The sequence below is a fragment of the Capra hircus genome, chromosome 16, assembly GCF_001704415.2.
Source record: "Capra hircus breed San Clemente chromosome 16, ASM170441v1, whole genome shotgun sequence".
Taxonomy (NCBI): Eukaryota; Metazoa; Chordata; class Mammalia; order Artiodactyla; family Bovidae; genus Capra; species Capra hircus.
In genome coordinates, this window is record NC_030823.1 from 49624297 (window position 1) to 49739018 (window position 114722).

The window sequence follows — 114722 nt, forward strand, 5'->3', positions numbered from 1 at the left end:
AGCTGTAGTCCATGGGCAGGTTCCTGCCTGCCTGGCTTTATCTCCTGGGAGGGAGGACAAGTCAGAGGCCCTGGCAGTTGGCAGGGGCTGAAGGCTGCTGGGACACAGGCTGTGGCAGGCAGGGCCTCCCCCTAAGTTGCTGGGTAAACAGTGTGGAGAGCTGGCCCTTCGCCTGGCCCCCAGAGGCCCCCCCCTTCCCTGCCCTGCCCCTCTCTCCCCCGCCCCAACTGCAGTTCGAGCTACCAACCATCCTGGAACAGATCTCCCACCTCAGCTCCTTCGGAAGGAGTTTCATGGAAGGGCCTGTGGCTGGGCCAGGACAGCATACAGAGGACCCCCAGCCGGAGGACTGGACTGGGGCCAGCCTGGGCCTCCAGCAACCATGCCTGATTCATGTTCTTTCCAGATGGACTCTGGGGTCTCAGAGCCTGGGGAGCAGGGCCTGACAGAGGCAGGGCCGGAGCAGGAACTGCGGTGGTTGGATCTAGGCTCCGAGGAGGCTCTGGGAGCTGGGACTCAGGGGCCCAGCACCCCACAGGCCTGGGGGCACCTGCTGCAGGCTGTGTGGAAGGGTCACACGGGCTTGGTGACACAGCTGCTGCGGCAAGGGGCCAGTGTGGAGGAGAGGTGAGCCCCGGGGCAGGACCAGGTATCTTCGCAGGTATCTGGTGGGGTGGTGGCTGCTGTCCCTTCAGTGGCAGGGGGAAGCAGCGGTTCCCAGTAGGTAGAGGGGGTCCTTCCTGGGCAAGGGTAGCCAGTTTGAGTTTCTTTCCCCAGCAGGGGACAGGGGTCGGGGACAGTGGCCTGGTTCCGAATCCAGCCCTCACCCTCACCCCCCATGCCTGCCCCACAGGGACCCCGCGGGCCGGACTCCGCTCCACCTAGCTGTATTACGCGGCCACGTGTCGCTGGTGCGTCTCCTGCTGCAGCGCGGGGCTCAGGTTGGAGCCGCAGACCGCGCGGGACGCACACCGCTGCACGAAGCTGCCTGGCACGGGCCGTCGCGGGTGGCAGAGCTGCTGCTGCGGCGCGGGGCGCCGGCGAATGCACGCTGCCTGGCCGGCCTCACACCGCTGCACTGGGCCGCCGCGCTGGGCCGCACGCTGATGGCTGGGCACCTGCTGGCGGCGCCGCAACCGGGCCCGACAGCGGCAGACGCGCGCGGCTGGACGGCGGCGCACTGGGCGGCCGCGGGAGGCCAGCTGGCGGTGCTCGAGCTGCTGGGGGCGAACGGTGGCGTGCGCCTAGATGGCGTCCTGCTCGTGGCGGCCGAGGCTGGGCGCGCAACTGCGCTTCGTCTCCTTCTGGCTCAAGGGGCGCTGGTAGACGCCCGGAACGGTGTGGGGGCCACTGTGCTGGGCGTCGCGGCCAGCCTGGGCCGCCAGCAGGTAATCCTGGCCCAGCCTCCGATAGAGCGGGTGGCGGAAAGGGGCCAGCTGCCAACCCCCGCCGCCCTTGGATATTGACTCCTGGAAGCCCACGGAGGGAGCAGGGTGGCAGCACCAATATTTATTGTGCAAGGGGCAAGCCTATTTCAGCCAGCAGGGAGGATGGGCGGCAAGCAAGTCAGGACCATTAGGGGGCAGTGGTAGTCTCCAAGTAGAGCCTCTTCCGGTGTCATGCCTGAGTGCTAAGTTGATTCAATTGTGCCCTACTATTTGTGACTCTATGGACCATACCTCTCCAGGCTCCTCTATTCGTGGGATTCGCCAGGCAAGAATACTGGAGTGGGTTGCCATGCCCTCCTCCAGGGGATCTTCCTGACCCAGGGATCAAACCCGCATCTCTTATGTCTCCTGCATTGGCATGCAGGTTCTTTACCACAGTGCCACCTGGGAAGCCCACATAGGTGCTATTTGTTGTTGTTGTTCAGTCGCTATGTTGTGTCTGACTCTTTGCAACCCCATGGACTGCAGCACACCAGGCCTCCCTGTTCCTCACTATCTCCTGGAGTTTGCCCAAGTTCATGTCCATTGAGTTGGTGATGCTTTCCAACCATCTCGTCCTCTGCTGCCCTCTTCTCCTTTTGCCTTCAATCTTTCCCAGCATCAGGGTGACCAAATAAGGAAGCAGTGTCAAGAAAGGAGAGCCCAAGGGCAGCTGGGTGTTATGTGGTTAACACTAGCCCCTGCCCCCTTCTCTTCCAGGACATGGAGGTGCTGCTTGAGTACGGGGCAGACCCAAGCCTCACAGACAGGAATGGCCGCTCTCCACTCCACAGGGCTGCTGCTGGTGGACATCTGCTTGCCGTCCAGCTGCTGGCTGCCTGGGGAGCAGAGGTGGATTCTCGGGACCTGTTGGGCCTCACCCCCCTGCACCACGCTGCCCGGGGAGGCCACATAGAGGTCACTGGCCACCTCCTGGACAGGGGTGCAGAGGTCAATGCCGCTGGCTGGCTCCACAAGACCCCCCTGCATCTCGCCATGGAGCATGGCCATGGCCCCACCGCAGAGCTTTTGCTGAGCCGAGGGGCCAGCCCCACCCTGCGGACACGGTGGGGGGATATGGCCCAGGACCTGTGGCCTGCCCTCTGTGGAGAGCAGGAGGAGTCCTAGGGGCACAGGTCCCTGGGGTGGCAGGGCCAAAGCAAGACGAAAGGCTCTGGGCTTCCATTGGCCTTCAGGGTGCGCTCAGGCTTCTCTCCACTGGTGCAGGGGAGAAGAGCCCAGAGGTTCCTAGAGGAGACAGAGGCAGTGGCTGGAGCCTGAGCAACAGATATGTCGCTGGGCCTGGAGCAGCTCCACTGACTCCCAGAGCCACTCACCCCTGCAGCTCAGGCCTTCTCCACTCTCTGCAGTGGAGAGCCTGAGTCGTGACAGAACTGACCGAAACCCGATGGTCTCCGCTTTGCCTCTCCACCGTGGGTGTGTCACCCTGGGTGTGCCCTCTGTGCACGCTGACGCTCTTACTGTGTTTCCTTAGATTCAGTGTTTGTCTGTTAGCGCCCGCTCACAAATGATGGGGCCAAACGAACGGCCAGCTGTTCTCCTCTCCCCTGCCACCTTACCCACCCCTGAACTGCTTTCTCTCATGTGTCAGCTGACGTCCTCCTGCCCAGAATCACCCAGGGCCAGACATGCTTCTGTGCACCAAGGCCCAGTGGATTATCACACAAACCAATCCCGAACTGTTTCCCTGCCCTACCCTGCCGTTCCTGCCAGAACCCCAGTAAAGGCCTGAGCCTTCCCAGGGCCCCTGCTTCTGCCTCCCGGTCGACACCAGTGCTCCTGCCCATGTCCCTGTGCAGCGTGGTGTGCCCCACACCTTTGGCGACATAAGGCATAAGAATCTGTTTTCAATGGCTTTATCCTCTCCCTGTCACTCAGTCATCTCTGCAGTACAACAGATAGAGAGGGACAGCTGTCTCTGATTGCCCACCACTGTATCCTCAGAGAAAACCAGTGCCCTTATTCTATTTTTCTAGAAGAAAAGCTCTAGAGGACAGATTCTATCTTTCAAAAGTGAGAGTTGTGCCAAAGTAGCGTCTCTGTGTGGCAGCCCTGGGAGCACTTGGATTTTACTCACAAGATAATGTAAACCTTTGGAGAGTTTGTGTTCCTGTGACATGGTCTCTTTGGTTCCAGGCCTGCAAGTGCCGAGTGGACCATATCTAGGAAGGGGGAACCCTGGAGACCAGTGAAATGGTGACAGCACAGCAGTGGAGGTGGGAGAAGCAGGCAGAATTTGGGTGATTCTGTGGGCACAGCCCTCTGGACTTGCTGATGGTTGAACATGGGGGGCCGGGGAAAGGGAGACATAAAAATGACTCCTAGAGAGGCTGGGCTAGGTGGAGGGGTGGGTGAGATGAGATGCGGGGAAAGGTGGGGCTCGAGTGACATCTCTGGAGCCATCAAAGTAAGGATGGTTGTGCTTTGTTGGCTGCATAGTGTGGCATGTAGGATCTATAGCATCCTAGTTCCCTGACCAGGGATGGAACCCCCTGCCCCCTGCAGTGGAAGCATGGAGTCTTAACCACTGGACCGCCAGAGAAGTCCCAGGCTGGTTTTTAAAGCTGCAGGATGGACCTATAACCAATCTCCAGCACAGCCTGTGGGCTCAGCCTCAGAGTACACCCCTAGACTGACTCTCACCTCTCCCACTGCATCCACCACATCCAGGCCAGCAAGTCAGCTTTGCCTGCCCCCAACCTAACTGATCTTCTGGTTTAACCTGTGACTCCCGGGGGCTCTTAGAACAATAGCCATAATCCTATGGCATGATCCCCCAGGGGCTTCCTCTCATGGAGTGTAGACCAAACATAGTGTATGGTGTTTGTTGATACCCCAGTGATCTTGGCTGTTGAATGCACTCCTTCCAGTGGGATCCCCTTGTTCTTCCCATCCAGAGCTGGAGTCTGGGTCTCCTCCTTTTGAGCAGACTTTTGTGACGAGTCCAGTGCCCTAGCACTGCCAAAGCGATGCTGTGTGACCTTCCAGGGTGGGCTGAAAAGGTGACCAGGCTGCGTTGTCCTGCCCTGTGGCCACCATACTATGAAGAAGCCCGTGGTACCCAAGACAGCAGAGTCCTTCCTCGACATCCAGGGCCCATATATTCTCACCAGCCTCAGTTTCTGGCCTCTGGCAGCTGACTTGCTCCCTGGCCCTGGACCTGCACTGGCTCTGCTCCCACCACTCTGGCCTTTTGCTGACCTTGCCCATACTGGGTCTGGCACATGCTGACCCTTTGCCTGGCTGAGTCAACACTTCCTTGTCGCTGGACCACCACCCTCTGGATGCATCCTTCCAACACTATCTAGAGCCCCAAGGGAAGGCTCTTCTTTAAAGAGAATGCCAATAAATATGGGAAGAGTTATAAAGTCAATGATGGACACCCAAGTGAGTGAGTACAAGTGGTCTTAGAGCCTGCTGGCCACAAAGAGGCTGCTCAGACATCCATTCGACACCCCCCTACCCCCTGCCGCACCTTGTGGAGCTTCAAGTCCATGGCAGCATTTCAGCTGAAGGCAAACTTCTCCTAGTGGCCCCAGTGCTGGCTGAGCACAGCACAGGTGCCGGGGTCTGGCCATCTCCGCCCAACACAAGGCTTCCCTGCTAGGCAGTCTTTGCTCCAGAGCTGTTGTGCTGGCCGAGATGTTGACCAGTCTGTATTCTCCCTCTCTCACATGCACGATTCAGTGCACCTCTGTTCTCCTACCTGGTCTCTGCACATGCTTACAGGAAGACCTGGGATGACTCATGAAGTATTTCCCTACAAACTACGTATTAGTTCAAACATAAACCTGGCAACCATAACCAAGTGGTCAAAGCTAACATTACCTGTGTTGGGACAGGCTGCCATCGTGGCCCCCTGATACCCCATACCAAGGACACGATATAATTTCTGCAGTATTCTGCCGAAAATGTGTAACCTGATTCTAATCACAAGGAAGCAGCACACAAACTCTGGTTGAAAGGCACTCTGCAAAATAACTAGCCTGTACTCTTCAAGAATGCCAAGGTCATGAAAGACAAAGAAAGGTTGAGGAACTATTCCAGATTAAGACTGAAAATGCAGAGTGTGATCCTGGACAGAGGAAAAAGCGGTAAGAACTTTGGACAGAACTGAGTGTGGACTAGACAGCATTATTGCTTTACTGGTAAATTTCCTGACTTCGATCATTGTGCTGTGATTTGTATGAGACTGTCTTTGTTCTTAGGAAACATACCATGACGTATTTAGCTGTCTCCAACTTCCTCTTGAAAGGACCAGAAGAAATCCCCAGTAATGTGTTTATAAACAACTATACAGAGAATGATTAAAAAATAGAGCAAATTAAACAATTGGTGCATTTGGGTAATGCCTATTGGAGAGTTTTGGGGACTAGTCTTCCAACTTTTGTGTAAGTTAGAACCAGACATGGAACAATGGACTGGTTCCAAATTGGGAAAGGAGTACATGAGGCTGTATAGTGTCACCCTGCTTATTTAACTTTGATGCAGAGCACATCATGTGAAATGCAGGGCTGAATGAAGCACAAGCCAGAATCAAGACTGCCCAGAGAAATATCAATAACCTCAGATATGCAGATGACAACACCGTTATAAAAGAAAGTGAAGAGGAACTAAAAAGCCTCTTGATGAAAGTGAAAGAGGAGAGTGAAAAAAGATGGCTTAAAACTTAACATTCAGACAACAAAGATCATATCATCTGGTCCCATTCAGTTCAGTTCAGTTCAGTTCAGTCGCTCAGTCGTGTCTGACTCTTTGCGACCCCATGAATTGTAGCACGCCAGGCCTCCCTGTCCATCACCAACTCCCGGAGTTCACTCAAACTCACGTCCATTGAATCGGTGATGCCATCCAGCCATCTCATCCTCTGTCGTCCCCTTTTCCTCCTGCCCTCAATCCCTCCCAGCATCAGTCTTTTCCAATGAGTCAACTCTTCACATGAGGTGGCCAAAGTACTGGAGTTTCAGCTTTAGCATCATTCCTTCCAAAGAACACCCAGTACTGATCTCTTTTAGAATGGACTGGTTGGATCTCCTTGCAGTCCAAGGGACTCTCAAGTCTTCTGCAACACCACAGTTCAAAAGCATCAATTCTTCGGCGCTCAGCTTTCTTCACAGTCCAACTCTCACATCCATATATGATCACTGGAAAAACCATAGCCTTGACCCCATTACTTCATGGCAAATAGATGGGGAAAAATGGAAACTGTGACATAGTTCATTTTCTTGGGTTCCAAAATCACTGCAGATGGTGACAGCAGCCATGAAATTAAAAGACATTTGCACCTTGGAAGAAAAGCTATGACCAACCTAGACAGCACATTAAAAGGCAGAGACATTATTTTGCTGACAAAGGTCCATCTAGTTAAAGATATGGTTTTTCCAGTAGTCATGTATGGATGTGAGAGTTGGACCATAAGGAAAGTTGAGCACTGAAGAATTGATGCTTTTGAACTGTGGTGTTGGAGAAGGCTCCTGAGAGTTCCTTGGACTGCAAGGAGATCCAACCAGTCCATCCTAAAGGAAATCAGTCCTGAATATTCATTGGAAGGGCTGATGATGCTGAAGCTGAAACTCCAGTACTTTGGCCACCTGATTGAAGAACTGACTCATTGGAAAAGACCCTGATTCTGGGAAAGATTGAAGGCAGGAAAAGTGGACGAGAGAGGAAGAGATGGTTGGATGGCATCGCCTACTGGATGGACATGAATTTGAGCAAGCTCCAGGAGTTGGTGATGGACAGGGAAGCCTGGCATGCTGCAGTCCATGGTGTCACAAAGAGTCGGACACAACTGAGAGACTGAACCGAACTGAAAACTACAATTAAATGAAAAGTTACTAAGAAATTGCACACGCCCACTTTGCCCCTCTTCATTATTTTCTGTAATAATGGTAATATAGTGGTTGTTGTTCAGTCGCTAAGTCGGGTCCAACTCTGTTACCCTCATGGACTGTAGCCCGCCAGGCTCCTCTGTCCACGGGATTTCCCAGGCAAGAATACTGGTGTGGGTTGCATTTCCTTCTTCAGGGGATCTTTTCTACCCAGGGAACAAACCGACGTCTCCTGCATTGGCCTGTGGTAAAACAGTGACAAAATACACACGGAATAAAACCTGTCATTCCAATCATTTGAAAGGGCGCAGCTCAGTGGCCCAATGAAGACTCTGCCCCGCTGTGAAAAGCAGCGTTGCTCGGGTCCGCAGAAGGAACCACTCTCTGCCACCCTTCTGCGGGACGCCCGCCTAGGCCCGGTCGCGGGAGGGCCCACCACCCCGCCCCCTAGCCTGAGCATGCGTACAGAGGCGGGTTGTCGCTGCGGGCCCGAAGCGCACGCGCGACGGCCGGAAGTTCTCTTGAGGAGGGCTGAGTTGACCCGGAAGCTTTCGAGGGGTGTGGCGGCCGAGCTACACACGCCTAGGTGAACGGCGGTGCCGGCGTCATGGTCTTCCTCAGTGCGCCGCTCTGGCTGCGGAACCGCATCACCGACCGCTACTGGAGGGTTCAGGAGGTGCTGAAGCACGCGCGGGTGAGTGTGCCGCGCGCTCCGCTCCCCGCTCCCCTGGCCGGCCCGGCGTGCGCTGGCCCCGCCGACCGCATCCTCTCTCGTTTCTTAACCAGCACTTCCAAGGGAGGAAGAATCGGTGCTACCGGCTGGCCGTCAGGGCTGTGACGCGAGCGTTCGTGCGATGCACGCGAGCCCGCAGTCTGAAGAAAAGGAACCTGCGGACGGTAAGCGCGGCCCTCTCGGCCTCACCCTGCCCTCCTGAGCCCGCGGCGCCCTGCAGCCGTGGGTGGCCCCGACCCGGCGAACCCTCCCGCCCTCGCAGCTTTCCCTACGCAGCTTTCCCCCCTGGGGCGGACGCCACTGTCCACGTAACCCCGGCCCTTCGCGGGGCCCCCGCTTTCTCCCCTCCAGGCTGCTCACCTCCCTGAAGCTTCCACCCTGGAGCGCTCCGTCCCTGCCTGGTAGCACCCGTCTCAGTGGCTGTCCTAATTCCCATACATGGATTCTTTCTACACCCGGAGTGGTGTCTGCCCCAGCATCTCTCCCTGATTTTTGTATTCCAGCTCGACTGTGCGAGATGTGAGCTTTACACCTGGCATTTGGACGAAGGGTACCAGGCTTTGCTCACTGTTGTTTGCAGTGCAGCCTGCATAGGCCACTGACTTTTGTATCTGCTTTTACAAAAAATTTTTTTAGTTCAGTCAGAACCTTTGCTGGGAGGTGTGGACGTGACATACAGCTGGTTCTCAAACATTTCGACGTTTTCTCATTTCAGCTCTGGATTAATCGAATTACAGCTGCCTCCCAGGAACATGGTCTGAAATACCCAGCATTCATCCTCAATTTGATTAAGGTATGGTCGAGGATGTGGTCCTGCTGAGACATTGAACGTCTTTATAACCCGTCCAGTTTTCATGCTCTAGCAGGCTCCACCGTGGAGTGTTAGCAGCCTAACACTGTTTTCATTCTTTTTTTTTTTGGGGGGGGGGCGGTGGCGGTGTCTTTATTAATATTAGAGAAATCCAAGATTACAGAGGACTTAAGAGTTGGCATTGGGGCCCACTGCTTTCACTCTTGGGGTGGGGTTCTGGTGGGTTCTGGGGTTCACCTCACTTGCTCTTTCATTGCTCTGCTGGTAGCAGAATTAGTAATAGGGTGTGTGGTACCAAGACACAATCATGTTGTTTCCCCATCAAGAATGAAAAACAAAAACTTTGCTTTAACTTTGAAGTTTAATTTCAAATTTTTCATGTTGAATAAATTATGACAAGGTGCCAGATCAAGTTGAAACTTAATTAAATGTAGCAAAACATTTGGAATGTTAGAGTAAGCAAGTGTCAGAGCATCTCACTCACTGGCATCTAGACAGTATGCCATTTCCTCTGCTTTTTTGGCTGCACCCTGTGACATATGGAACTTCCCCTCAACCAGGGTTCAATTCCTAACCCTAACCAGGGATGAAACCTGAACCCCCTGCAGTGGAAGTGCAGAGACTTAACCACTGGACCACCAGGAAGTCTGTCCCTACTCCCTCTGCTTTCTTATGAGTTAAATTTTTTCTTAAAAAGCTTGGGGAGTAGGTGAGTTGGTGCTGTGCTTCTTCCTGTGCCAGGTGGGCCTGGCACTTTACAGAGATCCTCAGGGCAAGTGTAGGTGTGACACTTCCATTTTACTCATGGGAAACTGGCTTAGAAAGGAGAGGGATTTTGCACAGGGGTCCTAGGTAGTAGGAGTCACTCCTACACAGCTGCATTTAATGTCATAAGACCACCCCCTTTTTTTCCCTGCACCTCAGACTCACAGGCACTGTCCATTGGTTTTCTATTCTCTTACTTGACAGATGACTTGGGCTCTCTTACGGAAATTAGGAATGCCCAGTTTTGTTTATTTCTGGCTGTGCTTGGTCTTTGTTGCTGCATGTAGGCCCTCTCTAGTCATGGTGAACAGGGTCTAGTCTCTAGTTGTAGCACGTGGGCTTCTCATTGCAGTGGCTTCTTTTGTAGGGCAGGGGCACTAGGCCAACACAGGCTTAGCTGCTCCACTGCATGTGGGACCTCCCCAGATTAGGGATTGAACCCATGTCTTTTGCATTGGCAGGCAGATTCTTCACACCACTGAGCCACCTGGGAAGCCCAGAATGCCCAGTTTTGGTCCTTGTGCTTCTGTGCCTCACATTCCTTCTCCATGTGTCATTTTTCACCATTTATACAATGGAAATTGTGGTTTCCTCTTCCCACCTGTCTTAAAGGGATAACTTAGGCCAGGAATCTGGCATTGGGAGCTGCGCCCTTCCCTTCTACTCACGTGTCCTACTTGGACAAGACTCACAATGCCCTCTCCCCCACTGGTGCTCAAGCAGTATGTACTGGTGACTGAAATCACAGGGTGATCAGCTGCATTCAGAGTCATTTTATGTTTCACTGAAATGCTAAAATATTTAACTATGATTTTCTTCCCAGTGCCAGGTGGAGCTCAACAGGAAAGTACTTGCAGATCTAGCCATCTATGAACCAAAGACTTTTAAATCTCTGGCTGCTTTGTCCAAAAGAAGGCGAGAAGAAGGATTTGTTGCTGCCTTGGGGGATGGGAAGGAGCCTGAAGGAATTTTTTCCAGGGTGGCACAGCACCACTGAGGGGGACGCTGATAGCAACGGCCCTTTGAGCATCCTCCTGTGATGATAATACTAAAATAGGGACTACAAGTTATTTGTCAACAGTGTGTAGGTTTGACTTGCATTTGTGTTAATTTACATGTCAGTTACAGGCTGGGGAGAAAAGGACTTGTCTTGCCTCATTGGCACAGGTTCAGAAATCTCACATGGATTGTGTAAATAAAGTTTCTGTGGTGTTTGAGTTAACTTCTTTGGTATCAACAGATGCCTTGGGCGGGCCCTGACTGGGTGTTGATGCTACCAGGATGAGGCTTCCCCTGGGAACCTTAGATTCTCCTGAAGGCTGAGGGTGTGCACCAGGCCTGACCCTGACCTTGCTAATAGTGCTCTCCCCCACCCCATTTTGGTTTCCAGTAGGGACTCCTGGCTCAACTCTTCAGCTGCTCAGCAGCAGCTGGTTTCCCTCACTGTAGACCAGCAGTGGCAGCAGGCAGGGTGGCTCTCCTGATCCCAGGCTCACCTTAGCCTCCACAGGTGGAGTGACCATCAGATCACCTCGGGAGCTTTAATGTAAGGGTTCTGGTCCCTCACCCAAATACTTAACTTCATTAGTTCCAGAATCAAACCAGAAATCTCTGCTGATGGAGGCTGCTTCACAGGTCAGCCCTGTCCACCTCTTCTAACCACAGCCACGCAGAGGTGTCTCCCCTCCTGCTCAGTGACAGGGCCTTCCTCTGGTCCTCTGTGGGAGCCTCATCTGCTGAACCCTCTAGCTCTGGCCTCCTGTCACTGGGTCTCTGGTCAACCCCACCACTCCCTGACATCTCCTAGTCCCCCACTCTAGGGACACTGTCAGCCCTGGGTGACATATACTCTCTCCCCACCTCAGGCTCACTACCCTCCAGGACTCTGACCTCACCCTCACACCCTCTGCTCTAGGAGTGCTTTTCAGGCCCACTATAGTAGTCACTGCCTGCAGACTCCTACGCTTACCTGCCCTCACCCCAAAACTCCCACACTGAGTCCTGAGCAACATCCTTTGCCAGCCAACCCCTGGAAGCCACTGCTTCTTCAGACATACAACCTCCAACTCAATAAGGGGCCAATCAAATCCTGGTCACCCACTGCCTGGCAACCTTCACAGTCTGCCCACTTCCCTCCATCCTCATGTGGGCAAGTATCTTATGGCTGCAATTACTGCACTGGCTTCCTAAGAGGACGCCTCCTCTGCAGCTGCTGTTAAGTTGCTTCAGTAGTGTCCAACTCTGTGCGACCCCATAGACGGCAGCCCACCAGGCTCCCCCGTCTCTGGGATTCTCCAGGCAAGAACAGTGGAATGGGTTGCCATTTCCTTCTCCAATGCATGAAAATGAAAAGTGAAGTGAAGTCAGTCAGTCATGTCCAACCCTCAGCGACCCCATGGACTGCAGCCTTCCAGGCTCCTCTGTCCATGGGATTTTCCAGGCAAGAGTGCTGGAGTGGGGTGCCATTGCCTTCTCCGACGCCTCCTCTAGCCCTAGTTATATCCAGTGATGGCCACTAGACTAAGCACTGGGAGGCAGAGAGCTGTGTCCTGTTCTGCCACACTGTATGCAGTGCCTGACTCCATACCTCGTCAGTAAACGGCTCTTGCTGAAAGACAACAGGGTGGAGGATACAGGGAGCTCTCTGGCGTGGGGACGAAGTTCTGTGTAACAGGCACTGTCATGGAGGAGCTGCCTTTGTTCATCTTGATAAAGGAAAGCGAGGAAGTGGCAGACAACTGTGGGCTGTTCCTGGCACACATACCCGCACCACCACCACCAACGCCCACCAGAAGCTGGCAGTCACTAATCCTGAGAGCGCCTGGTGCAACCAATGAGAAATGGAGGGTCAAACTCCTGGACGGCTCCCCGCTGTTGGTAAGACAAAAGTCCAAGCCCTTCCCGTGCTGCCCGCGTCCTCCCACTCCCGCATCGCAGCCTAGCTCTTCTGCCAACCTCGGGGGAACTCATGCTTCATGCCTCTTTGCAGTTGCTGTGCTTTGTAGGAACATCGAATTAAACGTTTCCAGCTACCATCTCTCTTCTCTCTAGACTCAATTCTGAAGGCGAGATCTTCGGGAGTCTGGCGTTTAGACTCAGTAAACACCGTGTCGGAGGCCACAAATTAACTAGGGAAACAGCATCTCGTTGCTGCTGGGCGCGGGCTGGGAAAACTTACCACGCGTGCGCCCATCCTTTAAGGTCGGAGGCCTCGGAGACGTCCTACAGCTCCACTCAAGCCCTGGACCACCCGCCCGAAAGACGAAGGAGAGCTGCCTGCCGCCCCCGCCCCGAGGGCCTTCGCGGCAAGGGGCGTCTCGCCTGGCTCCGCTTACCAGGGGCTGCCTGCGGGCCCCTTCGGCCTCCCTCGGCAACCGCTTGACCCCTAAGAAGCCCGGGGCTGTCGTGGGAACTTCGCGAGCTCCCGGGTCTCTGCGCGGATCCTACGGGTACGCCCGAACGGTTACACCCGGAAAGTGGCCGGGAGCCGGCCCCTACGACTACTACTTCCGGGTCGGGAACGAGACGACGGTCTCGCCAGGGCGCCGCAGGGCCTACTGGGTAACGAGCCCGTTCCCCCACCCGCGCCGAGTTGTGGCGTCAGTCGCGCCGCTGACGGACAGGCAGCAGAGCCAATCGGGGCAAGGGAACCCCGAGCCGTGCGCCAGTCGAACCAATGGCACGCGGCGGGGCGGGGCGGTCGCGGTCGTAGAGCGTCGCGAGGAGCCGCCCTGCCGGGAAGGAGCCAGAGAGGGAGTCGGCGGCACAAAATGGCGGCGGCGGCCGGGGCCGGGGCTCAAGGGTTGACGGCCCCCGCGGTAGCGGCTGGCACGCCGGGCTCCGGAGGCACAGCCCCCGCGTCACAGGGGGTGCTGATCGGGGACCGGTTGTACTCCGGGGTGCTCATCACTTTGGAGAACTGCCTTCTGCCCGACGACAAGCTCCGCTTCACGCCGTCCATGTCGAGTGGCCTCGACACCGACACGGAAACCGACCTCCGCGTGGTGGGCTGCGAGCTCATCCAGGCGGCCGGCATCCTGCTCCGCCTGCCGCAGGTGAGGGAGCTGCCGCGAGCCTCGGGCCGAGGTAACCGCCGCGCCCGCTCCGGGAAGGTTGCCAGGCCCTTTGTTGGCGGCGGGGCCGGAATCGGACCCGGAGCTCGCTTCGTGTCCCTGCCCGGGATCTGGGCCCAGCAGTGACCCCCTACCCGGATCCCAACTCCACTCCTTACTGACATCTGGTACCCTGCTCGGATCACTCTCCTTATTCCCACCGAGAACTTAGCCCCCCACCCTGTTCCGTGTCCCCGCCCGGAACCTGGGCCCAGCGCCTACCCAAGGCCGGAGCACCCCTGCTGCAGCCCGCCAGAGGTGATTAAGGAGGCGAGGCAGCGGGATGCGAAGAACCTTTGTGGATGTAGAAAACATTTTAGGTTCTGGCTCTTTATCAGGAGTTTTGCGAAACTCAGTGGTTTAATTTGAGATCCTTGAAGTGGGCAATTGAAAAGGATGGAATCCTTCTCTTGTGCAGGTGGCCATGGCTACCGGGCAGGTGTTGTTCCAGCGGTTCTTCTACACCAAGTCCTTTGTGAAGCATTCCATGGAGGTGAGACTTCCCGTCTTTCCTCCCCACAGAAACGTGTTGACAGGAAACCAGGGTTTGTGGTGTTGCGGGTCGCTCAGAGGAAGGAGTACTGGTCTTGGCAATTGTAGTGCTCGCTGTATTTGGGGCGGGGTGTGTTGGGAAGCTCCCTGTGCTGTAGAGGGGTCTCTCCCAAGTGGCCTTTTTCTCGGAGTATCTCCTCTGCTCTTAACCGCCGTTCTTCAGCTGTTGGAGACTGGTCCTTGGAATGAACCTCTGTCCCCTCGCTTACATTTCAGCACGTGTCAATGGCCTGTGTTCACTTGGCCTCCAAGATAGAAGAGGCTCCAAGGCGGATACGGGATGTCATCAACGTGTTTCATCGCCTTCGACATCTGCGAGAGAAAAAGTGAGTCCATCAGCGCTGTCACAGATATCTGCCTCTGTGTTTTCGCAGTTATTCAGTTACACTAGTTTCTGGGACAAAATTTAGGGTGTGAGGTTTTACACTTGTGTCCAGAAGGAGGCCTGGCGGCTGGGAGGTACCCTTCAGATACTGTTAATCAGTGAAGGAACCACTGTCAGCAGGAAAGGGGACTGTGGCTATTGTCTGGGTGACATTGGTTTCCTGGTTGCCAACCAGGCTGTTTGGTCAGCCTGGATGTTCTGGAGCTGGTTCTAAACCTCAGCACTGTTTTCATTTTGGGCTGGATGAGTCTTTGTTATGGGGACTTTTCCTGTGTATTATAGGGTATTTAGAAGCATCTTTGGCTTAGGCTTTCCAATGCTCCAGGTAATGGAGGTCCTTTGTGAAACAGTTTAGGCTGTTTAAGCATCGTGCTTCTGTGGGTTCTTGGACTTCCATTCATCCACAGTGCATCTGCTTATGTCTTGAGCCCAACAAAGGACATGCAGTCCTTGTGCGATGAGATGGTGAGACCCTCCACTCTTCAGTCCATGTTCATCGTCTGTAAGGAAAACAGGGAGAGGGTTATTGAGGCGGCATAAGTAGGTTAGCATGGGGTTTGAGGAAGACTTCGTGGTTTTGTTAGTTAAAGGAAGTGAACTTCCTGACTCCATCTGTGTTGTGTGTATGGTAGATTGTCATTGGAGGTAACTGTGGGATTTGATAGACTCTATTTTGTTTGACTCTTATGCAGATTGTGTGTTTTGTCTTTGTAGAAAACCTGTGCCTCTCCTCTTGGATCAAGATTACGTTAACTTAAAGAATCAAATTATAAAGGCGGAAAGGCGAGTCCTCAAGGAGCTGGGTTTCTGCGTCCACGTGAAGCACCCTCACAAGGTGGGTATGAGGCCCAGTTGCCACGTGAGCCCACTGAAGTGACTGCTGCATTCCCACCCAGATTGGGAACTCCAAAGGATTAAATGTGTCCCTGATTTGGTTTTCCAGTTTATACCTGAACTCTGAAAGATAACTGTTTTGTCATCAGCCTTCTCATATTATGTTAATTTTACTAGTATATTTTTAAGAGGTGGACGTTATCTCTTATAAGTTTGAGCTTTCAGAAATAGTGATAAGTTGTAAGAATGAAATCTGTCAGTTTACTGTTTCTTTCTCAACAGCTGATTTTCTAAAGCTGCCTAAGTAATAACTTTATTTTCTTTTATGGGGGAATTGGAAGAATTCTGAACTGTTTATTTGGAAGTGAAGGAAGACAGTTTTACAGCGTGTTATCAGTTGAGCATATGATAGCACACATATCTTCCATGTTCCCTTCAAACGCAGAGTGCTGTTTTCCTCTCTCTGTGTCCCCTTTTTATTGGGGGTTTCTTCATAGCTTTTTTCTCACTTGTGTGACTTTCTGGCATTAATTCAGAATCTTGGTAAATTACTCACCATAGATTTAAGACCTTTTTCTTCATTTGCTGAAAGTATTCTCATGCCATGCCTTGTATATGTTAGCGGCTGGGGTACAGAAACGTTGCGGGCAGGCTACTCTCACTGGTGGAGAATGTGTTGAAGATGGGAATGAGCCTGAGCCCCGGCCGCGAGCAACTCAGTGCAGCTAGGTCCTCCCGCGCTTCCCTGGTGCCTGGCTCAAAAGCAGGGAGCAGGCACATCAGCAAAAACTCCCCTCCAGCTGAACTGTGCACCGGGCGTGTGACAGGAGCCAGCCCTGGGATCTAGCACAAGGCTCTTGTTTGCTGCATGGACGCCCTCAAGATCTGAATTCTGGGTTCTCAAGGTTCTCGGTAATAACTGCCTGACCCGTATCTTCCAGATAATCGTTATGTACCTTCAGGTGTTAGAGTGTGAGCGTAACCAACACCTGGTCCAGACTTCATGGTGAGTTGACCTTCCTTGTTATATGAGACCAGCCAGGGCAGTGCAGGAGTATGTTGATTTGAGGCACCTGGGCAGTGGGTAGTCGGTCCCATGACTTGGTTGTGGGCTGGAATTGTCCAAGTGCCCAGTGTTCCTGCCATGTAAATTCCAACCAGATTCCCAAAATATCAGGCACTGGTGGAACGGTAAGGTGACCCATCACCCCCTACCCCCCAGGAGAGCAGTCAGCAGGCTTCCCTTTGGGGGCTGTTGACTAGGCACGTCGGGATCTTTCCCACAGCTGGCAGTATGGACTTAGTGGTTTTATATCTAATGTGAACTTGCTTCTCACTGCCTCAATTAAGCAAATTGTATGGGAGGAAGAGGGAGTGTAGGGCCTTCCACAATTTGGGGACTAATTTTAACAATATGCTGATATACTAGAAGTGAAGCCTGAAGTAACGGTTCAGTGCTGAGTGCTTTCCCACAGAGTTAGGTCTGTAAGGGTCATGTTTTTGCTGCCTGAATTGTCTGGTGCTGTGCTGTGCTAATGGAGAACCTATTTTGACTTTTCTTTTCTGTACTCTTTCAATCAAAGGGTAGCCTCTGAGGGTAAGTGACTAAGACTTCTCCTCTCCTGTCCAAGCGCTTCGGTGCGGGGACAGCGGCCGTCCTCAGCCAACCCCGTGCAGGCTCTCCACCGAAGGCTGGCTCTAGATGGTGGTATGCGCACGATAGTCTAGTGCTGGCCCACTGCTGCTGTGGTTCTCTGACGGTTGTGCTTCTTGTTAATCCTCTGTCGTGCTTGGTAATTGTATTGATTAGAGTTGATAACTGTCTTTGACTTGAATTTTGTCCATTTGAAACTGCTCTACCTGTGCAATAAAGATGCAGTACCTTTCTCTTAAAAGCAAACTAGGGGATGATGTGAAAACTGGCTGGTGGGAGTTGAGACTGTAGTGTGGGTGGTGGTATTTATTTCTGGAAGTCCTGAAGTTGCTCTTTTCAGCAGCTAAGGGTTGACACGTTCTTGTAAAAGGTGTGCATCTTTAAATCATTCCATGGACACTGTTTATATTGTAACTTATTTTAAAAATAGTAACTTTAAGTATATGTTTTGAGGACTTTTGTTTTTTTAAGGACATAAAAGTTAATGGTTTAATAATGTTATAACTGAGTACTAAATGTTTTTTTATTAGAACCAAAATAGTTACTGATGGTTGTGTTTATTAAATGTTTGTTTACTTGCAACTCTCGGGACATATGGCCTTGGCTCCATCACACAACGTTCTTTGGTCCCTTCTGGGTACCTGGAGCGAGATATTAAGAGCCAGGTGCTCCTAGTGGGCACATGTAGAATTTATCACTGAGAAAGCTGTCCATGGGTTTGTAGGTCACCTTCTCCAGGATTTGGGGCAGAGATAACCAGGGTGGGGGGTGCATCAGTTAGGCTCCAGCATGACTTGGCTGCCCTTGTGGGTGTAGCCTATTATCATTGGGGTATGTTAGAAGCAATGAATGTATGACCTGTTCAGCTGTTCTCTTGTGCAATGAATCTCTGCAGTATTTTCTGTTTTCTTGTGTTTTTGCAATATTGATAAAATTAATGTGAGGTTTGATTTTTGGTCTTTTAAATCTTAGAGAAACGTATCTAAATGAAATTGCTGAAAATGTAGCCAGCATTAGAATTCTAACCTTTTAAGAAATGCAAATGTTTTGTATTTTTATATCTTCTAATATGATAGCCGTTAAAAATGTACTGATTGTGATGAAACTTCTAGTATTTTGTTGCTTTTATCTGATTTTATGAATGTTCATTTTAAGACTCCTTATTGAAATGGGACAATTTGGAAACGGTTCTTTGATAAGCCTGAGAAGAGGATTTCCCTTTGGGCACTGAGCCCTCTGCATGACGTTCCCATGCACCCAAGGGAAGTTTTTTCCCTTATCAAGTGGACTCCCGTGTGGAAGAAGCCACGCCACGAGCACCTCTTCCCGGAAAAGGAGCGCAAGAGGACGACTTGTCTCAGAAAGGCCCTCGCAGGCTTTGTGCTCAGCCCGTTCATTTGAGTTTGCATGTTTCTCTGCACTATGGATTTTGAGCATTTAAATTTTCTTAATCAAATATGTTGAACTGCCACAGTAGACATCTTTCTGAGGCACTGTGTTTTGCATGAGAGCAGGCCAAAGGTTGAGAGGGAAAAGTAAAGTTAAAGTTGGTTCTCTTTCATAGCAACATGTACTCTCTGACATTCAGCCAGCTTTAAAAGATTTTTTTCAGTAGTTTCCCTATCTTCCTATCCTGTATTCAGAAAAAGCATCTGGGACGTTTCTCCATGAACTTGTGAGAATCACAGGACTGTCTAGCTCTTAAGTCCTGGCCGTAGACTAGTTAGTGGAGTAGTGACTTTACCTCGACAGTGCAGACGGGTGTCATGTGCGTGCCCCAGGGGTTTCAGTTCTTCCTGTGTTTGGTTGTCAGGAACTACATGAACGACAGCCTTCGCACAGATGTTTTTGTGAGGTTCCAGCCTGAGAGCATCGCCTGTGCCTGCATCTATCTGGCTGCCCGGACGCTGGAGGTCAGTGTGGGGCCACCTGGGGAGTCACCAACCCCAGTAAACTGTGTACTATGCTTCAAGTTATGTTCACTGGCATCAATAAAAAGCCTACTTGTTGGTGACCATCAGGCTTGTTTTTATTTTCCTGAGAACCTTGTTGGCTATGAAGAATGGTTAATGATGATGGCCTCTGTGTTTACAGATCCCTTTACCCAATCGTCCCCATTGGTTTCTTTTGTTTGGAGCAACTGAAGAAGAAATTCAAGAGATCTGCTTAAAAATCCTGCAGCTGTATACTCGGAAAAAGGTTCTGTGTCTTTTCATGTAACGTGTGCGTGCACCTGTGTTTCACTGGAAGCATCTGGTCTGAATCATGCACTCTGGCTTTTCTAGGTTGATCTGACTCACCTGGAGAGTGAAGTGGAGAAGCGCAGGCACGCCCTCGATGAGGCAAAGGCACAAGCCAAGGGCCTGCTGCCCAGCAGCACCCAGGTGCTGGACAGTGCATCGCGGTTCTCGCCTGCCCCCAAGCCTGGTAAGCGTCTCCCCTAGGGGCGGCCTTCTCACCCTGAGTTCTCTCGGATCACATTTGCAGCTAGTCTGAGCACTCCTGAGGGCTCCAGAGTCCCCAGCAAACAAGAGGCAATCTTTGAAGTGAGATGGGGGCTCCTAGGAAGTCTGTTCTTGTGTTTTCATTAGTAAGGGGTATGGACAGGCTCCTGAAATGGCTCTCATTACCCAGCCCACCCAAGTAGTTTGCCTTGATGAAAGTCTCATAAATCTGGAGGAGTAGATCCTGTTGTCTAGAGTTAAGCATGATGCCCGCCTCCAGTCCCAGAGGCCTGGTGAGTGAGACAGGTGGTCTTCCTGCATCTGGAGGTCCTGAACTGGGCTGGGAGCCAGAAGTCAAGAGTTGGCAGCAGCAGTCCTTTGGAAGTGGCCTCACCTTGCTCAGCTTTCCCGTTTCTCACCAAAGCAGTTGTTGGGTTGTAACTTCTTGTGATTGATTCTAGTGGAATCCCCCAAAGAAGGCAAAGGAAACAAGCCTTCCCCACTCTCCGTGAAGAACACCAAGAGGAAAGTGGAGGGTGTGAAGAAAACCAAGGTGGACAGTCCAGTGAATGGGTGAGTAGCCCTGTGCCCAGATGGCACTGGGGTTGGCGAGAGACTTGAGGTCTCAACTATTCTCTGCTCTATTCTCAGCTTGCCGAAGGGGCAGGGGAGTCGAAGTCGGAGCGGGAGTCACGAGCAGAGCTACTCAAGGTCCCCGTCACGTTCTGCGTCCCCTAAGAGAAGGTATGTGCTGCTTGGGTGCACAGGGCTGCAGCAGGCACTGGGATGTTTCCTGGGGAAGTGTTGTGGCCTTTCCTGGGGAAGTGTTGTGGCCTTTCCTTGGGGACAGTTGCTCCTGACCTGGGTGGTCACCTGCCTGGTGGTCTCCTTCACAGGAAAAGTGACAGTGGCTCCACATCTGGTGGGTCCAAGTCACAGAGCCGCTCACGGAGCCGGAGTGACTCCCCACCACGTCAGGCTCATCGGGGTGCCCCCTACAAAGGCTCCAAGGTGCGGAGCTACCGGAGATCCAAGGACTGCAAGTACTCTGCCCAGAAGCCACACAAGTCCCGGAGCCGGAGCTCCTCCCGCTCTCGGAGCCACTCACGGGAGCGGGCGGATACTTCTGGAAAATACAAGAAAAAAAGTCATTACTATAGAGAACAGCGACGAGAGCGTTCTCGGTCTTATGAGCGAACAGGCCATCGCTATGAGCGGGACCATCCTGGGCACAGCAGGCACCGGAGGTGAGGGGTGGGGTCCTCGCAGGACTGTGCTTTGGCCCTCGGTGTGGACACCTCAGCTGCTGGCCCTAGGGCGTGACTCTTTCTGGATATAGTTGTTGACTCTGGACCGTGTGATGAATTTGGAGATGGCATGGAGAGGCTGGCGAGGTGCCCTTTCCTCTGGCCCGGGCCCAGCCCCCGGCTCTTGCCCAGCGCCTCAGCAGCAGCCCTGCTAGGTGCAAAGGCAGGGCATGTGTCCCAGCAGCGGGGTTTGGTGCTATGACAGGCTGTCTGTTCACCCCTGAACCCATAATTACGTTAAACCAAGAAAATGACTTTTCGAAATTTTGCCTATATTAGGTTATACTATATGTATTTTGCAGTGTTTCACAATGAGAAAATGGCCTTAATAGCCCCTTACTCTGTCCACATTGTAAATAAACATGTGTTTAATACGAGTTAAAGCTATATATGAAAACTGAGAACTTGAACTGTCAGCTTAAAACTTGTGTAGAGAATTCTGATTTTTAAAATGTGAAGGTATTTAGATCTGTGTTGAAAGTCGTATATTTTTATCTGTGTGATGCTGAGTGCAGGCCACCAGCTTCTAGAGAAGTTTCCTATATATGCATTTTACGTTATTAAATAAACAATTCTCTCTACTCAGGACATTTGGAAAGTTAAAGGGCTTGTCGTTTGTCATTCTCATTGTTTGCTCCCCTGCACAGCCTGCAACACCGATCTAGCAGTGTGTCTGCGCTCCCCTCTCTGATCTCATTACTGTGTTGGGTTTTGTACTGAATTCTGTCCGTCTGCTTCTCTCTGAGGGCTTGTGAGGCTCTGAGCTGTCTGCTGCCAGCAGGGTAAATGGAGGGTTTGCAAAGGACAAAGAGCATCACCCTGGAGGGGTCCTCTGTGGGAGTGGGTGAGGACAGCTCAGTGGTGCCAATGAGCAGGGTGGGTCAGGGTTGTCTCCAAGTGCTGTGTGCACTCTGTGTAGATCAGAGGCACTCGGGGGGGTGTGTCTGCCCTGTCTTGGCTCTCTCCAGATTAGCACTTCTTCATGGGTGGAAGGCACACCCTTCCTGGTGCCAGCGGCCTGGAGAAAGGTGCCTGAAGTCAGTACAGCCAAGGTATGAAGGCAGCAAGTTCAGCATCCAGGGTCCATGTGGCTCACTCTTAGAACCAAACCATAAAAGCCCGTGGAGGATGAGAGATAGGCTGCTGGATGTGTGTAGAGACCTTTCAACCTGGGAACCAGAAGCTGCCCCTCAGGTTGAAGGGTACATCCTCTGGAGACTCAGTTATAGAGCTGGGCCCAGATCCTGCAGTTTTGCCCTCCCATTGGCCTATCCTCCACTCTGCTTAGCCAAGTTGGGGCCTGGGGGTGGCTAGGCCTGGCCATTTCATACTAAGACTCACTGGAAGACCCTCCTACAGGGCAAGCCTCAGAGGAGGACCAAAGAGACTCCCCACATCCTTGTCCCAGCAGGAATTCCTTCAGGTCCATTCTGGGGATCCTGTCCATCCTAGCCAACCTCAGGACAACAGCCTTTCTGTGTTACACGGGTTAAGTGGGCCCTCTGAGCCCCTTACCCTGAGGAACAACACTGGGTCTTAGCTCAACTCCATGCTGCTTCTGGTTTTCAGACAGAAACTTCTCATGCACACAACATAGGAGTTTGTTTGCTTTAAGGAAGAAATATACACTCTCCACCCATGCAAAAAGCGTCGTATTATCCATCCCACGGTACATGCATGACGTCCTTCGCTTATCCAGACTGGCAGAGCGGATGCTGCAAGCCAAAGTAGAGGGGTGCCGGGTCCGAGACACCCAAGTCACTCCTCACGGCGCCCCGGCTCTAGCCCAACACCTGGCACCTGTCTACTACCTTCCCCGCCCCAAGAGGCGGGTTCGGGGGTGAAGACGACGCCCCTCAAGACGAGTTGCTCCGAGTCCGGCTCCCGCCCCAGCATCTGCAGTAGTTAGGACCACTTCCGTCGCCCCCCGCAAAATCTCCGTCGTCGGGAAAACGCCATTTCCGGCTTCCCGGGACGACTGACCCTTGACTGTCGGGGAGCGTCCAGAGTTCGAGCCACGCAGGCGCACAGAGGACACGCTTGGGAATGTGGTAAGTGTAGTTTTCTAGCCTCCGCGAGGGACAGGCGGAGTCGGCAAGCTGTGGGAGGGGCTGGGCACGGGGAGGGGCGGGGCGGTTCCTCCGGCCGGAAACCGTCGCTTTCTGGGTCCGGCAGGGCCTGCGCCGACTGGGAGTGGGGCGCTAGGGGGCGCTGGGCGTAGAAACACGCGGGCGGCCGCGCTCGGGCTGGGGCGGCCTTAGGAACGGACCGGAAGTACTTGAGAGAGGCGAAGGTATGGTTTGTTGAACCTCCTTGCGGCGTCTGGGGAGGGTCTGTGTGAGGACGCGGCGAGCGGGCTCCAGGGACAGCCCAGGAGGTCGCGGCTGGCTGGGGCTCGGGGACCGAGACCCAATCGTCGACACAACCTGCGAGGTGGGAGACTTGGGGTGAAGCTGAGGCTCAGGGAGGGCCAGTACCTGCCCAGAGTCGCGCAGCTGGGGACCCTCGGAGGCAGAGGTTTTGAGGAAGGAAGCTGTACTCGAAGTGGCATCCTCGTGGTGGGAGAGGGTGGCGAGGGAGACCGGGTGCGGGAATCGGAACGAGACCAGAGCCCCCAGAGTGACCTAGGCGCACACCTGTGTTCCAGCTCCGCTGATCGCCTGGGGCCACAGCCACGTACAGACCATGTTTCTGATACGCCTGACTTCCCAGCTGCTCAGGGCTGTTCCCAGGGCAGGTAAGAAGCCCCGTGGGGGGAGATGGGCGGGATACACATCTGGGTTAGGAGTGTGGGGTTAGCAGCTCGGTGACCTGCGCTGCTGTTCCGGACCACCTAGAGGCAGGGCCGGGCAACACGAACAACCCTGTTGTTGTTCAGTCGCTCAGTCCTGTCGGACTCGTTGTGACCCCCATGGACTGCAGCACGCCAGGCTTCCCTGTCCTTCACCATCTCCCGGAGCTTGTTCAAACTCATGTCGGTAGGCCATCCAACCATCTCTTTCTCTGTCATCGTCTTCTGCCTTCAGTCTTTCTCAGCATCGAGATCTTTTCCAGTGAGTCGACTTTTCACATCAGGGGGCCAAATATTGGAGCTTCAGCATCAGTCCTTCCATAATTTCCTTTAGGATTGACTGGTTTGATCTCCTTGCAGTCCAAGGGACTCTCAAGAGTCTTCTCCAGCACCACAGTTCAATATCATCAGTTCTTCGGCACTCAGCTTTCTTTATGGTCCAAATCTCACATCCATACATGGCTACTGGAAAAACCATAGCTTTGACTAGGCAAACCTTTGTCGGCAAAGTAATGTCTCTGCTTTTTAATACACTGTCAAGGTGTGCAGAGTGCATCATGCAAAATGCCAGGCTGGATGAAACACAAGCTGGAATCAAGATTCCCGTAAGAAATATCAATAACCTTAGATATGCAGATGACACCACCTTTATGGCAGAAAGTGAAGAAGAACTAAAGAGCATCTTGATGAAAGTGAAAGAGGAGAGTGGAAAAGTTTGCTTAAAACTCAACATTCAACAAACGATGATCATGGCATCCTGGTCCCATCACTTCATGGCGAACAGATGGGGAAACAATGGAAACAGTGACATACTTTATTTTCTTGGGCTCCAAAATCACTGCAGATGGTGACTACAACCATGAAATTAAAAGACACTTGCTCCTTGAAATAAAAGCTACGACAAACCTGGACAGCATGTTAAAAAGCAGAGGCATTACTTTGCCAACAAAGGTCCATCTAGTCAAAGCTATGGTTTTTGCAGTTGTCATGTACAGATATGACAGTTGGACTATAAAGAAAGCTGAATGCTGAAGAATTGATGCTTTTGGGTCCGTCCGTCCCGTCCCGTCCCGCGGTACCGCGCCCGCCAGCCATGAGCTCCACGCAGTTCAACAAGGGGCCTTCGTACGGGCTCTCGGCCGAGGTCAAGGACCGGCTACAGTCCAAATATGACCCTCAGAAAGAGGCAGAGCTCCGAAGCTGGATTGAGGGACTCACTGGCCTCTCCTTGGGCCCAGACTTCCAGAAGGGTCTGAGGGATGGGATCATATTGTGCACACTCATGAATAAACTGCAGCCGGGCTCAATCCCTAAGATCAACCGCTCCATGCAGAACTGGCACCAGCTAGAAAACCTCTCCAACTTCATCAAGGCCATGGTGAGCTACGGCATGAATCCTGTTGACCTGTTCGAGGCCAATGACCTGTTTGAAAGTGGGAACTTGACTCAGGTGCAGGTGTCTCTTCTTGCCCTGGCTGGGAAGGCCAAGACAAAGGGGCTGCAGAGTGGACATTGGCGTCAAATATTCAGAGAAGCAGGAGTGAAACTTTGATGATGCCACCATGAAGGTGGGCCAGTGCATCATTGGGCTCCAGATGGGCGCCAACAAATGTGCCAGCCAGTCTGGCATGACAGCTTACGGCACCCGACGGCTTCTGTACGACCCCAAAAACCATATTCTGCCCCCCCATGGACCACTCGACCATCAGCCTCCAGATGGGCACAAACAAGTATGCCAGCCAGGTGGGCATGACAGCTCCAGGGACTCGGTGGCACATTTATGACACAAAGCTGGGGACAGACAAATATGATAATTCCTCCATGTCCCTGCAGATGGGCTACACACAGGGTGCCAACCAGAGTGGTCAGGTCTTTGGCCTGGGCCGGCAGATATACGACCCCAAGTACTGCCCTCAAGGCCCAGCGGCCAACGGGACTCCAGCAGCTGCTGGAGATGGCCCAGGCCCAGGGGAGCCCTCAGAGTGCCCTCCCTACTACCAGGAGGCGGCAGGCTACTGAGACACCCGTGCAGGCCATCTCCCCACATCATTGCCTCATCTGGGTTTTTGGGTCTTTCTGTGTTTTTTGTCTTGTTTTTCTACGTGTCTGAATGCTGCCAGTTGAGACTCTGGGGGAAAGGGGTGAAGGCCATATCCAGATGCATGTGGGGTGGGGGGATCCCCACCAGGGCAGCTCCAGGCATCAGGTTTCCCAGCAGACTTTAGGCCAAGCTGTTAGGGGGAAGAAGAAACCCAGGCAAGGAGGGGAACTGGCCCCAAGTGGTTTCCAGTTATGTGTTCCCTGTTTCTCTTTTTTCTACCGATCAGTTTGTGGTTTCTGTACCCACAAAAGTTTCAGGCAGTTTTAATGAAATGAAAATACTTTTTCTTCAGGGGAATGGTGGCAGGGGGTGGAGCTGAGAGAAGGTCAGGCCACAGTCCCAAAATATTTTAGGCCTCATGGATTTCCCTAGGACTCTCAGATCACCAATCCTGGGCCCTCCCAGGGGCCCAGTGGGGACACTGAGGCCCAGGCAGGACAGTGGAGTTCTGAGTGCTTGACACAAAGCCAGCCCCCACCCCCACACTTGTCCCTACTCCCCCACCAAGTACTGCACAGGGACCCCCACCCAGAGGCCCCCACAGGGACCAGCCCCTGCCCAGGAGCCCTAGGACCAAGAAATAATGTGAAAATAACAACTGTGGACCAAAGTAAATAAAACCTCTTTTTGGAAATGGAAAAAAAAAAAAAAAAAGAATTGATGCTTTTGAACTGTGTTGTTGGAGAAGACTCTTCAGAGTCCCTTGGACAGCAAGGAGATCCAACTAGTCCATCCTAAAGGAAATCAGTCCTGAATATTCATTGGAAGGACTGAGGCTGAAGCTGAAACTCCCACCTGATGTGAAGAGCTGACTCATTGGAAAAGACCTCGATGCTAGGAAAGATTGAAGGCAAGAGGAGAAGGGGATGACGGAGGATGAGATGGTTGGATGGCATCACTGACTTGATGGATATGAGTTTGAGCAAGCTCCGGGAGTTGGTGATGGACAGGGAAGCCTGGCGTGCTGCAGTCCATGGGGTCGCAAAGAGTCGAACATGACTGAGCAACTGAACTGACCGAAGGTCTCTTTTGTATAGTTCTTCTGGGTATTCTTGCCACCTCTTCTTAATATCTTCTGCTTTTGTTAGGTCCATACCATTTCTGTCCTTTACTGTGCCTATCTTTGCATGAAATGTTCCTTTGGTATCTCTAATTTTCTTGAAGAGTTCTCTAGTCTTTCCTATTCTATTGCTTTCCTCTATTTCTTTGCATTTTTGATCACTGAGGTAGGTTTTCTTATATCTCTTTGCTATACTTTAGAACTCTGCATTATCAGATGGGTATATCTTTCCTTTTCTCCTTTGCCTTTCACTTCTCTTCTTTTCTCAGCTATTTTCAAGGCCTCCTCAGACAACCATTTGCTTTTTTGCTTTTATTTTCTTGGGGATGGTCTTGATCAGCGTCTTCTGTACGCTGTTATGAACTTCTGTCCATAGTTCTTCAAACACTCTATCAACTCTAATCCCTTGAGTCTATTTGTCATTTCTACTGTATAATCATAAGGGATTTGATTTAGGTCATACCTGAATAGTCTAGTGGTTTTCCCTACTTTTTTCCATTTAAGTCTGAATTTGGCAACATGGAGTTCGTGATCTGAGCCACAGTCAGTTCCCAGTCTTGTTTTTACTAACTATGTAAAACTGCTCCATCTTCGGCTGCAAATAATATAATCAATCTGATTTCAGTATAGATCATCTGGTGATGTCCATGTGTAGAGTCATTTCTTGTGTTGTTGGATGAGGGTGTTTGCTATGACCAGTGTGTTCTCTTGGCAAAACTCTATTAGCCTTTGCCCTGCTTTATTTTGTACTCCAAGGCCAAACTTGCCTGTTACTTCAGGTATCTCTTGACTTCCTACTTTTGCATTCCAGTCCCCTATGATGAAAAGGACATATTTTTTATTGTTAGTTCTAGAAGATCAGGTAGGTCTTTGTAGAACCATTCAACTTCAGCTTCTTTGGTATTAGTGATTGGGGCATAGACTTGGATTACTGTGATATTGAATGGTTTGCGTTGGAAACAGAAATCATTCTTTCATTTTTGAGATTGTATCCAAGTGCTGCATTTCAGACTCTTTTGTTGACTGTGAGGGCTACTCCGTTTCTTTTAAGGGATTCTTGCCCACAGTGGTAAAAATAATGGTCATCTGGATTAAATTCTCCTATTCCGGTCCATTTTAGTTCACTGATTCCTAAAATGTCAGTGTTCACTCTTGCCATCTCCTGTTTGACCACTTCCAATTCACTTTAATTCATGGACCTAATATTCCAGGTTCCTATGCAATATTGTTATTTATAGCATTGGACTTTAACTTTCATCACCAGATATATCCACACCTGGGCGTTATTTCCACTTTGGCTTAGCTTCTTCATTCCTTCTGAAGCTTTTTCTCTGTTCTTCTCCAGTGGCATATCAGGCACCTCCTGACCTGTGGAGTTCATTTTTCAGTGTCATATCTTTTTGTCTTTTCATACTGTTCATGGGGTTCTCAAGGCAAGAATACTGAAGTGGTTTGCCATTCCCTTCTCTAGTGACCACGTTTTGTCAGAACCCTCCACCATGACCCGTCTGTCTTGGGTGGCCCTACACGGCATGGCTCATAGTTTCACTGAATTATACAAGTCTGATCCATGTGTTCAGTTTGGTTAATTTTCTGTGCTTGTAGTTTTCATTCTGTCTGCTCTCTGATGGATGAGAGCAGACAACCCTGTAGACATCCAGATGTCACAGAAGGCGAGTCTTGGCTTGAGAATGTCAGGAGGGCTTCAGGGGTTTCTGCTCCACAGGCCCCATGGCTGTGTGGGTCGTGTAGCCCCATGAGCGGTAATTAACTGTGCTCTCTTGTCTCCTGCAGGCTGCAGTGGACCCTGGCCTGTCTTAGGGGTGCTGGGCAGGCATGCCTGCAGGCCTTGCTATAGCACGAAGCCAACAGGCCCAAGTGGGGTTGCCTCTCTCCCTGGCAGGCAGGTCCACATGGAACTTGAGGAGATGCTGGTCCCAAGGAAGATGTCCATCAGCCCCCTGGAGAGCTGGCTGACCATTCGCTACCTCCTACCCAGACTGGACACTGGGGCCCCAGGGACTGTGTCTCCAGCCCAACTCTGTGAGTGTCCACCCAGTCAGGTGGGCGAAGGGGTCGAGCCTGGTGGTAAGGACATCTGGGATGCGCCCCAGATACAGTGCAGAAATGTGCTCAAGATCCGCCGGCGGAAGATGAATCATCACAAGTACCGCAAGCTGGTCAAGAGGACCCGGTTCCTGCGGCGGAAAGTCAGGGAAGCACGTCTGAAACGGAAGCAGGTGAGCATGGCCCTTGACTGCAGCTATATGGGGTGGCTGGGGTGCGTGCCTATGCCATGAACCTGTTGGTGGTCACTCCCTCTGCCCTCGCAGATGAAGTTCGAGAGAGACCTGAGGCGCATCTGGCAGAAGGCAGGCCTGAAGGAAGCCCCCCAAGGCTGGCAGACCCCCAAGATCTACCTGAAGGGCAAATGAGTCTCCTGTCTCTGTCCCCCACCCCTGTGACTGCTGATGCCTGATGATAATAAATGCTCTGGGGACTCAGCTGTCCCTACTGGCCTGGACCCTCTTCTGCTTGGTGTGAGCTGTTCTGGGATGAAGGCTGGTGCCAGCTTCTGGTATTACAAGAGCCCAAGGCCACTGGGGAAGATTGAGAGCCCCTTCCCCCAGCGGGCCCTGTCCTGGTGCCACGGCTGCAGGAGGGAAAGCCAGTGCTGTGGGACATCTGTGAAGAGTCACAGCCCTGCCCCTGGTGAGCACACAGTCAGGGAGCATGGCACGGGGACCATCTGGGGGTTAGAGAGTGAGTATACCATTGATCCTTCTTGCAGTTGAAAACCTGAGTAGAGCTTATAGTTAGCACTCCATCTCTTTGGTTTTGGGATCAACCAGCTATGGCTCGTGTGTTGCTATAGGACCTGATGATTGGAAAAAAAAAACAAAACAGTGGACTTGCACAGTTGGGGGGTCAGGGAGGCCCTCACTGGGCAGACGGGTGGGAGGCAGCAAAAGCACCTGTCCTCAGGGATGGTGGGCAGGTCCTGCTCAGCTACAGCAGGGGACCCCTAGCCTGTTGTGAGCTCCTTGGCCTCTGCCGCTTTTGGGGGCTCATCAGGAAGGGATGGCCTGCTCTGGCAGGTTCAGGGTTGGACTGGCTGAGAGGGGCCCCTTTATGGAGCTGGGGAAGCCTGGAGCCTTATCATGAGCCAGTTGCCCCCAGAGATTCCAGATTCTGTTTGCATGGAGAGGAACGTGTTGTGTCTAATAGTAGGGGATTAAGCAGGGAGCCTGGGCCTCTCATACCCAGGCTTGGGGGATTGGGCTGCAGGCGTGGAGCCTGGTCAGAGTCTGAGCTCAAGTGAGCATAGGTGAGGTGTCTCCCTTGCTCCTGACTGCCATGTGCAAGGAGGGGAAGGTGCACCTCTCTTGAGCCCTGGAGATGCCCCTGTCCTGCTTCACACTAGGGCTATGGAGATGTGTCTGGGGCCTGGGTTGGGTTCCCTGCAGATCTGGAGGGAGGGGGTGTGCTTGGACACAAGCTTCCTAGAAGTTCCTCTGAAAAGGCACTGATGACCCCAATGCTTCAGTGAGCCTGGTGGGCCCTGTCCTGTGTGTGCCCGCCAGCCAGGTGAGCAGGCTTCTAGCCAAGGGGCCCATCTGGGTCCCTGCCTGTCAGTGGGATGTGCTCATGGAGCAAATGTACGTGTTGGGTGTCAGGAAGGTGAAGCTGGCCCTGACTTTGAGGGGACCTGTGGTCATGTATGGATGTGAGAGTTGGACTATGAAGAAGGCTGAGTGCCAAAGAATTGATGCTTTTGAACTGTGATGTTGGAGAAGATTCTTGAGAGTCCCTTGGACTGCAAGGAGATCCAACAAGTCCATTCTGAAGGAGATCAGCCCTGGGATTTTTTTGGAAGGAATGATGCTACAGCTGAAACTCCAGTACTTTGGCCACCTCATGCGAAGAGTTGACTCATTGGAAAAGACTCTGATGCTGGGAGGGATTGGGGGCAGGAGGAGAAGGGGACGACCGAGGATGAGATGGCTGGATGGCATCGCGGACTCAATGGATGTGAGTCTGAGTGAACTCCGGGAGATGGTGATGGACAGGGAGGCCTGGCGTGCTGCAATTCATGGGGTCACAGAGTCGGACACGACTGACTGAACTGGACTGAACTGAACTGAGCTGAACTGAACTGAGGCCATTGGGGGCACAGGACTGCTTCCACTAGCAACCACTAGGGGGCACTTCTGGACTCCTGGCAGCCCTAGGGGTTTTTGCTGAGCACTAGGACACACCAGAACACAAGCATCCTCAGCTGCGGGTGGGGCAGGGCTCCGAGGTCCAGGGCTTCGGCAGTGGGGCCTCCCTGGGGTGGAGTGGACCAGGCTCTTCTGGTAGTCAGTCTGGCCCCAGCTCCACCGGGCTGCTCAGCAGGGCCTCCATCTGCCAGTGCCGCCCTTGGCTGATACCCATGGCTGCTGAGCAGCTGCTCCCGGTGTTTCCTTCCAACCCTGCTGCAGAGCTGCTTGCGGCTCACCGCACCCTTCCCTGACTGGCGGGGGAGAAATAGATGCTAAGTTTGGAGACAAGGCCTGTGTCCGTCAGAAGCTCGGCTGGGGCAGCGAGTGCTGGGGGTGCAACTGACCGCCTGTGTAGAGAGGCACAGACCCAGATGCCAGGAGGCAGCCACCTGGCAGAATGCCGCAGGGCCCCCCTCTCCTCCATGCTGGGGGTGTGCCCAGGGGCTCCAGACTGCACAGCCTCACCATTCCTCCAGAGCAGTGGTTCTTAAGTGGACATTTGGCCACGTCTGGAGACAGTTTTGGTTGTCATGGTGGGGTCATAGTGCGTGAGGCTGAGGATGCTGTGAAATGCCCTACAGCGCCCAGAGCAGCCCCCTGTGAGTGGGACTGCCATCCAGGCCCCTGCTCCTGATGTCATTGATCCTTTCGGGTTGTCTCGAGCTGGCCCAGCCCTGCTGGTCTCCTTAGTCCCTTCCCCTCCGGTGCCTTGTTGGGCCTGGACCTGGCGACAGCCACCCTACCTGACTCACGTGCAGACCTTGTCCAGCCTGTGGTTCGGGTGCCCTGGGCCCCAGCTGTGACCTCAGGAGGTGGTTTGGGGGTTTTATTTTTACTCTTTAGCTCCTCCCAGACCGCAGGAGGCTGCCTCTTGCTTCTTCCCTGTGGGGCCTCCACCCTCTCCCAGCTCCTCTGTGTTGGCTCCTGTTCTAGCCCTGGGCACCGCCTGAGAGGGGCACAGAGCGAGGGGCCCGCCTGTGTGACGTGGTTCTGACCTGCAGTTGGTTCCTCCGCAGTGTCTCGGAGAAGTGCTTTGGCAGGAGCACAGCCAGAGGAGAGGCTTCAGGGCTGGAGTGGCTGCCTTTTGGACCCAGGGCAGGCACTGCAGTCAGCTCTGCTCCACGCCTATCACTCTGCTGCTGCTTCTGGGGCATGGCCAGGCTCTTCCAGCCTGGGCATTTGTGTCCACACCATGGGCCAAGGAAGGAGCCAGGCAGGTTCAAGTCCTAGGGGAGGATGTGAGGCTGGATGCACAGGGGTGGACACGGTGCACACATACGTGTGCGCCCCTCAAACCCTGCATGTGAATGGCTGTGCTCCCCGCCACCCAGGGGAGCACGCAGGCTGGTGAGGGTGACAGAGGGACAAGGCATAGGGCAGAGGGAGGCCTCAATCCCCTGGCCTGGCCATGCCCACTGGACTTGCTGAAGAACACTGGAGCCTGGGGGACAGGGAGGCAGAGAATGTTCCTCTCCAGGACTGAGTTTTGGAGAAAGCCCCTGAAGGCCTGAGGCTTCCCTGAGAGCTCAGTTGGTAAAGAATCCACCTGTAACGCAGAAGACCCTGGTTCGATTCCTAGGTCAGAACTGCTGAACAAGGGATAGGCTACCCACTCCAGTATTCTTTGGCTTTCCTTGTGGCTCAGCTGGTAAAGAATCTGCCTGCAGGGCAGGAGACTGGATTTGATCCCTGAGTTGGGAAGATCCCATGGAGAAGGCAAAGGCTACCCACTCCAGTATTCTGGCCTGGAGAATTCTATGGACTGTACAGTCCATGAGGTTGCAAAGAGTTGGACACGACTGAGAAACTTTCACTTTCCTGAAGGGCAGTGGAGCTGCAGCCCCCAGGATGGGGTGAAGCAGTCCAGACTTGGGACTGGAGGTAGCCTGAGGGTGGGTGCTGGAGGTTGACAGCCCCGCGGCCTGGCTGGGCACCCAGACGCCCTGTTGAATCTTCCTGGCACTGACCTCAGCCCCACAGAGCGCTGCTGGGCCAGTGTTTGGATGAGGCGGCTGAGCTGTGGCATTGGGCCCCTCACCTGGGGGTCAGTTGAGCAGTAGGCCTGGGGCTAGAGTTAACCTCTGCAGAGACTTGGCCCGTCACAGAGGTTGGAGTTCTCTCTGTGGGGTGTGGGACAGCCTGTGTGTATTTCAAGGACCCCTTCTGACTGAGTAGGGAGGGAAGCTCTGGAGACCCCAGTGGGGTAGGACCAGGCCTACAGCCCCTTCATTTCAGCTTTGGCAGCGACAGGACTGTCAGGACCTCTTGAAGACAAGAGAAGGGGAAACAACACTTGGGCTGGGGGGGAGTTGTGCCATCTCCTTAGGAGCCTCTTTGCAATGGCCAAGACCCAAGATTAGGGTAAACCGGGTCACTGGCATGAATTATGCATGTGCCATGTGGAGTGTAGGTTGACCAGTGATTTTGGGAAAGTAGGACAGGGATCACCCTGTGACCTGATACCCCACACCCTCACCCACGTGGGCTGGCCTTGCCCTAGTGTAGATGGTCTGCAGTGTGGGGGTGGGAACTGATTCAGCCTGGCTTCCTGCTGAGTGAACCCAGCCTCCCTCTGTGGATGGAGGAAGCCCCAGAGACTACCACAACTGGGGCTCTGGCCTGGAGTCCCCAAGGGCTTGGGACACCAAAGCTGTCACATGAATGGGGAGGGGGTGCATCACCCCATGGTCCTCTGGAACTCAGACCTGGGGCTTCCCCATGAACCCTGCCAAGAGGAGCCTGTTCACTTTGTTCTTGTTGGTTTTGTTACTGTGTATTTACAGTTGAATTCTTATTTCTTAATTTTATGGGGCAGGTAGGACTGTATGTCAGAGAAGGCAATGGCAACCCACTCCAGTACTCTTGCCTGGAAAATCCCATGGATGGAGGAGCCTGGTAGGCTGCAGTCCGTGGGGTCGCTAAGAGTCGGATATGACTGAGCAACTTAGCACAGCACTTTCACTTTTTACTTTCATGCATTGGAGAAGGAGATGGCAACCCACTCCAGTGTTTTTGCCTGGAGAATCCCAGGGACGGGGGAGCCTCGTGGGCTCCTGTCAATGGGGTCGCACAGAGTCGGACACGACTGAAGTGACTGAGCAGCAGCAGCAGGACTGTATGTGGCTCAACCTGGAGTTCTCAGCTTCTGCTCACCCAACTCACCTCACCTACCCTGAGCCTGTCCCAGAGGCACCAGCCTCAGCACCTCTGCGTGCTGGCCTCAGACTCTCCTCCTAGTGTCATCATGGCAGTGTAAATGGCCTCAAAACTTAGATTTCCTTTGTCGTTCAGCTTTTTGGTCTTGTCTTGCTTTTTCTTTTGGAAGTTTTTCTATGTGTCACTGACTCAGGCCCAAACATGCTGACAGAACTTGAAAACTCTCAGTCCAGTCCAGCTCCTCGAGTGCCTTCTTCAGGTGGAACCGCCCTCCTGAGCCCTGTCTGGGCTGCCCTGGGCCCTCAGTGGCACCAGTAAGGTCTCCCTGGGATACCCTTGGCCTCATAAGCTGGAGCCTCTGTTTCTGGAATGCTGCATGTTCCAGTTTTATTCCAGTGGTTTATTTCCTTTTCTTCATGGAGTACATCCTACAGTAGCTTTCCAAGAGTAGGTGTCCAAGAGACAGTTGGCAGAATAAGAATTATGTTTTTAAACAATAATTGATGTAGGTCTGATTCCTTCTACTACAGACAGAGTGCTAGGTTCTTCACAGGGCTGTCTCATTTCACAACAAGTCTATAATGAGCTTTGTCTGATAAGGGAGGAAACTCTTGAGTGCGCAGATGAGCTTGTCCACAGTCACATGACTGAGAAGCCATGAGTCAGCGCAGACTGTTTGACTCCAAACCTTATTTTTTAAAAAGTGAATCACAGAAAAAGCAAGAGAGTTCCAGAAAAACATCTGCTTCACTGACAGTGTTAAAGCCTTTGACTGTGTGGACCACAACAAACTATGGAAAATTCTTAAAGAGATGGGAATACCAGACCACCTTACCTGTCTCCTGAGAAGCCTGTGTGCAGGTCAAGAAGCAAGAGTTAGAACCAGACATGGAACAATGAACTGGTTCAAAATTGGGAAAGGAGTACATCAGGGCTGTATATTATCACCCTGCTTATTTAGCTTATATGCAGAGTACATCATGCAAAATGCTGGGCTAGATGAAGCACAAGCTGGAATCAAGATTGCCGGGAGAAATACCAATAACCTCAGATATGCAGATGACACCACCCTTATGACAGAAAGAGAAGAACTAAAGAGCCTCTTAATGAAAGTGAAAGAGGAGAGTGAAAAAGTTGGCTTAAAACAACATTCAAAAAACTAAGATCATGGCGTCTGGTCCCATTGCTTCATGGCAAATAGTTGGGGAAACAATGGAAACAGTGACAGACTTTATTTTTTTGGACTCCAAATCACTGCAGATGGTGACTATAGCCAAGAAGTTAAAAGATGCTTACTCCTTGAAAGAAAAGCTATGACCAACCTAGACAGCATATTAAAAAGCAGAGACGTTACTTTGCTGACAAAGGTCCATCCAGTCAAAGCTATGGTTTTTCCAATAGTCATGTGGATGTGAGAGTTGGACTATAAAGAAAGTTGAATGCTGAAGAATTGATGCTTTTGAACTGTGGTGTTGGAGAAGACTATTGAGAGTCCCATGGAATGCGAGAAGATCAAACCAGTCCATCCTAAAGGAAATGAGTCCTGAATATTCATTGGAAAGACTGTTGCTGAAGCTGAAGCTCCACTACTTTGGCCACCTGATGTGAAGAACTAACTCACTGGAAAAGACCCTGATACTGGGAAAGATTGAAGGTAGGAGGAGAAGGGGACAAGAGACGATGAAATGGTTGGATGACATCACTGACTTGATAGACAGGAGTTGGAGCAACATCTGGGAGATGTTGGAAGACAGGGAAGCCTGGTGTGCTTTAGTCCATGGGGTCACAAAGAGTCGGACATGATTGAGTGACTGAACAGTTTTTATAAAAATCATGTCAGTGCATATCTACACATGTAAATAGTTTAATAGTTCAGCAGTGCTGCTTAAGAGAACAGCAGTCTCTCTTCCTTTCCCCACACCACCTTTCCCAGAAGCAAGTCAGCCTTTTAGATAATTCTTTTGGTATTTAATGTCATGTTTCTAACTTGGTGCATTTTGGACTTTTTTGAGCAAAACTCAAATATATTTTATATATCACTACCTGGTACACACCCACATCTACAAAATTAAAAAAAAAAATGCTTAGCCCTCCTAAGCACAGTATGGATGCTCAAGCTGGATTTAGAAAAAGCAGAGGAACCAGAGATCAAATTGCCAACATCTGTTGGATCATCAAAAAAGCAAGAGAGTTCCAGAAAAACATCTACTGCTTTATTGACTATGCCAAAGCTTTTGACTGTGTGAATCATAACAAACTGGAAAATTCTTAAAGAGATGGGAATACCAGACCAACTGACATGCTTCTGAGAAATCTGTATGCGGGTCAAGAAGCAACAGTTAGAACTGGACATGAAACAACAGACCTGGTTCAAAATTGGGAAAGGAGTATGTCAAGGCTGTATATTGTCACCCTGCTTATTTAACTTATATGCAGAGTACATCATGGAAAATGCTAGGCTGGATGAAGCACAAGCTGGAATCAAGATTGCCGGGAGAGATACCAATAACCTCAAGATATACAGATGACACCATCCTTACGGCAAAAAGAGAAGAACTAAAGAGCCTCCTGATAAAGGTGAAAGAGGAGAGTGAAAATGTTCACTTAAAACTCAACATTCAGAAAACGAAGATCATGGCATCTGGTCCCATCACTTCATGGTAAATAGATGGTGAAACAATGGAAACAGTGACAGACTTTATTTTGGGGGGCTCCAAAATTACTGCAAATGGTGACTGCAGCCATGAAATTAAAAGATGCTTGCTCCTTGGGAGAAAAGCTGTGACCTACCTAGACAGCATGTTTAAAAAGCAGAGATAATACTTTGACAACAAAGGTCCATCTAATCAAAGCTATTTTTTTCCCAGTAGTCATGTGTGGATGTGAGAGTTGGACTATAAGGAAAGCTGAGTGCTGAAGAATTGATGCTTTTGAACTGTGGTGTTGGAGAAGACTCAAGTCTCTTGGACTGCAAGGATATCCAACCAGTTCATCCTAAAGGAAATCAGTCCTGAATATTCATTGGAAGGACTGATGCTGAAGGTGAAACTCCAATACTTTGGCCACCTGATGTGAAGAACTGACTCATTGGAAAAGACCTTGATGCTGGGAAAGTTTGAAGGTGGGAGGAAAAGGGCATGACAGAGGATGAGATGGTTGGATGGCATCACTGACTCAATGGACATGAATCTGAGTAAACTTCGGGAGTTGGTGATGGACAGGGAGGCCTGGCGTGCTGCAGTCCATGGGGTTGCAAAGAGTCTGACGACTGTGTGACTGAACTGAAGCACAGTAATTTCAGACATTTTCTGTTCTAATCAACTTCATTAAGAAATGGTTTTTGTGAACCACTAAATTGAATTCACACTCGCTCATGGGACCTAACTTTCACTCTGGAAAATATGGCACTGAACATACTTGTCTTTGTGGTTCGTTTTCCTTGGAGGTATCCTCTGCTGTCCCCTCCCGCCCCTCCTCTGACTTGTGAGTTGGGGGCCATGAGTGTGTTCACGTCCCTGTAACCATAAAAAGGAGATACTCACTGCTCTTCCTTCCCAGTTTTTCTTTTCCCCAGAAGCATTAATTGTCTTATTTTTATTCTTTTCAGTTGCTTTAGTTTTCTGTGTCCTCATCACAATGTCAACACCAAGTTCTCAGGCCACCTCTCAGAGCAGCTGAGCTTCACTCACCTTGAGGTGAGGTCTCTCCAGGACCACTCACCTGTCCAGCTGGCTGCTGGCCTATCGCCTCTGGGCCCGGCTTTCACCTTGGGGATTCTTTCAAACTCTTTGCTCCCCTGACCCCTCGTGTTCACTTAAATTTTTAAATTCTTTTTCCTTCCTTCATTTTGAAAGAGCATATCCTCCATGGTGGATGGTAATTTAGTTGCCAAGTTGTGTCTAAGTCTTGCAACCCTATGGACTGTAGACCACCAGGCTCCTCTGCCCATGGGATTCTCCAGGCAAGCATATTGGAGTGGGTTGCCATTTCCTTCTCCAGGGGATCTTCCCAGCCCAGGAATCGAACTCGGATCTCCTTCACTGTAGGCAGATTCTTTACCAACTGAGCTATGAGGGAAGCCCACATCCTCCATAGTTTCCTCCATAAAAAACTTTGTAAATCTGCACATGGCTTTATTGCATCCTGTTTCTTGGTTGACAGTTTGGGTGGATATGGAATTCTAGGCTGGAAATTATTTCCTGCCAAGCTCTGCAGACGTCACTCTCTCATATTCCCATTCTCAGTGTTCAGAAAAGTGCACCCGTTTTGGCTCCAGAGCTGCTGTGACTTTTTCAAGGCTCCTCTTTCCTCACTGGTGTGAACTCTCCCACGATATGTGCTTTGGTGTGGGTCTGTTTCTGCCCTGCGGGAGCCTAATTCTATCTGCAAACACCTAACCCTCCATCAGTTTTAGGACATTTTCTTGAACTGTTTTGTCATTTCCTTCCCTCTGTTTCTTTTCTTCTGAAACTCCTGTTTTTTGGATCACTTTCTATATTCTATCTCATTGGCACTCTCAACATTTTCTTCTAACACAGGTAATGAATTTTTTCTTTTCTGTTACTTTGTTCTTCATTTCTAAGACCCCTTTGTTTTCTGTGTGTCTGTTTCGTGGGTGTGGTCAGGTCGCTTCTGTGAGGATACTGATACTGTGGATTTCCTCCTCCCCCTCCCCCACCAAGTCCTGTTTGCACTTCTTCCCAGTTCATCGTCTGTCTGTGGACTGGAGCTTCTGCTTCCCATGGCAGTGGGCTTCCTCTGGTGGCACTTGGCTGTGTGCTTATGTCTGAGAGTGGTCTACAAACTGAGACCCCCAGCAGTGGCTCTTAAGTGCCCTCCACTCCACTTCTGGTGGAAGCCAGGACGCTGGGGTCTATGGCTGATTCCAGGAAGGTTGCCAACTTCAGCAAATAAAAGTACAGGTCTCCCAATTAGATCTGAATATCAGATAAATACATTTCTCAGTAAAAGTATGTCCCATGTGGTGTTTACCTGGCAGTCCTAATTGCAGGCCTGTGGCAGGAAATTGATGAGAGTCCACCATGTCTCTTCATGGCAGAGGCCATGGGAGGAGTTGGGAGTGCGCAAAGGGCTTTGCTGGCCAAAGATGGACCACAGGAGGCGGGTAGCCCCACTGGACTGAAGCATAGGACATGTGTTGAAGCCCGTTCTCTGGGCAGCCATGGAGAACGAGGCCCAAGTCCCAGGGTCTCCAGATGCTTGACTGGAGGCATTCTCTGGGTGTTTTAGTGTAACTCCCTGTCTTCCTGGAAACCAAAGCAGTCTGTATGATTAAAAAGCTAAAAGAAAAAAAGCTAGAGAATGTGAGAATTCCAGAAAGAAAAGAGAAACTGAGTTCCTAACAACACCGTAGAGCTTTCCAGGTGGCTCAGTGGTAAAGAATCTGTGTGCCAAGCAGGAGATGTGGGTTTGATCCCCGGGTTGGAAAGAGTCCCTAGAGAAGGAAATGGCAACCCACTCCACTTTTCTTGCTGGGAAGTCTCATGGACAGAGGAGCCTGGTGGTCTACAATCCATGGGGTTGCAGAGTTGAATGCAACCTAGCTACAGCAATGCAACCTAGAGCAAACAGCTATGCCTTAGAAGTGTTCACCCTTTAAAAGAAAGTCTTTTTTTTGGAGAATCCACAGTTTAAAAAAGAACAAAACACCCGAGACAGTGGTTCATCTTTGGATAAGAAACAGAGAGATGTGAATTCTGGCAGAGAGCAAATATTGCCAAGAAGACTTCATGTCATAGAAACATTGCTTTAATACTGTTTAAATGTCAGGGTGGAAAATGTGGAGTTTAACAATCTCTATTATAAAAGTTTAGGTAGTGTTTTTAATCAGGATGAATCCTTGAACAAATTAGACTGTTATTGTTATTTAGTGGCTAAGTTGTGTCCGACTCTTTGCAACCCCATGGACTGTAGTCCACCTGGCTCCTCTGTCCATGGGATTTTCCAGGCAAGAATACTGGAGTGGGTTGCCATTTCCTTCTCCAAGGGATCATCTGGACCAGGGACTGAACCTGTGTCTCCTTCATTGGCAGGCAGATTCTTTGCTACTGAGCCACCAGGACAAGCCCCCAAATTAGACCGGTTCCATAATTTTGACTTAAAACAACTATATATCTTTCTCCTGAGACATAACACTGAAAAGATAATGTAGCATTGTGGAAGAATTTGGTTTATTTATGCATGCAAAGCTTAATTAAACTTTCCTACATTTCTTAGTCTGGTTTTTTGGGTCAGATAAGTTATTTTTTTCCAAGAACTATTTAAGGTCATAAAAATGTAAACATATGTGTTTCAGTTCAGTTCAGTCATGTCCAACTCTGTGTGACCCCATGGACTACAGCATGCCAAGCTTCCCTGTCCAGCCCCAACTTCCGGAGCTTGCTCTAACTCATGTCCATCAAGTCGGTGATGCCATCCAACCACCTCATCCTCTGTCGTCCCCTTCTCCTGCCTTCAAGCTTTCCCAGCATCAGGATCTTTTCCAGAGTCAGTTATTCACATCAGGTGGCCAAAGGATTGGGATTTCAGCTTTAGCATCAGTCTTTCCAATGAATATTGAGGACTGATTTCCTTTAGGATGGACTGGTTTGGTTTCCTTGCAGTCCGAGGAACTCTCAAGAGTCTTCTCTAACACCACGGTTTGAAAGTATCAATTCTTCAGCACCCAACTTTCTTTATAGTCCAACTCTCAGATCCACATATGACTACTGGAAAAACTATAGCTTTGACTGGATGGACCTTTGTTGGCAAAGTAATGTCTCTCCTTTCTAATATGCTGCTTAGGTTGGTCATAGCTTTTCTTCCAAGGAGCAAGCATCTTTTAATTTCATGGCTGTACTCAACATCTGCAGTAATTTTGGAACCTAAGAAAATAGTCTTTCACTGTTTCCATTGTTTCCCCATCTATTTGCTACGAAGTGATGGGACTAGATGCCATAATCTTAGTTTTTTAAATGTTGTTTTAAGCCAACTTTTTCACTCTCCTCTTTGACTTTCATCAAGAGGCTCTTTAGTTCTTCTTCGCTTTCTGCTATAAGGGTGGTGTCATCTGCATGTCTGAGCTTATTGGTATTTCTCCCGGCAATCTTGATTCTAGCTTTTGCTTCATCCAGCCCAGCATTTCACATGTTGTACTCTGAATATAAGTTAAATAAGCAGGGTGACAATATACAGCTTTGACGTACTCCTTTCCCAATTTTGAACCAGTCTGTTGTTCCATGTCTGGCTCTAACTGTTGCTTTGTGACCTGCATACAGATTTCTCAGGAGGCAGGTAAGGTGGTCTGGTATTGTGTTTAACTATATTTGATTAAATTAACTGATCTTGGGCTTCCCTGGTGGCCGAGTGGTTAAGAGTCCACTGTACAATGCAAGGGTCACAAGTTCAGGCCCTGGTCCAGGAAGGTCCTACAAGCCACAGGGCAGCTGAGCCCACATGCCACAACTCCTGAGCCTGCTTGCCCTAGAACCTGTGCTCCACAACAGGAGAAGCCACCACAAGAAGAAGCTTGCCTTCTGACTAGAGAGTAGCCCTCACTTGCCAGAACTAGAGAAAGCACACGCAAGGGAACAAAGACCCTGCACAGCCAAAAATAAATATTTTTTTAAAAGAAAAGTACTGGGGTTCCTATACCCCACTTCCTCTTGGGGGAAAAAAAAACACAGCTGATCTCTTTTACTTATTATTTTTGACTGCACTGGGTCTTTGTTGCTTTGTGTGGACTTTCTCCAGGTGTGGCGAGCAGGGACTACTCTTTGTTGTAGTGTTGGGGCTTCTCATTGTGGTGGCTTCTCTTGCTGCTGAGAAAAGGCTCTGGGCTCCTGGGCTTTAGTTGTGGCACACACTCAGTAGTTGTGGCTCACAGGCCCTAGAGTGCTCGGGCTTCAGCTGTTGCAGCACGTGGGTTCTGTATTTGTGGCTGGAGGCTCTAGAACAGAGGCACAGTAATTGTGGCACATGGGCTTACTTGCTCTACCACATGTGGAATCTTCCTTAGACCAGGAGTCAAATCCATGTCCCCTGATTTGACAGGTGGATTCTTATCCATTGCACCACCAGGGAAGTCTGAGCTGATCTGGTTTATAAAGGATTTGTTCAAGTAAACCTGAGACACGCTCTGAACTACTTGCATTTCATTGTGCTACCTGCCTCTCACCTCTGGTACATGGTTACTACGGATGTCAGAACCCCTCCCTATACACAAACCCCTTGGCCTTGTGGTCCTGCTTTGGTCCCCCCACCGAAGCCAGGGGCTGTCTCTCTCCCCAGGAGTCTGGGCTGTGACCTGCTTTGACCAGTCAGGAGCATCAGATGCTTTTGAGCTTCGGCCTCCCAGCAGCTTCTGTCAGGAAGGAAGACTGGTTTAGACTGCTGAGTGACAAGAGGCCACGTGGACAGAGGACCCAGCCTGTGGCCACACCAAGACCCCAGTTTCTGGAGAGAAGCACGTGGATTGTCCGGGCCCTGTCAAGCCATCCCACCTTTGCCATGTGGAGCTAGGACTCCTGACCCACAGAATCGTGGGCAGTAGAGGACAACACACTCCAGTACTCTTGCCTGGAAAATCTCATGGACAGAGGAGCCTGGTAGGCTACAGTCCCTGGGGTCGTGAAGAGTCGGACACGACTGAAATGACTTAGCAGCAGCAGCAGAGGACAACAACATCAGCCCTGCACCCCCGTGTGCTCAGTGTGGGTGAGAGCCACAATTCTGTTCTGTCTTCACCTCAACCTTGGGGATTCTCCTGCCTGGAAAAGCTGTGCTTATGTCTAGTCACTTGTTCCTGTGGGTGTCGACATGGATGGTTACTTCCTCCTCTGGGTCACAGTCCAGTACCCCTGGACTTTGTTGCTCCTCTGGTTCCAGCTTTGGGCCCTGTGACCTTTGACACCCCAATCATTAGTTTTGGGTTGTTTTTTTCTCTTTTAGAACATCTTTCCGTTTTGGCACATCCTTCCTTTTTGGCACTATAGACTTCTTTTGTGTATTTCTTCACACAGCCCTAAAATCAGACATTTCTCCAAGGAGCCCTGGTTCCTGTTCTTAGAAAATAGTCTTAGAAACCAAGATCTGGAGCTGGGTGTGCACACAGCTGTGGGCCCTTCTCAGATGGCAGTTGACCATGTGTTCACACAGAGGAAACCGCTGCCACAAGCATCCACCAGTGTTTTTGTTAGGCTGAACACGAGTTCATAGCAGCATCTCCAGTTGTGATCCAGACCTTGTGGTTCATCCCATCCCCTCTCTTGCTTTTCCATAACCTCTTATCTAATTGTTTGGTCCACATCCTATAGGCAGTAGTGGAGCTGATAAACCATAGCCAGCAGGAAACAGCTTTGCCAGCTCAAGCTCAGTGCTGTGTGGAGGCCTCTCTTCCTTTAGTCACAGGCTCTGATCACTCCTGAGGCTGCTCAGGCTGGTGCTCGCACTCCCGTCACGTGATGTTACTCCACGTGTGACTTAGCAGGTTTCTTGGCCACATTTTGGTTTCCTGATCTCCTGTGTGAGTTTTTTAGACTTTTCACACATTAAGGTTCCCTCTTTGTATCATGCAGTTCATTGGATCTTGATAAATGCATGGTGCCATGTGTCCCCTGATTGTGGGCCATGCAGAACAGTTCCCTGTTCCCTGTTCTCCTGCTTGGAGAAACCCCCTGTGCTCTACCATTCATCCCTCCCCCAGCTTGTGGTTGTGTTGCTTATGCTGCAAATATCTGGATCTTTTCTAAAGATACTGAGATTTTTAAGACATCTCTTGTAGGCTATGTTGGAAAACTCATCTAACACAGGACATGGTCTTGCAAATTGCTCTCCATACACTGATGTCCCCTAGAAGCAGCCTTGGATAGAACCCTCATGAAATTATATACAGGAGACCACTCTCTGGTCCTGAGTAAAAAACATTTTTAACACAGGGGGTAAAGTTAAACACTATGTTCACAATTGCATGAGCGTGTGTCCCACAGATCTCCCTGTCGTCTGGAAACTCCCTTTTATCCCTCCAACACAGGGTTGAATAGTGACTGTCACTATTCACACAGTCACTATTCAAGTGACTTTTTAAAAAATTTATTTATTTATTTGGCAGGTCTGATTTCCTTTAGGATGGGCTGGTTTGATCTCCTTGCAGTCCAAGGGACTCTCAAGAGTCTTCTCCAGCATCAATGTTCAAAAGCATCAGTTCTTTGGCAATCAGCCTTCTTTATGGTCCAACTCTCATGTCGATACATGACTACTGGAAAAGCCATAGCTTTGACTAAACAGACCTTTGTCAGGAAAGTGATGTCTCTGCTTTTTAATATGCTGTCTCGGTTTGTCATGGCTTTTGTTCCAAGGAGCAAGCGTCTTTTAATTTCATGGCTGCAGTCATCACCTGCAGTGAATTTTGAGCCCACGAAAATAAAATCTGCCACTCTTCCCCATCTATTTGCCATGAAGTGATGGGACCGGATGCCATGATGTTTTTTGTTTTCTTATGCTTAGTTTTAAGCCAGCTTTCTCACTCTCCTTTCCATGAATCAAAGTAAATTGGACATGGTCAAGCAGAAAATAGCAAGAATGAACATCAACATCTTAGGAACTGGTGAACTAAAATGGAGAGAAATGGGAGAATTCCATTCAGATGACCATTATATCTACTACTGTGGGCAAGAATCCCTTAGAAGAAGAGGAGTAGCCCTCATAGTCAACAAGAGTCTGAAATTCATTACTTGGGTACACTCTCAAAAATGACAGAATGATCTCAGTTAGTTTCCAAGGCAAACTGTTCAACATTACTTTAATCTAAGTCTATACCCCAACCACTGATACCGAAGAAGCTGAAGTTGAATGGTTCTATGAAGACCTACAACACCTTCTAGAACTAACACCAGAAATAGATACCCTTTTCATCACAGGGGATTGGAATGCAAAATAGGAAGTCAAGAGATACTTGGCAAGTTTGGCCTTGGAGTACAAAATGAAGCAGGGCAAAGGCTAACAGTTTTGTCAAGAGAACACACTGGTCATAGCAAACACCCTTTTCCAACAACCCAAGAGATGACTCTATACCTGGACTTCACCAAATGGTCAATACCGAAATCAGATTGATTATGTTCTTTGCAGCCAAAGTTGGAGAAACTCTATACAGTCAGTAAAAACAAGACTTGAAGCTGACTGTGACTCAGATCATGAGCTCCTTATTGCAAAATTCAGGCTTAAATTGAAGAAAGTAGGGAAAACCAGTAGGCCATTAAGGTATGACCTAAATCAAATCCCTTATGATTATACAGTGGAGGTGACAAACAGGTTTAAGGGATTAGATCTGGTGGACAGACTGCCTGAAGAACTATGGACAGATGTTTGTAGCATTGTTCAGGAAGCAGTGACCAAAACCATCCCAAAGAAAAGGAAATGCAAGAAGGCAAAGTGGTCATCTGAGGAGGGTTTACAAATAGCTGAGAAAAGAAGAGAAGCAAAAGGCAAGGGAGAAAGGGAAAGATACATCCAACTGAATGTAGAGTTCCAGAGAATAACAGAGATAGGAAGGTCTTCTTAAGTGAACAATATAAAGAAATAGAGGAAAAGAATAAAGTGGAAAAGGCGAGCGATCTCTTCAAGAAAATTGGAGATATCAAGGGAACATTTCATGCAAGGATGGGGATGATAAAAAACAGAAAGAGTAAGGACCTAACAGAAGCAAAAGAGATTAAGAAGGGGTGGCAAGAATACATAGAAGAACTGTATAAAAAATGTCTTAATGACCCAGATAACCACAATGGTATGGTCACTCACCTAGAGTCAGACATCCTGGACTATGAAGTCAAATGGGTCTTCAGAAGCATTATTGTGAACAAAGCTAGTGGAGGTGATGGAAATCCAGCTGAGCTATTTAAAATCCTAAGTGATGATGCTGTTAAAGTGCTGCACCCATATCAGCAAATTTGGAAAACTCAGCAGTGGCCACAGGACTGGAAAAGGTTAGTTTTCATTCCAATCCTCAAAAACGGCAATGCCAAAGAATGTTCAGACTACCACACAATTGAGCTCATTTCACATGCTAGCAAGGTTATGCTCAGAATCCTTCAAGCTATGCTTCAGCAGTCCCTGAAACAAGAACTTCCAGATGTACAAGCTGGGTGTCAAAGAGGCAGAAGAACCAGAAATCAAGTTGCCAACATTTATTGGATCATGGAGAAAGCAAGGGTGTTCCAGAAAAACATCTGCTTCTTTGACTATGCTAAAGCCTTTGTGTGGATCACAACAAGCTGTGGGAAATTCTTAAAGTTATGAGTACCAGATCACCTTAGCTGTCTCCTGAGAAACCTGTATGAGGGTCAAGAAGCAATGGTTAGAAGAACCAGACATGGAACAACTGACTGGTTCAAAACTGGGAAAGGAATACATCAAGGCTGTATATTGTCACCCTGCTTATTTAACTTATATGCAGAGTACATCATGCAAAGTGCCAGGCAGGTTGAATCACAAGCTGGAATCAAGACTGCCAGAAGAAATATCAACAACCTCAGATATGCAGATGATACCACTCTAATAACAGAAAGTGAAGAGGAACTAAAGAGCCTCTTGATGAAGGTGAAAGAGGAAAGTGAAAAAGCTGGCTTAAAACTTAACATTCAGAAAACTAAGGTCATGGCACCCAGTCCCATCACTTCATGGCAAATAGAAGTGGAAAAAGTGGAAGCAGTGACACATTTTCCTTGGCCTCCAAAATCACTGCAGACAATGATTACAGATACAAAATTAAAAGATGCTTAATCCTTGGAAGAAAAGCTATGACAAACTTAGACAATAAAAAGCAGAAACCAATTTGTCAACAAAGGTCTGTATAGTCAAAGCTACGGTTTTTCCAGTAGTCATGTACAGATGTGAGAGTTGGACCATAAAGAAGGCTGAGCGCTAAAGAACTGATGTTTTCTAATTGTAGTGCTGGAGAAGACTACTGAGAGTCCCTTGTATAGCAAGGAGATCAAACCAGTCCATCCTAAAGGAAATCAACCCTGAATATTCATTGGAAGGACAGATGCTGAAGCTGAAGCTCCAATACTTTGGCCACCTGATGTGAAGAGCTGACTCTTTGGAAAAGTCCTTGATTTTGGGAAAGATTGAGGGCAGGAAGAGAAGGGGGCAGCAGAGGATGAGGTGGTTAGATAGCATAACCATCTCAATGGACATGAGTTACAGCAACTCCAGGAGATGGTAGAAGACAGCCCTGTCTTCTCAGCCAGAGGAGAAGAGAGCTTCCATGGGATTCATGGGTCCTCAAACGTGAGGGCTGCAGAGTCCCCCTGCCTCTTGGGCCCAGGCAGGCGACCAGGAACCAAGAAGAAGGGCCAACACAGTCTCAAGTGACTTTTTTTTTAATGTATTTATTTATTCATTTGGCTGTACCAGGTCTTAGTTGGATTTTCATTGTGGCCTGTGGGGTCTAGTTCCCTGACCGGGGACCAAACCTAAGCCCCTTGCATTGGGAATGTTCAGTCTTAGTCACTGGACTACCAGGGAAGTTCTATAAATGGCTTTTAGGAGAACAGCTCAGACCAACAGAAAAGCAGTGTGAGGTCCGTTTTCTTCTTGGGGGAGGGAGTTTCAGTGTTTCAGGAGAAGCTGAGGCTCCTTGGCAGCAATGCAGACTCTGCCTCAGGAATGACTGGCAGGCACCTGTTGTGTGGGTACTAAGGGCTGTCCGGCCACAGGCTCCCTCAGGGCTGGGTGCCCTGGGGAGCATCTCAGATTCCATCCACCATCTGGTCTTCGGACGTCCATTTTCCTGGTGTGCTCTTCCACGTGAGAGCCTGGGGTGGCCTGCAGACCTCCTCGCCCCCGCATGCCTACGCCCCTCCCCAACACCTACTGGCAGGCAGCTTCCTGAGCCCCTGCCTGGCCTTTTTCTGTGGGTGTGGGCCCCTCAGAGGGTGTCCTGGTCCGTCCTCAGAGGAATGGGTCCCTTGGAGGCTGTCCAGGTTAGTTCGCGGAGGGAGCCCCTGCCCGGCTTTAATCTTGCTGCGTTTAAAATGACCTCATTCCCCACTAACAACTGCCAGAGGGCAGGAGCTTGGCCTCTGTGCAGTGCTGAACCCCAGGGCCTGGCACACAGTTCAGCTCTGTGCCAGGTGAGCACTAGGTGCTCAGCTCTGTGCCAGGTGAGCACTAGGTGCTCAGCTCTGTGCCGGGTGAGCAGTAGGTGCTCAGCTCTGTGCCGGGTGAGCAGTAGGTGCTCAGCTCTGCTGGATGACGGAACAGCACATGTTAACACGTGTCTGTGTTGGGTTGTGCCTCTGAGTGCCTGTGGTTTTTCCTCCCAGTGAGCCTGGCTGCCTGGAATGTCCGGGTCCCCAGGACTGGAGCCAGAGGCTGAGTCTCAGTCTCCATGGGGCTGCCTGGGTGACCCGCCTTGTCCGGCCTGGAGTTTTGGGAGAGGGGATGTGGTCATTTAGTTCTGGTCTGTTCTCTTCTGGGCCTCTGTTCTCACTTGTGTTTCCTGCCAAGGACCGGGGAGGTGGGCTCAAGCAGAGAGAACAGGAGGGAGCAGGGAGGAGGGTATTGCCGCCTTCCACTACCCTGTCCATCCTGCCCAGTGGTGCCACAGGGTTTGCTTCCTCCTTCAGGCTTCTGCAGTGGGGCTGAGCCAAGGGCTGGATCTGTGGTGCTGTGAACCCACCAACCTCCATGCAGGCCTGGTCGGGGGTGGGGATGGAGGGGCTCTGCAGACAGTTCAGGGTGTGGACCCAGCACCTCCAGCCTCCTAGCTCAGTGCTGGGAGCTGACCCTGTCCTCTTCCAGATTGAGAGGCCAGACCTGGGTGTCTGCCTCCCTGCCGCCCTGCTTGGACAATCCTTCTGTGGAAGAAAGACAGCCCGGCAGCCAGAGGCGGGGACAGAGGGCTGAGATGGAGGACAGAGCGGCTGAGGCACATGGAGAGAGACAGACACACTGGGGAAGGGGGGAGGGGGGCTGCACAGAGGAGGGAGGCGGACTGGGAGGGAGGCCACCAGCACTAATATAAACCAGTTAGAAAAACAGGAGGAGAGGCCAGGCCTCAAGGCCAGCCAGGCTGGGCTTGTTTTTCCAGAATGAAAGGCCCAGGAGGAGCTGGGGGTGGGGTGTGGAGACAAGCCCTGATGGCCTGGATCCTGCTGAGGAAATGGTCCGTTAGATTGGGGGTGGGGCGTCTTCACAGTCCTGTGTCCTCCTAGCCAGTCCTACCTGCTGTCACCTCTCATTCCTTCTTGCTGCAGCATAAGCAGCCTCCTCTCCTTGCCTGGAGCCCAGGAGTCTGGCTGAGCTGGGCTCCTTGCTTGTCTGAGAACTTGGGGACCAGGGCAGGATTCAAGAGTGAGACTCCAGCCCACCAGGGCCTAGGAGCTGTGACCATAATTCAGTCCAAATGGGCAGTCCAAAAATGCACTGTGGGTTTTGTGGTTGTTCAGTGGATTTTTCCTTTCTTTTTCTTGATGTTTGCTTAACTAGAAAGAGTGGGTTTGGTACACAGTGCATGCTCTGTTATTTCACATTTGTTTACGTGACTTTGTGAGTTTTCCCAGAGCTTCAAATTTGTGCCTTCTGTTGGGAAGGGTTCCATACCCCCCTTTCTTCCTTCTCCTCCAGGAGGGGAGGGTGGTGCTCCCGGGAGTAGTGGACCTGGGTCTGGGTGGCATGCAGATGGGGTGGGGTCACCAGGACAGGGGACCCTGGTCCCTGCCGCTCATCTCCCTGGCAGCTTTCTGGGTGCTGAAGCTGACTGATAGACCGTGGTGTCCATCATGCTGCCAGGAGGGAGCCCCTGCACCCCCAGGGTCTGCACTACTCTTGTCCCCACCTCACAGTTGAAAAAATGGAGCCCCAGGGGTCACCACACAGCCAGCAGGAAGAGCTGGTGGCCGGGGAGCCTGGGCCTCTCTGCTGGCCTGCAGGGCATTGGGAGGGGAAATGGCTGGGGCCCCCCTATAGAGGTGCAGGTGAGATGTTCCCCCCAGAACCCTAGACCTCCAGTGGCCCTAGTGGGGATCTGTCTGTCACAAATACCCACAAGGCATCTGGGGCCATGCCCTCAGGCCCCCGCCCCTCCAAGGCTGGGCTGCTGCCCCCTTCTCCAGGACCCAAGCCAGAGTGACTCCCCTCACCCTCTGGGACACAGTGGCCAAGGCCCCAACGCCTCCCACCAGGCCAGCCAAGTACTGGGGGAAGCCAAGGGGCCGGGCAGAAGCAGAGCGGGCGGTCTGCAGACTGTCGGCCAGCCCAGGGCTCCGTGATGTCATGGCGGGTGCTGAGGAGGGGGAGGAGGAGGGGGCCGGGCTGTTTTTCTGCAGAGTTTGAGTCTGAGTGAGACAAAGCGCCTCCGGGCCAGGCGGGCGCCATGGAGCTGAGGGCCTGGGTCCTGATCTGGAGACTTGTGCTTCTGCAGAGTGAGTTCATGGGGGGTGGGGTGGCAGGAGTCACACCTAGTCTGAGCCAGTTTGTGTTTGGGGCTAAGCCTGTCTGAACTCTGGGGTGAGGGGACACCCCACCAGGAAGCGGATGGGTCTGGGGACCTCAGAGGGTGCTGCTCACCAGGAGAAGGCCCCCAGGACACGGAGGGGCTGAGGTCTGATGTTAGATCCCTACAGAACTTCCCCTCACTGTATGCTGGAGACAGGGCTGGACAGGGCAGGGAGGCTGAGCATGGGGGTTCCTCCTGGGGTCCCTTGCACCCTCTACTTCTCTGGGACGCCCCTCTAGCCTTGTGCTTATCTGTTGTCAGGAGGGGATGGGTGAAGGATTGAGAGGGACCCGGGAAGCATGTGTTTCACAGGGTCTGTTCCCGGCCCCCCGAGTCTGCTCCTCGGGGGTGGCCTGCTGACCCGGCACATTCTGTCCAGCCCGGGCGCCAGGCCATATCTCCGGAGCAGGAATTTGGCGTGTGGGGTGGGGTGGTAGGGTCACTCTTGTCCTTCTGAAGGCCAAGGGGCTCCTGGGTGGGGTGCCAGCAGCCTGAGGCCCTGGAGGGTTAGTGCAGTGTGGCCCTGGGCAGGTGCCACAGTGGATATGTATGTTCAGGAGTCCCCAAACCAGCTGAGGTGTCAGGCACTGGTGCTCTTGTGGCCTTGCTGCAGTGATGGTTAGGGTAGCCACCATTCCTGAAGGTGGCCCTTGGTGACAAGCACATATCCAGAACTGGGCTGGCCCCACCTGTCACCCCAAGAAATGCAGGTGCTGTCCCTGCAGCCCAGGGAGGTGGCCAAGAGGATTAAGTGGGGGCCTGGGAGAGGTAGGGGGAATAGGAAACCCCCCCACTGTGCCCTCCTGGCTTCTCTGGACCTACCCCTTCCTGTTAACAGGGTGTCCTTAGCACCCAGCTCAACTAGGACTATAGAAGGGACCCAGGGGCCAAGTGGGGGGCCAATTTCAGCGGGTGACCCACATGTGAAGGCTCAGGTCACCCCCTCCCCAGTTTGACCCTCACTTCCTCTCATTCCAGGTTCTGCCGTCCTTCTGTCTTCAGGTTAGTGACCACCCTCCCCTAAGAACCTGTCAGTCTCCCTGCCTTCTTGCTAGCCCCATCCTGTACTGTCCTTTGGAGTCTCATCCCTCCCCGGTGACTCCCCTTCCCCACCAGGGCCATCAGGGCCCGCGACCTCCGACGGCTCCGTGGTGTCCGAGTCCGCAGTAAGCTGGGCAGCAGGCGCCCGGGCGGTGCTGCGCTGCCAGAGCCCGCGCATGGTGTGGACCCAAGACAGGCTGCACGACCGCCAGCGCGTCGTCCACTGGGACCTCAGCGGCGGCCAGGCTGGCGGTCCTGCGCGCCGACTGGTGGATATGTACTCGGCGGGCGAGCAGCGCGTGTACGAGCCGCGCGACCGCGGCCGCCTCCTGCTGCCTCCCTCCGCCTTCCACGATGGCAACTTCTCGCTGTTCATCCGAGGTACTAGCCGGGGTACCGCGGCGGCGGGCGGGGGTCTGGGGCGCGGGCGGGGCCGCAGAGCTTACGGCTGGGTCCCCCCCCCCCATCCCCCGGTGGCGTAGCGGTCGAGGAGACTGACGAGGGGCTGTACACCTGTAATCTTCACCACCATTACTGCCACCTCTACGAGAGCCTGGCCGTGCGCCTCAAGGTTACCGACGACCGTGAGTGTGTCCCCCCAACACCCTCCCCCCACCCCCGGTGCGCTCCCACCCCTGCCACCCTGGACGCCCCGTCCCGGCTCCCTCCCGGCCCGGGATCCCTGACCGCCACGCTCCCCTAGCCCGGGCGGCCGGCGCGCACTGGGACGGCGAGAAAGAGGTGCTGGCCGTGGAGCGCGGCGCGCCTGCGTTGCTGACGTGCGTGAACCGCGCGCACGTGTGGACCGACAGGCACTTGGAGGAAGCGCAGCAGGTTGTGCACTGGGACCGCCAGCCGCCTGGGGTGCCGCACGACCGTGCGGACCGCCTGCTCGACCTTTACGCGTCCGGCGAGCGCCGCGCCTACGGGCCGCCCTTCTTGCGAGACCGTGTGGCCGTGGAGGCGGACGCGTTCGCGCGCGGCGACTTCTCGCTGCTCATTGACCCGCTAGAGCCTGCAGACGAGGGTACCTACTCCTGCCACCTGCACCACCACTACTGCGGCCTGCACGAGCGCCGCGTCTTCCACCTGAGGGTCACCGAGCCAGCCGCCCGGCCGCCCCCGCCCCCGCCCCCGCGGGACTCCCCGGGCAATGGCTCCAGCCACAGCGGCGCGCCCGGCCCAGGTGCAGGAGGTACGTCTGCGGGGCAGCAACCCACCTGGCCCCCTCCCGTCCCAAATCAGGGATCCTGGTGTTGGGGGGGAGCCTCCCGCGGGCTGAGATCGGCTGGGTCGGGGCGCACGGTATGTATGCTCCCTGACGTTGTCCCGCACACGGTCCCGGCAGATCCCACGCTGACGCGAGGCCGCAGCGTCATCAATGTCATCGTCCCCGAGGGCCGAGCCCACTTCTTCCAGCAGCTGGGCTACGTGCTGGCCACCCTGCTGCTCTTCATCCTGCTGCTCATCACAGTCGTTCTGGCCACCCGGCAGCGCCGCCGTGGAGGTGAGCCGATTGCCTGGCTGGGGCCAGCGCCAGGAAGCCTTTCCCGGCCGGAGGCGGGACTTAGGGCACAGTGACCAAAGCAGACGGCTCCGGGAGCCTCCTACCCGGGCTGCGAGGGTTCCTCTGGGCTGGAGGAGCTGGGGAGTGGGCAAGGCTGCCCCCAACACGAGTCTCCCTCCCTAGGTTACGAATACTCAGACAAGAAGTCCAAGTCAAAGGCGTGAGTATCCCTTCTGGCTTCCCTGGGGACCGAGCAGACTCACCCACCCTCTGACCTCCCACCACCCTCCTGCCTCCAGGAAGGACATTAATATGGCAGAGTTTGCTGTGGCCTCCGGGGACCAGGCTCTTTACAGGAGTGAGGACATTCGACTAGGTGAGAAGACCCAAGGGGCAGACTGTGGCTCCCAGGCCTGGGATGAGGGAGGCACGTCTTTGGGGGGTCCTCACCCTGCTCTCTTCCTGCTCCAGATTACAAAAACAACATCCTGAAGGAGAGGGCTGAGCTGGCCCACAGCCTCCCGCCCGCCAAGAACATCGACTTGGACAAAGGTTAGTGAAGGGGAGGGAGGGAGACCCCCACCCATCTCAGAGCTGGGCTGGACCCCCTTTCCATCCACTCAGAACCCCAAGACACCTGCCAGCCTTGTGAGCAGGAGTCCCCTGCCCCTCGGGGCTCCAAAAGTCCCTGGATGGTCCTGATGGAAGTCGGCCCATTTTGCCGGGTGAGAGGGCAGACACCACCTGTCCCTTTGGCTTCCAGAGTTCAGAAAGGAGTACTGCAAATAAGGTGACTCCAGGCTCCTGGCTGGGCCAGCAGCTCTGCCAACTCTTTGTCTGTCCACCTCGGAGGACTCTTCCTGACCCCCATGCAGCTCACCTGGCCCCCCTTCCAGCGGCTGGTCCCGCTGTCCAGGAACTTGGCCTGGACCGGTGCAGAGTGAGGCTGCCTCCAGGCCCTCAGGACCACCTAGTCTTCCAATGCGCTCGTGGGCTCCCTGGAATCTGCCAGCGCTGCAGCTGGTCCCTTCAGCAGCCCTCACCATGTGTCCTTCCCTCCTCATGTGGCCAAGACCCTGCTGATGTCCACCAGTCCCTCAGGCTCTCCTGGCCTCTGCCCACCGGGGGCTGGGAGCCCCACCTCTGCAGGGGTGGGGGGCAGGACAGGGCTCAGTGGGGATTCTTGGGGTCTGGGTCAGCCTCAGGGCTGGCAGTCCCACCTTCCTCAGGAGACCTGCCTGCTGGCTCCCCTCGACTGCACCCCACGTTACCCTGCCAGACTGTAGCGGGCTCTGCATGGCAACCCAAAGCCTATGCACTCCAGGTCTGGGGCTAGTGTCTCTCTGCACTGCATCTGGACACCTGGAGCTGCCTCTCTGCTTACCCTGCTCCAGCCCCGTTTTCAACAAGTTGCCTTGACAGTCACTGGGCTCCATGTGACTTCTGACCCTGACCCCCTTCTCTCAGCCCTTCCCTGGGCTGGAGTCCAGGGATGAGGCCTCATTGACTCTGTTTTGGCTGAGGACCGGAGAATGGTGTCAAGATGGTCTTAGAGTGGCCAGTGCTGCCACTCCCAACACCCCACACTTGCTCATCCTGGGGAATTGCTATCGTCTCAATAAAGACCACATCAATTTTAGACCTGGGCCCAAGGATGCCTCTGCTGTTCCCCTCCATCTCCCCAGGGGCAGAGTCTGCACCTTGGGGACCCCAAAGTACTTTCTTTCATCTGAAGTTGCACTGTCATCACCCCTTCCTTTGGGTGGAAGCTCTGGGTATCCTGGGGAGGGGCCTCAGGTCCTCTTCAGAGGGTTTATTGGACATGGGGGAGGGGAGCATGTTGGGGGATATGAGGACAGAGGGCTGTACTAGTTTAGTCCTCTGAAAAGAGAAGCAGATGCCAGGATGGGCTTTAGTTCACGAGGAAAAAGGGGGAGGAAGCAGTCAGTGGGAGAGCCCTCAGGGGTGCCAGCAGGACAGGAACAGAACAGAAGGAGTATGAGGTAGAAAGAAGCCTGTTTCTCCAGCTCTGACCCTGTCTTCCAAGGTCCTTGGGGGCAGGAGGGGCAACTGTCACCCTAAGTTGGAATACCCAGAGTGGTGGACTGAGAACACACAGATCATGACCCACGGAGCGAGGAAGCACAACCACCCACACAGAGTCCGCGTGTGGCTCTCCCAGCATTGGAACTCTCACCTGCCAAAGGTGAAACCCTGGGGTCGTTTTGATGAAGCCACAGTTTCAAGATGTCACACAAGGAGACCCACAAAATTTGTTCCTTACAGTTCCTGGTTGGGGGATGGAAATGCTCTGTGAGCCAGGGGAAGGGCAGCTCTCCATCAGGTCACCAGCAAGCCGGAGATGGATAGCCCAGGGTAGCAAGCACCTAGAACTTACACGGCGCTTGGGGCAGTGGTCACTGACTGTCACGGGCTCGACTCTGAGTGGTCACTGTAAAACGTGCTGGGGAAAAAGCAAGGCAGGAACTTGTGGTGGGGATCCTGAACTTGGGTCCTCACCTAATTGTCCAGATTCTGTACGTGAGCAGCGTTTTCATGCAGTAAAATACATGGGCAACAATTCAAAATAGCTGTTTTCTCTTCACACCCCTCAAGAACCACCCCCAGTGGCAAAGGCAGGGAGGGAGGCTGGGGCAGGGAGTTGTGACTCCCCCCAGCCTAGTGACCCCCGACTCACAGTGGCCACACTGCCACTGGACAAGGCCCTTCCTGTCAGAGCTCAGGCTCTGGCCACAAACTCAGGTCCCTTGCAGAGCCCCAGCCTGACCACATGAGCATGGGTCCTGGGACTGGCCTCTGGCCACCAGCCTCTGTCCTGTGACTTGGGCTGACAGGTGATCAGGTAGGAGAGAGAGGTTCAAGGGCAGAAGTGCAGCTGGGACCCCAGAGCCCCTGCATCAGTGTGACCAGCAGCCATTTGTATCTGGCCTGGAGGATCTGGTCCCTGGTGGGGTAGGGACTGTCTTCCTCCCTCCCTGAACACCCAGCAGAGAGCCATGGTGACCCTTCTTTCAAGGCCATCCTTCCTGGCTTCCTCAGATCACCTCTGGGGAAGCTGAGACCCAAGGGAAGAAGGCCCAGACTTTGTTGAGTGGGCCAACCTCACAGAGCCCTCAGAGCCCAGGGAAATGGATGTCAACAACCCTGCCGAGGCTCACCTGAGGGTGGTCCCTGGCTTGGACTCAGGGACTTATGGAAGAACTGGCTCCTCGAGTCAGTGATGGACTAATGTGGCCTTTTCTTGTGCTGGTCCACTGAGCGAGGATGGTCCTGACCTGGCAGATGGAAGAGTCCAGGATCCAAGCCAACTTCAAGGGGGGCAGTACCCGCACCACTCTAGGTCCTCTCCCATCTCACTCTCGCTAGCGTGGGCCTCCTTCTAGTGGCCTCAAGTTTTCCTCCTGGGGTCGGAGAGGGACAGCCTCTCTCCCCAGTGGCTGGACCCTTGCCCCACGGAGGACCCCACGCAGGTTTGATGGACAGCGGCTGGGAAAAAAAAAAACACTCTACACCTGCTGCCGGAGGGCCGTGCCCCTGCGTGCGCATAGCTGCTCGCGCTGACCCTACAGTCGCGTCCACACGGGGACCCGCATAACGCTTGGCCCGTGTTTCTTGTAGCCCCCGTGCGACCTGGCAGAGGGCGCGCCAACTCGGAGCTGACGCAGGGTGGGGGTAGGGGGGCAAAGTGACAGAGTGTCATCGGTTCCGGTCCGGACACAAGAATTCTCAGTTTCCCGCGTAGCCACTGCAGCCCGTCGGTGTTACCAAGGCGCCGCCGGACTCTGAAGAGGTGAAGGACCGGAGCCCGGCAGCGCAGAACCCCTCCGAGGGCTCCAGGCCGGGCTCGGAGCTTCCTGAGGGCCCTCACCCGCCTTCTTCCCACCGGGCGCGCCCCCGGCCGCCCACTGGCCGGGAGCCTGACCCTGTGGACTGCCCGCCAATGCGAGTGGCGAAGGCCGGGAGCGCGCGCCCTGAGCTCCAGGCCTGGACATGGCAGGAGGCCCCGCCCCTAGCGCGCCCCGCCCCTCACCCGCGCGTGCGCAGCCCCGCCCCCACGCCGCTGACTGCCTGGTGACGTCAGGCCCGCCGCTCTCGGGCGCCCCCAGCGGCCGCTCGTAGCCGGATCCGGGGTCCCTTTAACGCGCGGCCCGAGGGGGCGGCGGCGGGGCGCACGGACGCGGCGGGCCTCGCGCCCTCCCTGCCTGCGTCCCGGGCCCGGGGCGCATGGGCGGCCGCGGGCGGCGGGGCAGCAGCTGGGGTGTGCGCGGAGTCGGGACCGGGGCCAGGGCCGGGGCTGAGGCCGGCAGGGCGGGCGGGGCCGGAGCGGTCGGGCGGGGACGCGGGGGCCTGGTCGCGGCCGGGCCGGGAGCGGCGCGCGGGCGGGGCGCGGGCCGGCAGCGGGGAGGCGCCCGCGTCCGAGGCCCGGGCCGAGCCTGAGCGCCGCGCCATGGCGGAGACCAAGATCATCTATCACATGGACGAGGAGGAGACGCCGTACCTGGTCAAGCTGCCGGTGGCGCCCGAGCGCGTCACGCTGGCCGACTTCAAGAATGTGCTCTCCAACCGGCCCGTGCACGCCTACAAATTCTTCTTCAAGTCCATGGACCAGGACTTCGGGTCAGTGGGCCGTAGGGCCTGTGCGCGGGTGCGCGCGGTAGGCACCTGTCCGGCCAGGCAGGGCAGGGGATCCAGGGGCTGTGACCTGGGCGGTGTCTGCGCGCCCTGGTGCGTGTGTCTCACCTGTCTATGCTCTGAGCATGGGGCGCCTGGGCCCCTGACTGCCTGCTCCGGGGTCTGAGAGCATTGGACGGTGGGCGGACCGCAGTCCTGGCTTCTCCTTTCACCCTGGGCCCTGTTCTGAGTGTGTGTGACTTGCGGTGGAGGTCCGTAGTCGAAGCGGACCTCCGAAATCCCATCTTGGCACCTGTCAGACTCAGGGTCCGCTGCCCCCCTTATGTGGAGGGCAGGTGGGATTCATGAGGTTTGGGGTCAGAGGAGTTTCCAAGCGTTGGGGGGAAGGGGTTAGGGTGGGGACAGGTGCCAGCCACCCAGTGGGTCTCCTAGTTAGCACCAGGGAAATGAGGTGATCTGGGACAAGGGCGCAGATCTGTCTGCAGGGGTCTGCAGAAGTTTCTGGAGGTTTAAAACAGCATTCTTCTGGCCCCCTTCTCCAGGGTCCTCAGGACAGGGCAGGGACCAAGGGTCACTGGGCAACATGGGGCTTTATTCCACCCACCCCAGCCTCAGGGTTGCTGGCCACAGGGCCTGTGTCCCTGCTGAACTACATGCCACTTGGGTTCCTGAGAGCAGTGCAGGCCAGCTGCTAACTCGGGCAGCCTTTGGGTCAGAGTTCCCACGTCTGTCTTTAGTGGTGGCTGTCCCGGCTGAGGGGACTTCCTGCTTGTGCCGGGCTGGGCCTCTGGAACGGTGAGCAGTGAACTGGAAGCTGGCTGGACGCTCCAGCCCTGACCTAGCACAAACACGGGTAACCTGAGTCTCCCGCTCGGCAGTGCTGGGGGGGCACCCAGAGGCCGCCTGGGCCGAGCAGGTGTGCTTGGGCGCCGTTAGGCAGCCCATGTCCTTGTCTGTGGTTGCGTCTTGGGACTTTGACATTGAGGCCATTTCCTGGATTCTGTGGTTTGCACTGGCCCTGGGCAGTCCCAGGTCAGGTTAAGCTGAGGCCACTTTGTGGCTCCCAGGGAGGCCTGAGGGACATGGGGGCAATTAGACTGTCTCATACCCTCAACACCAGGGAGAGGCAGAGAACGGGGAATGGGTCCTTGGCAGCCAGCCCTGCTGGGCTCAGGTTAGGAGCTGCCCCCAAGCCAGGCTTCACAGGGTAGGGCACAGACTGGGGAGCCTGGTCCTGGCCACTGGCTGCCCTCCACCCGCCTCAGCTGCTTGATCGCCTATAGTCTCACTTCTCTGAGCCTGCTCTGCTTTGGCTGTGAGCATCAGGTATGTGAAAGGGTGCTTTTGTTTTTTAACTTAGTTTATCATTTTAACAAAAATTACTGAAATCACACATGCTCTTTCACACACTGAAGGAAGTGTGTGACAAACTGAGTGCCCAACTCCCCCAGGTTGCTGCCCTTGGACCATGATCTGGGGTGCAGCCTGAGGGACCCGACCCTCCTCCTGTGTCTAATAGCCGCTGAGCTGCAGAGACCCCTGCCCCAGGTGCACTCTCAGCAGAGGCTGTACCTGCTAGAGGATTTTCAGACCCATGGGTGCCCTGGCCCAGGAGGTCATGGTGGGCAGGCAAGATCTGGGTCTTGGAGCAAGAGTAGGAGTTCTTCAGGTTGTCTGAGCATGACTGGGATGTGAGGGCGGGAAGAAGACCAGCTGGTAGGCTGGGCTGGGACAGAGGGAGGGATTGGGGTGACTGGAAGGTGCAGTGGGCCTGGGCAGACAGAGCAGGGGTGGCTCATCTTATTCCCCACCCCCACCCCCAGACCTGTGGTTGGTGGCCTGTTGCCCTCAGGGACCCTTGAAGGGGATCTGCCTCCTTCCTTCCCTCTCCTGAGATCTACCTACAGAGTTCCAGGTTCTGTTTATTCTGTAGAATCATTTACTCAGTGGAATAAATTTTCTCTGGGAGTGTCTGATTAGTCACCCACACTTTAGTATAAATGAGAGCTAGAGTCTCACGTTGGCTACCTAATGGATATAGCTGGAGGTTGGAGAAAGAGGGGGCAGGTCCTGGCTGGGCTGGGGAAGTGGCCCCCTTATGAGAGGGGTGGCCTCAGATTGGGGACTGTGAGGTCCCTGACCCTTCTGAGGCCTCTGTTCCTAAAGTCTTGCTCAGTTCTTGGCCTCTCTGGCCAGGAAGGGAAGCCTTCCTAAGTCTAAGGTGTGGCCATAGCCACTTGCTCTGGCCAGGCCCCACTCTCCATGAGCGTCTTTGGCAAGTGGGTAGAGAGTCCTGCACCTCCATCCCACTCTTCCCATGCAGGTCATAGCTGTGTGTCCCAGTGAAGCTGGGGAGGCTCTCAGAGCCTGTGCTGGGCTGACCCAGAGGTGCTAAGCGTTGGGGTGGGTGTGCAGCCATGCTCACAGGCTTCCACTGCCTTGCGGACTCCAGGCCTCCCGGGACTTGGCAGTGGCCCTGGGCCCTGCATCACTGGACCAGGAGCTCTGGTCTGTGGGGCCATCTGTCTGGGGGCCCTGGGGGCTGTGGTGGGGGCTGCGCTTGGCCTGGTCCAGGCAGCCTGAGCTCCCACTCTGCCCTCTGCAGCTCTGCCATCTGCAGTCAGTGCCCCTGGTGTTGGGGGGTTCTAGATGCCTCACCCCCTAGAACTTGCAGTCAGGCGTGGAGGGTCTAAGGTCTAGACCCTTCACCCTGGAGCCTTCAGAGCCCAGGCCTGGTCAGGAGGCAGTAGGGAGACAGATGAAAGCTCTGTGGGAACTGAGGACCCTGACTCCTGGGGCAACCCTGTGTCACAGGCGGGGCATCCCACTGGGTCTCTGGGACCCCAAGGGTCCCTGGGCTCCTGGCTCTGAGCAGGGAGCCCTGCTCTGTACGGGCCCTGCTCTGAGCAGATTCCTCACTGGGGCGCGTCTGCGGAGGTGGCGGGTGGGGCTGGACAGCCCAAGTTCCAGGTTATCAGGGATCTCACCAGGAATCCCGGAGCTGGGGGCAACATGCCAATGGAGGTTCCCCTGGGTGGCCACCCTGAAGGTTCATGTCTTTGCTGACCACAGCTCCTGAGGTCTTCTCTCAGGCTCAGGGAAGGCTCTCTGGATTGTTTGGGGGGCATTTCCCCAGGCTTGGTTGAGGCCTCCCCCAGCCCCACCTCTAACTTCATCCCTGTTCCTGGCCATCACTAGGGATGCCCCCTCCCTCCCTGCTATCCTGACTAGCTGCTCCTCGATGCCCTGACCCCCAGGGGGAAGGCTGGGTGCCCTTTAGTTCTGGCCAGAAGGTGTATATCTCTCAGGCTGGAGAGGACTGGGGAAGCAGGGCCTCTGGGCCCTGGTGGGGGGCATTCATGTGTGGGTGGGCTGCATGGGGGCCTCAGGCAGCTCTGGGTGACCGATTGTCTGGAGGCACTGGCCGTGCAGGCATTGGGGGTTCAGGGTGCCGCCTGCTGTGTCCACCTCTGGGAAGCCCCGTGGACCTTGTGCTGTGAGTCAAAAGGGCGGGGGCATAAGTTCAGAGAGGGAGGGGAGGCTGCTGGCTGGGCCACCTGGGCTGTGAAGTGAGAACCAGGTCCCCTCTGGGTCTCTTGCTGCAGTCACTCAGAGGTGGTGCTTGGGGCCCATTGGGCCCCCTGGAGGGCTTGCTGCAATCCCGTCTCCTGGCTGCAGCCGGCAGGACCCCAAGTGTCCCCAGGCCACCGCATGTCTTCATGTGGTGACACCTTCTGTCATCTTGGGCTGGGTCTCGGCCTCCCCAGAGCTCAGCTCTGCCAGACTGTGGTGCGTGATGGAGGCTGTAGACACTTTGTCTGTTCCTCACTGGGGAGAGGGGTTTCTGAGAAATGACTCCTGTCCATTGTTCTGTCCACCTCATCTGTGCCTGTGTGGCTGGCCTGGGAGGCATCTGATGGAGTCGCCAGAGGACCCTGGCAGAGTGCCCTCTCCAGGCTGCCCTGTCTCCTCTGTGCACTCTGCCCTGAGGTCTTGGGCCTCTCCTGGTGGGTGGGGGTGGACCAGAGCCTTGCTCTCTGGGGCCTCCTGCCCCCTGCTGCTGCCTTGGACATGCTGAGTTGAGGTGTCTGGGCCCAGAGGCCACGAGGCTACTTCCTGCTTGGTCTGCGGCTCCTGTTTCTACACTGGGCCCTCATCCTAGGTGTGGAAATCTGTGGTGCTGGGCAGGGCTGTGCTCCAGGGGCCTGCTGCCAGCCCCGCCCTGTCTCCCCTGCTCCCTGGGCCTCTAGGAGGCCACAGTGTGGGATGTGTCTGGGCCACAGCACTGTCTGCCCTGCCCCATGGCCCTTCCCTGCTGCCCTTCTCACCCCTTTGAACCGGACTCCTGGACCTCCCCAACCTGTTTCTGACCCCAGGGTCATTGGCTTCCTTTCCAGTTAGAGTTACTCTGGGCCTTGGCCACCTGCCTCTCCTGTCCCCCCAGGCCCTCCTGCTGGGGGCAGCATGGACAGGCCAGGCTAGCCGTTGGGCAGTGGGTAGAGCTGGTGACACTCGCTGACCTTCAGGGCCTGAGGCCTCTCTGTGGGCTCTGCTGGCCCTGCACTTGGCCGCCCTTCTAGTTGGGCCAGTGTTGTGAGTGGGGCTTTGTTTCTGTCTCCTTGGCTGGGCCAACAGGTTAGGAGGGTGGTGGCCCACTCGGAGTGTGAGCTTGCGGGTCTGTGTGCTGTGCATCTCCCGGGGGGTCTGCCCACACCCTACTTGTGCTGAAGCCTGCTGTGAACCGGGCCCTGCCCTCATGTTACGAAGTCTGGGGGAGTCACACAGAGCAAGGAGGATACTTGGCATTTGTGTCTGGGCCCCCTGGGTGGGGTCCTGGGAGGATGGTGATGGTCTCCAGAAGCGGAGGTGCTGGGTGAGGGCATCCGCACAGACCAGCATCTGGGTGTGTGGCTGGATGCCCCGTGTGGCCAGATGCCCCATGTGACCCACACCCCGGACAAGCTGGGGGCCTTAGTCCAGAGCCTAGTGATGGGAGCAGGCCCCAGTGTGACTGCCTCACAGCTGTGTCTGCCTGCAGGGTTGTAAAGGAGGAGATTTCTGATGATAATGCCAAGCTGCCCTGCTTCAACGGCCGTGTGGTCTCCTGGGTGAGTCCATGGGATGCTGGCGGAGGGCCCTGGGCTGGTGGGAGTGGAAGAAGGGGACTGCCCATGCCCGGTGCCCTGCCGGGGTCGCCTGGACACTGGTTCCTGAGCCCTGCTCTTGTCTACAGCTGGTCCTGGCTGAGGGTGCGCACTCGGATGCAGGGTCTCAGGGCACTGATGGACACACAGACCTGCCCCCGCCTCTTGAGCGGACAGGTGGCATCGGGGACTCCCGGCCTCCCTCCTTCCAGTAAGGATTCTGGGGGACTGTGCTGAGCTCAGTGGAGCTGAGAGGCTTGCGTCCTGCCAGCCTGTTGGAAGTGGGGAGGGGCAGCTGAGCAGGGACCCACAGTCAGTAGGTGCTGGTCAGCAGAGGAGGGGCAAGTGGAGAGGCCCAGAGTGGGCCAGTGGGTAGATGGGGGCTCTGATGGAGTTGAGGTCCCACTGGATGTTGGGAGGAGAGGAGCTGAGAGGGTGTTTGAGGCATGAGTGGCCTGGCCGCCCCAGCCCAGCCCTCCTCGGCACAGCCCGAATGTGGCCGGCAGCCGCGACGGGATGGATAACGAGACTGGCACGGAGTCACTGGTCAGCCACCGGCGGGAGCGAGCCCGACGCCGGAACCGTGAAGAGGGTAAAGAGGCCATGCCCTTGACCTCCCTGGGACCCCCGTGGGCACCCCAAGCCCTTGCTGGCCCCCCTTCCAGTGGGAGTCCCTTGGCAGAGCTTCCAGACCCAAATACCCTGGACCCTAGTGACCCCTCAGCAGCCCTGCAGTCACCCTGCCAGCTCCCAGGTGAAAGAGTGCTTGAGGTTGCAGGGGCTTCCTGTGACTTCCAGGGGATCCCATGGCCAGGCCCCCTCCCTGCTGTCCCCACAGCAGCCCGGACCAATGGGCACCCAAGGGGGGACCGGCGGCGGGACCTGGGGCTGCCCCCTGACAGTGCGTCCACCGTGCTGAGCAGTGAACTTGAGTCCAGCAGCTTCATCGACTCGGATGAAGATGACAACACAAGCCGGTGGGTGAGGGTGGGGGTGTAAGGTGGGGCAGGGTGTGTGCCCTGGACCACACATATATGTATGCATGTGTGTGTGCACATGGGCAGGACACCCTGCTGGCTGCTCACTGTCTGCAGGGTGGGGATGGTTTCCCCAGGTTCAGCCTTGTCCCTGCCCCTTTGAGTTCAGCTATGTAGGGGGTGGCCAGACCCTGACTCTGGGCCCCCCCAGGCTGAGTAGCTCCACGGAGCAGAGCACCTCCTCCAGGCTCATCCGGAAACACAAGCGCCGGCGGCGGAAACAGCGCCTGCGGCAGACAGACCGGGTAGGTGCGGACTGGGCAGGTGTGGGCCCGGCAGGTGTGAATCTTACAGGTGTGGGCTGGCAGGTGTGGACCAGTCAGGTGTGGACTGGACAGGTGTAGGCTGGGGCGGGCAGATGGGTCCCACTCACAGCCCCTCACCTGGCGTCCCCTACAGGCTTCCTCCTTCAGCAGCATCACGGACTCCACCATGTCCCTCAACATCATCACCGTCACACTCAACATGGGTGAGGCCTCTGTGGGGTGCTGGGCAGGGCACAGTGGTGGTGGGGACACACCTGCTCACCAACCCCCTGCCCCACAGAGAGGCACCACTTCCTGGGCATCAGCATCGTGGGCCAGAGCAATGACCGGGGCGACGGTGGCATCTACATCGGCTCCATCATGAAGGGTGGGGCTGTTGCTGCTGATGGCCGCATCGAGCCGGGCGACATGCTGCTGCAGGTGCGGGCCGGGAGAGCTTCTGGTCGGGGGAAGAGCAGTACCCCCACCCACCATGCTGACCTCTTGCCCCCAGGTGAACGACGTCAACTTTGAGAACATGAGCAATGATGATGCTGTGCGGGTCCTGCGGGAGATCGTGTCCCAGACAGGGTGAGGCCTGTGGGGGTGACGCGTGTAGGGGTCGGACAACGGAGGGGAGGGGGCCGCCTGGGTCACCTTGTGACCCGCCCACCCCACAGGCCCATCAGCCTCACGGTGGCCAAGTGCTGGGACCCAACACCCCGCAGCTACTTCACCATCCCGAGGGGTGAGTGACCCCCTGGGGCCGGCGGGGTGGGGTTGGGGCACCTAGCCCAGCCTGAAGGGCCTCTTCTCTGTCCTGTGTTCCACTTCCCCCCATACCGTCCATCTGTCCATCTGTTGCCATGCTCTGGCTGCCCAGCGGATCCAGTTCGGCCCATCGACCCAGCTGCCTGGCTGTCCCACACGGCAGCGTTGACGGGAGCCCTGCCCCGCTATGGTACGAGCCCCTGCTCCAGCGCCGTCACGCGCACCAGCTCCTCCTCACTAACCAGCTCTGTGCCTGGCGCTCCGCGTAAGTGGCAGCTCACAAGGTTGGGAACCGAGGCTCTGGCCAGGCACTCACTGGGTGCGAGGGTCACGCCAGCCTTGAGTATTCATGGTGCTGCCGGGTCCTCATGATCAGATGCGGGGGTGCCTGCTCCCCCCCTCCTCCCTGCTCTCTGTCCCAGCAATGGGAGTAGGAGATACATGGAGGGGCTCAGCGAGCCCTGGGGTCTGCGTGGTGGGGGCAGGGAGAGGCAGGTGCCTGCGTGGGGCCCTCACCCTGCTTTCCTGCCACTAACATGACTAATAGCTCCAGCTCGCAGGGGAAGGGGTAGAAGACGCCTGATATTGGCCCCTGGGGCTCTGGTCTGCAGGGTTGGGGGGGGTCTTGCCCTGGTTGGACAGGGTGGGAGATGAAGGTCCAAACCCCTCCCGCCCAGTGCCTGCTCCCTGACCCTGCAGGGCCATTGACCACTGGCACTGAGCCCCACAGTTGCTCGGCCAGCAGAGCCTGGCCTCTGAAGTGAGGAAGCAGGCCGGGCCTGGGGTCTGTTCTGACCCTGTGCCACCCGTCAGCCACTCGGGCTGAGGAGGAGGGCCATGCCTTGCAGAGCTGGAGGAGGCGCCGCTGACGGTGAAGAGCGACATGGGTGCTGTTGTCCGGGTCATGCAGCTGCCGGACTCAGGCCTGGAGATCCGGGACCGCATGTGGCTCAAGATCACCATCGCCAATGCCGTCATTGGTGAGGGTCCTGCACCCAAGGGTGGGGCCGGGTCCCTGCCTGACTGTTGCCTGTTGCCACGCAGGCGCAGATGTGGTGGAGTAGCTGTGCCTGCACCTGCAGGGCTTCCGCAAGTGGTGGGTGGGTGGGTAGGGGTGGTTGGGAGTTGGGGGGGCTGAGACTGGGTCCCTGCCTGACTGCCACCTGCTGCCACCCAGGGGCAGATGTGGTGGACTGGCTGTACGCGCACCTGGAGGGCTTCCGTGAGCGGCGGGAGGCGCGCAAGTACGCCAGCAGCATGCTGAAGCGTGGCTTCCTGCGGCATACAGTCAACAAGGTCACCTTCTCAGAGCAGTGCTACTACGTCTTCGGGGACCTGTGCAGCAGTGAGTGGGGCTGCGGAGCGGAGTCCCAGAAGGGAAGGCCGCCCTCCCCACCCTTACCCGCACTCCCTCTGCCCTCCCCTCTCGCAGATCTTGCCGCCCTGAACCTCAACAGCGGCTCCAGTGGGGCCTCTGATCAGGACACGCTGGCCCCACTGCCCCACCCAGCTGCCCCCTGGCCCCTGGGTCAGGGCTACCCCTACCAGTACCCAGGGCCCCCGCCCTGCTTCCCGCCCGCATACCAGGACCCTGGCTTCGGCTACGGCAGCGGCAGTGCCGGGAGTCAGCAGAGTGAAGGTGAGGGCCCCTACCTCCAAGCCCAGCCCTGTCCCCCACAGCCTGGCTCTGCCCTGCGTACCCGCCCCCTGCCCTGCACTCCCATCTGCTCTGTGCTCGGGCCCTAGATGGCTTCTTCTGAAAGGGGTGAGTGGTCAGAGGCTGGGGAGAAGAGCCTAGAGTCTTCAGGGGTTGTGTGGGTGTGCTGGTGGTCCAGACGTGGCAGAGGCAGAGAGAGATGGTGTGGCAATGGGGGCAGGGGATGTGATGGCCCAGGTTGGGGGAGCAGCAGAGGGGTCCTGGGACCCACCCACCAGCTGCAGCATAGCAGGGAGCAGAGGTGACAGTTCCGTAGATAGCCGCAGCCCACTGCTGGGACGTGAAGGGCAGCTGAGCAGGGGGGTTGTGGTGTCACAGAGGAGCACCTATTGGGACACTGTCCTGAGGCTGAGTGGGGGGTTACTGAGGCCCATGGGCACATGCCCCCAAAAGCATCTGGGGAGAGATCTGGTAGGTAACTTAGTAGACCCAGAAGGGGACAGAGAGAGAGGGCAGTGGATCAGGGGCAGCAGTGTCCAAGGGGAAGCATGTTGGGTGCTGAGGCCAGTGGGCACATGCCCCCAGCGTCTGGGGAGAGGTCTGGTGGGTGGTTTGGTGGACCCAGGAGGGGATGGGGAGAGAGAACAGTGGATCAGGGGCAGCAGTGTCCAAGGGGAAGTGTGTTGGGCGCCAGTGGACCTTGCACAGGCTCAGCTGGCGGTGTGGGTGCCTGGTCACTGGTGTGTAACTCCTCTATCCCTTGCTTTGTGCTGAGCAAGCCTTAGACTGAAGGACTAGCGGAGCGGACCCTCGGGGCCGGTAAGCCAGGGTCCTGCTCGGAGTCCCCCTCCGCACGTCCCCAGCCAGTGGGCATCTTCAGGTTCCCAACATGTCCTGAGTGCCCAGGAGGGGCTGAGCTGAGTAGCCGGCCAGGGCTCTGGGGGCAGAGATGAAAGGCGGGTCTTGGGTGGGGAGCCCACGATGGCTGGCAGTGCCCCGGGCACATGGCCTCCTCTGGGCCTCCGTTTCTCCGCTGCAAGACCAGGCCTTCGTTCCAGGCACTGGTGTGAGGAGTGGGGATCGAGCTGGCCCTGGAGCATCCCTGCCTGTCTGCCACTGCCCACCCTGCCCCCACCACCACCCCCCGCCAAGCATCTCTTCTCCTCTGCCTGCTGCAGCTGCTCCCGCTTCCCTGGGCTGGGCCAGTCCAGCCCTCATGTCTGCATGGCTGCCTACCCCGACCTGCACCCGCTCAGGACTGTTGGTGTTGCCCCTGGCGGTCCTGGCCATGGCCGTCTGTCTTGGAAGAGGCAAGGCCTAGTACTGACCATCCCATTCCTCTCCCCCATTCTTGACCCCAGGAAGCAAAAGCAGTGGGTCCACCCGGAGTGCTGGCGGGAGCAGCCGTCGGGCCCTGGGCCGCGAGAAGGAGAGCCGGTCAGCTGGAGCTGGGGGCAGTGGCAGCGAGTCAGACCACACGGCACCAAGCGGGGCGGGTGGCAGTGGCTGGCGGGAGCGTCCGCCTAGCCAGCTCAGCCGTGGCAGCAGCCCACGCAGCCAGGCCTCAGCCGCCGCCCCAGGGCTCCCCCCACTGCACCCACTGACAAAGGCCTACTCAGTGGTGGGTGGTCCACCTGGGGGGCCACCTGTCCGGGAGCTGGCCTCTGTCCCACCAGAGCTGACGGGCAGCCGCCAGTCCTTCCAGAAGGCCATGGGGAACCCCTGTGAGTTCTTCGTGGATATCATGTGACCGAGGCGAGAGTGCCTTCAGCCCAGCCCTGCTGTGGGGAGGCCCAGGGTCCTGCTCTTGCAGGAGGGCCCTGCTCCTGGAGCTTGTGTGGGCTTGCCTTAGTGGCCATCCCAGGTCAGACCTGTGCTTGCTGCCATGGGGTCTGGGCCTGGACAGAGTGGCAGCAGGCTGGAGGGGAGGGGCTGAAGGCAGCCCAGACCACCGTGATCTGGATGGCGGCTCATCCATCCCTGGCTGGAGCTGTCAGTGCAGACCCTGGGCAGGAGGGGCATCTCCCTGTGCTCAGGCAGGTCTGACACACCCCTCTTGGTGTATGCCTCAGGGACCCCAGCTTGCCCACAGAGCTGTGCATGGGGCCTCAAACTGAGCTGAGAGGTGGCCACTAGGCCTGGGCCCCACTGGGTTCACAGGCCCCACCCATCTTGCCTAGACCAGGATTGGGGGCGTCCTCTCGGGGTTAGAATCATAGCCCCAAGGTCCCTCTGTGGCTGCCCAAGGTAGGGATCTAATTTATTTATTTATTGTCTGGCCAGTGTGCTCTGTGGGGTGGTGGCCAAGTCAGCTGTCCCCTACCCCAGCCACCAGAACAGTTTCGTGTGTCCCCCCTGCAGGGACACAGGTCGTTTCTGGAGGTGTGCGGGAAGACAGTGAGGGGCAGGCGGCAGGATGGGGGACTCTGAGGGGGTAGGGCCACAGATGCACACAGCTGCTGCAGGGGCAGGGTTTAGAGCAGAGGGCATGGCCAGCTCAGCCTTCCTCGTGATCTTGGGGTGGCCTTCCACCCACCCACCCACCCACCCACCCACGCACACATACACGTCGCTTCCGTCCGGCGTCTCTGGCCTGCACATGTCTGCACTGTAGATACTATATCTAGTTGGGAGCGTCATCCAGATAGTTAATAGAGCTGCTTCTGTGTAAATGCTATTTTAAACACTAAAAAGCGTTTAATTTTATGGGACTGACGTGTGACCTGTGTCTCTTCTCCCACTTTAGGAGGTTGGGATGCAGGGACTGGGTCAACTTCCCCAGGGACCAGCTGAGAACTGACCCAGGACTGGCTTGGTGCTGTCCTCTGGGTGCCAGCTCACCAAGGCCCTGAGCACAGCCAACCTGGCAGGCAGTCTTCTGTCCGTGGTGCTGGCTCCTGGCTCTGGGGCAGGGGTAGGGTGAGGGGTAGGGGTCCCTGTGGCTGGTGCTGGCCATAGTGCTGACCCCCCTGACCCTGCCTGGGCTCTGTCCGTGGTGCTGGAGGTGATGGCCGCCATTCTGCTGGCTCACCAGCCAGGGAGAGAGAAGGAAGCTGGGTGCCCCCTCCCATTTGAGGAGGCCTCTTGCCTTGCGCTGGGGCCCAGGTCAGGTACACACCCCTGCAGAGGGGTTGAGAAAGCCCCAGCCACCTCCCAACATCCCACTCTTGTGATGCTTGGAGAGGATGCTGGGTAGGGGGCTCCCACTGGGCCCAGCTAGGCAAGTGACACCCAGTTTTGCCTTCATGTGGTCCCTGGGGTCTTCCCTGAGCACTCAGTGTAGGATTCACGGAGCCCCAAGAACCCTCTATGGGCCTCTGATTGGAACAGTGGGGCTGGGTCACCTGTGTAGGCCAGGGCTCGGCCAGGACAAGACAGAGCCTAACTCTGGGGCCCCAGGTGATGAGATCCCATTGGGCTGAGGCCGCTTATGCACTCTGGAGGTCTGGGGTCAACATGAATCTAGGGCTGTGAGTCTCAGTGGAGTCAAAGCACAGTCTGCAGGTTGCTGCATGGAGACTTGGTTTGGGAGTACCTCAACGAGGTCTGAGTTTACTGGGGTGAGGTCACTGACTCAAGGGTCACTTGTTTTTCCCGAGTCTCCTCCTCGTGCCCACTGCTGCCTTGCCCTCTGGCATCGCTGGGACCCCCTCCCAAGAAGAACTCGGGGGTGTTGAGGTCAGGCCGCCACAGCAGCAGGTAGCACTTAGGCAGGTGGAAGGTGGCCAGGATGCCCAGCACACAGAAGAGAATGGTGCCCATCTGCACAGGCGGGTGGGAGACCACATGTACATTGGCAAAGAGGGGGATGTAGGAGACCCAGGTGATGAAGTAGGCCAGCATGGCGAAGGTCAGGCCGCGGGCACTGTTGTAGCGGCCAGGCTGGCTCTGTACCAGGAAGGTGCCCAGGAAGCAGAGGAAGGCCAGCATGGCGTTGGTGGCATGCACCACTCCAAACATGATCCAGGAGCTCACACGGCAGTGCACCAGTGCCTCCGTGGGCAGCGCGTGCCAATTTGTCATCACCACTGGTGGGAAGACCGCCAGGTACCAGGAGCAGAGTGCCGCCTCTGCCAGCATGGCAAGCAGCACTACCAGCCAGGCCCAGGGCCCCTGCAGGCGGCTATGGAGCCAGTCTGTCCAGCTGGGTGGCAGTTCTGAGGCCACAAAGATCTCAGCTGCCTGCAGGAATAGTGTGCTCAGGCAGCCAGTAAGCGGGAGGTGGAGCAGCAGCTGCTGGCCCATGCAGTTGGCAGTGCTGGGCTGGCCAGGGAATAGAAGGACGCTGAGGCAGACCAGGCCCAGGCAGGCCAGGCCGAAGCAGGCCCTGGGCCCCCCTGTGGCCTGAACTAGTGGGCTGTCCCGGTGCCAGGTGAAGAGTCCCAGGGCCAGCAGCACCAGACCCAGAACGATGCCCAGCAGCAGGAGCAGCCCAAGCACGGCCGGCTCCCCCCATGCCAGGAACCTGGGCGTGCGGGGGAAGCACCGGGTACTACCATCTGGGGACCACTGGTCCTGGTCACACTTGCTGCAGAGGGCATCGTCTGAGGCAAGGGAGGAGAGAGGGCGTGCTGGGGGCCACTGGCTTCCCTGGCCTTGCCGCTGCCCCAGACCCGACCCTGTGGTACCTGGCCTCACTCGGGCCTCAGTGTGGGCTGGACCCCGAGGGCTCACCTGGGTGGCGCTGGTAGCTGCCTGCCTTGCAGTCCACGCAGTCGTAGCAGCAGGAATGGAAGCCCTTCACGCGGCGCACCTGGCCCTCCCTGCACTGCCGCGAGCACTGGGACACAGGCTCCTGGCGGGCGGCAGGGCTCAGGCTCTGTATGGCTGGCCACACTGGCCCAAGCCCTGGGGGCCGCCCCTGCTCCCCAGGCGGGACTGGCACTCACTTGGTTTCCTGGGGTGTGCCAGATCATGTTGGAGAACTGGAGCTCCAGGCTGCCGTTGAAGCTGCCCACAGTGCGCAGCATGGGCATCCGGTCCTGCCAGACCCACAGCTTCAGGTCATAAGCTAGGTCCACATTTCCGCTGGAGTCGAACTGCAGGGTCCGGTTGTATGCGCGGAAACTCACATTGTACATATTCTCCAGGAGCTGGCGGTGGGGGAATTGGGATGCTGGGGCTGGGCAGGGAGTCGCAACTGGCCAGACCCCCCTCCCCACCCCCCACCTCCTCCTCAGGGGCGCCAGTGGATTGGGGAATGAGCCAAGAGGCATAGCTTCTGTGACCTCACCTGCCAGGGCCGCAGAGGCTCCTGTGTGGGGCAGCCTGAGGAGTTGCAGAGCAGTGCTTTGTGAAGTGCGTGGGCCACGCTGTACACAGCTGCGTAGGCGGCAAAGGTTTGGTGGTATAGCAGCCCATCGGTCACGTTTTCCGGGGAGGCACGGTCACACTGGGGGCAGCGTGGCCCCACCACATGCTCCTCCAGACCCAGCTGCCCTGCCTCTAGCGAGGCGCAGTAGGCAGGCTCTGCGGCCCGGGCCAGGCGGGTCTGCACATAGGACCGGAACTCGGGCATCTCGGCACCCTGATGCAGGAAGCCGAGCACCGTGCCCACCCGCTCCATGCCCGGTAGTGTCATGACCAGGCTTGAAGTGAGCCAGGTCTCGCTAGCCACCCATACCTTGGGCAAGAGCCTGTAGTGGATGCTGTAGCTGAACAGGCTGTAGGCAGCGTGGGCAGAGGAGAAGACCACCACCACCTGCACGCTGCTGTGGTTTACCTGGTGCAGCAGGCTCTGCACGGAGCCTAGCCGCAGGCCACCAGCCCGGGGCAGCGGCATCAGGCCCTCGTAAGCAATACAAATGCCCTTGGCATTGGCCAGGCTGGAGAAGAGGCCCAGGCCCTGCCGGCCATACTCGTCATCACTGCCCACAGCGGCCACCCAGTTCCAGCGCAGCCCCCGCAGCAGCTCCACCATGGCCGTAGCCTGCACACGGTCGCTAGGCACCGTGCGGAAGAAGGATGGGAACGTCTCGCGGTTGCTCAGCCGGTCGGTGGTGGCACCATAGCTGACCTGCAGGCGAAGGCAGCTCCTGACACGGGGGCTCCTGAGGTGGGCGGGAGGATGGGACGTGGGGAGGGGGCGCACCTGGGGCATGAGGAAGAAACTGAAGAACTTGCCAGTGACCAGGGCGACCTCGGACGAGTAGGGCCCAATGACGGCCAGCACACGGGGTTGGTACTGCGTGTAGTCACAGTAGGCACCGATGCTGCGGCTGCCCACCTTGGCCATGAACACCAGGCTGGGCTTCATGGCGATCACAGGTTCCGAGCATGTGTCAAAGAGGTCATAGCCCAGACGCAGCCCAGGGAGCAGGGTGGATGCGTTGTTGATCTCCTCCACGGCCATCATCACAGCTAGTGCCCAGAGCAGGCCGGGGGCCGATAACCTGCGGCCACAGGGGCTGCGGGTGGCCGACACCTCCCCCCGTGACCAACCTCCCCCAGCCCCACCTCCCCTGCCCACACTCCCGGCCTTCCTACCTGGTGCAGACGGTGGCATTGGGCTGCGTCCTGTCACCTAGCCCAGTATCATCGGCTGAGCCCAGGGGGAAAAGCCCGCCCAGAATATAGTCCCCAGGCAGGCTGAGCTGCTGGGACAGGCACAGTGGGGCCCCTGGCCTGATACCCAGTGCAGCCACGAGACCCAGGAAGGTCAGGCCCAGCATGGCAGGTGGCAGCTTCCAGCAGCAGGACAGACTGCTTGCGCTTGAACTTCCAGTAGCAAGTGGGCAGACTGACTGGGGCCCCAGATATGGGGAGTCAGGCAGGGAGGGGCACAGGATTTGTTTAGCAAAGTGCTTGCCTGCTCACCTGCCTCCTTGGGGCCCTGGAGTCACCCCCATCTCCTGGGCCTCTCAGGTGTGCTCACATTGGGCTTCTTATCCTGATGGCACCAACAGGCCCTCTGGGTGATGGTGACCTAGGCAGGCAGGCTCTAAGCAGCTACTGTCTGTGACATTACTACCTGTGTCCAAACCCCTGGTACCCAGCTGTTCTGCAGGGGTCGCCCTGGATCTGCTTGACAGAGGGGCCTGGAATCTCCAGCTGATGTGAGATAGTCATGGAGGTGACAGTGGGGCAGCACACTATCCCCCCAGCCCAGGGAGGCACTGTCTATAGTCGGTGTGGAGCAGAGTGGACTGCAGGCCCAGGGGCAGCCTGAGTTGGGGTATTGCACAGCCCGGCAACCAAAAATACAGTGGATGGCTGGTCAGCATGGCTCTCACCCATGACTGGGTGGGGAGGGTCCTGAGGTGGGGGTCATGGCCTCAGCCTGTCTGGGAACAGTGCACCTTGAGGGTCTGTGGCCTAGAAGCTTCGGGGATCCCAAGGCCTCAGAGGGCAGGTGCCTCCCTTCAGGGACAGAGCTCACAGCTGGGCCTGGGTGGGGAGGCATGCAAATAAGGGAGGAAATGCTGTAATCAAATGGGCTGCAGCAGTCATGCCAGCACCAGGTGTGGCAATGGACCTGAGGCCCAGGCTGGTGGCTCCTGCTTAGCCACTGAGTGCCCAGGGACTGGTCTCCCCGAGTCTGGGTCTGGGGGCCTCACTGACACAAGGCCACAGGCACCCAAGGAAGCTGGGGGAGGCTAGAGATGCCCTGGAGGGTGCAGCGGGCCCTGGGAGATGTTCACAGAATTGGTCTAGGGACCTGGTCTTTGCCTGAACCTATGGCCTTGGGGAGGGCACACGAGGCATGGCACACACAGAACGCACACCACACACACACACTGCCTACAACGGCACCCACGTATGCACACAGGCACATGTGCAGCCCTTACTCTTTGGCCTTTATCAGTAACCTTCCAGGCTCTGGCCCCCATGGGTATGGCCAGAGCTGGACAGGGTGCAGCAGCAGACCAGGAGGTGGCTTGTGCTAGGCGCTGCTGTTCAGCTCTGGCCATCAGGCAGCATCTGCGAGGACCCTGCCTGACACGCGTCCTCTGTCCAGGCCACAGCCCTGCACAGAGCAGCCTCTGCACTGGCTGCAGCTCGGCAGATTTTCCTCTCTCTACAGGGTATGTAGCTGACCTCAGATCTGCACTTGCAACTCAGCCACTCAGGTGATTCTGTGACTCAGTCTTCTCACCTGTCCAATAAAGATAATTCAGACCTTGGCAGTGGTTGAGGGACCAAGCTTGCAGAGAGTTGGGAAGGACCCCAACACTGGCCAGGACATGCCTCATGCCCCTGTAGTTGACACTGCCCTGATGGCCTGGCAGCACCCTTGTCCTGGAGCGCATTACTTCATTCTGTAAGTGCAATTTGTTTATTTTGGGAAAGCCATCACCTGTATTACAGTGCCTATGGTCCCTGAAAGCTCATACTTACACACATTTGCTCTTAGTGGATACTGTCCCCTTGGCACTTGACATCCTGGGCTCACAAAGAGGAAGTGGGTGGGGCCAGACCCCCAATCACTGGATGATGGCCAGGCTGGGTGTGGTCACCTGTCAGCCTGTCACCAAGGTGAAGTGGCCCAGGCTCCCTCCCATGTTGTGTCATTCTAGGTCTCCTGAGCTACATGGGGACAGAGCAGTATGGGGCCAGGAAGAGGGGACACAGCATCTGGATGTGTGGACACTGAGGAGGGATAAGTGAGCGCTGGCCCAGAGGAGTCCTGGGCTCTAGGGATTCTCATCCAGGGCTGTGCTGTGTAGACTTGAGGCTGCAGGAGGCCGCTGTGTACGTGCAGGGCAGTGGAGGCAGAGCAGGCCTTCCTTCGGGGCTTCAGGTCCTGCTGTCACAGCCAAGGATATGCGCACCCCTAGCTAAGGGGGAGGCCAGAGGCAGGGAGAAATCCCGCAGAGCTGACCCCTGCCCAGGGGTTTTCTCCCTGTCCTGGGGTCAGCTAGATGGTACAGAAGGCTCAAGGCAGCCCAGGTGGGCAAACACTACATCCCAGGCCCTGTGACTTCCCCAGCCCACAGACTTGACCCCCAAGTAGGGGCAGCTTTTCCATGAACACTGATCCTGCTTGCCCCCCAACCTCCAGCACTTCACCCACCCAGAAGAGGCCTAACTACATGGGTGTAACTTGGTAGAGGGTAAAGATGAGATGCCTGGGCAAGGGAGAGGTTGGGTACAGAGCAGATGGCCAGTGACTGCCTTTTCTGTTGAAGCCTGTCTGAGGCCCATGTGCACAATCTGAGTGGCTCCTGACAAGCTCAGCTCACAGGGGAGCCCAGAAAGTTCCATGGTAGGACTGATGGGTCCTGGCTGCCCTGCCCACCTCTGGATCAAGGGAAGCCCACCCCACCTGGGTCCACCAGCCCCTATGGCAGGTCCAGTAGGGCATGCTCGGCGTAGAGCTTCTGGGAGATGTTGTAGACACGCTCAATAAAGGGCAGGGCCTCGTCTAGCATCTCCACAGCCTGTTTGGAAGACCCAACATTCATGGACTCCAAGAAGACCTTGCGTGTGGGCAGCGCACAGAAGGCCACAGTGACAGCCCGGCGGATGATCCAGGGGTGGTAGGCGGCCAGCGAGGCGTTGTAGGAGTCAGTGCAGAGTACGGAGGTGCGTGCGTCCTCAGGGCTTGTGCGGACGCCCTCCAGGAAGAGCTGCAGCCAGCGCAGCGCGCGGTGTAGCCGGAGCACTGTCCGGCAGCCTGAGTCGGGGTGGCGTGAGCGCCGTTCCAGGTCCACCAGTTGGTTGCCCACTTCGTAGGCAACCATGGCCTGCAGGCTGCTGTAGTGCTCTTGTTGGGGGCCACTTCGCAGCTGGTCCATGATCTGCAGCTTTGTCACCACATCCTTGGAGATGAATGAGAAGATGGTGCCCAGACTATTTAGGAATCTGCAGGAAGAGAGCAGGCACTCTCAGCCTGGGTGTGGGCGAGACCACTCCCACCTCCTGACTGAAGTGAGGATGGCCGACCTGCACTGGGCCGACGGGATATAGGTGGGACGTGTGGCCGGGGAAGCCCCTCGCGCACCTGACCAGCCCCCTCCAGCCAGCGAGGTAGTATTCCAGCAGCACCTCCTCCTTCTCATTGAGACACTGCTTGAAACTGACCAGGACGACTTTCAGATTGAACTCTGACTCCAAGTCATCCATTTTCAACAGGAGCTGGAACACACAGGGGGTTGGGCTGTGGGTTGTCTCCTGGTGAGAAGGCTCCTCTTTGGGTCATTATTTTGGGGAGGGGGAGTGGAGGCAGTTGGGAAGAGACAGCTGGGATCCCATGGCTCCCCAGTGAAAACCCATAAGAACTCCCACCCCCAGGTCAGCCCCTCCTCCCCAGAAGCCACCTTGCTCTGCTTGGGCCACAGCAGGGCCCTTTGCTTTTAGCATGGCCCCCCCGTAACTCAGCCTTGCCAAACCTGATACATCTCACTTGTGGAAAGCATCTGTGCTCAGGTTTTCTTGCTTGTTTATAGTCTGTGTCTCTCCAGGGTGTGTCTGTTCCTACTAACTGGAGAAGTATTTGCTGAGTCCCCACGCAGAGCCAGGCAGCCACCTGGGTGCACTGTGAGTGCAACCAAAGCCCAGCCCACTGGGGTGACATCCTAGTGGTGGGTGTGTGCGTGTGTGGTTTTTAACAAAGACAGGAAGTCCAACACAGCAAGTAAAAGGACGAGAACCATGGAGAGACAGACCGTGGGTGGAAGCGGGGGGGTGGGGTGCGTCATGACCTTCCATGCTTGAAGCTATATCCCAAAACCCAGAACAGAGGCTGTGGGGTCAGCGTTTGCCAGAGGACAGACACCAGATGTTCCACCCCTACAGTAACTGGAGCTTGGTGAGAATGTAGGAAGAGGGCAAGGAGATGTCATGTCCCACACAGAAGGCTGGACACAGGCCCTCTCCCGGTCCCAGGGACTCCAGAAGTGCCCCAGGCCACAGAACTCCTCTAGATTCTGCTGGCATTCCCATAGGCATGCCACAAACACCCAAGTGCCCAAGGTTAGCAGGTGCTGCTGGACACCCCAGCCCCTGCCTCCCTGAGTGCCCAGGGCTGCACTGTGGTGTGGCTCTGATGGGCCCTGCGGACTAGGCTGTGTCTCATCTCATTGTCCAGGACAAGCTCTCACCCTTTGGGCACAGGGGTTCCTGGGCCCTCAGTGCTGGAAGGCTTGTAAGAGCCTGCATGAGAGGAGGCCATTTGAGCTGTGGTGAGAGCCCAGCCAAGAGAGCACATGTGGGTCCCTTCCATACCATGGGCAAGTCATGCACTGACCTAAGATCTTGTCCCACAGCTTTAGGGAAAATGGGCCAGCACACCCTGCCCTGCCCACCACCCAGGTTGCTGGGAGCCTCTGATGGGGCCCAGTGGGTGCTGAGGCCCTGCAGGCCCTATGCCTTTGCCACATGCCTGGCACTAGGTGGAGGGCCCGGTCGTGAGCTCACTCCATCTTCAGGTGTGGGGGACAGCAGTGCCTGGCCTCAGGAAAAAGACAATGGGAGGCTTCCAGCATACTCCTCCCCTCTCAGGGCCTCAGTGTCCTGTCCACCAGACAGATGGCCTTTGAGGCCCTCAGGGCTACCTTCCTGGTCACCAGCCATCCTGTGGGCCTGGCCTTCCTGCCTGGAACCTGAGCCAGCAGTCAACGGGAGGTGCCAGCAGCCTTTCAGAGCTTGGAAACAACAGGAAGGGCAGTGGCCGCGCAGCGGGGTCGGGCAGGCTGCCAGCTCCGGGGAGGTGATGCAGGGAATCGCCAAGGCTCCCCCAAGGGCAGCCCATGGCCCCAAGGTCAGGGCTCATCCTGAAACTGACGGCAAGCTGAAGGTCCCTAGGAAAAGAGGGCTACCCTCCGGCACCCCAGGCCCAGCGGGTGGGAGCGGGGAAGTCCCGGAAATATCGCCTGAGAAGGGGGCTCCAGGTGGCGCCAGGCTGGGACCCAGGACTCGGGTAGGGTGGGGCCCCTGTCCTGCGCGGGTCCTGCTCCAGCTGAGTCCCTAGGGAGGGGACAGGGGCTCGGGGTCCGGGCCAGCGCTGGAGCCGGGTCCTCGGCCGCCTCCTCCCACGCCTGAGGGCTCCCGCTCCGACCCCTCGGCAAGGCCCAGGCCCAGCTCGGTTGGGCTGGGATTCCCCGCGCCGCCTTGAGCCCGTCGCGCCCCACTCACCTGCGCCACCGCTGCTCACCTGTGCCGCCGCAGCAGCCACGGGGCGGGCGGCCCGGCCGTCGGCCACAGCCCTACCGCCCCGTCGCCCGGGACTGGCTGCTGGCCGCCCAATCAGAAAGCCCGTTGCGCGGGTCAGCGTTTCCGTCCGGCACGCCGGAAGTTGGCGCCGTTGGGAATGCGCCTGCGCCGTGCGTAGCCGCGAGTCAGACGCGCGTGGTCGGGACCGGGTCGCGGGCGCCGGGGTCTCGTGGGACCGGGGTGATCCCGCCCGCTCGCTTGGCTTGCCCAGCAGGATGCCCGAGATCAGGGTCACGCCCCTGGGTGAGTGCTGGGCGGCGCAAGGAGCGCCCGAGGAAGGCTGGTAGGGGACTCGGAGGTCCGGGGACCCCGGGACGCGTCTTCCTCGCCGCGCGGCCCCCCGCCCGGCGCCAGTGCTTAGTGCACCTTCCTCCTGCCTCTGCGTTCGCGCACTCGCTGCCTTCCACCTGTTCCATATGTCTCGAGCCCCGCTTCCCTGCAGCCTCCGTTTACCCGTGGGCCGTTCACCCCACGTCAGTCAGACCTTGTTTTGCTTGACCGGCGCAGCGTTAAAAACAAAAACCAACGTCTCTCCCGCCCCCAGCTTGCCCTTTGCGGAAGATATAAGTGCATAGTTTAAAAACAGTACAGCAGTGCGAAGGAGGTACAGCAGGTCACTCAGAATCGGAACAGCCAGGGTCTCTGTGCACAGGTGACAGGGGCTTTCCGGAAACCTGCCCCCCTGCCACGGCCATATATCCGCAGCGTCTTCTAGCAGGGTTGTCCCCCGCAGCTCTACATGCTCTCTTCTATGGTGCATTCTCAGAATAGCCCACCCAGCCTCCCGCTGCAGTGGTCTGCCCCTGGCCGTCCAGGGCACAGCACGCATCCCGCCCCGCCATAGGTGTCCTCACACCTCTCCTACCTGTTGATTCCGGTTCCCCTCTGGCTGCTTCAGCTCCATGCTCTCCTCACACCTGGTTCCTCTCCAGGGGCCTCTGCAGGGTTCTCCTTCCAGCCTGTTTCCCCCTGTGGCATCTTTCTCACCACTCACTTGTGCCAGCCTTTTTTCCCTATGACATCTTTCTCACCGCGCACCCTTGAACAGTCCTGTCTTTTTACTGCTTCTTTCACCCCAAATCCTCACTGGGCAGTGGGAGAGAGGTGGGCATGGCTGTCCCTCCGACTGGTCCTCCCATACAGGGGCTGGCCAGGATGTGGGCCGAAGCTGCATTTTGGTGTCCATTGCGGGCAAGAACGTCATGCTGGACTGCGGGATGCACATGGGCTTCAGCGACGATGTGAGTCTCAAGGGTGGGCGGCCTGGCATCCAGCCTGCGCCTCGGCGTCATCACCGAGGGACCTGGGCCTCAGAGTCGCAGGCTTTGACTATGGAGGAGGAACGGGGGCAAGTGGGCACTGGTAGGAGGGCAGCCCCCACCGTCACCCAACAAGTGGAGCACTTGCATGGGTCAGACTGTACTGGAGCCAGGGCATGGCTGTGGGGTCTCAGCTCTCAGGTACTGGCTCAGCAGCCTGACTTCTGCCCTACATGCTCAGGGGTTCTGAGCAGTCGGTGGCCTCAGTGGGCCTGCAGGGTGTGGGTGTCAGGCTCAACTGCACCCTGACCCAGGGGCCATCCCCACAGCCCTGGCTGCCCCACAGTCACCTGAGCCCTGGGCAGGCGGCATCCTGACACTTTTGCTTCTCCCCCCACAGAGGCGCTTCCCCGACTTTTCCTACATCACCCGCAGTGGCCGACTGACCGACTTTCTGGACTGTGTGATCATCAGGTGGGCGCCTTCCCCACCCGCAGACCCAGCCACCCACCCAAGTGGCATACTGGTTCTTGTTGCCCTGAGCCCCTTCCTGTTCCTTCCTGGAACGTGAAGCTGACCCCATAGTAACTGCCTGCTGGTGGCATCGCTAGACACTTGGGCCTGAGTCCCTTTTGCCCTCTCCCTCTCCCATGTTCAGGGCCATGTCTGACACATAGCAGGCCCTCAGTGAGCAGAGGAATGGGGGTAGGGTTGCTGGGTGGAGGGTTGGGGGGCATCCAGCTGACTGGTGCTGCGCCTGCAGCCACTTCCACCTGGACCACTGCGGGGCACTCCCCTACTTCAGTGAGATGGTGGGCTACGATGGGCCCATCTACATGACCCAGCCCACCCAGGCCATCTGCCCCATCCTGCTGGAGGACTACCGCAAGATTGCCGTGGACAAGAAGGGCGAGGCCAACTTCTTCACGTCCCAGATGATCAAGGACTGCATGAAGAAAGTGGTGGCTGTCCACCTCCACCAGACGGTGCAGGTCAGTTCCCCACCCCTGCCCCCAACTCACTCTGCTGCCATCCCAGGGACCCTTGGAGGCAGAAGGTGAGCGTGGGGCCCAGCTCAGATCCAGTACTGAGCAGGGCTCCTGCCACTCCCTGGCTCTGCCTGAGTGTGTGGAAGATGCCAAAGAGGGCCACTGTGCCATCTGAGTACACGGGAGCAGGCCGGGCAGGTCAGAAACCAGAGTGTGGGCTCATTGCAGTGGACTGACTCAGGGTGGAGGGGTAAGACTTGAGGCAGGCGAGTGACATCAAATGTAAAATTTATCACAAGGATCATGGATTTGTCTGTTTCTTCTCAAGAGTCTAGGTTTTGCTTTTTTTCATGAGTCTGACATTTGGGGTCATCTTATTTTTCAGATTGAACCCTTTGTTGAGTTGAATCATTCATTGAGTTGTATCCTCAATAATGCTTTATCTTCGAGTATGCCTTTCTGGTGAAAGTTCGCCCCTCCCACACCTTGAATCCTTGCCCTTCTTAGTACTTTTATCCTTTCTGCAGCGTGTTTTATTTTTGTTTTTTGGCTGCACTGTGTAGCATGTGGTATCTTAGTTTCTTGACCAAGGATCAAACCTGCTCCCCTTGCAGTGGAAGTGCAGAGTCTTAACCACTGGACCACTAGGGAAGTCCCTCTGCATCATATTTTAAATGTGACTCTTTTCCACGGCTTGGCTTTAATGCAACCTGATGGCCTATCCTATAGGAGAGGTGTGCACTCCACGTGTAATAATTTGGGATTTAGGTGTATCGTTTTCTGTTTACTTCCAGTTTGTCCATCTTGTTCTATTTCCTTTATTGTCTTTTTCCGGACTGAGTTTTTAAAACTCCATTTGTCTTCTTATTTTATAAGTAATTATATGTTCTTTTGTAATTCTTTTTGTGGCAGAGATTACAAAACACATCCATGACAACTCAGCTCTAAGGTACTTGGAACTTTTGCCTCTTTCCTGGACAATGAAAGCATCTCAGAGCATCTTGAATTCACTTACCCCTCTCGTGCTCACCAGCTCTGGTTTCCACATAGCAGGATTTTAATTCTGTCAGCCTATGAGGTCCCAAGGCCCTCACCATTTGCTAGGTACCATCTCCATTACCCTAGCTGTGTCCCTGCTCCTTCCTGTGGTCTTCACTTTGTATTTGCAATGAAGAGCATCAGTATGGATCTGCTGGTGACAAATGCTCTCAACTTTATTTATCTGCAGATGGCTTTATTTCGCCTTGATCATTAAAGACTTTCTCCCTTAGGTTCAGAATTCTAGGGCAGCAGGTACTACCAGGACTCATGTCTTCCACCTGCTATTTGTAGGAGAATCCTCTTGGGCGGCTTGTGGGATTCTATCCTTTCCTGCAGACTGGCAGGTGGCCGTGCTGGCTCCACCTGTTCCCTTCCTGCTCAGGTGTGAGGCCCTGGAACTGCCCCCAGCTTCCTCCAGGCTGACTGGAGATCTTTCTCCTCCAGACCCTCCACTGTCCTCATGTCTGTATTTCATTCTAGATAGCCTTTTTTATTTATTTTAGTTCATTAATTCTCTTCTTGGTTGTATATAATGTGCTGTTAAATTCATCTGTTGAATTTTCTTTTTCAACTTGAAATATAATTGACTTATAGTATTATATGTTGCAGGTATGCAGTATAGTGACTCACAGTTTGTTTGTAAAGGCTATACTTCATGTATCAGTCAGTTCAGTTCCGTTGCTCAGTTGTGTCCAACTCTCTGCGACCCCATGGACTGCAGCACGCCAGGCTTCCCTGTCCATCACCAACTCCCGGAGCTTGCTCAGAGTCATGTCCATTGAGTCGGTGATGCCATCCAACCATCTCATCCTCTGTCATCCCCTTCTCCTGCTGCCTTCAATCTTTCCCAGCATCAGGGTCTTTTCTAATGAGGCAGTTCTTCCCATCAGCTGGCCAAAGTATTGGAGTTTCAGCTTCAGCATCAGTCCTTCCAGTGAATATTCAGGACTGATTTTCTTTAGGAGATCAGTAAAGGCTACACTTCATGTATAGTTATTGTAAAACGTTGGCGCTCTTCTCTGTGCTGTACAACATATCCTTGTAACTTACTTTATGCATAAGAGCCTGTACCTCTTAATCCCCCATGCTTCTCACCTTTTTTCTCTTCCCTTTCCCTACTAGTAGTTTGTTCTCTATGTCTGTGAGTCTTGTTTTTGTTACATTCACTAGTTGTTATCACATATTAAGTGATATAATACAGTATTTGTCTTTCTATCTGACTTATCTCACTTAGCATAACGCCTTTCAAGTCCATCCATGTTGCTATAAATGGCGAAGTTTCATTTTTAAAATGAGTAGTAGTCCTGTGTGTCTGTGTATACCACATCTTTATCCATTCATCTGTCGAGGGGCATTTAGGTTGATTCCATATCCTGGCTATTGTAAATAGTAAACAGTAAACATTTGGGTGCATGTTATCTTTTCGAATTATTGTTTTCTCTGGATGTATGTCCAGGAGTAGGATTGCTGGATCATATGGAAACTCTTAATTCTGGCTTTTTGAAGAACCTCCATACCATTCTCCATAGTGGCTGCGCCAGTTTACATTCCCACCAACAGTATAGGAGGGTTCTGTTTTCTCCACACCCTCTGTAGCATTTATTATTTGTAGACTTTTTTGTAAAGTGGTACCTTATTGTAGTCTTGATTTGCAATTCTATACTAATTAGCAGTGATACATATCTTTTCACGAGCATGTTGGCCAGCTGTATGTCTTTGGAGAAATGTCTGTTTAGATCTGCCCATTTTTGGGTTTTGGAGGTTTTTTTTTTTTAATTTTAAAAATAATTTTTGTTTTTGGCTGCACTGGTCTCTGTTGCTGTGCGTAGCCTTTTCGCTAGTTGTGGTGAGCAGGGACTACTCTCTAGTTGCGGTGTGTTGGCTTCTTACCGCAGTGGCTTCTCTTGTTGCGAAGCATGGGCTCTAGGGCATAAGAGCTTCAGTAGTTGTGGCACATGGGCTCAGGAGTTGTAGTGCATGGGCTTAGTTGCCCTGCAGCGTGTGGAATCTTCTTGGACCAGGGATTAAACTCACGTCCCCTGCAATAGCAGGCAGATTCTTAACCACTGGATAACCAGAGAAGTCCCGAGTTGTTTTTCTGATAATTGAGCTGTATGAGCTGTTTGTGTATTTTGGAGATTAATACCTTGTCAGTTGCATCATAAGCAAATATTTTGTCCCATTCTGTAGGTTGTCTTTTTGTTTTGTTTATGGTTTCCTTTGCTATGCAAAAGTTCCTAAGTTTAATTTAGGTCCCATTTGTTTACTTTTGTTATTTCCATTACTCTAGGAGACGGATCCAAAAAGATACTGCTGCTATTTATGTTGGAGAGTATCCTGTCTGTGTTTTCTTCTAAGGGTCTTATGGTGTCTACACTTTAACATTTAGGCCTTTAATCTGTTTTGAGTTTATTTTTGTGTGTGGTGTTAATGTTTTAGTTTCATTCTTTTACATGTATCTGTCCAGTGTTTACAGCACCATTTATTAAAGAGACTCTCTTTTCTCCATTGTATGGTCTTGCCTCCTTTGTTGTAGATTAATTGACCATTAGTGTGTGGGTTTATTTCTAGACTTTCTGTCCTGCTCCATTGATCTATATTTCTGTTTTTGTGCCAGTATCAGATTGCTTTGATTACTGTAGCTTTGTAGTAGTCTGAAGTCAGGGAGCGTGGTAACTCCAGTTCTGTTTTTCTCCATTTTTCTCTCCATTTAGCATGTAGTTTTGATGACTGTAGTTTTTCAGTATAGTCTAAAACTGGGGAGTGTGATTCCTTCAGCTACGTTCTCTGTCAAGATTCTTTTGGCTTTTTAGGGTCTTTTGTGTTTCCACACAAATTTTAAAATCATTTGTTCTTGTTCTGTGAAAAGTGGTTATGTTGATGTGCTGTGTGCTCAGCTGCTCAGTCATATCTGACTCTGTGTGATCCTATGGACTGCAGCCCACCAGGCTCCTGTGTCCATGGGATTCTCCAGGCAAGAATACTGGAGTGAGTTGCCATTTCCTCCTCCCAGGGATCTTCCCAACCCAGGGGTCAAACCTGCATCTCTTGCATTGGCAGGCAGATTTTTTACCACTGAGCCACCTGGAAAGCCCCAGTATTTTGATAGGGATTGCATTGACTATGTAGATTGCCTTGGGTAGTATGGCTCTACTGAAATCTTAGTTTGGATTATAGTTTCTCGTTTTAAGATTTCCACTGTATTTAATAGTTTCTAGTTTTTTGCTAATATTTTTAATTCTTTCTTTCTCTGAATGTGTTAAAAACAATCCTTTTAAAGCCTGTGCTTGAAAACCCCAGGTGCCCTGAGTCTGCTTCTATAGACTGTTGTTTCTCCCATTTCCTTCCCTATTGTCCCATTTCCTGTGTCCAGTTGCTTCTGACCAGAACTGGATGTTGCATATGGAAAAAACCAGCATAGTGAAAGGCTTGAATGATGTCCCAGACTCCACCTCCCTGCCCTCTGACCGGTGCAGCTCACAGACCTGAAGTCAGCCTTCTTCTCTGCAGGTGGATGATGAGCTGGAAATCAAGGCTTACTATGCGGGCCATGTGCTGGGGGCAGCCATGTTCCAGATTAAAGTGGGCTCAGAGTCTGTGGTGTACACGGTCAGTGGAAACTTGGGGCACAGGAAGGGCTGCCTGGTTGAGGAGAGGGAGGAGGCTCCTCCTCATCACCACATTCTTTGCCAGGGGGACTACAACATGACCCCAGACCGGCATTTGGGGTAAGTAGGCCTGTGCATTTGTTTCATTCATGGAGGTCCCTGCAAGGGTATAGTGACCCTCGGGGGTGTGTCGGGTACCTGAGTGGTCTGTATCACTGTCCCCTGGGTGTCCTCCTATCTCCCTTCAAGCGTTGCGGCCTGGGCCTGTGCAAAGAAGGCAGGCTGCCCACCAGAGGGTACAGGAGGGCCGTGGCCGTGTGCAGCCTGACTACCGTGTGGACTGTCTCCCCCTGGCCACACCCACCTGTGTTCTAGAGCTGCCTGGATTGATAAGTGCCGCCCCAACCTACTCATCACAGAGTCCACCTACGCCACCACCATCCGTGACTCCAAGCGCTGCCGGGAGCGAGACTTCCTGAAGAAGGTCCATGAGACTGTGGAGCGTGGTGGGAAGGTAGCTGGCAAGGGCGCAGGGCCCCCAGGTGGGACTTGCCACATGTTCCCCAGCTGCACAGGTTTTTTGGCTTTCCAGCATGTGGTCAGGGCAGTGATGTTGTGTGTTCTGGGCACAGAGGGAGGAAGGTTTGCTCAGCTCTGGGAAGACCCTTCAGCCAGGGCTTATTCACCCCTCATACCTCAGACCCCAATGAAGGGCTGGCCAGAGTGTCTGCTGACCATTGGTCAGTTTTGCTGGGACAGAACAGGAGCTACACACAATTGTCACAGGGCCTCCAGCCCCCAGAGCTGCCAGCAGGGATGATCTTCTGAGAAGGTGGCCACAGGGAGTAACTGTGTGGATGTTTGGGCTTGATACAGTTGGAGGGGGACAGCATGGCCAGGGGTTCCTGCCCAAGCTGGCCTCACAGCCCCACCCCACAGGTGCTGATCCCTGTGTTTGCACTGGGCCGTGCTCAGGAGCTCTGCATCCTGCTGGAGACCTTCTGGTAGGTGCAGCCCAGAATGGTTGCTTTAAGCCCTGTGCTGCTAGCTGTGGGTGGGGGAACGCCCTTCCTGGCACTCTGACCCAGGCTGAGGGCACTGGGGGCCACTGGCTGGCCCTGCTCCACAGTCTCCCCACCATGCCCTGTCCTGGCTGCAGGGAGCGCATGGACCTGAAAGCCCCCATCTACTTCTCCACGGGCCTGACAGAGAAGGCCAATCACTACTACAAACTCTTCATCCCCTGGACCAACCAGAAGATACGGAAGACCTTCGTGCAGAGGAACATGTTTGAGTTCAAGCACATCAAGGCCTTTGACCGGGCATTTGCTGACAGCCCAGGACCCATGGTGTGCCCTGGTGCAGCTGGGGGGGTGGGGGGGTGGGCAGGGAGTTCCACCAGGCTCAGGCTTGCTTGCAGGGTACGGCGTGCCTCTGTTCTGGGAAGATGGGAGGGCAGAAGGCTCTGAGGGCAGAGGGAGCATCTTCTGCCCTGACTGTCCCCACACTTGCCCCGAAGGTCGTGTTTGCTACCCCGGGGATGCTGCATGCTGGCCAGTCACTACAGATCTTCCGAAAGTGGGCAGGGAACGAGAAGAACATGGTGAGGGGTCTGGGCCCCAGGGCTGGCTCCTTGGGGGCAGGGGCTGCCCTGGCTGGGGGCTTGCTGCCATTAGGAGGAGCAGGCTGGGCATGCTGGTGCCTGAGGTCTGACCCAGGCTGACTCTCACTGTGTCTTGGACCATCTGCACCAGGCAGGAAAGCCCATGGCTTCCTGAGCGCCGTCATGGGGGTCAGGCCTGAGTGGGCTTGTGCTGAGACCACTGAGCCTGCTTTTCCAGGGTCTGCAGTGGGCCTTGAAGGGAAGGGCCCTCCATCAAAAGTTCAGGTTCAGGTGGGCAGAAGGGTGGGTGGGGGGAATGTCCCAGGAGGAAGCCCCGAAGCAGGAGGTGCAGGGGAGCCACTCATCCATCTCTCCCTCCCACAGGTCATCATGCCTGGCTACTGCGTGCAGGGCACCGTGGGTCACAAGATCCTTAGTGGGCAGCGCAAGCTGGAGATGGAGGGGCGGCAGGTGGTGAGTCCTCACCTCTCTCTACCAGCCCTGTGGATCCCACTTGGGTGGGTGGAGGCCCTCGGAACTACCACCTGTGCTGATGGCCCACATACTGCGATGTTACAGCTGGAGGTCAAGATGCAGGTGGAGTACATGTCCTTCAGTGCCCACGCGGATGCCAAGGGCATCATGCAGCTGGTGGGCCAGGCGGAGCCAGAGAATGTGCTGCTGGTGCACGGCGAGGCCAAGAAGATGGAGTTTCTGAAGCAGAAGATTGAGCAGGAATTCCGTAGGCAGTCCAGGCAAGGGTAGGGAAGTAGGGGGTCTGGTGCAGGCGGGGCCCTCCAGCCTGGACTGAGGCTCTCTCCATCTCCTGGCCAGGGGTCAACTGCTACATGCCGGCCAATGGCGAGACGGTGACGCTGCCCACGAGCCCCAGCATCCCTGTGGGCATCTCACTGGGGCTGCTGAAGCGGGAGATGGCACAGGGTGAGCGGCAAGGCCAGCTGCAGTGGGGTTTAGGGGGCAGGGTGGCTGCTGGGCAGGTGACCCTAATTACTGTGCTGACCAGTGCCCCATCCACACAGGGCTGCTCCCTGATGCCAAGAAGCCTCGGCTCTTGCACGGCACCCTGATCATGAAGGATAGTGTGAGTGCTGCAATCACCATGGGGCTGGGGGGCTGTCTCTGCCAGCTCTGACCCACTCTTGCCCCATAGAACTTCCGGCTCGTGTCCTCAGAGCAGGCCCTCAAGGAGTTGGGCCTGGCCGAGCACCAGCTGCGCTTCACCTGCCGTGTACACCTGCACGACACGCGCAAGGAGCAGGAGATGGCCATGCGTGTGTACAGCCACCTGAAGAGGTAGGCGCCCTGGCCGCCCTTCCCCATGGGTGCAGGGCGCACGTAGGGGCGCCAGGCTGGGCCTCACTGGGACTCCCTGCAGTGTCCTCAAGGACCACTGCGTGCAGCACCTTCCTGACGGCTCCGTGACCGTGGAGTCCATCTTAGTCCAGGCCGCTGCCCACTCTGAGGACCCAGGCACCAAGGTGCTACTGGTCTCCTGGACCTACCAGGTGAGGGCAGGACTGGTTGGGTCTCCCTATCACCCGGGGCAGGCGGGTCAGGGGGACAGAAAAACAGCCCTTCTTGCCTGTGGCTGCAGGACGAGGAGCTAGGAAGCTACCTTACATCTCTGCTCAAGAAAGGCCTGCCCCAGGCCAGCTGAAGCCCCGTGGACAGTAGAGGAACCTGGCTTTTGCTCCAGGACCGTCTATGCCCCCGTCTTCCCCGTGTCCTTGGGTGTAGATCCCACCGCTCATCTGTGTAGAGAACACAGGGCCACGTACCTGCTCAAGTGGCTGCTTTTGGCCAAAGAAACGGATCTGGGAGGATTTTCACCTTTTATTTCTACTCCTGGCCTCCCAGGAGATGGGTGGGGGTTCTTGGGGTGTTGATCTCCAATAAAAACCACCACAGGCTGTCTGGGCGTCTCCCTTTCTGATGCTTCCGCCTGTCTCCTGCACCACTCCTCTGTGGCAGCCCACCTGGGCAAGCGCCCAGGGAGGTGGGGACTTGTGGCAGGTACAGGCTTGCTGTGGTCGTTGCACGGTGTAGGGCAGGGTCAAGCAGCGGAGCAGCAGAGGGTTACCTGTGACTTCTATACTGGGTCTCTGAGGGCATGCGAGGAGGCTGCATGGAGGTAGGACCTATGGACAGACCCCAGGTCATCCTGGGGGCAAGAAGGTTTCTGCAGGGGCCAGGCGAGAGCCTTCCATGGAACTGCAGAGCCCCTGCCTTTGCCCCAGAGTTCAAGTCCCTCCACCCAGTGCTGCCGTCTGGATCCTCTCAGCTTCCCCGCCCCCTGCCCCAACCCAGGGCCAGGTCAGGACGGGGCTTGACTGAGGGGCTGTGGCACCCACTCCAGGCTACCTGCCTTTGGACTTTCCTGGGGTATGGCACTGCCACTAAGCACCCTTCTCCTGGTGAAGGCTCAGCCTTGGGCAGGGTCAGCCAGTCAGGGTAGCAGGGACCTCCTCAGGTCACTTTCTCTTACCAAGGCCTTCGTAGAGCACTGACTTCAGGAACAAGCCATGGGCAGGGGCCACACGGCTCTGGTGTTTCCCCAGGGGGTCCTGGCTCTCCAGAATGGCTTTCACCTGAGCAGGCATCAAAGCCCCCAGCCCCACGGCTACAAGTACAGCAGTCATTCTCCGCACCTGTGACCCAAAGCAAACACTGCTGCAGCTGCTCAAGCCCCAGGCCCCACCCCCAGGGAAGACCCCCGGACGGAGCCCACCTGTTTGTACAGGAAGGACTGGCTCTCAAACTCCAGGCTCCAGAACTGCAACCGCCTGGGAACATGGATGCCTCACAGTGTGACCTATGGCTTCCCACCCTGGGGTCCAAACGCCGTCCCCCCCATGCCCCCTTTACTATAATTGAGCCCAGTGAAAGGGAGACTAAAGCCAGATGACTAGTGCTTGTGAGGTGACTGCAGAGCTGTTGGGGCTGAGGTCCTGATATGAGTTCAGAGGCAACTGGAAGGCAGCCCTGGGCTCTTCAGCAGGAGCTGGAGGCTGGGCCTAACTGGGAAGGCTCTGGAATCCAGTAGCTGCTGGATGGTTGGAGGCCCTAGGACAGTGGGGATGGGGTGAGGTGGGGGGCAGTAGAAACAACCCTTGTCAGCCTAGACCAGAACCACTGGCCTGGTGTTTCTCCGAAAGGAGAACCTTGTCCTTGACCACCAGGATTCGTCTACGAGTTGGTGAGCTCTGGGCAGGGCAGGCAGTGTACTCTGCCTTCTGGACCGAGGCTCATGGGTCCAGAAGGCCCACACCATGGCTGACAGGCACCCTCTTCTCCCCAGAAGCTGGATGGGTGGGTACCCAGGGAGCCCCAAATGCAGCACTAGGGAAGGTGCTGAAGCTAAATCTAGCCTTTGCAGCCTCCAGACCAGAGTGCGGGCTACTCTTCTCACCTGCTTTCCTCGGGGAGGACAAAGGGGCTGGCGGGGTCGGGGGACACAGAGGCCCGGCGCAAAGTGCGCACCGGGCTGGAGGCTGGGCTGCCAGCCGACTGGAAGGCACTGAAGTCATGTGTCCCCAGGAGGTGCTGGGCGGCTTCCTGCATGGCAGCCACATCCAAGCAGCTGCAGGGAGCCAAATGAGTGGTCAGGAGTGAATGGCTGGCCAGGCAGGCCTGGCAAGCCCCTGCTCACTCAAACCACTCACTCAAACCACTCACTCTGCCTGAAGCGCCCAGCACCGGTTTCGTTCAAATACAGGCACCCTGTCAGGCCTAGGGCAGCCGGTAGCTAGGCGGTACAGGTAGGTCCTGGATATGGCTGCATGGCGGGCATGGAAGTGGCTGGGTACACGGAAGGCCTGTAGCACCCTGTGGGAGCAAGACCAGGAATGACCCCCTGCCGCAGCGGTGTGACACTTTGGCATCTCCCCCATCACCCCCAAGGAGTTCTGTCCTCACCTCCCGCCTCTGCCATAGTGTAGGATCCCAGGAGAGCAGTGTTCACCTGATCGCAGGGTGCTTCAGGTGGGTGTTGAGGGCTTCCGTCAGGACCTCAGGGGAGAAGGGTGGCAGATCTGAGCGGCGCTGGATGTCCAGGTGCGCCGCGTTACTTAGGGCGTGGACCCCAGCATCCGTGCGGCTGGAAATGGTGAACTTCACCGGCACCACCGAGTTCAGCCGCTCTGCGGCCTCCTAGGGGTAAGATACAGATGGGCCGGGCTCCCATCTGCCTCTCCCCGGGGTCGCCCTCCTCCATTCTGGGCACGGGCCTGGATCTCACCTCCAGGTAGTTCTGGACTCCGACGGCGCGCTGGACGCCCCGGACGGCCGCGACCCCGCTGCGGGCAGGGAAGGTGGAAGTTAGAGCGCGGAGGCTGCTTCGCCCGGGGCCCCGCCCGCTCCACCCACTGTGATCAAAGGCGGCCGTTCCAGCCCTGGCGGCCGGGGCCCGAGGCTGGAGGTGAGGACCCTAAACTCAGCCTCCGCCATCCCCTCGGGCGCCTGTCCTCGGCTGCTTTCCGGCTCGAGCTTGGGTGCTCCCCGCGGGGCCGGGCTCCACGAGGGGGTCGCGGACACGGGTAGGAGGCTCAGAGGACGTACTTAAAGTCCGTTCCCAAATACTGGAAGTACACGAGGTAGCGCGCCCGCACCGAGCCCGCGCCCATAGCCAGACTGGACGAGGTGGAGCCGCAGGAGCTGAGCGGGACAGGCGGAAAGCCAGGTAGATTGGGACCGCACGTGGGGCTACGCGCGCGCGCACCCAGTCTGTCTACTCCCCCTGGCGGCTCTGGCGCTTGCGCCGGAGCTCTCGCCCCGCCCAGGCAGCCTAGCAAGGCTGCCCAGGGCGGGGGAGCAGAGGCGGGACTAGACTTAGGGAGCGGATGCAAAGTGCCCACCCAGGGGAAACGCCGCCGCAGCTTCACGCAGACCCGCGAGCTCCCGCGCCCACCCCACTAGCACCCGCCCAGTCCTCCCGCCGCGGTCCGGTTGAGCGCATGTTGCCAATCCCCCAGGTTGCCTAACGCCGAATCGCTGGAGCGCACGCGGCCCAGCAGCTCCTGAGACTGCTATTGGCCCCATCCACTCTTCCGACCCGCTGCACCGGACGAAGGGGGCGGGACGTCGGAGCGTTTGGCGACGCTCCCCGGCGGTGACAGCGGGCGGCGCGCGCGGATGGAGGACTTTGGCGACGCTCCCCGGCGGTGACAGGCGGGGCGGGGCGGTGGCGCAGCGGCCTCGTTCCGGGGCGGGCGGGCGCCGATCGCGGCGCGGGCGGGCGGGCGGGCAGGCCGGCCGGGGATGCCGCTCGGGCCGCCGTGGTCCTTGTGCCAGTGAGCGCCGCGCGCCGCCGCAGCCATGACGGTGGAGTTCGAGGAGTGCATCAAGGACTCGCCGCGCTTCAGGTGCGCCCCCGGGGCGCGACGCGGCCTTTTGTGATCCGCTGGTTCGCAGCCCCTCGGGGCACCCGGGACCGCCGGGGGATGGGGCGCGGGAGGGGGAGCCGGTCCCGCCTTTGTACCCGGCGCCGGGGCTGGAGGCCAGAGCAGGAGGACGCGCCTTGGACAAAGCCCGCAGCAACCCCGGCCCTAGAGTCCGGAACAAAAGATGCCCCTTGCGCTGGTCGCCGCGCGCGAAGGGTGCGCGCGTGGGGCGGGGCGGCCTTCGGCGCGGCCACCTCTCCGTGGGAGTGTCCGTCCGCTTTGTGTCTAGACCTTCTGCCGGCCACCTGCACAGAGCTGAGATCTTGCCGGGCCCTGCAGCCCGACTCTGGCTAGGGTCGTCTGGGTGCGTCTGGTGGCTGCATCGGGAATCTGTCTTGGTTCCTGTGCCCAGAGTAGTCAAGGGGGCGGGCAGCTGGAGCCACAGTTAGGGCTTGGGCAGCTGCTTGGCAGGGTGGCCTAGATGCCTGGCAGGGTGGGGTCTACCTGACCAGACTGGATTCGAGAGACTGGTGGAGATTCTGGGCTGTGCCCAGCCATGGGTTTGTGCTTTTAGTCCTTCTTGAGAGTGCAGGCTGGCTTATCTGTGTGGACATGTTCATGGTGTGCACGAATCTGCTCTAACGGGGCACCTCCTGTGTGTCAGGTGCTCATGCTTGTGCTTGGGTGCTGCTGAGGATGTGAATTCTGCCCCTCTGCACCCTCCCTTGAGGTGCCAGCCCTTGGACATGAATGTGTGGGTGAGCTGCACCCCTGGACTGCTGCTAGATACAGAGTGGGTGTTCATCATGCAAGGATGAGTTTAGACACTAAGCGCATGTTAGTTTGTTCCTGTGTATCCCAGCACAGGGTACATGTTTATGCAGCAAATCCATAAGTACACATTTCTGTGTGTGTGTTGTGCTTCTGCGTGCATACATGTTTGATGGCCCATGTGCCTGTCAGGCCTTGGCACACTTGCACTGGGTTGTGTGCATGTGTATGTGTGTGTGCTGGGGCTTTGGGGTGTGTTAGCAAGAGGGCCTGTGTGCAGTGCCTGGTGGGCCTCAGCATCGATGCTCTCACCTCTGAGTCCCTGGAGCCAGCCCCTTGCCCAGCGACTTCACAGGGAGTCAGCAATGAAGGCCAGGGAAGACTGGATGAGGGGTAGAGGATCAGAGAGTGGCCCCCGGCCCTGAGCAGAGGGCTAATGGTCACCTCTGCTCTCCCATCTTACGTTCCTGATATTTGAGGGGGGGAATGTGAGCAATTCAGGGACCTATGATCCCGGGCTGGGGGCACCCACAGTGGGGCAGTGGATGCAGCTGATGCCTGGGCTTTGCCAGGTTTTCTTTGAAAGTACCTAGCTAAGACTCCAAGGTGGGGGCCAGGGAGATGCCCCTGACCTCGGGCCACAGAAGCTGTACTGTGTGGGTTTCGGGGTTGGGCTGAGATTTAACCAGGTTTTGAGGCCTTTTGGGGGTTCCCTTGTCCGTGTGCCCTCAGGTGCTGCTGAGGATGTAACCTGGACTTCCTGGAGGCCCGCTTGGGGGCCAGGGTTAGGGTAGAACTGGGTGGGAGAATGTGGTCAGGATATAGGGCCAAGTGACCCCAGCCCTGGGGGAAGAGGGACCTTGTCTGTATGCTTGTGGCCTGGACAGAGCCCCAGAGCCCTGGGTGCCTGTGGCTAGAGGGCTTCAGGCTCTCTCAGACTCACCGGGGCACCGCCCACCCCTTGTTCATGGTGCCCCCTCCCCTGGGTGGGGCTTCAGGCGCTGAGTCATGGCTCTGGTGGGGAAGCTGGCCTCACCCTCCTACCCACCATCCAAGCTGCTGAGGAAATCCTGGAGGGATGGCAGGAGAGGAGGCCTTGGTCCATGGAGGTGGGGGGAGAGAGATGAGGGGCATGGGGCCCCCAGGATGGGCTCTCTGCTGAGTGCCCACCTCACCCCCATGAGCACATTGTTACCATGCACCCCGCACCAGCTCTCTGGGGACCAACTGCCCCCTCCCCGCCCTCCTGGTTCAGGGGTGATGGCCCTTCATGCGGCTGCTCAGGGCAGTTGGAGTGACTGGGGCTCCAGGGGCTGTGTCTCTGCTCTGCTCTGCAGTGTCCTCTCCTGGGCTGGTGGTCCTTCCATGCCCTGGGCCCTGGGATTGGGGGGAGGGGAGAGGCTACAGTGATGGTCAGGATCCTGTAGTCTCAGGCTGGGCATCCTGCTGGGCGTGGGCCAACACTGGTCCAAGCAGACGTCCCCTCTGACCCCTTCCTGCTATGGAGTTCAGAGAGCCCTCAGCCCTGGGGCAGGGATGAGGGCTGCTTAGAGCAGAGGAGGGCAGGGGATCTTCCAAGGGCCCTGACGAGGCAGCCTGGCACCCCTCCCCACAGCTCCTAATCGAGGGAGTACTGAGCTGCCCCCCAAATGAGGACTAAGTCCCTCTCCCCCAAGCCTGGGAAACCCTGGAACATGGCCCTCTTCTACCAGCTACGGGGCAGCGAGAGGCCACTAGACCTGGACAGCCTCCTCTGCTCTGGCCCTGGCCCTGGAGGCTGCCTCCAGCCCCTGGCCCGAGCTCCATTCCACGTTGTCCCTTGTCCCCAGGAAGCCAGATGGGCCCAGCTCACCAGCTGAGTGGGTTGGGGGGGCGGCCTGGGATCCTGGCCCTCTTTCCCTGTTTCCTGTTCCCAGAGCATTGGGGGCGGGGGGTGGGGGGAGTCACGTGCCTGATCCATCTGCCTCTCGCCTTGCCTTCCGGGATTCTCTGTCCACTGGCTTCTCTGGTGATGTCATCGTTAACTCTTTCCTCCCCAAGGCAGCCCCATTATCAGGCCACCCCAGCGGGAGTGGGCTCCTCCAAGGTCTGACCCACTGCTCCCTCCAGGCAGACAGGGCCAACTTCGTATTTGAGGTTGGGGGAGTAGTCGGGAGGTAGGGGCATGCCTCTGCTGGGTGTCTCACTGTGCCAGGGAGCAGCCCCAGGTTTGCAGGCTCTGCTGACACAGGTCTGCCCCAGGGTCTGCCAGCCCCAGGCCAGAGTGGGCTACAGCTGAAGTTAAGGGTTGGGGGATCCAGATGGGGTCTGGGGTCAACTCTGAGCCTTGGAGAGGTGTATATGTTGGGCTGAGGGGCGGTGACCAGCGAGGCCCTGCATGTCCCCCTCCACAGGGCCCTGGCCCCTCCCTCTGTGCTAGGGACCACCCCCTCCCCTGTCCACAGACCCCATTTGGGGGCATCACAGCCGATTAGGGCTCTATCTGCCTGGGATGGTAGTGGGCCCTGGAGGCTCTGCAGCCATGGAGTCACGGTCCCAGTCCTGCCTCTTCTCCTCCCTCTTCCGTGCCCCCACACCAGTCTCCATGTCTTAGTCTGTCCAAGGGGCGTGGAGGAAGGTGGGCCTGTGGGAGCCAGTGGCTATCGACAGAGCAGCCCCTTCCCACTGCAGACCCCTTTGGGGAGGTGCCTGGGGAGACGAAGACCAGCTAAGTCGGTGGGGGAGGCTCGCTGCAGGCGGGTCTCCAGCCACCCTGTACCCGTCGCAGGGCAACTATCGATGAGGTGGAAACGGACGTGGTTGAGATCGAGGCCAAACTGGACAAGGTGAGGGAAGGGCCTGGGGGTACATAGAGGGCTCGGTCCAGCTCACTCGCGGCCACCAATACAAGTACAAGTGTGTGTTTATGCATAGCACGTGGGCCTGGCTGTCACTGGCCGTCATACCTGCCACACACACACCTGTGTCTGTGTGGTTTCCTCTTGCCAAGACAAGGAGGGGCATCTTGGGGGAGGCAGGGGCAGCTGCTGGGGGCTGTGCCTCTGAGTGGCTGAGTTAGGGGCCCAGGGCACAGGCAGGAGGGGAGGAGGGGTGGCATCCATGAGCCCCTGCTGGCTGATCCTGCTGTTCCTTGGCCCGGACCACATGCCCACCCCAAGTCCTGGGGTCCCTGCTCCTGGCTTCCCTCTCTTGCTCCTACCTCCCACACTGGAGCAAAGGCCTGGTCAGTGCCAAGCTGTTGCCCCAGCACCAGGTGGGCTTAGGAGGACAGGTGGCGAGCAGTGGCCTTCCTTCTCTGCCTAGGGTTGCCCAGCTGTGTCCTGGGCACTGATAGGCCGTGAGCTGAATTCCAGCTGCCTGGCAGGGTCCCAGCCTGTGTGGTCTGGCCTTGGTGGCAGTGAGGGCTGGGCCCACAGGTGGCGTGAGTGTCCCCCGTCCGTCTTCTCCTGTCTGCAGCTGGTGAAGTTATGTAGCAGCATGATCGAGGCAGGCAAGGCCTACGTCACCACCAACAGACTCTTCGTGAGTGGCATCCGTGACCTGTCCCAGCATTGCCAGGGCGACACTGTTATATCGGTGAGGAGCAGCTGACCTCTGACCTCTAGGCAGGGGCAGGCACAGGCAGGCAGCCCCTCGAGGGTGCCCCTGCCCTGGGAGCAGGTGGGCGTTTGTGCTGGGCCACAGGGGCCACTCTGTGGCTAGTGGGTGGGAGGTGCTGACACTGGGGGCATGGCAGTCCCATTTAAGTAAGGGTCTCCCCCACCCACCCCCAGGAATGTCTGCAGAGGTTTGGAGACAGCCTGCAGGAGATGGTCACCTACCACATGGTGAGCCCTGATGGGGGAAGTCGGGGGGCACTGCGCTTCCTTATCATCACTGTCATCCCTTCCCAGGCAGCCACCCCTCGGGCTTCCTGCAGGCCCCACCCAGCCTGGAAGGCTCTGGGCTGGCTCTGGGAGAGCTGAGCTGGCAGGGGCGGGCTGTGGGGGAGGCCACGTTTCTGCTTCTGCAGTCTAGGGGGCGCCCACATTGCTGAAACTCTACTGTGTCCCAGGTGAGGGCCGGATAGCCAGCAAGGAGGTGCCTGGAACCTGCCCATCTGGGGCTGAGGGTGGTGGGGGCTTGGCATAGGCGCCTTAGAGGGTTATCCAGGGCCATCAGACAAGGGTCATTGGCCAGGCTGACCCCACTGCTTCCCAGGATGGGTCTGAATGACCTTGAGCCCCTCAGGGGCCCCCTGCATGGACACAGAATAGAATGAGGCCCATGTGGGTGGTCAGACCGTGGCCTGGAAACCAGAGCCCCAGACTAAACAAGGGGCCCCTCCCCCACAGGGGAAGTTCAGAAATAAACCAGTGCTGGACAGCTCGTCCGGCCTCAGCAGTCTGTCTGTGTGTCTGTCTGCTTCTGGTTAGGGCCCAGTCCTCTCCCCATGTTGATCGGATCTGATTCTGGGTCCAGTTAGCACTGTGGGGGAGGCCCCTCCAGCCCCCCACAACCACTTCACCCTGCCCCCAGGCCAGATCACTCAGGAGCTTCAGCCACAGCCGGACCCTTCCAACTGCAGGGCTGGTCATCCTCAAGGTGGCCCCTCCCCAGGCTGGGGCACTGGCTGTCACTAGGGACCCTGGGTGTGCCTGCTCTGTCTGGGTCATGGGAGGGGGACAGCTTGGGCCTCGAGTCTGAGAGCCAAGTGGGGGAGGTGGGCAGGTGGTCACAGCTGTTGCCTCTGGGCGCTGACCCAGGTCTGGGGGCTGCACCTGGTCCCTTGGACCCTGCGAGGCTGGCTCTGTGAGGGTGACCAGCTGGGGCCTAAGTGGGGCTGTACAGGGCATTCTCTGGTTCTTACCTGAGGGGATAGGGGCCTGGCCTCTGGGGTCATGTGGGGGCAGGTCCCTGATACCTCCACCTTCCTATGCTCCCAGATCCTGTTTGACCAGGCCCAGAGGTCTGTGAGGCAGCAGCTCCACAACTTCGTCAAAGAGTGAGTGGCCCCAAGGGAGGCCTGGCCTCTCTCGGACCCAGGAGGGCGAGAGACCACACCCATGCTGGGGTGTTTGAGCTGAGAGAGTCTGGGGCCCTGACACAAGGCCTGCAGGCTCTGCGTGGGGGGCTCAGTGTAGGCCAAGACTGGGCTGAGGAAACAGTGCTGGAGGGCAGGACCACAGAGGGCAGCAAGGGGGCCCTCAGGCAGGGGTGAGGGCAGGACCATAGAAGGGTCAGGGTCGGGGTCATAGAGCAGGAGGTGGGGACTTAGCGGGGGTCTCAGCTCAGTGCTCTGTGTATAGTTAGGGATCCCCCAAGTGGAGTGTCTAGAGTCCAGGTTAAGGCTAGGGATCACCCCAAGCTGGACCAATCCTGTGGGTGAGGTGGTGAAGAGAAAGGGGGCCCTGGATTGGGGAAGGGACCTGAAGAGGAGGTGGCAGGGAGTGCTGGCTGTAGGGGGTGGGAGGCCAGGACAGGGTGGTGGGGAAGGGGATTGTGGAGCACAGAGGGGCTGGGAGCAGAAAGAGGGCCTTTCTTGAAGGGGGGAGACCCCAGTGCACCCCTCCTCAGGCTCCCTGACCTGGTACCCGCCGGCCTCCAGGGACGTGAGGAAGTTCAAGGAGACCAAGAAGCAGTTTGACAAAGTTCGGGAGGACATGGAGCTGTCGCTGGTGAGGAATGCCCAGGCCCCGAGGCACCGGCCCCACGAGGTGGAGGAGGCTACAGGTGCCCTGATCCTCGCCCGAAAGTGTTTCCGTCACCTGGCGCTGGACTATGTGCTCCAGGTGAGTCGCTGGGCCTTGTGTGTCACTGCAGACAGGGACCTGGTGTCTGGAGGGGCCCCTCTGACTTGAGAAAACTTCGGATACTTGGGGAGGGACCTGGAGGAGGGAATGCCCCAGGCAAAGGCCCATAGGTGGGGCCGTGCTTGGGACAAGCTAGGGCTAGAGGCTGCAGGAGGGCTTGGAGCAGGGGGTAGAGTTCATGGCTTTGTCCATGGAGAAACCATGAGAGGAGGGATGGGTACCAGTGTAGGGAGCATCAGATGAGCTGGTGGTCTCGGGGAGCCACAAGTACCCTGAGTGGACACGAGCAAGGTCCAGGCTCAGCCCTGATATCTTCACCTGTTCACACCTTCCTTGGCAGATCAATGTCCTCCAGGCTAAGAAGAAGTTTGAGATTTTGGATTCCGTGAGTGCTGGGGTTGGGTGCACCTGGTGGGGCCCTGGGCACCGTGGCTGGCGGCTGGGCCTCACCTGTGTCCCTACCCGCCCCCCCCAGATGCTGTCCTTCATGCATGCCCAGTACAGCTTCTTCCAGCAGGGCTACAGCCTGCTGCACCAGCTGGACCCCTACATGAAGAAGCTGGCGGCCGAGGTGAGCCTGCGGGGAGGGGAAGCCAGGGCCAGCGTCAGGGGAGGGGGTCCACTTCCCTCTCTGTACCCCTCCCCACAGCTGGACCAGTTGGTGATCGACTCGGCAGTGGAGAAGCGGGAGATGGAGCGCAAGCATGCCGCCATCCAACAACGGGTGAGGCCCTGCAGCCTTGGCCTCCCTGTGGAGGGCCCCTCAGCCCTCTCCAAGTGTGGACCTGGGAGACTGCCACAAAGACACACTCCCCGTCCCTCCCCAGGCCTGCCCACGCTCAGGCTGATTCTGATCCTCCTTGGAAGAGCAGTCAGAGGTGGGAGTCCTCATCCCTCAGGGTCTCAGCACAGTGAGAGGTCACTTAGAGGCCAGGACCAGCCCCCTCAGCCCACAGGCGCTAGGGCTGGGGCTGGGTGGAGGGTCCTACTGGGGCCTCTCTGCTCCTGGCCAGACAGCTGTCATGGCGCTGCCCTGGGCGGAGATGACTGCTGGTGGGAGCTGCTAGTTCCCCGGAGGCGGCGGCAGGGCTTCACTCACTGGCTCTCTCTCTCCCTGCTCCCGCTCCTCCCGCTCCCGCCCTCAGACACTGCTGCAGGTGAGTGGGCACCCACCCAGGGGTGGGGTGGGGGGACAGGTGGGTTGGGGCCTCTGTCCGCCCCGCCCCGTTTCAGCACCAAGGACACCTCCACAGCCCCGGTGCTCTGACCCTGAGCACCTCCCGGGGCGCGCCCAGCACCAGCGGAGGCTGCTGAGCTGGGACTGAGTCCCCTTCGGGAGCAGCTGCAGCTGTCCCTTCCCGCCCCCACTCAGCCAGGGGAGCAGGTGGCTGGGCCTCCTCTCCCACTGCCGGACACACAGGACAACGCTCAGTGTCTCCCTGGCCCGTGTGAATGGAGCTCTGTCAGGCTGGCTGGAGCAGCCCAGCTGGCGACATGAATGGGGGACTGAGGACAAGGGAGGCGGCTTCCTTCCTGATCCTACCCAGAGCCTGCTGTCTATGCTGGGCAGGAGGAGCTGGGGGCTGGGGCCGGAGCCCCCCCAGCTGTGGCAGGAGGCATCGGCCCCTATGGGGTTTGGGTCAGGAAGTGGCTATGAAGACTCACCCTCTCAACCTTGGCTGGGGGGAGCCTGGGAGGGCAGCCGTATCTGCACAGCAGTGGGTGGGTGCTCATGGGGGGCTGGGCTCCGACTGCACCCAGGACTTCTCCTACGATGAGCCCAAGGTGGAGTTTGATGTGGATGCACCCAGTGGGGTAGTGATGGAAGGCTACCTCTTCAAGAGGGCCAGCAACGCCTTCAAGACGTGGAACCGGTAAGGGAGGCCCTTCCTCAGGGGACTGCAGGGCAGATAGGTGGGGGAGGGTGCCCAGCCCGGCCTGACCCCTCCTGGCCCATTCCCCACCCAGGCGCTGGTTCTCCATCCAGAACAGCCAGCTGGTCTACCAGAAGAAGCTCAAGGTGCACTGGGCCCAGGGCAGTGACTCCTGGGCCTTCTCACCTGGCCTAGGGGTGGGCGGTTGGGCGGGTTGGTATCACAGGGCTGAGGACACGGATGGGCAACAAAGCCTGAGTGGCCAGGGACAGAGACCACTTGAACTCCAGCCAATCTGTGTCCTGGGTGGAGCAGTGAACGGGTGGTCAGGGTGGGGCAGGGCTGGGTGCTGAGCGCAAGGGCCATGGTGGTCATGCCTGCAGGACGTGCTGACCGTGGTAGTGGACGACCTCCGGCTCTGTTCTGTGAAGCCCTGTGAGGACGTCGAGCGGAGGTTCTGCTTTGAGGTCGTGTCGCCCACCAAGTAAGCAGGTCCTGCCCAGGGCATGATGTTGCAAGACCCCCTGCTTGCCCAGGCTGACAGGCCCCTTCCTGCAGGAGCTGCATGCTGCAGGCCGACTCAGAGAAACTGAGGCAGGCCTGGGTTCAGGCGGTGCAAGCCAGCATTGCCTCCGCCTATCGGGAGAGCCCTGACAGCTGCTACAGTGAGGTGGGCCCTCCCTGCACGTGCGTGTACAGCTCCCACAGGCCACACACCAGCACACATGAGCATTCTCTGTATGCACACATGAGTGTGTGTGCCCACATGGGGGTGCAGGCTCATGCCTCAGGCACCCTGGCCTGTGTCAGCCCCTGTATCTGGGGAGAAAGAGGGGGCCCCCACTGGGGAGACTGGGGTTGGAGCTCCCGTAGGGCTGAGTGACCCCTCACCCGGTCCCCAGAGGCTGGACCGCACCGCCTCCCCGTCCACAAGCAGCATCGACTCTGCCACGGACTCTCGGGAACGCAGCGTCAAGGGTGAGAGTGTGCTGCAGCGGGTGCAGAACGTGGCTGGCAACAGCCAGTGTGGTGACTGCGGCCAGCCTGACCCGCGCTGGGCCAGCATCAACCTGGGTGTGCTGCTCTGCATCGAGTGCTCAGGCATCCACAGGTGGGCCTCCTGGGCGGTGCGGAGGGGGTGGGGGCGGAGCCACGCCCTGACTCTTCCTCCGTCATCATCCAGGAGCCTGGGCGTCCATTGCTCCAAGGTGCGGTCCCTGACCCTGGACTCGTGGGAACCAGAGCTGCTGAAGGTGTGTGGGGGCCACTGCAGGCCACCAGGTGGCTGGTGAGGGGAGGGAGACAGGAGCCGGGTCTGCCCACTTGAAGGGAAGTCTGTGGGCTAGGCTGATGCTGGCCTCACCCTCTCCTCCCAGCTGATGTGTGAGCTTGGAAACAGCACCGTGAACCGGATCTACGAGGCCCAGTGTGAGGGGCCAGGCATCAGGAAGCCCACAGCCAGCAGCCCCAGGTGAGGTGTGGGGTAGCCTAGGCAGGGCCTGGGGAGCCCCCACCCACAAGTGCGGCCTCATGTCTGGTCCTGGTCCAGACAGGACAAGGAGGCCTGGATCAAGGACAAATATGTGGAGAAGAAGTTTGTGCGGAGGCCGCCCTCAGCACCAGCCCGGGAGGCCCCACAGCGCTGGAGGGTGCAGAAGTGCCAGCGTCACCACAGCTCCCCCAGAGCCCCTGCCCCCCGTCGCAGCAAAGTCCGGATGGAGCCCGTTCTGCCCTCTGTGGCTGCCCTGTGCTCAGGTGGGAGGGGGCCGGCAGGTGTGCCCCAGCTCACAGGCCTGGGCAGGGGGAAAGCCTCCAGACTATGGACCTCAGGGAAGCCAGGGGTTGGGGGAGGAAGGAGCAGAGCCCCAAGCTCTGCCCACCTCCCAGCCTGGCCTGGTTACTGCCCTGCTGCAGGCTCCGTGGAGCCCAGGTTCCGCAGGGACTCACTCTTCTGCCCAGACGAACTGGACTCCCTTTTCTCCTACTTCGATGCAGGGGCTGCCGCGGCCGGCCCACGCAGTAAGTCCCCTGCTGCCCACCCGCCAGCTCAGCCAGGGCAGCAGAGCAGGGACCGGGCATGCTTGCTCAGAGGGTGGACAAGTACAGGACAGCTGTGGCCACTCACCCAGGGACCGGAGGGATGGGCATTCCTTGCAGAAGGGACTAGTGTAGGGATGGGGAGAGTCTGGGGGCCAAGCAGGGCTAAGGCTGGGACAGTATCTCCAAGGGGCCATGACCCTCAGGGAGACCCGCGTGTGGTGTGCATACAGAAGTGTGTGTGTGGCATGACTGTGCACATGGGTACATACATGTGAGTGTGTACATGTGTGTATACACATGGGTGTGTGCACATGCATGTGTGTTCGTGGACAGTTGTGTGCCAGACCAGCTCCTGAAAGACAGTTGTGTGCATCTTCTCCAGCTCCTCCTGGAGTGGGGGTGGGGGGCACATGCTACAGGTTGGGGCCCTCCTCGCCCCCTCCTGGGGCCTACCTGTAAAGTGTCTAACAGCACCCACTGGCCGGGGGCGTCTGGGCCGCCTTTCTGGGCAGTGTGGACAGAAGGCATAGACCGGGGCCAAGAACTGGCAGGGCTGCTGGGGTGAGCGGGTGCCGTCGGGCAGCAGAGGGCGCTGCCTCGCTGTCCCTCAGCTCGGGGCTCTTCTGTGAGGGCTGCTCTTGGGTGCTGCTCACTGCTGCCTGGAGCCGCGCCTGGGTGGATACCTCCCAGCTTGCATTACGGCGGCGCTACGGCCAGTCCGTCCTTCTAGGGCCCACGTGAGCGAGGGGGGGATCACACCCACGGCTGTGCTCCTAGGGGGCGCTTAATCCTTGACTCCGTTGAGCTGTCACCTGATTTTCTCGCCTTTCCTCCCATCCTGGGCAGGGCTCTCCTCTGCCCCCTAGTGGGTACTGATCCTGCTCCAGGGAGCATCCCCGGAAGGGTGGGCGGCCCTCCAACCTTCCCTCAGGCCTCTCAGGACCCCCTCTGGCTGTGGACTTTGCAGGTCTGAGCAGCGACAGCGGCTTAGGGGGCAGCTCCGACGGCAGCTCAGATGTCCTGGCCTTCGGCGTGGGCTCTGTGGTGGACCGCGTCGCTGAGGAGGGTGAGTGCGCGGCTCCCCATCCCCGGCCCTGCGCCTCCCCCGCTCCGGGCCGGCTTACCGGCCCCGATCGCCCTGTCCTCGCAGAGGGTGCAGAGTCGGAGGAGTCCAGCGGCGAGGCGGACGGAGAGGCGGAGACCTGGGGCCTGGCAGACGTGCGCGAGCTGCACCCGGGGCTGCTGGCGCACCGCGCGGCGCGCACCCGCGACCTTCCCGCCCTGGCGGCGGCGCTGGCGCACGGGGCGGAGGTCAACTGGGCTGACGCGGAGGACGAGGGAAAGACGCCGCTGGTGCAGGCCGTGCTGGGGGTAAGTAGGAGCCCGGCTGCGCCCGGACACAGGTGCAGCGTCTTCACAACGGCTCTCCCTTGGTGCGCACGCTTGAAGGGGCGTCGGGGCGTGGTGAGAGGTGGGGGGCCTGCAAGGAACCGTTTCCGTGGCTTGGCTCCGTCTGAACCATACCGCCTCCCCACACCGGCTTCCCCAGGGCTCCCTGATCGTCTGTGAATTTCTCCTGCAAAACGGAGCGGATGTGAACCAAAGAGACAGCCACGGCCGGGCTCCGCTCCACCACGCCACGCTCCTTGGCCGTACTGGGTGAGTCGTGGGCTGGTCATACCCTCACTTCCCCCTGCCCCATGGGCCCGGGTTGCCCGCCCACCAGTACCTGCCCAAGGCCTGACCTGACTTGCCCGCTCCGCTCTCAGCCAGGTCTGCCTGTTCTTGAAGAGGGGGGCGGACCAGCATGCCTTGGACCACGCTCAGCAGGACCCATTGAGCATCGCTGTGCAGGAAGCAAATGCCGACATCGTCACGCTGTGAGCAGGAGGGCGGTGTGGGTGGGGGACCCTGTGGGCGGGGCGGAGCACTTCACAGGGCTCGCCCTCCTCAGGTCTGGGACGCGGTGGGCTGGGGGCGGGCTAGGCTCTTCACAAGGCCCACCCTCCTCCAGGCTCCGTCTGGCGCGCATGGCCGAGGAGATGCGTGAGGCCGAGGCGCCCTCTGGCCAGCCGGGCCCTCTGACCGGCAGCAGCCCCACTGAGCTCCAGTACCGCAGGTGCATCCAGGAATTCATCAGCCTTCACCTGGACGAGAGCTAGGGCAGCGGGGCGGGCGGGACCTCCCCACCGGCCCGTTCCGGAGAGCACTGGTGTTCCGGAGCTCCTGGAGGCCCTGCTGCCGGCTCCGCCCTCCTCCTCCAGCGGCCCCCACCCCGGGCCGGAGCAGGACCAGCACTGAGTCTTCTGAAGCTCCAGTCTTCCCCAGGAGGTGTTGCATCACTCCCCGCCCAGGGACCCTATGTCTAACGGTGACCCCTTCCTAGGGCGCCTGGGTTGCTCGTGTCACAAACCACTCTCAAGGCCCCATGTCACCTTGTGCTCCTCTCTGCTCCCCCAGGCCTGTGTCACCTCCTGCCCCTCTATCTCTGGGCCCATGCCACTTGGTGCCCCACTCTGCCCTCAGGGCCTGTGTCACCTCGTGCCCCCACTTTACTGCCCAAGGACACTGACCTGCTAGTCGGGTCCCTCCCACGCCCTTAGCCCCTCCGCTGGGCCCTGGGGCTGGTGGCTGGCCACCGGCACCTTGTGAGGGCAGAAGGGACCGCCCATCCAGGGAATCAACCCGTGTACCTCACTTAGCAACCCCAGCATCCAGGCTGGGCTTCTTGGGTGCTTGGGGACTCTGGCCTGGGGCCTCAGCCCTGATGGGGCACGGACGTCCTGAGGCCGTGTGGCTGGCCATGAAGCCCCATCTGTCCCTGCCTTTTCCCAGAGCGGGTGGCAAGTGCGTCACTCTTCCCACCCCTGCATCTGATGTCCTTTGTCACAGACTGAGGGGTTTTCTACAGTGACCTCGTTCTCACTTTGTCTCACGTCTTTTCTCTGGACTCAAGGACCACCTTGACCCCCAGCTCTGCCCGCTGCTGGGGGGGGCTCTGCAGCTCAGCCCTGCCCCCTCACCAGCCTTGCCCCTGGTTCAGCCCATGGGGCTTCAGCTCACCCCCAGGGCCCTCTGATGCCTTCTGCATTCCCCTTCCTGGAGCCCTGGGGCAGTGGCTGGGCCTCTCCCCATCTCTATCCTCGGCCAGTCCAAGGCCAGTTGGCTGGTCACTATGCAAAGGCTGCCCAGGGAGGCCCCATGGGCAGCAAGGTGGGCCCCCAACTCCCTTGCCTGCTGGCTGTGACACCCAGAGAGCAGAATTAACTCCTTCCTCTCTCCCTGCTTGAGCTCTGCCCCCACCTCCCACCCCACTGCCTGCGCCAGGGCCTTTGCTAGGGCCTCAGCTGGCAGGACCCGCCTCCACTCCAGATCACAGTTAATAAACAGCCGCTTGCACCCGCTGCCTCACCTCACCTGCTTCACTCCGCTCTGTCTCGACTGGGGTCGGGGGTCACCTGCCTTCCCCAAGGGGTGGCCCTGCGTGGGACAGCACCAGTGGTGCCCTCAAAGGGTGCAGTAAGCTGGAACCTGGGGGCCTGCCTGATAGAAACCCGGGCTCCACTGATTAAAATCAGTTCTTGATACTCCACTCTCTGGCTGCCCTGCCATTTTCTAGGGTGGACACTAACTGGCGAGGATGGTCTGGCCCTAGCCTTGTCCCCTAGGCAAACTCTGCCCCGTGTCCCCTGCCCCACAACCCCCACAGCATCTGTGACTGAGAATGTGGCAGTACGATCTGGTTGGAGGTTTTCAGCTCACGCAGGGGACGGGGAGGGCAGCAGAAAACACCCTAGCCACCAGGTGAAATCATTTTATTGCAAAGTGGCCCCAGGTCACTGAGTGCCTGGGCCTGGCCCTGCCCTTCCTCCCATTGGTCCCAAGCTGAGTGAGGCTCTGCCTGATGCCTGCACACACCTACATGTAGGTGCAGACAGACCTGCTGACACAGAAACATGCGGACATATGACACTGGCACCAAATAGACACACTCCCATGTGGAGCGCCCCCCCACACATGGGCACATACTCCTCCACTTGGGCAGATGCTCCATCACAACCAGAACATGGGAATCCAGAGTGGTGGGGATGCTCCCTTATTCCCTGCCTGCCCTGCGCCTCCTTGAGACCTGTGAGGCCACCACTGGGCAGGGCAGGGTGGCTTGGCTAACGAGAAGCCCTTCTGTGCCCTGTGCTTGGCGGCGAGCCACCCCTGAGCTCTGGTGCTGCTGCTTCCTGGGCCCCAGGTTTGGCTTGGTTGGCCCAGGAAGCCCCATGGGGCTTGACCGGCTCGCCCTGGGCAGTCAGGAGAGCCCACCGCTGCCACTGCTCCCAGGATCAGGCCAGGTTCAGACTGGTTCAGGTGTGAGGGGTCTCTGGGGCCCATGCTTGGCTGAACTCAGCTGAGACTCCTGCTGAAGTCCCGGCAGCATCGTGGAAGGTGAAGGCAGCTGGGCCCCAGGGCATTCGACGTGCCTGCAGCCACTGGTCTACTGGCTGGCCTCTGGCTTGGAGGGGGCACCCTTGTGGCCGCCCTGGGCTGGCCCTGAGACCCGCGGAGCCAGCGGCAGCACAGCAGTAGGGCGAGGGCCATGGTGTCCAGCAGCAGCTCTAGCACCTCCACGACCGAGAGGACCGAGGAGCCGAACCACAGGCTCCAGAGGCTGCCCATGGCTGAGAGCAGCTGTGGCACCTGCAGGTATAGGCAGTGGTGAGCAGAGGCCCAGGTGCTGGTCCCGCCCCTCTCCCAGCCCTGGCCCAGGAGGCAGCTCACCGAGTAGACCGGCGTCTCATCCACCGTGCGGTAGTTGAGCTCCTGATAGAAAATGTTCACCTTGGCCAGGCTGATCCTGGGGCAGGGCGCAGGTGAGAGGGGCTGAGCCCCAGACCTGCCGGTGGGGCCCTCTGTGCAGGCCCTGGAGGGCGAGGGCAGGGACAGCGGCCAGGATTTGATAGAGGCAGAAGGTGGCCATGGGTTCCATCGGCTCGGCTCACCCAGCACAGCCAGGACCCAGTCCTGCACACACAAAACTTGCTGTGGCCGCGGCTCCTCCTGGCCCTCGGGCGCTGCAGGGTGGTGTGAGGGCAGGACTGTGGGGACAGAGGCCAGTCCCGGGAGGGCTCTCTGCCCACGATCTCCCTACTTGTCCATCCCTCACCTCCCCCTTTGGAGACTCACGGCTGATGTGGAGGAAGGCCATCTGGAGGTCCCGGCAGAAAGCTTGTACGAAGATTCTCTGGGAGAGACAGCCCCGTCACATCCCTGTGTGCTGGCCCCGGGCAGACTAAACGGAGCCCAGCACATCCCCTCACCTGCAAGGCCGCGGGCATCGGGTGGTGCAGGGAAGCTGGTGGGTCTTCAGTTTCTGGTAGAGGCGGTGGAAGCAGTGACCTGGGGAGACAGTCACGGGTGAACCTATGAGAAGCGACCCATGGGCGGTGGGGAGGTCTGCTGTTGTCCAAACAGGCTGGTAGGGCGGGGTGGGGAGCTCACCCCAGGCTGGGTGCCGCATGTAGCTGCAGTACTCGGCCCCCACCGGCAGAGGGTAGAAGAAGTAGCCGCAGGAGCAGGTCTCCACCATCAGATGCTGAAAGCAGGAGGCCAGACATGCCTAGGGGGACAGTGGGGGCCGAAGCTGGGGGTCCGGCGCAGCCGCCCCTCTCCCTGGCCTGCCTGCCTCCCCTTCTTCCCACTGGCCGGTTCCCCCACCCACCGCCAGCGTCCCTTGGGGTCTCCTTGCCTTAGCCTCCTCACCCATTCCTCAGCCCCCTCCCTAGGCCCCTGCCCCGCCTCCCCACCCTCCACGCCCAGACTCACCTCCCCACCCTCCACGCCCAGACTCACCTGCCTGGTGTAGGAGGTGTTGTACAGTAGCTGCACGTCCATGCTGCCTGTACTGTCCATGCACTGCCCATAGGGGCTCCCGAGCCGGTGCACCTCGTCCTGGGGGAAGGGGGGCTACTCAGTCCTGCTGCCTCGAGCTGGAGGTCCTGCATGCCCCCAGGGTTGGAAACAGAGGCTGAGAGCCTGGAGGCGGGGACGGCCCACCTCACGGATGTCAATGGTGGTCTCCGTCCCTGGCCGGATGCTGAAGCCCTGGTGCTCCAGGAAGGGTGTGTGGTCTTGCGGGTGGATCATGACCTTGATGCCGGCCTTCGTGGACAGCAGAGGGAGGTGGTCCTGCTGCTCAGCCCTGAGGACCAGGCTGATCCCTGGGGGAGGCCAAGGGTGAGGCCAGGTCGGCCTGGACACCCCGCCCGCACCCAGTCCCGGCTGGCACTCACTGTGGGTGACGCCTGGCCGTTGTGCGGCCCAGACACCGTTGAAGGTGTAGCAGCTGCCGTAGGTGGGGTGGTGGGACGTCTGGAAGTGTCTGGAACCAGGGGCCATGCTCAGACAAGCACATGCCCTCCACCCATCACCCTGGGGTTGGGTGTGTGGCCTGGGGTTGTGGGGAGGGGAGCACAGCTGGAGGAAGCCACGGGGCCGGCAGACCACTGGGTGGGGTTGGGGGAGCAGACACTGGTGTACTCACCGGGCATGGCAGTCCCGGTCGTCATAGCGGCAGGAGAAGACAAAGTGGCTGCCATGGCTGTCCTCGTGAGCAGCGGGCAGCAGGGCCAGGATGTTTATGTAGTGGAAGCGGTACCACTCCCGGGCGGCCACCACGCCGGAGGAGTAGGCCCGCTGAACACAGTCGCCGCCAGTGCTGTTACACTGTGGGGCATGGGGTCAGTGTGGGTGCAACTGGCCTGCCCGAGTCCCAGGCAGACCCCCTGGGCTGGACACTCACCAGTTTGAAGCCCACTCTGTTCTGGCCGTCCAAGGGCCTCAGCCTCTGGAGGTGGATCCTACGGTCCAGCTGGAAGGCGGGCTCTGGACCTGGGACCTCGGCCCCCAGGGCATCCTTGCTGTCGCTAAAGTTGAACCGATACAGGGAGTAGATGTTCTCCCGGGCAAAGTCATCCAGAATCCGCAGATGGTGGCGGGCTAAGTGTGGCCTGGGGGCAGGGAGAGGGGGCTCAGAGTCAGAGCCAGGCCCCCTTAGCACAGGCACTTTGGAGACAGCCAAGCTGGCCCCAGGCACTGACCCCAAAGTTGCAGACAGGATAGGAGCCTCCCACCCCCTGCCATCCTCAGAAGCCCAGTAGGCGGTTCTGAATACAGAGCTGGGGCTGCAGAGGGAAGTCAGACCCCCGGCCTGGCCTGCCTCCCACCCCCAGGACCCCATCCTCCTCTGGCTCATTCACAGCCCTTCCCTGTCTTTGCTCCACTGACTCCACACTGCAGTGTTACCCTGCTTCCCTCTCCTGGGCACCTGCTCTTCTGGAAAGCCTCTGGCTCTCCTCCCCTCCCCTTCCTGGGCTGCCTAACTCCTGAAGGTCCCTCCAGCCTGGCACTGGTCACAGTAACACTCAGCTTATTCTTCTTGTCCTTTAGCCCTGCCTCTGGGGCACAGAGCAGAAAGAGGTGGGTTGTCCTGCTGTGACCGCACCAGGGGAGGGGCCCCCAGGCTGGACCAGCCCTCACCGGTGTGGGTTCATGTCACACAGAGTGACCGATGGGAAGAGCTTGCGCTCCGAGTGCACAGACACTGTCATGATGACCGGGTAATGCCAGTACTGCTCGAAGAGGAGTGCGAACTGCCAGTAGAGCACGCCCAGGGCTCCTGCCAGCAGCAGCCCCCAGGAGGCTGTCTTAAGGCGGTTCTGGCTGGAGCAAACAAGGCGGATGGTGCCGTGGATAGTGGAGTTGGTACAGAAGAAGGTGACCAGCTCCCTGAAGGAGGTGTGCAGTTCTACCAGCCTCTCTCCATGTTCCTCCTCAGGCAGTGTCGGTGGGGATGCCTGGGGGCACATCCAGGTTCCTGGCCCCTCACCCACTGTTTGGCCCGTGCCTTCAGCCTGCATCTGAGAAGCGAGACTCAGTGGGGCTCCAGCCCGCCACCTGGCCTGACCCCACCCAGGTCTCCCCACCCGGGCCATCAGCCTTCCATTCTCCATGACTGGGAATTCCCGGAATTGTCACATCCCTCAGCCACCAGTGGCCTAGCCTGGCTTGCTGACACTTGAGAAAAGCCCAATCAGAAGCCGGTCCATAACTTGGGACCAACTCTGTTGCCCCCACTCCCATGGCAACAAGCGGGACACTTGGCCAGAGTCGAGTCTGGGTGGCGGCGCAGGGACAGCAGGGGACATAGGCTCCAGGCCTTGTTTGAAGGTGGCTCGAGGCTGGAGGCTTGGGTGGGTCTCTGCTGCCATCTGCCAAGTGGGGCAGGGGCCTCTGGTGAGGGACAACCAGGTGACCTGCTCTGAGTGGGCCTAGGGCCCAGCATTGGGGGTTGACTGAACCCTGGGCCCCAACAGCCTCCAACAACCCTCAGTGGCCAGCATGGCCATGCTGGACTGGGGCCAATGGAGCCACACAAGTCCAGCCACATCTGGGCCAAGGGTCAGGCCTGTAGCCTGTTGGGCACTGTGGGCCTGTGTGGGGGTGTTGTCCACTGAGCTGAGTCTGGGGATGCTCCGTTTGTGGGCCCTGGGCTTCCAGAAAGTAGGCAGCAGTCTGGCCAGACATGGTGGGGACCTGAGGGCTCCAGGGAGGTCGACCTGAGGCCTGCCTGGCCCTACTCCCACCTGGAGGCTCTAGCATCCTGGGACCTTGGTCCCTCAGTGCACAGGGCCGTGGGGCCCTGACCAGGTCAGGCTGGCTGGCCCGGGACATGCACTGAGTCACTGCCTGGGCTTCCTACAGACTTTCCAGAGTGTCCCCATCTTGGTCTGAATCATTAGGCCTCTTGCACCTGGGGTGTAGCCTCCTGGGTTCTGGCCCCTCTAGGCAACTGGGCCTGGGCCGATGCCTGGGGAGGGCCTGAGCCAAGGAAGGGCCTGGTGTGTCTCAGCCAGCACATGCTGGCCTGGACCCCCAGTGCGCACCAGCTGCCTGGGGCCCAGGAAGGAGGTGGGGGTGGTCAGCCCAGGCCTCAGGTTTGTGGAGGTGGCCAGGCCAGGGGAATGTGCCAGCATGGGTGCTGCTGGTGGGCCCCCTGTGGCACAGAGTGCTGCCCACACAGGTGTGACCACATGGAACCCTCACAGGGCAGTAGGACCTTCAGCTTCGTGATACAGGCGAGGGAAAAGGGTGTCCAGAAGGTTCTTTCCAACTCCAGTAACCATGTTTCCAGATTGGCCACCTCCCACCCTGGCTGGGACTGCCAGGCAGGAGGAGGGTGGCTTCCTGAGATTGGGGGGGGGGGTTCCCTGACACCTCAGCCATGGCAGGAGTGGGGGTGCACCGCTCCTTCACGCAGTACACGCACAAACACAGCTGTGCACAGACACACACACTCCTCCTCTCACACACAGCAAGCCCTCTGTCAGTGGGGGTGCATGACAAAGGCGTGGATGGGAGCCTCTGCCCTTGCCCCACCTGTGCCTGTGCTTCAGACGACATGGGGGACACGGCCCCTCCACCTCAAGCCAGGGAGACCCTGGTGATGGCCCGCCCTGATGCCCGGTACCTCAAGGCTGCACCCTCCCTGTGCGTCGGCATCCATCCTCTGGTGCTGGCGGCTGCAACAGCGGTGACTGTGGCAGTTCTAGCAGGTGACAAAGTGGGCTGTGGCCCGAGGCTGGCCAAGCAGCCTCCTGTTTATAACAGGCTGGGCGTGGGGCGAGGTAGTGGGGCGGAGCCTGCCAGGGAAAGCCACATCTGCTCTGGTCCCGGAAGGGGAAGACTTTCGGGCAGGGATGGGGATCCTTCACCTCACTGAGGCTCTCCTGCCCACGTTCCTGGAAGTGAGGTCTGGGGGCCTGGCCCTGGCAGGGGTTGAGGGTCTCCAGGTTTCTGGAAGGTGAGGAGGGACCCCACTCTGGTAGACCCTGGGGTGCCTGGCCCCCCTCCCCTGTCCACTCTCCTCCCGCCTGGCCTGGGAGAATGCTTGCTCGCCTCCACCTGCCCAGCTCTAACCACAGGTGTTTGTGGCCAGGGGTCCCTGGGCAGGGACCTCCACTCCCAGAACACGGGTGTCCCCTGGTGCTGGCTGCCCAGCCCCTGGGACAGGCACCTACTGTGGGAGTGAGTTGGGGCCTGGGTGGGCAGGTGGTGCCCATAGCTCAGCCTCCCGGGAGGCACGGAGACCCTGCGCCAGCCACACACCACACTCAGGGTCCAAGTCCACCACTTCACGGCTGAAATCCTCGGCCCCAGAGTGGTTGCCTGAGGCCAGACAGTGTGTGAAAGGCTGGAGAGCCCCCATGAGGAATCCAACAGGGCTCCATGAGGCCAGAGGCCTCGGCATCCCAAATGACCAGACCCTCCGCTTGGCCCTCTGCCCCTCCCACACAGGCTCTGGGTTCCTGACGGCCCACCCCAAATGGGTGCTGAGATGAGGGAGGAAGCCCCCACCCTCGCTAGGCTCTTCTGGTGGGGGCTTGGCTCTGAGGAGGGGTGAGATCATCAGTCTCCTGCCTTTGGAAGGGGCAGATGGCAGCCGGGGACCTCTGGGAGAGGGAAGTCACGCTCAGGGAAGAGCTGGCCCTGGACTCATCTAGGTGTGAGTGCGAATCACAGCTTCCTCAGTCATAGGCTGTATGACGTTGAACAAATTACTCAACCTCTCTGAGCCCGTTTCCTCAAGCACAAAGTGAGACTGAGTTTCCTCTTGAGGCTTGAGACTCAAAGGTGAGACCAATTGATGCCATGGGGCCAGCATCAGAGCCCCATCTTCTGCTTCTGAGGAGGTTGCCCCAGAACCCACCTTTGGGAGGCCAGAGACACAGAGACTGTGTCCAGCGGCAGCAAGGCCAGCAGCCCCCTCCTCCCTTCCCTGCCTGACCCCTCTCCTGCCTCCCCAGGCTCTTCCAGTGACTGGAGGAACAGAAGGCACTGTCTGGGACCAGACAGGGCATCTCCAGCTCCTCACACAACAGGGGCTCGTGTGGCTGCTCCTTAACAGCTGTGTGTTGAGAGAATTAGAGAAATTATTTAGGGCCCTATGTCCCCCACCCTCTCTCCAGAGGGATGGCTGGCCCCAGCCTGCTGAGCATGGCCCCATTGAGCCTTCAAGCGGTGGCTTTCCTTGAAGCTGAACCTAGGGATATCAATGTGTCTCCTTCCAGACTGTGTGCACTCAGCACTTCATGGGACCCCTGGGCTCCACTTTCACACCCATGGGTGTTTCCACCCTCAGAGACAGCTAAGAGTTGTTCCTGGAAGGATTCTGGTGCAGCAGCCATGAAGTCTGAGCCAATGGGCTCTGCATGTGTGCCAGATTCTGGGGGCCAGGAGCATCCTCCCCAGCCTGGGGGGCTGGACCATCTGGAGTCCCTGCCCACGGGCAAGTAGGAGGCCTCCTCCGTGCTATTGCAGCGCCTCCCTGTCCCCCAGGCGCTG

General features: G+C 56.9%; 12 protein-coding genes and 1 pseudogene across 31 annotated transcripts; 9 read left to right on the forward strand and 4 right to left on the reverse strand.

The window, feature by feature from the left end:
• On the forward strand, nucleotides 250–3189 carry ANKRD65 (ankyrin repeat domain 65). Its single transcript, XM_018060524.1, has 3 exons — nucleotides 250–627; nucleotides 854–1388; nucleotides 2148–3189. The coding sequence occupies exons 1-3, from the start codon at nucleotides 383–385 to the stop codon at nucleotides 2553–2555; spliced, it is 1188 nt and encodes a 395-aa protein (XP_017916013.1). The 5' UTR covers nucleotides 250–382; the 3' UTR covers nucleotides 2556–3189.
• Nucleotides 7806–10810, forward strand: MRPL20 (mitochondrial ribosomal protein L20). The gene is made up of 4 exons (XM_018060525.1): nucleotides 7806–7973; nucleotides 8066–8176; nucleotides 8728–8805; nucleotides 10412–10810. Exons 1-4 carry the CDS (start codon nucleotides 7887–7889, stop codon nucleotides 10583–10585), a joined length of 450 nt encoding a protein of 149 aa, XP_017916014.1. The 5' UTR covers nucleotides 7806–7886; the 3' UTR covers nucleotides 10586–10810.
• On the forward strand, nucleotides 13309–21480 carry CCNL2 (cyclin L2). 3 transcript variants are annotated; one of them, XM_018060526.1, is made up of 11 exons: nucleotides 13309–13643; nucleotides 14119–14193; nucleotides 14469–14578; nucleotides 15352–15472; nucleotides 16413–16477; nucleotides 18939–19038; nucleotides 19220–19324; nucleotides 19411–19552; nucleotides 20031–20142; nucleotides 20221–20313; nucleotides 20466–21480. In XM_018060526.1, exons 1-11 carry the CDS (start codon nucleotides 13359–13361, stop codon nucleotides 20818–20820), a joined length of 1563 nt encoding a protein of 520 aa, XP_017916015.1. In that variant the 5' UTR covers nucleotides 13309–13358; the 3' UTR covers nucleotides 20821–21480. The 3 variants fall into 3 exon arrangements, with proteins under 3 accessions (XP_017916015.1, XP_017916017.1, XP_017916016.1); XM_018060527.1 differs by having other exon boundaries at nucleotides 13398–13674; XM_018060528.1 differs by lacking the exons at nucleotides 18939–19038; nucleotides 19220–19324; nucleotides 19411–19552; ... (1 more) ...; nucleotides 20221–20313; nucleotides 20466–21480 and adding an exon at nucleotides 17055–17572.
• On the forward strand, nucleotides 23067–29352 carry AURKAIP1 (aurora kinase A interacting protein 1). Of its 2 annotated transcripts, none has more exons than XM_005690785.2 (4): nucleotides 23067–23169; nucleotides 23524–23613; nucleotides 28623–29068; nucleotides 29162–29352. In XM_005690785.2, the coding sequence occupies exons 2-4, from the start codon at nucleotides 23562–23564 to the stop codon at nucleotides 29261–29263; spliced, it is 600 nt and encodes a 199-aa protein (XP_005690842.1). In that variant the 5' UTR covers nucleotides 23067–23169; nucleotides 23524–23561; the 3' UTR covers nucleotides 29264–29352. The 2 variants fall into 2 exon arrangements, with proteins under 2 accessions (XP_005690842.1, XP_005690841.1); XM_005690784.3 differs by having other exon boundaries at nucleotides 23143–23309.
• Nucleotides 24652–26404, forward strand: LOC102190442 (annotated as a pseudogene). The gene has a single exon (XR_001296644.2). The product of XR_001296644.2 is annotated as a calponin-2 pseudogene (transcript).
• Nucleotides 50464–55880, forward strand: MXRA8 (matrix remodeling associated 8). Of its 3 annotated transcripts, none has more exons than XM_018060530.1 (10): nucleotides 50464–50670; nucleotides 51723–51746; nucleotides 51861–52166; nucleotides 52268–52369; nucleotides 52489–52980; nucleotides 53134–53292; nucleotides 53476–53512; nucleotides 53592–53668; nucleotides 53764–53844; nucleotides 55340–55880. In XM_018060530.1, the coding sequence occupies exons 1-10, from the start codon at nucleotides 50622–50624 to the stop codon at nucleotides 55372–55374; spliced, it is 1362 nt and encodes a 453-aa protein (XP_017916019.1). In that variant the 5' UTR covers nucleotides 50464–50621; the 3' UTR covers nucleotides 55375–55880. The 3 variants fall into 3 exon arrangements, with proteins under 3 accessions (XP_017916019.1, XP_017916018.1, XP_017916020.1); XM_018060529.1 differs by lacking the exon at nucleotides 55340–55880 and adding an exon at nucleotides 54522–54938 and having other exon boundaries at nucleotides 50472–50670; XM_018060531.1 differs by lacking the exon at nucleotides 55340–55880 and adding an exon at nucleotides 54056–54938 and having other exon boundaries at nucleotides 50473–50670.
• On the forward strand, nucleotides 57678–69505 carry DVL1 (dishevelled segment polarity protein 1). Of its 5 annotated transcripts, none has more exons than XM_018060533.1 (15): nucleotides 57678–57930; nucleotides 62984–63053; nucleotides 63179–63300; nucleotides 63578–63681; nucleotides 63928–64066; nucleotides 64278–64371; nucleotides 64526–64595; nucleotides 64673–64812; nucleotides 64886–64962; nucleotides 65052–65119; nucleotides 65255–65407; nucleotides 65991–66122; nucleotides 66320–66487; nucleotides 66575–66781; nucleotides 68161–69505. In XM_018060533.1, exons 1-15 carry the CDS (start codon nucleotides 57761–57763, stop codon nucleotides 68547–68549), a joined length of 2103 nt encoding a protein of 700 aa, XP_017916022.1. In that variant the 5' UTR covers nucleotides 57678–57760; the 3' UTR covers nucleotides 68550–69505. The 5 variants fall into 5 exon arrangements, with proteins under 5 accessions (XP_017916022.1, XP_017916026.1, XP_017916023.1 ...); XM_018060537.1 differs by having other exon boundaries at nucleotides 65255–65332; XM_018060534.1 differs by having other exon boundaries at nucleotides 63931–64066.
• TAS1R3 (taste 1 receptor member 3) lies at nucleotides 69475–74949 on the reverse strand. Its single transcript, XM_018060532.1, has 6 exons — nucleotides 73286–74949; nucleotides 72891–73191; nucleotides 72033–72815; nucleotides 71689–71892; nucleotides 71474–71594; nucleotides 69475–71343 (listed from the first exon to the last, which is right to left on the reverse strand). Exons 1-6 carry the CDS (start codon nucleotides 73468–73470, stop codon nucleotides 70352–70354), a joined length of 2586 nt encoding a protein of 861 aa, XP_017916021.1. The 5' UTR covers nucleotides 73471–74949; the 3' UTR covers nucleotides 69475–70351.
• Nucleotides 75062–78992, reverse strand: CPTP (ceramide-1-phosphate transfer protein). 2 transcript variants are annotated; one of them, XM_018060543.1, is made up of 3 exons: nucleotides 78894–78992; nucleotides 76743–76876; nucleotides 75062–76603 (listed from the first exon to the last, which is right to left on the reverse strand). In XM_018060543.1, exons 2-3 carry the CDS (start codon nucleotides 76862–76864, stop codon nucleotides 76081–76083), a joined length of 645 nt encoding a protein of 214 aa, XP_017916032.1. In that variant the 5' UTR covers nucleotides 76865–76876; nucleotides 78894–78992; the 3' UTR covers nucleotides 75062–76080. The 2 variants fall into 2 exon arrangements, with proteins under 2 accessions (XP_017916032.1, XP_017916031.1); XM_018060542.1 differs by having other exon boundaries at nucleotides 78875–78978.
• CPSF3L (cleavage and polyadenylation specific factor 3-like) lies at nucleotides 79043–89387 on the forward strand. 2 transcript variants are annotated; one of them, XM_005690788.3, is made up of 17 exons: nucleotides 79043–79195; nucleotides 80096–80193; nucleotides 80612–80685; nucleotides 80975–81203; nucleotides 85752–85850; nucleotides 85935–85969; nucleotides 86225–86363; nucleotides 86789–86853; nucleotides 87009–87198; nucleotides 87369–87452; nucleotides 87837–87926; nucleotides 88032–88194; nucleotides 88287–88394; nucleotides 88493–88554; nucleotides 88624–88766; nucleotides 88849–88978; nucleotides 89068–89387. In XM_005690788.3, exons 1-17 carry the CDS (start codon nucleotides 79168–79170, stop codon nucleotides 89128–89130), a joined length of 1800 nt encoding a protein of 599 aa, XP_005690845.1. In that variant the 5' UTR covers nucleotides 79043–79167; the 3' UTR covers nucleotides 89131–89387. The 2 variants fall into 2 exon arrangements, with proteins under 2 accessions (XP_005690845.1, XP_005690846.1); XM_005690789.3 differs by having other exon boundaries at nucleotides 86225–86333.
• Nucleotides 89294–92582, reverse strand: PUSL1 (pseudouridylate synthase-like 1). 4 transcript variants are annotated; one of them, XM_018060538.1, is made up of 8 exons: nucleotides 92031–92578; nucleotides 91711–91768; nucleotides 91435–91622; nucleotides 91149–91298; nucleotides 90883–91053; nucleotides 90202–90256; nucleotides 89959–90121; nucleotides 89294–89611 (listed from the first exon to the last, which is right to left on the reverse strand). In XM_018060538.1, the coding sequence occupies exons 1-8, from the start codon at nucleotides 92093–92095 to the stop codon at nucleotides 89550–89552; spliced, it is 912 nt and encodes a 303-aa protein (XP_017916027.1). In that variant the 5' UTR covers nucleotides 92096–92578; the 3' UTR covers nucleotides 89294–89549. The 4 variants fall into 4 exon arrangements, with proteins under 4 accessions (XP_017916027.1, XP_017916028.1, XP_017916030.1 ...); XM_018060539.1 differs by having other exon boundaries at nucleotides 89294–89634; nucleotides 92031–92567; XM_018060541.1 differs by lacking the exon at nucleotides 90883–91053 and having other exon boundaries at nucleotides 92031–92582.
• On the forward strand, nucleotides 92704–106920 carry ACAP3 (ArfGAP with coiled-coil, ankyrin repeat and PH domains 3). 3 transcript variants are annotated; one of them, XM_018060544.1, is made up of 24 exons: nucleotides 92704–92833; nucleotides 96390–96447; nucleotides 97079–97198; nucleotides 97396–97449; nucleotides 98548–98606; nucleotides 99210–99393; nucleotides 99755–99799; nucleotides 99890–99985; nucleotides 100064–100138; nucleotides 100560–100571; nucleotides 101176–101288; nucleotides 101383–101434; nucleotides 101672–101772; nucleotides 101847–101958; nucleotides 102191–102399; nucleotides 102472–102541; nucleotides 102665–102759; nucleotides 102838–103043; nucleotides 103203–103307; nucleotides 104296–104394; nucleotides 104479–104699; nucleotides 104878–104987; nucleotides 105098–105208; nucleotides 105343–106920. In XM_018060544.1, exons 1-24 carry the CDS (start codon nucleotides 92787–92789, stop codon nucleotides 105488–105490), a joined length of 2502 nt encoding a protein of 833 aa, XP_017916033.1. In that variant the 5' UTR covers nucleotides 92704–92786; the 3' UTR covers nucleotides 105491–106920. The 3 variants fall into 3 exon arrangements, with proteins under 3 accessions (XP_017916033.1, XP_017916034.1, XP_017916035.1); XM_018060546.1 differs by lacking the exon at nucleotides 92704–92833 and adding an exon at nucleotides 95562–95708; XM_018060545.1 differs by lacking the exon at nucleotides 100560–100571.
• On the reverse strand, nucleotides 107127–112950 carry SCNN1D (sodium channel epithelial 1 delta subunit). 3 transcript variants are annotated; one of them, XM_018060547.1, is made up of 12 exons: nucleotides 112849–112950; nucleotides 110859–111238; nucleotides 110122–110329; nucleotides 109864–110045; nucleotides 109613–109701; nucleotides 109377–109540; nucleotides 109173–109271; nucleotides 108822–108939; nucleotides 108641–108719; nucleotides 108507–108564; nucleotides 108102–108344; nucleotides 107127–108020 (listed from the first exon to the last, which is right to left on the reverse strand). In XM_018060547.1, the coding sequence occupies exons 1-12, from the start codon at nucleotides 112882–112884 to the stop codon at nucleotides 107727–107729; spliced, it is 1950 nt and encodes a 649-aa protein (XP_017916036.1). In that variant the 5' UTR covers nucleotides 112885–112950; the 3' UTR covers nucleotides 107127–107726. The 3 variants fall into 3 exon arrangements, 2 of the variants coding, with proteins under 2 accessions (XP_017916036.1, XP_017916037.1); XR_001919308.1 differs by having other exon boundaries at nucleotides 107909–108020; nucleotides 108102–108418; XM_018060548.1 differs by lacking the exon at nucleotides 110859–111238.

Bases quoted from the DNA above. Each gene is read 5' to 3' on its own strand.
- SCNN1D (XM_018060547.1), bottom strand. From the start codon at position 112,884: ATGGATGCCGACGCACAGGGAGGGTGCAGCCTTGAG. The intron at 109,541-109,612 runs GTGAGTGCCAGC...GGCCTCCCCCAG, and splicing joins ACGGCCAGGCGTCACCCACA to GGATCAGCCTGGTCCTCAGG. The intron at 108,345-108,506 runs GTGAGTCTCCAA...TTGTGTGTGCAG, and splicing joins GGCCTTCCTCCACATCAGCC to GACTGGGTCCTGGCTGTGCT.
- ACAP3 (XM_018060544.1), top strand. From the start codon at position 92,787: ATGACGGTGGAGTTCGAGGAGTGCATCAAGGACTCGCCGCGCTTCAG. The intron at 97,450-98,547 runs GTGAGCCCTGAT...CTATGCTCCCAG, and splicing joins AGATGGTCACCTACCACATG to ATCCTGTTTGACCAGGCCCA. The intron at 101,959-102,190 runs GTGGGCCCTCCC...CCCGGTCCCCAG, and splicing joins CTGACAGCTGCTACAGTGAG to AGGCTGGACCGCACCGCCTC.
- CPSF3L (XM_005690788.3), top strand. From the start codon at position 79,168: ATGCCCGAGATCAGGGTCACGCCCCTGG. The intron at 85,970-86,224 runs GTAAGTAGGCCT...CCTGTGTTCTAG, and splicing joins ACCCCAGACCGGCATTTGGG to AGCTGCCTGGATTGATAAGT. The intron at 87,453-87,836 runs GTGAGGGGTCTG...TCCCTCCCACAG, and splicing joins CAGGGAACGAGAAGAACATG to GTCATCATGCCTGGCTACTG.
- CPTP (XM_018060543.1), bottom strand. From the start codon at position 76,864: ATGGATGACTTGGAGTCAGAGTTCAATCTGAAAGTCGTCCTGGTCAGT. The intron at 76,604-76,742 runs GTGCGCGAGGGG...CTCTTCCTGCAG, and splicing joins GGCTGGAGGGGGCTGGTCAG to ATTCCTAAATAGTCTGGGCA.
- MXRA8 (XM_018060529.1), top strand. From the start codon at position 50,622: ATGGAGCTGAGGGCCTGGGTCCTGATCTGGAGACTTGTGCTTCTGCAG. The intron at 50,671-51,722 runs GTGAGTTCATGG...CTCTCATTCCAG, and splicing joins GAGACTTGTGCTTCTGCAGA to GTTCTGCCGTCCTTCTGTCT. The intron at 53,669-53,763 runs GTGAGAAGACCC...TTCCTGCTCCAG, and splicing joins GAGTGAGGACATTCGACTAG to ATTACAAAAACAACATCCTG.
- MRPL20 (XM_018060525.1), top strand. From the start codon at position 7,887: ATGGTCTTCCTCAGTGCGCCGCTCTGGCTGCGGAACCGCATCACCGAC. The intron at 8,177-8,727 runs GTAAGCGCGGCC...TTCTCATTTCAG, and splicing joins AGAAAAGGAACCTGCGGACG to CTCTGGATTAATCGAATTAC. The intron at 8,806-10,411 runs GTATGGTCGAGG...TTTTCTTCCCAG, and splicing joins TCATCCTCAATTTGATTAAG to TGCCAGGTGGAGCTCAACAG.
- CCNL2 (XM_018060526.1), top strand. From the start codon at position 13,359: ATGGCGGCGGCGGCCGGGGCCGGGGCTCAAGGGTTGACGGCCCCCGCG. The intron at 19,325-19,410 runs GTTCTGTGTCTT...TGGCTTTTCTAG, and splicing joins AGCTGTATACTCGGAAAAAG to GTTGATCTGACTCACCTGGA. The intron at 20,314-20,465 runs GTATGTGCTGCT...TCTCCTTCACAG, and splicing joins TCTGCGTCCCCTAAGAGAAG to GAAAAGTGACAGTGGCTCCA.
- DVL1 (XM_018060533.1), top strand. From the start codon at position 57,761: ATGGCGGAGACCAAGATCATCTATCACATGGACGAGGAGGAGACGCCG. The intron at 64,372-64,525 runs GTAGGTGCGGAC...CGTCCCCTACAG, and splicing joins GCCTGCGGCAGACAGACCGG to GCTTCCTCCTTCAGCAGCAT. The intron at 66,782-68,160 runs GTGAGGGCCCCT...TCTTGACCCCAG, and splicing joins CGGGAGTCAGCAGAGTGAAG to GAAGCAAAAGCAGTGGGTCC.
- ANKRD65 (XM_018060524.1), top strand. From the start codon at position 383: ATGCCTGATTCATGTTCTTTCCAGATGGACTCTGGGGTCTCAGAGCCT. The intron at 628-853 runs GTGAGCCCCGGG...CCTGCCCCACAG, and splicing joins GGGGCCAGTGTGGAGGAGAG to GGACCCCGCGGGCCGGACTC. The intron at 1,389-2,147 runs GTAATCCTGGCC...CTTCTCTTCCAG, and splicing joins CCAGCCTGGGCCGCCAGCAG to GACATGGAGGTGCTGCTTGA.
- AURKAIP1 (XM_005690785.2), top strand. From the start codon at position 23,562: ATGTTTCTGATACGCCTGACTTCCCAGCTGCTCAGGGCTGTTCCCAGG. The intron at 23,614-28,622 runs GTAAGAAGCCCC...TGTCTCCTGCAG, and splicing joins CAGGGCTGTTCCCAGGGCAG to GCTGCAGTGGACCCTGGCCT. The intron at 29,069-29,161 runs GTGAGCATGGCC...CTGCCCTCGCAG, and splicing joins CACGTCTGAAACGGAAGCAG to ATGAAGTTCGAGAGAGACCT.
- TAS1R3 (XM_018060532.1), bottom strand. From the start codon at position 73,470: ATGCTGGGCCTGACCTTCCTGGGTCTCGTGGCTGCACTGGGTATCAGG. The intron at 72,816-72,890 runs GTGCGCCCCCTC...CTTCGCCTGCAG, and splicing joins GTTTCTTCCTCATGCCCCAG to GTCAGCTATGGTGCCACCAC. The intron at 71,595-71,688 runs GTGAGTGCCAGT...GCCGCCCGCCAG, and splicing joins GGCACACCCCAGGAAACCAA to GAGCCTGTGTCCCAGTGCTC.
- PUSL1 (XM_018060538.1), bottom strand. From the start codon at position 92,095: ATGGGCGCGGGCTCGGTGCGGGCGCGCTACCTCGTGTACTTCCAGTAT. The intron at 91,299-91,434 runs GTGAACACTGCT...TTGCTCCCACAG, and splicing joins CTGAAGCACCCTGCGATCAG to GGTGCTACAGGCCTTCCGTG. The intron at 90,257-90,882 runs GTGAGAAGAGTA...CCATGTTCCCAG, and splicing joins GTCCTCCCCGAGGAAAGCAG to GCGGTTGCAGTTCTGGAGCC.